Below are 121,896 nucleotides of genomic sequence, written 5' to 3' on the forward strand. Positions count from 1 at the left end.
TGGAGGACGGGATTCACCTCCAAGGAGGATTATTCTGCACTGGTCCGGTCCTGCAGGGAGCAAACCAGGAAAGCCAAGGCTGCAACTGAACTCCAACTAGCTTCAAGCATCAAGGACAACAAAAAGTCCTTTTTCATATATGTGGGGAGCCGGAGGAAAAGCAAGGGCAATGTTGGACCCCTGTTAAACCAGATGGGGCAACTGACAACTGACGCCCAGGAAAAAGCCAACCTATTAAATAGGTACTTTGCGTCAGTCTTTCATCAGTCCCATGGGACGCCCATGCCTGCTATGGGACAGGGAGATCCGGGTGATGGGGATCCCCTACCCTCCATAAATGCTGACCTCGTGAAGGAACACCTTGAGAAGCTGGATACCTTCAAGTCAGCAGGCCCTGAAAATCTGCACCCCAGGGTACTCAAGGAGCTGGCGAGCGTCATAGCCCAGCCCCTGGCATGGATCTTTGAAAACTCCTGGCGCTCTGGTGTAGTGCCCGAAGACTGGAAGAAGGCCAATGTGGTGCCGATCTTCAAGAAAGGGAGAAGAGTGGATCCGGCTAACTACAGGCCCATTAGCCTGACTTCTATCCTGGGGAAGATCTTAGAAAAGTTTATTAAGGAGGCCATCCTTGATGGACTGGCCTAGGCTAACATCCTAAGGGATAGCCAGTACGGGTTTGTTGCGGGTAGGTCTTGTTTGACCAATATCATTTCCTTCTATGACCAGGTGACCTATCACCTGGACAAGGGAGAAGAGATTGATGTCATATATCTTGACTTCAAAAAAGCTTTTGATCTGGTATCCCATGATCACCTCTTGGCCAAACTGGCCAGTTGTGGCCTTGGCTCCACCACGATCCGCTGGCTGGGAAACTGGCTCCATGGTCGGACCCAGAGGATTGTGATTGATGGCAGTCACTCATCGTGGTGCCCTGTGACCAGTGGGGTCCCTCAAGGCTCTGTCCTGGGACCCATACTGTTCAACATCTTCATTAATGATGTGGACATTGGAGTCAGGAGTGGACTGGCCAAGTTCGCCGATGACACCAAATGTTGGGGCAAAGCATCCACGCCAGAAGATAGGCGGGTGATCCAGGCTGACCTGGACAAGCTCAGCAAATGGGCAGACGAAAACCTGATGGTGTTTAACACCGAAAAATGCAAGGTTCTCCACCTTGGGAGGAAAAACCTGCAGCTTCCTTATAGGCTCGGCAGTGCTACGTTGGTTAGCACTACGGAAGAAAGAGACTTGAGGGTCATCATTGACCACAAGATGAACATGAGCCTGCAATGCGATGCTGTGGCTACTAAAGCGACCAAAATGCTGGGTTGCATCCATAGATGCTTCTCAAGCAAATCCCGGGACATCATTCTCCCCTTGTACTCGGCCTTAGTGAGGCCGCAGCTGGAGTACTGCGTCCAGTTTTGGGCTCCACAATTCAAAAAGGATGTGGAGAAGCTTGAGAGTCCAGAGGAGAGCCACGCGCATGATCAGAGGTCAGGAAAACAGATCTTACGATGACAGGCTGAGAGCCACGGGACTCTTTAGCCTGGAAAAGCGCAGGCTCAGGGGTGATCTGATGGCCACCTGTAAGTTTATCAGGGGAAACCACCAGGATCTGGGGAAACGTTTGTTCACCAGAGCGCCCCAAGGGATGACAAGGTTGAACGGTCACAAACTCCTGCAAGACCGTTTCAGGCTGGACATGAGGAAGAATTTCTTTACTGTCCGAGCCCCCAAGGTCTGGAACAGTCTGCCAGCGGAGGTGGTTCAAGCACCTACATTGAACACCTTCAAGAGTAAATTGGATGCTTATCTTGCTGGGATCCTATGACCCCAGCTGACTTCCTGCCCTTTGGGCAGGGGCTGGACTCGATGATCTCCCGAGGTCCCTTCCAGCCCTAATGTCTATGAAATCTATGAAATCTATGAAAACCCCTTTGTCAGGCTGAGGGAGTACCTGCAGTTGGTCCTGGATGGAAGGAATATTAAAGAAGCCAGAGCCTGGCATGCAATGCAGGCAAGAAAGCCAGTCAGTGAAAATGGAAATGGAGGCATCAGGGGTGAGGGACAGGCTGGGGTGGGGAGTAGGGGGGAAAAGGGGGATGTAGCAGCTCAGGTAAAAGTGCAGAGGTGCCTGGGGTGTCAGATGTCTGGCAGGTCACAGCGTGCCAGAACTCCACTGTCAGTGTCTATACTGAGTCCAGGAGTTTCTGTACCTACTACCTAGGCGGCTGATAAAGTGCAGTTCATAGACCCGGCTCTGAAAAGTGGTTTGTACATTCAAACAAGCACCTAACCTCATCACCAGAACTGAAGCCAACTTCCTACAGCTCAAAACACAAAACCTGACAACTATCTCCAGTACCCCACAAACTGCACACCAGAATCTATCAAAAACAACAAAACCCAACTACCTGCAGGGGCAAATTCCTCACCTAAAAAACACTCTGCCTCCAGTTTCTCAGGCCTGATCCTGAGAGGGAACAAATTACAATGCAAACCACTTTTCAGAGCTGGGCCTATGAACAGCACTTCATCAGCCTCCTAGGTAGTAGGTACAGAAACTCCTGGACTCAGTATACACAGTGGAGTTCTGGCACACTGCAACCTGCCGGACATCTGACACCCCGGGCACCTCTGCACTTTTACCTGCATTGCTACATCCCCCTTTCCCCCCTACTCCCTACCCCAGCCTGTCCCTTCCCCCCCCACCCCAACACCTCCATTTCCATTTTCACTGATTGGCTTTCTTGCCTGCATTGCATGCCAGGCCAGCCTCTGGCTTCTTTACTATTCCTTTCATCCAGGACCAACTGCAGGTACTTCCTCAGCCTGACAAAGGGGTTTTCCACCCTAGAGATGACATTGTGGGCAGCTAAGCTGAGCTCACCGGGAGCCTCACAACTGCACTGCAACAAGCAAGTGTCAGGCCTGTCAAAGATGTGACAGGTCTGGGCATTCCCCAGCCAGGACTTTGTGCGTGCATGCATTAGCTGGAGGTTATGGCACCTCCTCCCCACCTTTCACTAGGGGATCATTGGTCCTGGCATTTACGGGGCTGCCATGCTGCCAGCAGTCCCACCAGGCCTCCCTACTCTGGCAGGGTGCAGTTTTAGTGGTCATGCCCAGGACCTGGGGCCTCCTCCTTCCCCATAGCCCCAATCCCATACCTCTAAGGTCATCCTGGCAAGGGAATGAGCTCAGCAGGGACATGTTCTTCCCCTTCTGGCTGGTGGTGGAAGTAGCCCACCACCTTCCTGAATTTCAAAATCAGCTGGCTTGTAGCAGTACTGGTGATGGTGCCATCACTGGAAGCCCTCTCCCCCTACAAGGCATTCCTCACTTTTAGGTGCAGCCTGCGTGCCACACAGTGGATGCCAACGAAGTCGATATCACACACAGCCTTCACCACATTGGCCCCATTGTCGGTGACCATGAACCCGTGGGTGAGCACAGCCTGCCCAACGAGCTACCCCTGCACCATGCGGTTCATGGCCCCCATGATCTCCCTTGCCGTGTGGGACTCATCCAGCACCTTGGCTTGCAGTAGAGCCCGCCAACACCTGACTGAGCACACCAGTGCCCTGTGAGGGAGACACAGGCATGATCACCACCCCAGCTGCTCCAGATGTCAGAGGTGAAGTGCAAGGCTATCTGCAGCCCTGCCTTGCACAGCTCCTCCCTCAAGTACTCCCTTCATGCCTCATACAGGGAGGGCACCACCACCCTGCCAAAGGGGGTGCATGAGGGCACTTTGTAAGATGGGGCCAGAAGTGCTACGAACCGCCTGAACCCTGGATGCTCAACTAGGGAGAAGGGCTGGCTATCCAGAGCAAGCATCTGCCCAATGCTCTGAGTGATCTTGTGCACCTTGGGAACGTGCCCCGCTTTCTGTCCATGTTTCCCCCACTGGTCCAGGGTGGCCTGCCTCTGCTGTGAGGTAAGGGGGCTTTGGAGCAAGCCGGGGACTTCCCTTTCAGCACACTCGCATTGGTGCCAGGCTAAGCAGCAGGAAGAAGGGCAAGGGGGTGGTACCTCCTCAGATGCAGCAGCATGGCCGTGGTGGAAAAGTGTTTCACATCCTTGCCATGGCTCATGTGCCTTTGGCAGTGATGGCAGATGGCAAACCTGGGATCATCTGCCACCTCAAATTGATCCCACACTACAGTACTCCCCCGCTTCTGGGTTGAGGGTGAGGATCCTGCCTTTTCTCCCTTCTCAGCAGGCTGAGGCTGAACAGCAGGAGGAGCTGCCTCAGCTGAGCCACTTGTCTCCACAACCTCAGCCTCCTCCGAGGCGCTGCTTTCTGGAGGAGATCTGAGTCTAGAGGAAACTTGGGGGATGTGGAGCACAAACTCTGATTCCCCCTCAGTCCCCAGAATTGCCTGAGCCAGCGCGCTCAGCATCCCTGGCTACAGCTCCAGCTCCAGCTTCTCCTCTGGCAGTGGGAGGCTCATGCTGAGAGTTGAAATTAGGGTGGGAGAGGCAGTGATTCCACTTCTGGACCGAGCAGAGGTGGTGTAGGTGCAGGAACATCAGGTGCAGACACTGCTCCCACTGCCTGGCTTCCACTGGCAGCACCAATGTCATGGCTGCTTGGGACAAGACTGCATCTGTGTTTGGGAATGGGAGGGAGAGGACTTGCAGCTCTAGCTCTCCCCATACCCCCTCTCATTCCCCTGCCAGAAGACATGGCACCTGCCTTTCCAGCACGCTTCATATTAATCTTTCCTGTGCTGCAAAAGGTGTGTGTGTGTGTGTGTGTGTGTGTGTGTGTGTGTGTGTGTGTTTCATAGTTTCTAGGGTCGGAAGGGACCTGAGCAGATCATCTAGTCCGACCCCCTGCCATGGCAGGAAAGAGTACTGGGGTCAAATGACCCCAGCAAGATGTTCATCTAACCTCCTCTTAAACACCCCCAGGGTAGGAGCCTGCACCACTTCTCTTGGAAGCTGGTTCCAGACCCTAGCCGCCCTGACTGTGAAGTAGCGCCTCCTGATATCTAACCTAAACCTACCCTCTGCCAGCTTGTGACCGTTATTCCTGGTCACTCCTGGCGGTGCTCGGGGGAACAGGGACTCCCCCAATGCCTGCTGATCCCCCCTGACTAGTTTATAACAGGCCACAAGATCCCCCCTCAGCCTTCTCTTTTGGAGGCTGAACAGGTTCAGGTCCTGCAGCCTGTCCTCATAGGGCCTGCCCTGCTGTCCCCAGATCATATGAGTGGCCCTCCTCTGGACCCTCTCCGTGCTGTCGATATCCCTCTTGAAGTGCAGCGCCCAGAACTGGACGCAGTACTCCAGCTGTGGCCTGACCAGTGCCGCATCAAGGGACAGGATCACCTCCTTGGACCTGCTCGAGATGCATCTGTGGATGCATGACAAGGTGCGGCTGGCCTTCCTAACTGCCTCCCCACACTGCTGGCCCATGTTCATCTGGGAGTCAATGTTGACCCCCAGATCCTTTTCTGCCTCCATGCTGATAAGAGGGGAGTTCCCCAACCTGTAGGTATGGTTCCGGTTGTTCTTCCCGAGGTGCATCACCTTGCACTTGTCTGTGTTGAAACCCATCCTATTCTCGACCGCCCACCCTTGTAACCTGTCGAGGTCTGACTGTAGCCTGTTGCATCCTTCCAGTGTGCCCACGTCCCCCCACATCTTAGTGTCATCAGCAAATTTGAACAGGGTGCTTTTTACCCCCTCATCCAAATCCCTGATGAAGATGTTGAACAGTGCGGGCCCAAGGACCGAGCCCCGGGGGACCCCACTGCCCACGTCCTTCCAGGTTGAGAAGGACCCATCCACTACCACCCTCTGGGTGTGGCCCTCCAGCCAGTTAGCGACCCATTTGACTGTGTGGGTGTCTACACCACAGCCCCCCAGTTTCTTGATGAGAACAGGGTGAGAGAGTGTCGAAAGCCTTCCAGAAGTCCAGGAAGATTATATCCACTGCTACCCCTGCATCTAATGATCTGGTAATCTGATCGTAAAAGGCCACCAGGTGTGTGTGAATCCTTTTGTGTATCTGTCTGTCTTGTTCTCCTGTGAATATCTGTGTCTTGTTATGCTGTGAATATATGATCTGTGTGTCTTCTGTAAATAGCTGTGTCTTGTTGTCCTCTCAATATGTTCTCTGTGTGTCTTGTTCTGCTGTGAATATCTGTCTACCTTCTTGTGCTGTGATTTTTTTTTCTATATTGTGGGTCCCTGTGTATGTGTGTGTGTGCGTGAATGCATATGTGTGTGCAAGCAATCTGTGTCTCCCTGCACAGTGATAGATAACACTGGGTGGGAAAACACATCTGTCTTTTGCAGTTTCCAAAAAAAAGCAAATATAAATTCAGAGAAATAAATTTAATTGTAATAGTTATAATAATTTAGTAGAATAGCTAAGATAAGATAAGCTAAGCTAAATCCTAACCACTCCTTCATAACAAGAAAAAGGATCAGGCAAGTCTCAGTCTGAGCAGTCCTCTCTCACACAGTTGCTGACAGGGAACGAGCTGCAAAAGGCACAGAAGGGCTGGAAACAGAGGCTTTTTGCTGTTTCTAGTTCTACCCCACAGACGCTGCCATTGCAAAGGTAGCCAGGAAGAAATCCTTCTCACTGGCTACCTACAGACGTCAGTCTTCCTCCCCTGCTCCCCCTCCCTCCCCCCCACTCTCCATCCCTCCCCCCGCTCCCTCTCCCTCTTCTAATTGTGCCTCACAATGGCCAAAGAGGGTCTGAAGCATCCAAAGCAGATCCAAAGCACTTTGGATGCCCCTGACCTGCTCCGGATACCATTGCTGGGACCCTGCTTCTATCCGGACATGCCGCTTCGGACACCAACGCATCTGAAATGGGTCCAGATCCAAAGGGGGATCTGAAGACTCACACAGCCCTAGCAATCATATCTGCCTTTAAGCAAAGATCTGACCCAGACAACAGGGTTGCCCTAATACTAATATACCCCAAACCAAAGGACAGGAGACCTAGTCCCGACACTACCATACTTCCAGGCAAATAAACACCTTTAAAAAAGACTAGTTCCTCAGAGGTTAATACAATACAAAATCCTGAGAGAGGTGTGAGCAAAAACATTTACTTTCAAGATCCTGAAGCGTCTTGTCGAGGAAACGTTGAATGAAAAAAATGAGACCTGGAGACGCATACAAGAATTTTAAAACATTTCATAGGAGTTGTGCTTTATTTGTCTATACAGATATTGGGTTGTATATTAGCAAGATACGGGAGCTTCCAAGGAACAACTAGTAAATATGTAAAACTGATGTTTCTTACCAAAACAGAGACCCTTTGAATTATTTTGAAAAACATTTTTGTCATGATAAGGGTATATAGGGAGCTTTATAAAACATATTGTCTTTAGTAAAGAAAACCAGCTGGTAGAAACTAGCAGCCATGACTAGTCATGGAATTCAAACCAGTGCAGAAAAGAGACTTCATTTAAACCAGACTGCTCCTTGTATGAGTGCCCAACATGGTGGTGGTAAGAGCAAGACCATTAAGGGTACGGATAGCAGATGACCATAGGTGGGGGGAAAAAACTAAGGGCTTGACTAAAGCATAAAATGAAAAAGACTAAAAAAAAATGTTGCTCAGAAAAAAACAAGAGCACATTTAAGGGTAGTGATTCACAACCTACAGATAAAGAAGAGTCTGGCAATAAAGCATCTGGACATGATGCTGGGGTGAATGAACCAGGGGATAATATAAAACCAGTCTAGCAATACACAGTCTGAGCCTGATGGCAGGGAAAGTGAACTGGGGATGATACACAAAAAGAGTCTGCTGATGATCTGGTACAGAGAGAACCTAATGATTCTGAAAACTCAGAAAAAGCGGGGGAAAGGGGGTTAAGTCTCCACATGACTGTTATTAGACAGCAGCCACAGGGTAATACATAGGTTTAGATCTCTGAGGTATTATGAGAGGCTTTGCTTTAACTTGGAAAGGTGCTAGGCTACCACATAAACATTAGCAGGGTTTACAGAGGTATCCAAATGAAGGGGACAAATGTCCAGATAAGTCCGGATGGTTTTGTGCAGTTGACTTTGAACATGGATGGGACGAGAAACCCTCTGTATTCTGTGAAGTGAACTACACAACCCCTAAATGCAGAAGATTTTCTAGAAATGTGTTCTCATTTGCTGCAGAGTAACACTGAGATCTTGAGGGATGCGACACCAAATATCACACTGTCCATTTTGAAAACTTGGGTAGGTTTGCAACATGCTAGTTTATAAGATCTATCCCTACAGCCAGATCATATCCCATAAAAAAGTTTTTAGTGGGCCCTCCTAAACAGATAGTCAGGTAGCAACTGTTTATCATAAAGAACAAAAGTTAGTAGTTACTAGAAACAGAAATGTTTAAAAAAACACAGAAGGATGTTTATGACAAAAGGGTTATTACAAAAGATTTTAAAACCATGTCATGCTAATTAAAAGCACCAGCACGTCATATGTATCAGTGACACAACATGTTCCCACGCAGAGAAAATGTGGTGAGGCGCTTTGAACTAAAGCACATCAAACGTGTTTTATTTCAAAGTGCACTGCTGCCATTTTCTCAGCATGAAAATGCACTGAGCCAGTGATAAACATGATGTGTGAGGCTGCCAGAGCATGTCAATTTACATGCTCCAACAAACTCAATTAGAGTCTGCTTTAATGCACTGGATTTCCAGCACATCAGAGTAGGCTCCCTGCATGAGTGTAAGTCCCCATAGAGACCTTAGTATTAGGTATGCAGTACAGAACGTGTTCTGCTAGGGGGAAAAGAGAGCTGTACAATTAACCTAAATAAAAAATACATGTTCTTTTTAAAAATCCAGAGATAAGTTTCTGGTGGCAAACCTGGCATAGCAAATGTACCCTGGTAAGGCCCAGTTTTTTCTTTTGTGATGATGCTACAAAAAAACTTTTATTGTTACCTTGTTGTAGATTTAAATGCTTCTATACCCAAGACTTACAGATTAAAAACCAGTCTCTTTCCCTGAGACTACCCAGCAGTTTACACTTAAAAAACAACACCTGCAGGTTATAAAAAGACATGAATTACTGGCTGTCCATATTATAACACTTGGTCCACCAACCATAAGCATGTCTAGCTATGTAAGAAGAAATCTGATATTCTAAAAGATTTCATAGATTTCATAGACATCAGGGCTGGAAGGGACCTCAGAAGATCATCGAGTCCAGCCCCCCGCCCAAAGGACAGGAAGTCAGCTGGGGTCATAGGATCCCAGCAAGATAAGCATCCAATTTACTCTTGAAGGTGTTCAAAGTAGGTGCTTGAACCACCTCTGATGGCAGGCTGTTCCAGACCTTGGGGGCTCGGACAGTAAAGAAATTCTTCCTTATGTCCAGCCTGAAACGGTCTTGCAGTAGGTTATAACCGTTCAACCTCATCATCCCTTGGGGCGCTCTGGTGAACAGACGTTCCCCCAGATCCTGGTGGTCTCCCCTGATAAACTTATAGGTGGCCATCAGATCACCCCTGAGCCTGCGCTTTTCCAGGCTAAAGAGCCCCATGGCTCTCAGCCTGTCGTCGTAAGGTCTGTTTTCCTGACCTCTGATCATGCACGTGGCTCTCCTCTGGACTCTCTCAAGCTTCTCCACATCCTTTTTGAATTGTGGAGCCCAAAACTGGACGCAGTACTCCAGCTGCGGCCTCACCAAGGCTGAGTAAAAGTGGAGAATGACGTCCCGGGATTTGCTTGAGAAGCATCTATGGATGCAAGCCAGCGTTTTGGTCACTTTACTAGCCACAGCATCACATTGCAGGCTCATGTTCATCTTGTGGTCAGTGATGACCCCCAAGTCTCTTTCTTCTGTAGTGCTAGCCAGCGTAGCACTGCCGAGCCTATGAGGATGCTGCAGGTTTTTCCTCCCGAGGTGGAGAACCTTGCATTTTTCGGTGTTAAACACCATCAGGTTCTCATCCCCCCATTTGCTGAGCCTATCCAGGTCAGCCTAGATCAACTGCCTGTCTTCTGGCGTGGATGCTTTGCCCCAATGTTTGGTGTCATCGGCGAACTTGGCCAGTCTGCTTCTGACTCCAATGTCCGCATCATTAATGAAGACATTGAACAATATGGGTCCAAGGACAGAGCCTTGGGGGACCCCACTGGTCACAGGGCACTACCAATAGCCCTGATCATCTAGTAATGGCCATTGCAGAAATTGCCTTTAATACCTTAAAGGAAACCATGCCTTTGACCCTGAAGCAAGCATGTGTACTGAAAAAGCACCATAAATTCATAGGGTTGTATTTGGTAACCATGTTTGGTCTGAGACACAAAACTCTAAAACTCTTGGTTCAGAGACTGTACCTTTTATTAGACAAACTAAGAAATCATCAAACAATATTTTTAAAGCCCTTTTAAAGATGAATCTGTAAAAAGAAAAAAGCATATGGTAAAGCAGTTAGGGTGGACTTATTGGGCTCCTGTTAAGTTTTGTTTTTCCCTTGATAACTATCTTTTTAACCAACTAGTCATAAAGGAGTATGGAGAAAAAATATACCTTGTGCCAAGCTTTTAAGTGGAGCAATTAAGGGTAACCCAGCTGGGGAAGACAGTATCAGAACTGCTGCAACCTGCTTGCTGAATGCTGAAATGAAGGACATTTTCCACCAGCCAGGTTTAACAGAATATGAAAAGGCTACATTTTATGCAGCTGTGTCTCAAAAATACCTAGTCTACGTAAGACAGGCTGAGATGGAAAAAGAAAAAAAAAGTCTGTTTCTATTGGAGCAAGTGCAAAGTACACCTGACAATCTATTGGAGCATTGTAGAAATTACACTATTAGCTACGTCCCATATCATTTAAAGCAGAACTCCAAGTTCATTACTTTTCTAATTTAAAGAGTCTGAATAAATGGAAAATCTACCGCCATCTAGTGGTTCAGCTTTGCTTACACAGTAGTAGTGTTTACCTCTGCTATATGTATTTTCACCTCAATAAAAAAATTGGTTGATGAAATATATCATAATCAATTAAGCAGTTTAGGAGACAGTTCGCACTTCTTGATGTAATGCTTTCTTAGAGAAATGGTAAAGTGAAACCAAAGCAAAGTAGAAGTGTCTTTATTCCAGATCTAAATGCTCTTCTGGTTTTACAGACATTTTGTCCTCCTGATTAAGGATCCAGTCATGTCAGTGCCAAACAAGAAGACTTCAAAGTCAAAGCAATGCTGTTCACAGAAGGTTGCCTAATTTCATAGACCAAATAGATCCTAGCTGACTAAACAAAAAAGATTGGTATCATTTCCAAAGGTATCCTAATTCAGGGCCTACTCATTCCTCCTGTAAAGAGATCTGACTGAAGGTGGCCTGCCCTTGTATCTACTGAAGGATTCACAATAAAATTGTACTGCATAAAGAATCGGGAACGTGTCTATCTGTTCTGTTGACTTAACAGGACGCGCACAGCAATAACTGTATTGTAGGCATCACCCTTTGCAGCACTGGGACCTTAATAAGCAGTTGAGAATGATTAAGGTAATTTATTTCTGACCTAGAGCTAACACTGGTATTTTTGACTTGGCTTTTAACCATTGCTTCTCAGCCTTTTAGCTCAAATCAAGTGCAGTATATGGGGGAAGAAAAACGAGGGATTTCTAAGGCACTCTTCACCTTTAGCTTGAAAAGCTAAAGGAATTTTGCAGTAAAATCAGAAGCTGTCAGGATTTCCTGGCTAGCTCACAGCCAGACTATGCCCAGCTGGGGCGAATCATGCAAGAGCTGGATGAGCTAGAGGTTCTGCAGTTATGCCTGGAAAATCGTGGCTTTGGCTCCTCGGAGCTACTCCCAAGCATGGTTTGGCAGTAGAACTCAGACTGGGGGATGTTACAAATTACACTCTTAAAGCCATGTGCAGTTCGCTCTAGGCTGGGGCAAGGATCATGCAGAGCAAGTATCCAAAGTCAGATACAGAATCTTTATTCGCTCGAGTGAGGTGCCTCTGAAGAGGGACCCCCCCCCACCAGAAATAGCACTATTTTATACTTTGTAAGTACGCCAGCATTAGTTCGTGATTAGCTCGTGCTCATAAAAATACCCAATCATCTATTAACTATTAACTAAATCACTATTCTATCCAATCAAGCAGCACTGTGAGCATGAAAACCGAAATTTAACTCTTGTGACTACATGCCCCATATTTTTTGCCCAGATGTATCTTATCTTATAAAAACAATCCTTGTAGCCACCTTCAAGGTTTCTCTGTTGACGAGACTCCTCTGTTGACTGGATTCAGCTCGTTTCATATCTTATCAGTAACCCTTACATAGTACCCCTTTTCCCTCCCAGCCGTCTTGTAAGTGCTGTGTCCGCTTTTATGAAATAGAGGTGAAAGGACAAAGAAATGGCCTCACTTTTAGCATTACAAAGCCTTGCTTTAACCCTACAAGATTCATATACAACAGTTCCCCCTTTTCTTTTGCTCGTCAGAGAGGTATACGGGAACAGAGGAATAGCTATATCTCATACATACCAATAATCCACCTGGCCAGGAAATTTGTCTTCCAATTCATGTCTGAGAAATGTTAGGCACTTTTGCCTTCTTTAACCCCTTCAGTCCCTTCTCCTTCTTCTGTACCTCCTTTATATCCATCCTTGCCTCATCCTGCTTCTATTTCTACTGCTCTTCAGGCTCCCTTGATATCTATGGCCCTTCCATTCCCACAAGGGGGGCAGATTGCCCTTGAGGCCCGCGTATATCGCCCCTTTAGTCCACAGGATTTAATTTCCTGGCAGCAGCAAATGCCACGGCTGCGAGACGATCCTGAGAAGGTTTTGCAAACTATTAGAGGGATCTTCCCAGCTTACGATCCAACTTGGGCAGATGTTCAGCAGTTGTTAGAAACTCTTTTCACCCCAGACGAGAAATTTGCTATTCTGGACGCTAACCGTTGTTGGGCAGATGCTGACGTGGTGCGTACCCCAGGGCCCGCCCAAGACCCAGGGTGGAATTATGGAGATCAACAGCAGGTTGGTCTATGTCATACTGTGAGAGGGGGTTTGGAAGAGGCTATTAGACTAGCCAGACAGAAGCCTGCTAATTGGTCAAAAATTAGGGAATGCCTACAAGATTCATATACTACAGTCCCTCTTATACAGTACCCCTCTTCCCTCCCAGCTGTCTTATAAGTGCTGTGTCTGCTTTTATGAAATAGAGACAAAAGGACAAAGAAATGGCCTCACTTTTAGCATTACAAAACCTTGCTTTAACCCTACAAGATTCATATACAACAGTGATCATCTATATATTATATATATTTATTACTACTACTTGGTTCCAATTCCTGGCCCAAAACTTTGTCTCATACCCTGGTCTCATCCTCCAAATGGCCCATGCGCTGGTCTGTGCCAGGGATCCTAGCAGGCAGCCCAGCCTGGGCTAATTGCCTAGGCAATGATTCCTGCCCTGGGTCTCTGGCTGACAAGCTCTGTCTTACCTAGTTAGCCAGCTGGCTTCCTGGCTTGCTTCTGGGAGCTCTCAGTCTCCCCATATATTCCCAGCTGTGGCAGCAGGATAGCCAACAGCTCTGACCCTCATGCTTCAGCAAGCCCCTTGGGCCCTGCGGCCTCTGATGTTCCTGGTTCCTGACCCTGGTTTTCATTCTATGACCTTGCTGCTATTGTACCAGTGTGACAACCTCTCTGTGGTGCTTATTTGCATATTATTATTGGTTATTTTTGGCAGTCCCTTGATTCAAGGATGATCTCTACCATGGCTCATTGATGGGTCTTGATATGAATTAAACGTCTGATCCTTGAGCATGCAGGTCCATCTGGAGTCATTTGAGGTCTTTTTGCAGGAGAGAGTATACTGCTGGCTGGGATTCTTCTCCTTTTCCTCCTTCTGCTCTCTCTTCTCTTCTTTGGGGGCAATACACTTTACTTCAAAATGGCTGGCCACTTGATTGAGATTGTAATGCCACCAGAGTCAGTCAGCAGCCAGCTCCTCCCAACTCTTGATGTTGTGGCATCTGTTTCCTTGAAGTATGCCTTCAGTGTGTCCTTGTAGTGTTTTCTCTGGTCACCTCAAGATTGCAGGCCACAACTAAGCTGGAAATAGAGCACTTGTTTTGGGAGTCAAAAGTCAGGCATCCACACACACTATCCAGTCCAATGAAGTTAGTGCTTGAGGATCATCAGCTCAATGCTGATAACATTGCCTTCAGCAAGGATGCTGGTGTTTGTGTAGCAATCTTCCCATTTGACGTGGAGGATTCTCCAGAGGTATCATTGGTGATACTTCTCCAGGCTCTTGAGATGACAATGGTAGTCCACAGTGTTTCACTGGAGGAGAGTGGAGATGATGATTGATTTGTATACCTGGATCTTGGTGTCTTTTTGGAGATTGCTGTGAATAATGACACCCTCTTATTGGCATGCAAATTTGGATTATGGAAGAGTGTCCCTTATCTGCATATCTGCCACTGGTATGGGTAAGGAAGTGAAAAACTCTTTCGTTCTTGTTTTGACTGTGATAATATGCTTTAACTGCCTTTGGCAGTTTGAATATAAGAGGCCAGGGGAGTCAGGTTTGTGTGCACTGGCCTACTGCTTTCTAAAACTGTTACATTCATAAGGGGACTGATGCTGTATAAGAAAGTAGGGTAAATATTGCTGAGGGGTCAGTGCTCACCAGGGATCCTGGTTTTCTCTGATTTAAAAAAAATCCCCAACTTTTTATTGAAAAAAAGTAACCCCAAATCCTCATTTTCCCATGATTTAAATGAAACACCACAGATAGATAAGGTAGATAGTTAGTGGTGTTTCATTTTAAGGAGAGGCAGTTCTGTATGGGCACTTGACTAAGCAGCTGGGGACCCCAACAGCCGACTTCGACCAATTCATCTTCTGCTTCAGGAACACCCTGTGGAAGAGCAGGAACATGCTCTCAAACAGACACACAAACCTTCCAGTCAAAGGCTGTATTAAAATGGGACTGAGTGAGATGTACTGGCACTACAGGAAGATGGTAGAACGCGATGGGCAAGAGATGGCGGACATCATATGGAAGAGAGCGGACTGGCATAAACTGTTCAGAGGTGAGCCCTCCAAAGAGAGCAACAACAATGACGACAATGAGGATGACAATGATGATGGACACTACAACAAATACAATGATGAGTGAAAGGACTGGGCAAACAGAGGGGGTTAGGAGGGAGGGCACTGAGGTAGTCCTTTTTGTAATTGTGAGAGTTAAAGGTAACGGTGACAGGTGCGTGGGCACACAGGAACACAGGGTGGTTTTTGTAACAGGAATAAGAATGGTGTAACTGTAAATGCATGTGTTGGACTGTCAAGTGAGCCACAGCAGTCACAAGACAGGTTGGTAGAGGTATACATCTATGTTTTATATATAGAAATAAATATTTTTGCAAAAAAAAAATTAGGGGGCTGGAGTTGTATCTTATCCTTTAATCGGAAGGTGTTAAATACTGGTGATGTACAAATCCCTTTAGTGAGGTCAGTCTAAACCTGTTTCCTGGTTGGTTGTAAGAATCTGGTAATTTTGGGCACCTACACATGTGCCCAATGCCTGTTCCACTGCATGCTAATCAGCACATGTGGGTGCAGATTTAATTAATCCAGTCTGCTGGAGTGTACTAATTAGCAGCTTTCGCATCACAATTATTCAGCATCCGTGCACTTCAAAATGGTAGTGGAGGCACTTTAACTAAAGCTCATCTTTACATGTGCCCCACTCTGAAGCACATATAAAGATGCCCTATGGTACCTAGTATGTTAGGTAGAAACCTGTACATGCTGTATTCTGAACGAGCAGAGATCCCTGAGGTTGCTCAAGGACTAAAAGAACCGGTTTGCTTCTGCAACCAGAAGAGGAGCAGTGCCCATAGGTGTTGGCATGCTGCAGTGGAGCAGTGCCTCCTGGTGGTGGCAAGGAGTGACAGCAACAACTGAGGAGCAGTGCCCCTCAGTAGCCACAGGACAGGGAAACCTTGGGCTAACAGCAGCTACCCTGGCCCTACTGACTCCACTGTTCACCCTGCGTGCGACTAAGAGAGGACTCCGAACGTACTGACTGTACTGAACTGTTCATAGTGGGTTGAGGTAGGCTACTTATTATTAAGGATCTCCTAAAGCTGTTTGTTGTCCCCTTTCCTGTCCCCCCAATCTATATATTAAATTATAACCCTGTCATAATTTAATATTGCTCGTAAGTGGGAAAGTTTGTTCACATTGGAACATCCAGGCAGAAATTATTTTCCGAGGTTTCTGGGTAGGGGCTCGAGCCAGCTTAGAACAGCCTGCTCCCCCCGCTCCAGACACACTGCGCCCTGAGTAGCTGGGGACTGCCTAGCTGGGGTGCAGGGTACCTCAGTGTGGGGACTTGACAGTGAGCAGAGACAGGGGAGCAGGCAGCTCTGCATTTGTCATGGTACACACCACTTTGGCATGCTTTGTGTCACTTTTTCTTCTGGTTTTATTTTTGACACGAGGAAATCCCAATAGCAAATTTTGACCCAGTACTGCATATTAGCAGCACTGCACATGGTTTAATGTGTGACACGTGTGGTTTATGGAAACATAAAGAGGTCTGTGGCACCACAAACTACACGTGCCTGCACATCTGGCCATGACAGTGAACAAAGAATATAGAAATCATTCATTAAATGAGAGAGCTGGTTAAATACTAACATGATTGGTGTTATATATGGTAATGGATAGCAAAACTGATTGAAAGAGTCCTCCCACCTCTGGGTCAAGTACTCATTTACATGAGTACTTCCTTCCACATTAGAAGGGCACCCCTAGTTCTCGGGCCTGACTGTATTGATGGAGTTGTGTAAATGCTCACTTGACTAGAAGGGACAAAGGCTCTAGAAATGCTGGCCTTTTGCCCTACTATGATGTCATGACCTAGGTAATACACATGCGAGGTAGCCTCCAGGTTATTCAGAGATTCAGAGATGCTAGGGTCAGCTTGTATCTGCAGCCTGTCTGTGGGTGTGTCCACACAACCCCATATCTTGCTGTCGTCTGCGAACTTGGCCAATGGGCTTTTCACCCCCTCATCCAGGTATTGATGAAAATATTGAACAGCACTGGGCCAAGTACTGACCCCTGGGGTACACTGTTATCCACATCTCACTAGGACGACACCGATCCATTCATCTGAAGTCTCTGCGTCCTACCCTACAACCAGTTTCGCATCCACTTGATGGTCCCACAGTTGAGTCCAATATCTTCCAGTTTTCTGATCTGTACCTTGTGGGATACCAGGTCAAAGGCTTTCTGGAAGTCGAGGTATTTGATGGCAACCACTTTTCTCTCATCCAGGTGACGAGTCACCTGATCATAGAAAGAAATGTCATTGGTCAGACAAGACTGGCCCATTATGAAGCCATGTTGGCTGTCATTCAGTATCATGACTTCTGCAAGTATGTCACACATAGCCTCTTTGATGAATGTTTCTAGGATTTTCCCTGGGATAGAAGTTAAGTTAATTGGCCTGTAGTTTCCTGGGTCTTCATGCTTCCCCTTCTTGAAGATGGGCACAACATTGGCCCTCTTCCAGTCATCTGGGATTTCTCCAGAGGCCCATGATTTTTGAAAGAGCTTTGCCAGGGCTCTGCGATTACTTTGGCCAACTCTTGCAGCACTCTTGGGTGGAGTTCATCTGGTCCTGCTGATTTAGATACGTCTAATTTCTTTAATTGATCATACACCAGTTCTATGGCAATGGTAGGAACAGTGTCAATCCCACCCTGCTCGTTTTGTGCCCTACCTAGCATGTTGTTCCCCTTGGTCATGTGAAAGACTGAGGTAAAGTAGTCATTTAGCAGTTCCTTATCCTCGTTGTCCTGGTTGTACTGAATCCTATTGTGTTCTGCCCACTTTTCCAATCTGTCCAGGTCTGCCTGCAATCGTTCCCTACCCTCCAGAGTGTGCACTTCACCCCACAATTTAGTATCATCTGCAAACTTGGACAGAGTACACTTCACGTCCTCATCCAATTCACTGATGAAGACATTGAAGAATACAGGTCCAAGGATGGAGCTCGGAGGGACCCCACTACCCACATCCTTCTAGGTCAATACCGACCCATGTACTACCACTCACTGGACCACGTAAACATCTAAGTCACAGCCTCTTAATTGATTTATGAGAATGGGATGAGACACCATATCAAAAGCCTTCTTAAAATTCAAGAAAATGACATCCACCTCTACTCCTGTATCTAAGCTTTTAGTGACCTGGTCATAAAACAAAACCAGATTAGTCAGGCATGATCTACCTCCTATGAATCCATGCTGGTTGCCCTGCTGTGTTATTTTTGCTGCTGGACTCACACAAATATTATCCTTAATAATCTTTTCAAAGACTTTTCAAGGATAGAGGTGAGACCAACTGGTATATAATTACTCAGATCCTCCTTCCTCCCCTTCTTGAAAATAGGGACCACATTGGCCCTTTTCCAGCCCTCTGGGACCTGAACTGAGTACCATGTGGTCTCAAACAGCCATGCTAGTGGTTCTGCGATGACACCAGCCAATTTCTTTAGTACTCTCAGATGCAGCTCATCTGGGCCTGCTGACTTAAACATATCCAGTCCATCCAAGTGACTCTGCACCAAGTCAGCATCAACAGTTGGTAGACTGGTGTCCCTCCGATGCCCATCTAAGAACCCATTAGGAAACTTATCTTGACCCTTGTTCAAGAACACTGTGGCAACTCATTGAGGATTTCACTGCAGTCAAGAAAGTTTTTTTCCCCTTTCCCTGCTTTCCCTTGCACTGGGATTGTCTCCCTGTGTGCCCAGAGGATCGCTTCCTTTAGGAACAACCATCCTTCTTGGACTCCCATCTCACCAATACTCCTATCCTGCAGTGCATCATTGACTAGGCTCCTAAGCACACTGAAGTTAGCCTTCCTAAAGTCAAGCACTTCTACCCTACTAGCTAGCTTACCCACTCTGTGCCCTATGGTGAATTTGATTGTTTGGTGGTCACTGTCCCAAAGATGACTATGAATCTGCAGCTCCCCTACCAGGTCCTCCCCTGTAGCCAACACCAAGTCCAGTAGGGCATTCTCCCTAGTGGGACCGTATACCTCCTGCGTTAGGTGAAGGTCATGCACGCAAGTTAAGAACCTATGTGAACGGCTGGATTTGGCTGACTGCTCCTCCCAGCAGATGTCAGGGTAGTTATTTAACATGCCTTGATGAGAAAAGCACCCAGCACCCTGTGAGGTACCAAGATACCCGGTTGGTCAGAGTTGTGATGGACATCATGATATCATGACAGGTCACTTTTGAAAATCATTGGATGAGATTTGATTGACAAGTATGGGGTGACCTCAAGATGTATAAGGGGTGGGATCTCTGTGTCCTTGTCCTCTCCTGTGGTTCCCTCTTCCTCAGACAAGCAAGCGAGGGGATCATAGAGTTGCTGGATTATCCTTGTATTGAAGCAGGTGTCTGAGTAGTGTGTATATGTTGTTGGCTAAGTCTGAAGTGAGAGTGTGTGAGTGCGTGGGATGGAAACTTACCTGAGTATCCCGGTGAGCTGTTTGAGTCTTACCTGGAGTTGGCTGTCCTGCACCTCAGCATCCCATTTGGATTTCATATTGTATTGACCCACCCTACAAGTTCTGAGGTTCCCAGTACCCGTGAGAGTAAAGGTGTAGAAATCCTCATCTACAGTGACTGCTGTTAGTCAACTCACTGTGACAGGCCTCACTGTTGCAGTATACTCACCTCTAGTGGATTGTAAACTGTTCCCTTGTTTGTTATTATTCCTGTATATAATTCTTGGTCATATATTTTGCTGATTAATGCTTTTGTTATGATCTTGTTCAATAAAATTTCCTGATTTAAACTATCTGCGTCTCTGCACATTTTGATGGCTTCAGGTGGGGCTGGGCTATAAGCCAATTTCTGAAGGATCAAACCCGTAAAGCCCACAAATGTATATAGCTATCATGAAGCTCCCCCAAGGTTTTGAAGAAGATTAACAAACTTCCACCCCTTTTTGTTGAACAGAGACCCTCAGGGTCTTCAGTTTGGGTAAATGAGAGTAGCTTGGACCCTAGTGGGTGCATCTACATAAGATGTTTACTGCACAGTTGACTAATTAGCTGTGCAGTAAATGTCTTGCATCTACACATGCACAGCTATTAGGCTGCAGTAAACTAATTTACAAGTATCATCCTGCTGCAGAGTAAAAAACTCCTCAACAGCACACATGTGGATGCTGCCCAGGATGGCTGGGGCACAAAGGTACTTCAATGAGAGGGGTGGCCTGCCAGCTAGCCCCACACTGAAACTCCCTCATGTCCCAGCCAGCCCCTTCACAGTATATGGAGCTGGGGGGAGCAGCCCTGAGCTGGCAGGCTGATCCCCAGGGTCCCCTGCCAGCCAGGGCTGATCTGACCTGGTTCAATGTGCTGTGCATGAATAAACTCCAAAGTTGATTGCTTGGTCTTTAACTGAAGTGGTTGATCAGGGGTATTTCAGCCCCAAGGGTCTGTTTCCAGCATTGATTAGTTCAAATGGGGGCTTCTGCACCTTTAACAGGGAAGTTTCAGGGAGTTCCTGGCTCTGTATTGATTCTTTCCTCTTCTTGGTCTGTAGTTTTGTAGGTGTTAATTGCGGCTCGTTAACTTGTTTATCCATACTAGCTACTATGTTACACAATCAACCATGATTCATTCAGGGACCCACTCCATACAGAGATTCCTGCCCTTGCTAACATTATTACATGGTACAACTTACTTTTAAACATAAAGTACATTTGTAAAAGCATCTACAAGCTCTATTTTCACTACAAGTACACATTATATAAAAATAATAATAACATAATAAAAGAAAAAGAGAGGAAGGAAGAAAAGGCAGAAAAGAGAAAGCATCCCCAAAAGGGGGCAAATACTGCAAAGGGGGCTTTTGCTATATGGAGGAGCTTCACATTTGAGTGAAGAGCAGGCAAAAAGGTTTCTTGCTACATTATTCCCCCCCTTGACATCAGCCATCAGGGTGATGTCACTATAATATTTGGCCTATTGCTTTAGCCTCATCTATTTTAGCATGTACAGTACATAGGGTGGCAATGAGTTTACAGTACAGGAATATAGTTAGGAATGTTAAAATTATCATTGGAGGAAGAGTATTACAATGGGGTGCATCATGAGGCTCAGGATACCAGTGGCAGTTGGGGACCAGCCCAGGAGGGTTTCCCAGGGGCAGTACTGGGTGACTTCTTTAATTTTGGTGAGTACCTGGGTGACTTGGTGGTTATTAGTCTGGATGACAGCATAGGTTTTGTTGGCTTGTGACTGTAATGCTTGCAGGGTTTGTTGGAGTTCTGGGTGTGTAGTAGCATATCTGAGGGCTTGGGGGGGATATATCTAGGTGGACTGGGGTAAGTTTAGGTTTAAAAAGGCTGTACTGTGGAGTGATTGACTGATGTATCATGGTCCTCTTTCAGTACTGAATGTCACACCCAGTGATGGATCTGACATTATATAGACAGATGTTGTGTTGCAGGCCAGTAATATTATAAAATTCATTCGCTGTAATGGATTGACAAAGGGTACGGAGACAAATACATCCAAAACCAATGCTGACAAGTAGGGATTGAACATTACATAGGGAGAAATTGAAAAATCAGGGTCAAAACAAAGGGTTTGGAACTGTAACATAAGTTCTTCACAAAGGAAACTGGAGCCAACATCCTCACAGTTATTGAATGCGATGGCTTTAAGTTGGCCATTAAGTTGTTTTAGAGCCCAATGTTTGCTTGTTTGTGGGATCATGAAAGTGTCATTGATCCGGCTCCCCAATATTATGATTGGGAATACTTGATTTATTTTACTACTAACCACCCCCATGACTATAAAATTAATGGACCACAAATTTGGATCAAACCTGAATTGTATTAGCCAGTTATAAGGGGTTAACTGTGGAGACTGCCTGGTTTCCTTTCTTAACAGATTTTGTAGTTCTAGGGGGATGTGTCCTTTCAGACCTTGGAGTATGATACCCTTAATTACATCTAGGTACCATACCTGGGCCTGGGTACACATACGGGCAAGAGAGGTGTTTTGCCCTAGGGCTATGATTGCTTCAGTTAGGGTGTGGGAATCCTGGGAAGGTACTTGAGTCTTCCACTGCATGAGAGAGGCAATAGAGACACTTAACTGAATAGAGGTTTCAAAATTGTCACTTGTAGGTCTGTCCAAGTGGTGAAGCAGATTTCCCACAGTTGCCCATCTGTTCCGGAGCACCTCTGTGTTCATGGTATTAAGGATGCCGGTGCCAGTCCCAGTTGCTCCCAGCACTGTGTCTAGTGATCATTGACATCATGGGCCACTGGATCCAGAGCTGTTGGAGGGCTCATACGTGACCTGTTGAGTCCATGCCTGCCATCCAGCACTTAGCAGGATGACATAATTGTCACAATGTGGATACAACTGGGTGATGCTGTGGGACTGCAGATTGATAGTGACATTCCATAGGGATTGTGTCATTTTGGTCAATAAAGGTTTACTGATATCCTGCTTTACTATGAAAGGTCCTATCTCATGCCTTTCTGCTTTGTCATTGATTATGATTTCTGTGGCTAGGGCCAGGGAGTCCTTGGAAGTAGAAGCTTCCCACAATCCAGAGCTGGATAACAAGAAGTCATACACTAGGTTGCCACAGCTGGATAGGGGACATTCCTCAAGGCAGCTGGTGGCATTGAGGGTAAAGTCTATGGGTTCAGATTTTGGATGGGTGAAGTTGACAGCCAACTGTCCTTGTGGAGAGCTGATGGTCATTCATGCTGGCATGTCTGGACTTTGCTGCCCCAGCACACCTGAATGGCGTGTTTCCCAGCAGGCAGGGGACTGGAAAGGTTCCACGCTATACAGGAACAGGGGGGAGGTGGTGCTGGAGAGGGTATGGTTGTGGACACCATGGGGGCAGGTGTGGGTCCGGGTGAACGGATCAGTCTAAAAGCATGGGAGTGCCCAGTACACCCAGTCAGTCCGTCCCGCATCCACCCAGGCATTACCCTTCCTTCTGTTGGAATGAGAATTGTGGTGGTTCTCCAGACCTTACCCCCATGGTAATCCTGGGTTTCCCTACCAGGATTCAATCCTACATGACCACATTCTGCATGAGGATCGCACCTAGACTTGAGAAAAATGACAAGGTGGGAGGAATCAGGCAACTTAAATTCATTTATGCTATTCTGAATCCACCAGGAGTGGGCTGCCCAAAGTTCACAGCATTTCTGTGGAGAGGTTGGTCACTGTAGGCCCTGGATGCCTTCCAGGCAGGTATCATAGCTAGCCACCTCCAGACAGCATTTGATACCTTTGCTTTGTAATGTCAGTTCACTGTTAGAATCAAGTGAATGCTGGCAGTAAGCAGGAGGATCCACATGGAAAGGATTCCCTGCAGACCTATGATCTTCACGTTGAAAGCTTTAGCACTTAGAACAAAACAAAACAGAATTGGCTCAGGAGGGTAGGGGAAAGAGATCGGGTAAATTAGTCAGAGGTGTGTGCCTGCTTTAAGGAAAGTCTTTGTAAACCAGTAGGGTGACTACCTATAAGAGGGTGGCCATCATAAGTCAAGATCTTCTCTGGCCTTTCCCTGCCTCAACATCGGGGTGAGCACTGATCAGCTCGTCCGATGCGTATTTTCCAATGGCACAGAGCCATTCCTTCCTGCTAGCCAAAAAGGGTGGCTGACAGGGTTAAGAGATTGTTTACCCAGTTCCTCAAAGGTCAGGCGGTTTTTCTTTTCCCATGATGAAGGGCAGTATCCTATTAGGACAAGGCTAGATTCATGGTTAGGTTTATTCTGCCCCTTTGAACAGTTTCAGTTGTGACACATGCACCCATTTTCCAGATTCGCCTTTATCAATTTAGACCACAGTTGGGCTCAATCAATTAATGATAGTGAAGGGTCTGACCCATTTGGACTCCAGGACATGTACCTTTGGGGTAAGACTAAGATACATGACCAATTTCCCATAGCCTGAGAAGCTGTTCAAGCTGCTTATCCATCCGCAGCCAAGTGTGCTGAATAGCTTCATTAATCTGCAGCTCCTGCTGCCTCAAACGATATGGGAACCCTTTTACTCATTCAGTAATTTCTGTGGGCTGTGGATTGTCCAGGCTGTCTGGGTATGGGATAAGCCCGGTGAGTATTAGAGTTATCCGTTTGCCAAATAGCATCTGGTAAGGCTGGAGGCTGGTTGCCAAGTGGTTCCCCCTCTGGAGAGCAGCTAAGATCAAAGGAAGTTTAAGATCCCAATTTGTACCTGTTTGATTTACCACCTTCCTTAATGACTCTTTAATTGTCCTATTCATCCACTCTACCTGCCCAGATGCTTGAGGGTGGTGAGGAATGTGCCACTTCTGCCTGATGCCTAAGGCTTGCAGCACCTGTTCGACAACAGCTCCAGTAAAATGGGGACCTCAGTCTGAGTCAATAATTTTAGGGGCCCCAAGTCTGCATATTACTTCTGTTCACAGCATTTTTGCTGTGGCTTCAGCAGTGTAGGTGCACATGGGGAATGCCTCAACCCATCCACTGAAGGAATCTATGATCCCAGCAAATACGGGTTTTACCTGGCTGTGCAGGGAAGCTTATCAATGTAATCCATTTGGATTTGTTGCCACGGGTCCACTGTCTTCTGGTGGAGAAGAAGCCCCATGCCCTTTGGTTTCACTCCCTTCCCTGCACAGCGTAAGCAGTTCTGCACCTACTCCTTGCTATCTTTAGACAGCCCTGGCCAGTGAGCAATCTCCTGCACCCCGGATGTAGTGCCTTTGGATGCTTCATGTCTGAGACTATGACAGGCGCTAATAATTTCCTCTCTGCAATCCGGGGGTGGCACCCACCTAACCTCCCCATTTCCCTCGTGAACAGCATACCCCTCCTCAATTTTCCAATTTTGATGGCTTGAGGACCGGGTTTGTATTGTTGAGATATCCTCCCATGCCCCTTTCTTTGCTGCAGCATCTGCTAATTTGTTCATTTTGGCTTCTAAGGTGTCGGCCTTTTGATGACCCTTAACACGTCGAATACATAGTGAGGATGGATATCTTTGAATCCATTCCCAAATTGCCTGCCAATCAGTCTTTTGGGCAATTTCCTTGCCATCAGTGGTATGCCAATTAGCTTTATTCCAATTGTATACCCAATGTAGCAGAGAATTAGCACAGAAGTTTGAATCAGTGTAGATCCATAGTTTCCCTTCAGGTGGGTTATGCAGTTCAAGGAGTTCCCTTATGGCTCTCGCTTCAGCAGTTTGTGCTGAAAAGCCTGGTGGCAAGGGCCCCCCTATCTGCCACACAACCCCATTGGCCAGATCCAGGATCCAGCCTTCCCGGTTGAACAAGGGGGCTCCCAGAATCAACTGTTCGGTGGAGCCCTCTTGTTGAACTCCATCTATATTGCTCTGTTGGGGTCCCTCTGGGAATTGGATACATGCAGTTACCCCCTTACACACAACCCCAGCTGTTTCCTGCCCCATGAAGGACCACAGTATGATTCCATTGGTTTCAAACTGCTTCAGGTCCCATTTTCTTCCAAATACATTTAACGAAGCTCCGGTATCCAGGAGTGCACTGGTATGACCTTGGGTTCCCACTGTAATGGGTACTCTGGGTCTGCCTCCTGGATCCCAATTGAGGGTCCCCAACTTTCCCCATAAGCCTAGGCTTTGCTCACAGGTCCTGCCACGGGTGCCCGGTCAGTGGTCTTCAGGGCCTGATGCTGAAGCTGCAATTCTATTAGACTGGGAAGGTGCTGCTCCTGCTGCACTCAGCTCTGCCATCCTGATAAGCAGCTCAGCCAGAGGCTTCCCATTCCACTTTTCTTTGGATTCTCCGCGCTGCATTAAAAATTTCCACACTGATGCCTGAATCCCATTGTCCCCCTCTCTTTCCCTTTTGTTAACTCAGTGCGGGCTGGGGCGTTGATTTAGACACCCACCCCTCCTGTCAGATTTGGGATATGCACTCTCATTGGAGTAAATAACCATGTAACTTGGTGTGTCATTGTGCTTTTCTTTGAACCGGGTGAATGCAATCACTTCCCACCCCCCTGTCATCCATCTAATTGCTCTGAATCCTGAGCCCAGGCTAGGACTTCCTCCAGAACATAATTCTGGGCTTCTCAGAGTGGCCCCATTAGCCCAATTATAGACTGGTGCATGCCCTCCTGCACCTCCTTCCAAAACCCTGGGGAGTAATCTATATCTCTTATATAATGTGTCCGGCTGACTGCTCTGTTGAAGGGTAACACTGACCCTGATAACAGCCCCGACATGACACACCAGATTACACAGTCCCTCACAGGCTCCCCAGGGGCCTGCTGACTTGCCCCAAATTGTCCCTTAAAATTTTTCCTCCCTGGATTAATTCCCAAATTCATTACACTCCAGGGAATAGCATCTACCCCAAAGCCACTCTCAGGGGTCGTTGTCGCCTGAACCTCTGGGGTGGCACAAGCCCTTAATAGGTAGTGTCATTCATGGGTATTCAGGGTTTCACACTCCACTACATTCAGGGATTTCTGCAAATGCTGTCCCAAATTCCTAATGTTAGCAGGTCCCAGGGTCTTACCTAGACTGGCTAGATCAGCTCCACTAAGGGGAACCATTACTTGTGTGGGCTCCCTAGGGTTGCCCTGTGCACCCCGAGTAACTGAGGTCACGTGATTGCACTCACCTCAGGTACCAGAGTGCTCTCCTTTTCAAACTTAGGATATTTAGAGAAGGGATCCCATGTCCTCTGGGTCTCCCCACCCCAAATCTCTCTTGGACTGAAGGGGATGTCTGGATCCCAGGCTTGGTCTCCCCAGATGACAGCTGCTACTCGCAGGCTGTGCTCCTGGAGCTCCTTTTTCAAGTTGCTAATGGTATTTAGACAGGGGCCATGGTTTACTCTGGATCCCTTCTCAGCTTGGTCTTTAGCCATTGTCTTTACCAATGTTTGCAAGGCTTCTCGGCTAGCCTTTTCTTGGTCCAGTAATTCCAACTATTGGCCATTGTCTTGATTTATCTTTCTCAATTGCTCATTCTCAGTTTCCAAATTCTGGGACAGCCCCTTTAGAGTCTGATTAATGGTTTCCAATCGGACATATTTATCTTTTACAATTTGGATTTGCTCCTCCTTTTCCTCAATTTCAGAGGCCCACTGAGCTTTTTCATGCCACAGTAGCCAGACCAAGGCACTGTGTTGTGTTTGAGCCGAGGGTCTCTCACAAAGGCAGAAATTTTCAAATTGGTCCTCCATGTCTTCTGTGGAGAAGCCTGGGGTGCACACATCCTCCCTCCATGAGCTGGGTCCACCCTTCAGAATCTCCTTATGCAGGGGGAAATTTCCTCCCTCCATACCCACCTACCCTCTTGGTCTCCCACTTTAGGGGCCCTTTTCCTAATCAGGGACATTTTCCTCAGCATTTTCCAGAAAATCTAATTATGTTTTTTAAAATCCTATTTAAAGAACAATGATAATGGTTTCAGTAAGTAGTTGAATTCTAAATATAGTACAACGCCCACATTTATTTAATGATAGCCAGCTCCAAGTTAACAGAACAGTTTGTTCAGTGCTGATAATTCTTTACTGAGGCAGGTCTATTTTTCGAAGATATGTAAAGCAAAGAATTTCAATTGTTATTACTTAAGACCCAAGGAGTTACCTAATATTTGAGAGGCCCTCCATGTTTTCCATTGGGAAAGAAATTGGCAGTGGGATCAGGTATTTCTCTGATGCAGTCCTTCTCTTCCTGAACAAATAGGAGATCAATTGTTTGTCCACAGCCTTCTTCCCAACCAGCACTTGATCCAACTTTCTCAGGCTCACTCTACACCTCACTGTTTAGTTTTCACTGGCACTTCTTTATTGGTCCTCTCACTGTCTTTCTGTATGATTTCCTTTCCTCTTTTTATAGGCACACGTAGATTCATCAAGCAATATCCAGCTGTCTGCATTTGTACTTACACACCAGGAAAAAATTGCATGCAACAGTTATCTACAAGAAGGCTTAATTTCTGTTAACCCTAACTGAAAACCAGCTCATTAATCAGCCATCATCTTCAATAAGATTACATCCAACCCACATCAAAATAACATGTTTTCATGGTTTGATAAAATTGTATGTTAGACACTTTAACAAAAACCCTACTTTTAAAAAGATGGTAACAGGATATGCTTCATAATGTCCTCATAATACATATTTACTTACATCACTGTAAAGCTTATATAACTCCAGTTGAATTATCTCAGATTTATTTATCCTGAAGCAAAGCATTAGCAATGACCAAAAAACAAATTAATTTTGATTATTCATACAGAATCCCTAATGAACCAGTGGATAAAAAAAATGATTGTTGATGGGGGTCCCGCAGGGCTCGGTGCTTGGACCGATACTCTTTAATGTCTTCATCAGCGACTTGGACAAGGGGGTGAAATGTACTCTGTCCAAGTTTGCAGATGACACTAAGCTATGGGGCGAAGTGGACACGCCGGAGGGCAGGGAACAGCTGCAAGCAGACCTGGACAGGTTAGACAAGTGGGCAGAAAACAACAGAATGCAGTTCAACAAGGAGAAATGCAAAGTGCTGCATCTAGGGAGGAAAAATGTCCAGCACACCTACAGCCTAGGAAATGACCTGCTGGGTGGCACGGAAGTGGAAAGGGATCTTGGAGTCCTAGTGGACTCCAAGATGAACATGAGTCGGCAGTGTGACGAAACCATCAGAAAAGCCAATGGCACTTTATCGTGCATCAGCAGATGCATGACAAATAGGTCCAAGGAGGTAATACTTCCCCTCTATCGGGCGCTGGTCAGACCGCAGCTGGAGTACTGCGTGCAATTCTGGGCGCCGCACTTCACAAAGGATGCGGATAACCTGGAGAGGGTCCAGAGAAGGGCCACTCGTATGGTTAAGGGCCTGCAGGCCAAGCCCTACGAGGAGAGATTAGAGAAACTGGACCTTTTCAGCCTCCGCAAGAGAAGGTTGAGAGGCGACCTGGTGGCTGCCTATAAGTTCGTCAGGGGGGCACAGAAGGGAATTGGTGAGTATTTATTCACCAAGGCGCCCCCGGGGGTTACAAGAAATAATGGCCACAAGCTAGAAGAGATCAGATTTAGATTGGATATTAGGAGGAACTTCTTCACAGTTCGAGTGGCCAAGGTCTGGAACGGGCTCCCAAGGGAGGTGGTGCTCTCCCCTACCCTGGGGGTATTCAAGAGAAGGTTGGATGTGTATCTAGCTGGGGTAATGTAGGCCCAGCACTCTTTCCTGCTTATGCAGGGGGTCGGACTCGATGATCTGTTGAGGTCCCTTCCGACCCTAGCATCTAAGAATCTATGAATCTATGGGAAAATATTTTGTGTGTGAGAGAAAAATTGTTCCTGTTTTTTTTCAGTTTTCTACCAATGAAGTTCACAGCCAAAAAACTTCTTCTGCAGTTAGTAGAGACAGGACACAGTGGGCACGTCTACACGAGATACTTTACTGCACAGTAGCGTAGTTCACAAATGCAAGTTGCAAATTTACTTCCGAGTAGTTACTGCTTAGTAATGCATGTGTAGCCTCCAACCAGGAGCAGATTTGGTCCCAGTTAGCCCTGCCACTAGGGGCCAATCTATGCCTGCCCCAGCCTCAAGGCCTTAAAAGCCTGCAGACATTTTGAGCCCCGGGGCACATGTGTAAGGCTCCTGTGTCCCCCTGGGCAGGCCACAGGCTAGCTGCACCAGCCTGCTTGCACCCTGGCACCACTGCCTGCTACTGCAGTGCCACATGCCTGTCAGGCTCATACCACCCAAGCCTGCAGGCTGGTTTAGGCTCCTGCCATGCCTGTCAGCATGCAGGCCTGAGGTAGCTCCTGGCCACCAGGGCCAGCTCCAGCTCCCCACAGCCCACCCCCAGCAGCTTGCCTAGAGCCTACAGGTGCTGAGAAATTGCCTCACTGTGCAACTGCCAGTCCCATGCCATGTCCCTGTGCTGGGCACTGCAGGCAACTGCCCAGGCCCAGCAGTACAGGAACAACTGCACAGAGGCCCAGAGAATGAGTGCAGAAATCCCAATGGCCTCAGGACCCATGCCCTTGTCTGCCACCCAGGGCCCCAACTGGTCCATGGAAGAGACTGGTGACCTCGTGTCACTGTGGGGTGAGTTGGAAATGCAGCATCAGTTCGCATGGAGTGGGCACTCCAACACCCATGTGTATGAGGGGCTATAAGGCTGGATGCAGGAGGATGGGCACGACTGGTCAGTGTGGCAGCACCACATAAAAGCCAAAGCCTTGCAGGCACAGTGGGTCATCATCACTGACCACAATCATCAGCCATGGAGTGCCTGCAAGTCGATGTCTTTATCAACTTGCAGGCACTCCATTTAGCAATTCATGGACATCCTCATGCCCTGGGACCCAAGCCACAGCTGTGCTGTGTACTGCAGCACGGGTAGCCTGCCCAAGCCCCCACCCCAGCCTGGAACCTGCAGTGATGTGTCACCAGGGAGGGCCCATTGGGGCATTAGCAGCCTGTCCCACCAAGCTCCCTGGTTGCAGTCCCCACCAACAGCTCAGGGAGCCCGGTCCAGTGCCTGCCCCAACAGCTCCACAGCCTCAGCCCCAGCAATGAGGAATGGCCAGCCATGTCACCACCGGCTGCCAGAAGTGCTATCTCTTTCCTGGGTGGGGCCCTTGCCCAGGTGCCTGCATGCCACACCCCATCATCTGAGGACACCATGCAGAGCCATATGCAGGCACTGCCAGCTGGGACCAAGTGGAGCCACCAGCCACACCAGACTACACATGGTAAGCCTACACTGTGGAGAAGGTCCTCCATGCCCTGGCACCTGCCCCTGCCTCTGCTCCAGGCCTGCCCCCTGCCCCTGGCCCTTGCCCCTGCTCCCCCTCCCCACCTAGCCTACCAAAGTCCCCTGGCCCCTTGGTTCTCCCTCCACAGCACACAGGGAGGCAGGAGACAGTACAAAAACTTTATTGAGCAGCATGTGTTTCTACAGATAGGCAGGCATGGGCCTGTCACATGCCAAAGAACAAGTCAATGCTAGTGGCCATATCCTCCTTGTCTGCAATGCCAGTGCACAGGTGCATCCAAGGCAACATGGTGATCGGCAGCAGTAGGGTATACTGGGTTGGGCACCCCTTGGTCTGTGCAAACAGCTCCTTGCAAAGTGCGTAGGACATACATGCAGGGGCACACACGAGGCACAGCACCAGAACAGGGGGGACTGGCCCCAGGGTGCCTCCACAGAGAGGCCTCCTGTGGGGAGGGCAGGGACATAGGGAGCTCCTCATCCCAGTCATCCAGGAGCCCTGTGCCCCTGAGCCTGGGTGCCCTGGGCTTGGCAGCAGTACAGGATACAGGTTGGCCTGTAGGAGAAGGAGGTATGGGACTGGGTTCTGCAACCATGGGAGCAGGTTCTTCCAGGAGCCTGGACTGTCTCAGCCTGGGAACAGGACAGAGAAGGCAGGCTGCCTTCTCTAGCATCCAGTGGCCACCTGCCCCAAGGGAGCGAGCGGGGAGAGAGGGCTCAGCCAGTAGCCACCTGGACCTGGGTCTGCTCAACTGATTTCCCATGGTCCCTAGGTACCTGTGTACACCCAACCCCCAATCTGAGGCCAGGCAGTTCATGGCCCTGGTACAGATCATCTTATCTCAGAAATGCTGCAAACTCTCACAAACAGCTTCTTTCTCATGGCTTTGCAGGCCCTGCAGCTGCACGCCTGGCAGAGGCCACAGTTGGCAGTGGGACAGTTGGGATGCAGGCTCAAGGTCACTGCTGCCCTCAGTCAGGGCCCTGTGGATGTGCTGGCTCTGCCAGAGGAGGACCCAGGACCACACTGTCCTCCTGGACTGACAGTGATGGAATTGGAGGACTGTCTAGGGGATGCACAGGCCTGGCTGGCAGATGATGTGGCCTGTGAAGACATGCAGGACCAGGAGGATTGGAAGCTCTGAGTGCAGCTACTGGTCCTGGAGCACGAGCTGGTGGAGGCCCTGCTGAAGCAGACCGAAGTCTTGGGAAGGGCAGTACAGGCCATGGACGACAACCACCAGGTGCTGGACACTGTTGTGGACCTGGCAGTTGCCTTCATGCTGCTGACCCTCAACCCTAGTCCTACCTGCCCCCTGGCAGCCACCCACTGCCCAGCAGCAGCCCCAGCCCGGACCTGGTCAGAGGCCCAGTGCTGCCTCCACCAGCCAGGAGTCCTTGGCCCAGGTCCTCTGCCATCCAGCCCCCCTGCCTGGCCACCACTTGCCCCAGGTCCATGCAGGCACAGACCCAGAGCTTCCTGCAGTGGGGCCAGGACCACATGCCAGCCCTGCTGGACTTGGACACTGGCTGCCAGAGGGGGATCTGCCCATGCCATGGTACCACTGGCCACCATCGCCCCTGAGTGAGCCTCCTAGATGTTGGACTCACTGTGGCATGCACACCCATGGTGGAACAGCCAGAGGCTGGGGTGGAGCAGGGTGAGGACCAGCTGGGTGTCTGCGGGGAGAGGTGATTGCATGTTGGTGTACTGCTGCTCAAGGTGTGGCCAGAACTGCCCCAGGAAGTCTTCGAAGGTAGCCTGGGTCATCTGGAATACCTCCAGCCACTGCTTGTTGTCCCAGGTGTGCTGGATGATGTGCAGCCACAGGTCTTGGCTGGCCCAGCAGACACAGAGGTGGTGGGGCTGGAGGCCCAAAAGGACAAGGGTGGCCCTGGCAGTGGCATGCAGCAGCCCGTCATCGGTGTCCCTGCCAGGGTCTGGCCAGCTGGAGAGGGTCCAGGTGGCAGCTGCATGGCAGACCTGGGACAGTGTGCTGCAGCTGGGCAAGCATTTGTGGCACATGGGGGAGCCAGGAGGGCCCAGACAGCCACAGGGCAACCAGCAGTCAGCACAGCAGGCCAGCAGCAGCCCATGGTGCTGGCTGTCGCTGCCAGGGGCAGAAGCTGAAAAAGCCATGGTGCAGGGAGGCAGAGGTAGTAAGGAGAGAGGTGCTGTACACTGCTCCTGCACTGTGCACGCTACTCCTGGCAAGGGAAGTGGCTGCCCAGAGAGCAGAGAGCAGGATTGCCTTTTCAAGATGGCTGCTAGCAGCTGCAGCCAGAGCCTTGAGCTCCCCCTGCTGGTGGCAGGGGCTCACTGCAGGGCTGCAGGAAGTGGCAGCGGTTTGCTGTCAAGACCAGCAAATCTGTTACCACGTCCTTGCAAGTGTAGATGCCTGCCCAGGAGTGTTTACTTGCATGTAGTTTACTTTCAGGTAAACTGATCTTGGATCAAATGCACATGTAGATACATCTAGTGAAAACTAGAGCTCCAGGACTGTTTGGCTTGAGGAGAAATAACATTTTATGATGTTTAAACCAATGGGTGGTCTATTGTGAAGTCAGATCCCTGCCAAAAGATCCGAATTCCATAAACCAAATACAGTGCTGGCAGAGATTTGTAATGACATCAGCTACATGGATACCTTCCAATGTATTTGTTTGTGTTTTTATTTCTATTAAATAGTCTTTAAAAGTGTTTTGAAGAAATACATGGAAAATCAGCATCAGTAGCATAACCAGAACGGGGGGAGCAGAGCACCAACCCTGGGTACCAACCACTGAGGGGATACCAGTCACCCTCTACCCCAAAAGTCTTTGCTGTAGCATGCACAGCCCTGTGCTGCCCCTCCCCAGCACTAGAAGCCAGGCAAGGCAGCAGTGCACCACACACAGCACTGTTTCTGGGGGGGCAGAGGGCAAGCAAAATGGTGCTATACCCCCACCTTAAGGGAGCCTTTGTCACAGTAGGCACAGTGCTGTAGCTGGCAACATATCTGGGAGCTAGGGGAAGCAAATAGGACACCAGGGGGCCTGGCCACAGGGCTGCTTCCAGCTCAAGCCAATGCTGCTTTAGCAACAGCAGCCTTTACTTTGTGGAGGTGGATAATAATCAACAATTAAAAAATAAATATGATTTAAATGAAAAAAATCCTTTTTTTTTTATTTAATCATTTTTTTTACTTTTTGTTAAGATGTTTTTAAAAATGAACCTATATAAAGATAGTTTTAATAAAAGACATGTTAGAGCTCAAAGATATTATCATGGAATAGGGATTATAACTTCTAATTATATATTAATTGAGAAAATATATTCATGTAACCATTTTAGATAAGATTTCATAGATTTCATAGACATTAGAGCTGGAAGGGATCTCAGAAGATCATTGAGTCCAGCCCCCCCACCCAAAGGGCAGGAAGTCAGCTGGGGTCATAAGATCCCAGCAAGATAAGCATCCAATTTGTTCTTGAAGGTGTTCAATTTATTTGCTTGAACCACCTCCAATGGCAGGCTGTTCCAGACCTTGGGGGCTTGCACAGTAAAGAAATTCTTCCTTATGTCCAGCCTGAAACGGTCTCGCAGTAGTTTATGACCGTTCAACCTCGTCATCCCTTGGGGCGCTCTGGTGAACAAACATTCCCCCAGATACTGGTGGTCACCCCTGATAAACTTATAGGTGGCCATCAGATCACCCCTGAGCCTACGCTTTTCCAGGCTAAAGAGCCCCATGGCTCTCAGCCTGTGGGCGTAAGGTCTGTTTTCCTGACCTCTGATCATGCGCGTGGCTCTCCTCTGGACTCTCTCAAGCTTCTCCACATCCTTTTTGAGTTCTGGAGCCCAAAACTGAACGCAGTACTCCAGCTGCGGCCTCACCAAGGCCGAGTACAAGGGGAGAATGACGTCCTGGGATTTGCTTGAGAAGCATCTATGGATGCAACCCAGCATTTTGGTTGCTTTAGTCACCACAGCATGGCTTTGCAGGCTTATGTTCATCTTGTGTTCAATGATGACCCTCAAGTCTCTTTCTTCTTTAGTGCTAGCCAGCGTAGCACTGTTGAGCCTATAAGGATGCTGCAGGTTTTTCCTCCCAAGGTGGAGAACCTTGCATTTTTTGGTGTTAAACACCATCAGGTTCTTGTCTGCCCATTTGCTGAGCCTGTCCAGGTCAGCCTGGATCACCCACCTGTCTTCTGGCGTGGATGCTTTGCCCTATAGTTTGGTGTCATCAGCGAACTTGGCCAGCCCACTTCTGACTCCAATATCCACATCGTTAATGAAGATGGTGAAAAACATGGGTCCAAGAACAGAGCCTTGGGGGACCCCACTGGTCACAGGACACCATGATGAGTGACTGCCATCAATTACAACCCTCTAGGTCCGACCACGGAGCCAATTTCCCAGCCAGCAGATCATGGTAGACTCAAGGCCACAACTGGCCAATTTCGCAAAGAGGTGATCATGGGATACCAGATCGAAGGCTTTTTTGAAGGTAAGATATATGACACCAATCTCTTCTCCCTTGTTCAGGTGATAGGTCACCTGGTCGTAGAAGGAAATGAGATTGGTCAAGCAAGACCTACCTACAACAAACCCATGCTAGCTATCCCTTAGGATGTTGGCATTGGCCAGTCCACTAAGGATGGCCTCTTTAATAAACTTTTTTAAGATCTTCCCCAGGATAGAAGTCAGGCTGATGGGCCTATAAGTTTTATAAATAGGTCACAATAAGCCATGGACTATATTAGGGGCCCAAGTTTATGGCGTTTATGGGGTTCCCAGAGACTCCTCTATAGATCAGTAAAGATTAAAGAAAACCACTCTACCCAATGGGACTCAGTGCTCAGTCTAGAAGATATCATTAAGCATCTCTGGGATGCTTAATTTCAGTTCCCAAACTGTGGATTTATGTCTCCAGAGATAACATCCTTGTTAGCAGCAGTATATGGAGATGACAGATAACAGACCTGATTACCTACCCATCAGCCCTATTGTCTCTGTGAGCCCTGACCTCTCTCTGACAGTGCAAAGTTTCAAGAAATTAAATAAACAGAGAATGGTTGGTGATGGAGTAGATCTGGGCAAGGAGGAAGAGTCTAGAGATAAATGCAAGGAGGGAGGAGCAGTATAAACAAAACAAAAATATTTTGAGCAGACTATTCCAGAAGTCTGAGGGATAAGTTTACTGAGTATAGCCTCTCCATTGATTTGAGATCTAGTGAGAGAATGGTAAGGGAAACCTATCATAGCAGCAGGTTTGGCAGGCTGTAAAAGAGACACCGTTTGGGAATATTTTAATGAAGGTTATATCAAAAACAAGAATGTATTTTTTGTAGAAAACAATGATTAGATTGAGGTTTCCTGGCTAATGATTTAAATCAAATCCATCCTGAATAAGGCTTCAGTCCTTCACCCTGTACCACATCACCACTCTTCAGTAGTCAGTATAGCCCCCTTCCCCAGGTGCTGAAAGAGCTCATTACACTTTTGACTAGCATACATTTCTGAAGACCCTTTCAGAAAGCAGTAATAGGCAGTTTTAACTGAATATTTATCTTCAATCTTTTCTTTATTCACTACATGTCTTTGGAGGATATCAACCCATGATCCTATCAATACAGAAGCTCAAGTCCTGGGTCAACCGAGCAAAAACAGCATCAGGAATAAAGCTTAATGGATGTGCCAGAGGAACTCTTCTTTCTTCAAGTACAAGAGCAATGTCCAAGAATTCAGAATACGGACAACACCTATTGCAATAGAAATTCTAGAAAGACCAAAATTAGGCCTCAGGCTCCTCTATATCTGCTGGGTGGCATAGCTCATGGACAGCATTACAATTCAGAAAGGAAGTGCAGGAACCATATATGAGCCCACACAACAGTCTACCACCATCATTCCACCTATCTGCATAGTCTACGGGTGAGCTCTTCAGCAAATGCTCCAATTCAACAAAGCACACATTCTTGTAGACACTGTTCTTAAATGTAAGCATCTGTTTAAATTACATTAAAATCAATGTGATGGAAAGCGTGTGCTGAAGCACTTTGCTGAATCAATCCCAGAATGCAACTGCAGACAGGTGCTGGTGTGAGGTCCCTCTGCATCTTGTACACCTAGATATACATTTGAAAGGGACAGTAGTGTCTTTAATATTTTGTGATGCAAAAAATATAGTCAGTTCAGCCATAGTATTCTGAATACAAGAATTAGAAGCAAATTGTTTAAACACATTAATCACTCTAAAAATACCACCTGTAGCAAGTGCCAGGCCCCAGTGATGGCTGTGATGCCTCCCTGGTGGCCACACTGCTCCTGCTTTACACTGCCTCTCTTGGTACCACCCCCCTCTTTCCTCCTGCCATGCCTTGATGTAATTTTTTTACTTGGAAAAGGGAGGCTACTCAGAGGTCCCAGAGTGAGCTCTTATCCACTAACAACATAAACAATGCGTGCCCCCAGCAGCTGGGGGGGCATGATGGTGGCGGGAGTGTGGCACTGGGAGCATATTGGCAGTAAACAGTGAGCTCTCACGGATGCTGTTGGCTGTGGCAGCAGTGGCCAGCTGTGATCGCTGACTGCCCGCAGATGCTGCCAGCGGAGGCAGCAGCGGGAGGTAACAAGTTGTGACTGCCTGTAGGCGCCACCAACAGTGTAGGGGGTGCACTGCCACACTCAGGGGGTCCATGTGCACCTGCGTGCACCCCCTACACATTGCTAATGACTAACATGATGCACTCTAGCACATTAAACACTTTAAGGGCAAATTTTGTGGCTTCCGACCTGCCCTGTAGCCACATCCATGCCTCACAGTTGGTCTAATCACTCTCCTTTATTAGGGCTTTGGCCTTCCCAGCTTCTGCCTCTTTCCTCTCACTGGGACTTCTAGCCCAGGATCACTGTCCTGGTTTCCAATACCCAGCCCTCGTCCTGCCTGCTTTGGCAACAGGAGCTAGGCCCTCAGCTCTGCCTCTGTCTTGCTTGGGTGTTGGGCCCCCCTGGCCCTACCTCTACTGTGCTTGGGCACTGGACCCCTGGCTCTGGCTCTGCCTTTGCCCTGGTCGGGCGCTGAGCCCTCTGGATCAGTCTCCACCCTGCTCAAATTCTGAGCCCCCTGGCCCTGCCCCTGCCCTGCTTAGGTGCTGGGATCTTTGGCCCTGCTTCCACCCTGATCAGGTACTACTGGGACCTCCTCTACCCTGATAGGCCCAATCCAGTCCACTGGTATAAAACCCAAAATGAAAACAGACATACTGGCTGTAATTAAAACCCTTAGCCAATTGGCTGTATAATCAAACTTCACCCCCTACCCTGGGTCATAAGCAGGGATCCTACTTTTCTCTGATAAAAAAGTCCCCACTTTTTTAATAAAAAAAGTAACTCAGATTCCACATTTTTCCCCGGTTAAGTTACTTTTTTTAAACCAAAAATTGGGGATTTTTTGTTTTATCAGAGAAAACCAGGTTCCCTAGTCATAAGCCTCTGCAAGCCTTCAGCACCTTACTTGCATTCTCAGGGCAGGCTGGGAATCAGTGAGATACTCTCCTGCAGCCTACCTGGCCAGGAGCTCTTTCCTCTACAGCCTTCAGGGCCAGACCACCTGCCCTGACTCAGCTCCCCTATGCTCCCTATATCCTGCCCCATTCCAGTCAGGTGGCTTCCCTTGAATAGCTACATATGTGCCCTTTTACCTAAATGGGCAGCTCACTGCTTAGGCAGCAACATTTCCTTGCTGCCAGCTCCTGTTTATTTGCCTGGGCTCTATCTGCTGCTGTTTCTCTCTTCTGTCTCCCTGTTACACACCTAGCACTAAATCCTGTGGGAGAATAGAGCCATTTTCTTGGTGGAGATGACTGGAAGTTCCTTTTTTTTTTTTAAATATACCTAGAAATATAAATGTATGCAAATGACATACGTGCCAAGGAATTAGCCTGTCATAAGAAAAAAATGCAATGTTGTGGGTATATCAAATAAAAACCATCTGAACAAAGTGGTGATGCTCAGCCAAATTCTGTTTTGATTCACATCAGTGAAAATCCAGAATGACTCCAGTGACATCAGTAGAGTCATTCTGGAATTGCTCCACTGTAACTAAGAGAAAAATTTGCCCACAGGCTTCATAATGAATAACACACTACCTGATGTTTCTAAATGTATATTCTAAAATATCTTAAACAAGAACATTTCTTGTCCAAAACCTTTTGGAATTCAAACAAATCTCAGTCCAATAAAATGTGTCATGTTCTCTTCCCTGTTCACTTTTTGAGGACCAGTACTACATATTCAACTTTCAAAGACAGAGGGAAAAAAAGATAACTAAAACACTAGTATAGCAGGCTGTTTCTCCTTTAGCTTGGGCCAAGAGGCAGCCTTCCCCCTTTCCTGTACAGGGCAAGGGCAAGGGCTTCACCTGTTCTGTGCCCTTTCTTCTCAGGTACCTTCCTCTCAGTGTCATCTCTCTGGGAGATTTAACTTCTTCCAGGGCCAGCCATTCATTCCTGGCAACTGGCCCAGTGCTCCTAGGCAGGCAAGCTACTACCTTCTAACTCTCTGCAGCTGGGCTCCAATCCCTGAGCCATGCACCTTGTTACAGCTAGACATTTTTTTCTCTTTAAGGTAATTGCACCTGTCGGGCCTTGATCATACGGTCCCTCGCCGCCCGGCCCTGGGATTTGATGATAACCTTTTGCTCCGTCCCTCAAAGGCATGGGAGCCACGGTCTCCTACCTCGGGCGGTCTTCTCCCCTCCTAATCCCACCTGCCATGACTTTGATGATATCTCAGTGGTGGAGGGGTCTGACTGTCCGATTCCGGCTACCCCAGGTCGAGGCATGATGTTCTTTGCGAGGCTCCAACCTCCCCTGTACCTCGCTCTATACTCAACCTCAACAGCGTGCTTCACTTGTCATCAGCAGCCAACCCTCTCTATATGTGGGGTCTTCCTGGTTCCTGCTGGAGTCAGGATAAGGGCTAAATAAACCTAGGCCCCCTTACTCTTGAGCCCTTAGTAGCCCTTTCTCACTTTTACTCCGGTGTCCAGGGTAAAAAAATAACAATTAACACAATGAAAAGGGACTGGCACCACAATTGTGTGCCCCTTCTCAACACTCCCTTGATCACTACCCTGGAGCGCCTCATAGTGGCATGCTCCCCTTCACCAACTACCCCCCCCAGTGCTACCTCCCTTAGCCCGTGATGTATCTTCACATGTGTCCGCCCTCCACGTCCCTCAGCAAAGGAACCTTCCCTCGATGGGCTCCCACCTGGGTCCTCTGTCTCGGACATGAGGGTCTTAACTGGCCCCTTGATTGGCTACCTCTTTTCCCGCTGATCCGCTGGTCTCGGTCTCTGTTGATGAGGTCCCTCCTGTAGGCTCCCTTCGAGGCCCGAGGGTTATATATAGCCAGGATACCTGGGTCCTCCTCAGTCCGGCGGCAGCGTCTCTATATGGGAGCAGCTCCGGACCCTTTTCTGACCTGTGAGCAGCGTTCCCTGGCTCCCCCACCTCCTCGGTGGGTCCAGGGGTTCCTCTTTTGGTGCTCTCTCGCCACCTCTCCCCTCCTGCTGCCTTGTTGTCTCCCCTTCTTATGCTTCCAGGCTGGCTCTCCTCCCCCTTTTCCCCAGCTGCTTTCACTTTAAAAAAACTGCGGCTAATGAGCTGTGCGGGTCTCGCCGCTACTTTCTGCTCCGCCGCGGTTCCTGCAGCCGGTAAGATGTTTTTGTTCATTCCCCCTTTCTTCTCCTTCTCTCTGGGGTGTATTGTCCCCCAGGGTCCCCCTTTAGCCCTTCGGGGTTCATATCTTCCCCTTGCCCCGGGACAGTAATAAACTAAAAATTTTAACTACGGAAAACATGCTGTGCATAGAGATTAAATAGAGATTACTCGGCAATGCTTTATACACATCCCCTCTGCATATTGATTGGGGGGGGGAAATTAGTGCTGCAATTGTTATATTGTAGTTATCTGGACAAAAAAGATTGCAGTCGCTATTACTGTTAGTCTGGCCTTTCACATTAAGTTGCAGTACAAAACCAGGAACAGTTAGAATATTCCATAAGTACTCAACATAAAAACAAGCCCCAGAAACACTATTTAGTGCGCTACATCAAATGACAAGGGTTTAGGCAGTTCATCCATATATGCACTTCTAAGTAGATTGCCTAGCCTGCTGGCTTCTGCAGTCAGCTTTTGTTCCCTGAGGAGCAACACAGCCACACCTCCAAAGTAAAGCCCAGTCTTTAAGCAACAAGCTAAGTAACAAATAACACCCCCGCCCTTCTGACCTGTCCCAGGCACTTGAAAGGAAGCCCTTTAGCTCTGGCCTTATGATTGTAGCCTGGTCCCACCATGTAACAAGCCACTCTGCTCACGGCTCACTTTCTTCCCTTGCTTACTCCCTTGGGAACTTTTAAATCTCCCTAACAGGGTGCTCTCTATCTATCCAAATGCCCCATAGCCAACAGGGGTGACTCTTCCCTCTTAAAAGGAAAAATGTCCCTGTTACAGGACTATTATTGCAGCTGGGGGACAAAAATCGTCAGCCAGAGGCTCAGGTTCACTGAGGACTACAATACAGCAATAAATAACTAAAATTCAAACTGAAATAACCACTAAAAGGTTATCTAGGACAGAAATCTCAAAGACTTAAAATACCTTTCAAAAGATAATTTCCCAGATCTTTTCTAAGTGGAATTTCTGGGAATATGATCAATTTTCCAACACCATTGTTCACTTCAAGGCCAGTAGTCAGAGACCCCCCACTGTGGTGTACGTGTGTTTATACTGGATTAGTTCTATGCATTGGAACTGCTGAGCCACAAAAACTGGCTAAATATATTAATATCAGTCAAACTTTAAAAGAAAAATAAACAAACAAAACCAGTGCAGAAATACCTACAGTAATGCAACTGGTTGAGATTTTTTACTTAGTTCTTATTTTATTTAGTTCCAAATTCAGCATGCTTATGCAATGTCATCAAAGATAACCTTAAGTCATCTCTGTTAAGGACTTTTACGGAATGCTATCATTATGTAATTGTTTTCCTGAATAGTAAAATTTTCTTGATCTGGAGTTTATTCTCAAACACACAAATATTTATGATAGTATTTGTAAATTTCATCTTGCCAGCATAGCTGTAGTATTATTAGTATAGTGGTTACAGAGAATGGTTTTGTTTTGACACCTCTTTCACAGAATGAAAAGAAAAAAGGCATCAAAAGACATGACAGATATACTGTTGGAAGATACACAGATATTGCAGTGAGGAGTTTCAAAAAACTCAGACACAAACACAGCAGAATGTTTGAAATATGCAACACTGAAATATGTGTAGTAGGTGCTAAGTATGTAGCATAATCAACCCATAACAAAAATGTTATATTCAATATTTTAATTACTGGGTTCTTGCAGAGAATAGCTAGGATTCAAAATGATTCTTTAGTCTTCTACGCTTACGTGTTGCAATACCTACATATTTAGCTCCTTCATCCAGAGGGTGATTCAACTGAATGTTAGGAGCCTAGGACCTCTATAAGAGGCAAAGATTTCTTAGGATCCAGGGATAGATAGATAGATAGATACCTCTAGTGGTAGTGTTTCATTTTAATTGTTAAATGTGGATTTTGGGTTACTTTTATTAATCTGAAAATTGGGGATTTTTTTTACCAGAGAAAACCAACCATTATATCTTTTACTAAAACAACTGCATAGCTGGGATAGAGTTTTGAATACAAAACATTCTTCATCCTTTATTCAAAAACTTATAAAGCTATCCAACTATGCAGTAGACCTGTGCGAAGTGGCAAGTATTTGCTTCAGATTCAGATGATTCGTGGGACAGTGATTCGATTTGGTTATTCAAATCACTGTCCTGAATTGATTTGGCCAAATCTGATTCGGAGATTTGGCCGAATTGGCCAAATCTCTGAATCAAACAAGCCCCATCCCCTGCCAGCTCTCCCAGCCCTGTCAATGGCTGCCCTACCCAGCCCCAGCATCCCGGCACTTAAAAACAAAAACAAAGGCCCATACTCACCCACTCCTAGCAGGTGGGAAGGCAAATCCTGCTGCCCCCCACTGCCCCCCATTGTGGGGGGGGCTCTGCCACGAGCCCCCAGAGGCTCTGATGGCCACTGCAGCAGCTGGTGAGTGTGGGGCTTTTTTTTTTTGAAGTGCTGAGATGCTGGGGCCAGGACGGGCAGCCATTGATGGGGCTGGAAGAGTGAGCACGGGTCAGGGGGCACTCAGGAGGTCTGGGGGAGCAGGCAGGGGATGGGGCCTGGCAGGGGTCCCCCCATGGTCCCCTCCCCTTTTCTCCACTACCCCCCAGCTACCCCCTACTTATTGGCATGGAGTCCAGGGCCAGCTCCTTGTGGCAGCGAGCAGGGGCTGCCAAAATTGCTGAGTCTCTGAATCTCCTATGAATCTTTTTTCATATCATTTCAGAGGCCTTGGATCAATTCACACCTTTTTACTGGTCTCCTGATTAAATTTGGATTCAGAGATCCAGCTGCCAAATCGGGCCAAATCTCCTCCGAATCAAATCAACACCCAAAGCTTCACACAGCCCTACTGTGCAGCTTGCCTCGCATAATTCCTGGAATATCACTCTAACACTATGAGAGAATCTATAGAGTCACCGTCAACTGAGAAACTTCAAAGGCATTTTACACTTGGCAAAGAGAATGAGGAGCAGTGCGCATCTGCAAAAGGCATTTCAGAAAACCCAGAAGCACGTATAGGTGACCAATAGAACAGGGATATACCTGAATTCCTGCCCTCTCAGGAACTTAAGTAACTGACTCAAGTTGTCCATTAGGTGTCTCCGTTCACTCATGTTTCACAAAGTCTAGTCTCATTTCTGAGAGCACCAAATGGTTTAAGAAATAATACAAGGATGTGGCTGCCTCGAAAGTGAACCTAGTGGTTTGGCAGGCCTTTACGAGGGAAGAATCCTGGGTTCTGGCCTCCACTGGCAACCCCATTTATCTATTTTAAGTTAGACCAGAAGTATAGGGATGTGGCTGGTTAAAGACAGAAAACAATTCTGGCAGCATAGACCTGAAGCTAGGCCTCTGTCTTTCCAGAGGGGTGCTCTAACTACTAGCATACATTCAACAAGAAGAGTGAAGAGTGCTTTCACTCACTTTTATGGTTAGGACACCTCCCTAGGAAGTAAGAGAAGCGATTAGAATCCACACCGGCTGAGTAAAGCCTAAAAACATATGCCTGTCATAGCCTGGCCACATGCTATAACCACTAAAGTACCAGATACATTGGAGGCCTGAAGAAACAGGTGTTTGAAGATCGTGACATGAGATCTGAAACCAAACTCATGGTTTATCAAGTACTCATGATCCCCACTTTGCTGTACAGAGCTGAGTCATGGCTAATATACCTTCAACACTGCCCGCAGAAGATCCATGGAATCCAGTAGGAAGAGAGATGGGATGGCTAGAAAATGGTATTTAGAGGTTTGCTTTTGGGAACTAGCCTGTAGGTAAAGTAGAAATGCATTGGAATAATGGTTCGGGACAATGGCAAGGGTTAATTGATTTCTAAACGCCTGTTTGTGACAAAGTTTCTTCAAGGCCCACTGTGTTTGACAGGCAAGCAGCAAGCAGACACACAGGCTGGGAAATTGAAGACATGTTCCACATTGTTCCATAACATGAGATAAGGGACTCTGCTATGTTAGCCAGGTCACAATGCGCAGCTGCAGAGCCCTTAGGATGTCTAGTTTTGAGGAACAGACCAAATTAGGAGAAGACACTGGTAAAGCTCAAATTAAGATGTGTGTATGCGATGGATTTGTAAAACAAAGGAATATGCTGATAGTACAGAACATGGACAGTATGACAGCCACAAGTAAACCAACCAACAATGCCCAAACATGAAGAGTCATCAGAGGAGAGGGAATTTTAGAGCAGCAAAGGTCCCTGAGAGGGGAACCCGAGGCCACCATGGGCAGAGGGCACATCACCAGCTTGTCTCACCCACCCCACTGGGGAGGTAGGCCTCAGCCTTCAACCTCCAGGCTGCTGACATCTGACACTAAAGAGAAAATCTCAGAGTGAAGCTTGTGTACTGGCCAGACGTACCTTGACTCTATGAACCCTGAGACTTGTAGAAATAGAACTGTTTGCATTATCCTTATCTGCTATCACAGTATATCAATAAATTGCCTATTATCAAGTGGAGAGTTTGTGGCCAGTGTAAGGGTCCACCCAGAACAAGGTATCTGGGTCATAAATCCAGCGCCAGCAGATGCACCAATGTTAGTGTCCTCCCTCAAGCAAACACCATGAGTACTGAGGCAACGATCATCTGGCATCAACTTTGTTGGGCCAGCCGTACCATCTGGATGTCTGACTCAGCTCCCAAAGCAAAATTATTCTCCCAGCTCAGCCAAGGCATACACTCAAGAGGAGGGCAGAGAAAGTGCTTCAGGGACAGCTTCAAGGCCAGCTTAAAAAATTGCAACATCGATGTCAGCTCATGGGAGACTATCACCAAAGACCACCCAAAATGAAGGAAGAGTCTGCTGCAGGGATCTCTGTATTCTGAAAGCTCACAACAACAACAGGAGATGGAAAAACAGAAGAGGCAGAAACAGGGTGTCACAGACCAAATAAAAAATCCAGCACCACCCACTCCACACAGAAACACGTGTCCGAGCTGCAGTAGAGTCTGTTGATCCCGGATAGGCCTCATCACCCATCTTTGGACACACAGATAAGACAATCATGGAAGACAAACATCTTCAACTGTGAGGAATTCCCAGAGGAGAAGACGGGATACATCGCCACTTCTTAATCCTCCTCCTCCAGGCTGAATTCAATGTTGTTGATGCAATATATGTAGGTGTGTGTTTTTTCCACTTAGCAGATGCCTCCCTTTGTGACTCCAAACAACAATTTCAATCACAATAATAAATCTGAAACAGGAGTTTGGTGCCACCTACCTCCCTTCTAGGCATCCACAGAAGCCTCCATGTAGATGCCTGTGGAGAGTTACAGCCCCAAACGAATTCAGGCACTCAGGGAATTTTGTGGCTGCTGGTGCAGGGCCAACTTGAATTGCACTTTGGAACCTGGGCACCCAAGCCCCGATGTAATCCAGTGTAAGTGCTTAAAAACCAATTTGAAGCTGGTCCGCAGATACAGGAAAAGGTAGCTAAAAAGAAGGAAGAAAGGATGGTTTTATTGCACTAGGAATCAGGAAAAATAAATTTTGTTCCCAACTCTGCAACAGACTGCCTTTGTGACCTTGAGCCATTTAACTTCCAGGTGTTTTCAACTTCACATGTAAAAATAGAAATAACATCACAATGAGGATAAATTCTTTAGTATTTATGAGGCACTCAAGTAACACCTTGAGGATAGCCATATAATGACATACATAAATAGAGACTCTTTGTCCTCTAGTTCAGGAAACTGTAGCTAGGTAGCAGACTGTGACTTTTTATCAAGCTTTCTATTTTTGTTTTTAAAGGAAAAATACTTGTATTTAGGTTCCACTTTTTAAAAACACAGTTTTTCTAACCCCTCCCCCCAATTTGATAATCATGTTTAATGTGAGAAAATCTATTAAAGCTGTTAAAGAATTATGAGTTCAAAGGTAGTCATAGAAGGACATCTAAAGCATTTATTTTTGCTATCTTTATGCAGGCCATTTAGTTCTACAGGATGATGTATGAATAGCTACAAATCATGCACATAATATAAAAGCTATGATGTATAAAAGCTCTCCCAAGTACACAGGGAAATTCCAAAAAACTGTCATATCTTTACATCTAATTGCTTAAAAGCATGCAACACAACTGTAGACTATATAGTAGTCTGTACAGTCAATGTAAATTTAAACAGGGTGCGAACAGAACACAGTACAAGAGTACAATAGCTACAGCCCTTTTTCAGAACATTTTAAGAATGTTCTAAAGTAAGCCCTAGTGAAGAGGAAAGCTGGTTTTGCATCTAACTATTGTTCCCATTCAATAATGTACTGCCGTCAAACAGAAAAATAAAATTACTTCTCCTCGCAGAGGCCACAGTAAATCATTTAAAATTGTTAGTGAGAAAAGTTAATTATTGTTTACACTCTAACACTTTCATGAACAAAGTTTATTTGCCTCTCCCTTTCTCCACCTTGATCCACCCTTAACACTTTTAGCTACACCTTAATTTACACTGATGCATGTTCACTCAAGCCATACCAGTGTTCTCTCGGAATATTTTCCACAACATTTATTCTATTTGCTCTGACACATCAGGATGCCTTTTGCACACTTTATGGCCACTCTAATATTTTTTCTGGGCCAAGAGTATAACTAGGGGTGGAGGAACAGGACACCAGCTGGGGCTGTCTCTTTAGAGAAGGCACCAGAATGGCACTCTTGGGGAATCTGAGCTGCTACTGCCACCCACGCTGCCAGAGCAGTGGCCCATTTCCAGGGAGCTCATGCAGTGGCTGCAACTTCAGCAGCCCCTGGGCAAAGACTCCTGCATGGAAAGGGTCAGCCTCCTCAGAGGCTGGAGAGGGGATACTGGAGGGGGCTCAGCCCAGTTTACAAATTCATCGGGGGGGCAGCCAGAAATAGGAGACGCTCTGTCTACCAGGGCACCCCTTGGACTAACCAGGAACAACAGCCACAAACTGACAGAGAGAAGATTCAGCTTGGGCATCAGGAAGAACTTCTTTACGGTAAGGGTTGCCAGAATCTGGAATGGGCTTCCAAGGAAAGTGGGTCACTCCCCTACCTTGGGGGTCTTTAAGAAGAGACTGGACAAGCACCTGGCTGGGGACATCTGACTCCAGCACTTTCCTGCCCAGGGCAGGGGGTCGGACTCAATTATCTATTGAGGTCCCTTCTGACCCTAACAACCATGAAACTATGAAAGAAGTAAGCACTTGGCACCCTGACATAACCACCCAAGGCGCCAAAATGTTTAGTCGTGTCTCTGCTGCAGGTACTATACATACAGAAACTCCCACATAACATGTACCTATGCCCTAGACCTGAACTATTACATCCAAGTGCAGCTCATAGAAGGTCAGAGACTTTTAACTTTAAAAGACAAATAAAACTTTTGCCATTGACAAAAATACCTACAAATGTCCTATAAGTATATTCTTAAAAACCCTAGGTTTTCTGCAATTAATCATCATGAGAAATCCATATTCACAGTTAGGTCTCCTTCTGCACGGCCCTAGCTCTCCTAACAACTTCGTAGATCGTGACATACGTAAGTAAAGGATTGTACAACACAACTAGGTCCAGAATAACAAAGCTCTTTTAAGACAAAGCAAACATCCTCCAAAACTGCCTCATTTAAGGCAGCACCTCCTGAAAATTGGTAAAACTGAGACGATCTGATTGAGAGCAATGTCAGGTCTGGCTAACCAAAAGCGCAGTAGCACAAGAGAACTGTAGGAGGCATTGTCATACATGAAACATTTGTTTTAAATAGAAAAATCAAACTTTCATCAACAAACCAAAACAGAAGCAGGAAAACATGGTAGAAATAAGAACAAAAACAAAATCACCACACTATGATGATTTGGAGACTGCCCGTAGCATTTATGAATGCTGCATGAGATTATGGTTCTGTGTACGCAGCTTCTACAAACCTGTCTGCTCCATTTCCCATAGGTGGATTTTTACTTTCTCAGATGTCCATTTCTGCACGCGGCTGAAATTGTGAAACAGCAGCACTGACTCTCCAACTAAGGGTGTCTAAATGGAGATGGTCCTCTATGAAAATGCAGTGTAGACAAGTTAGCTCCCCAAAGGCTGTCAGGGGAGAAATACAGGTTTCCCTCGCTTTATGCGGGTTCTGTATGTGTGAATTTACTCTTATGCAATGACCCTTTTTATAAGAAAAATTCGTTATATGCAAAGCAAATTCACTTTCATGAGATCAGTGTAGTAGAAGACCCCTGTCAGCTGCTTTGTGCGGTGCATTGTGGGAGTGATATGCACCAAAATATAGTCTCCCGTGTGGATCTGTGCTCCTTGCTCACTGTCTGACAAGTGTTTCTGTAGTTGCCATCCCCATTATTGATAGTGCCTTGTGCTTGTGTGTACTGTCTCTGTTGGTGAGTACCAAAATTGTCTTGTAAACATGATAGAAATGGGTCTGGGGGTCAGGTCTTGAAAAGTATCCCTATTTGTTACATTGAAAGGTGGGTTCCCTTTATGCGAATTCGAGCTATGTGCTGTTTTCCAGGAATGGATGTACAGCATAGCACAAGGGAAACCTGTGGTCTCTAGGCCAGTGATTCTCAAACCAGACTGATGTAGTGTCCTTTTAAGGCTAAACAATATGAGCGCTGTTAGGTAACAGACGATTCCCAAGAGAAACCCAGAGATTTCCAACGGGAATCTGTAGCGCCATGAACACGTCGACCTGCTGGGGTCTCTCCGCATCCTCTGCAACAGAATTGCTCGATTACTTTTCCCTAGTCAAAAATAAATGGAGGGAGATTGGCGGGGTACAACTCAATGCCGAACAGTTGCCTGGAGTATATAAAAGGCGGAAACTCACTGGTGTGAAGCAGAGGTGCTCAACTTCTGCCCATGGGCCCAATATGGCCTGCAGAGCTCCCCATGGGTCAGGAAAGCTGGCAGGCCATCGACACTGCCACTGCCCCCCCCCCCCGCTCGCCCCACAGCCACATCGGGGCTGGCGGGTGGCCATCCTAGAGGACATCCCGGTTGTCTGCTCCTCGGTGGGAAACCCCACGCCTTGATCTTCTCTTTCTCTTGAAGAGACAAACAGAGGCCATAAAGGCGTCGGGTTTCCTACCGAGAGAGGACAGGGGCCAACCGGACTGTCCCCTACGTGGGCGAGTCTGGGGACGCCGAGGGGGGCGGGCAGCTGGAGACCCCTGCACGGGCTGGGGAAGGGGAAGGGCGCGGAGCCTTTCCACGCAGGAGGCCGCAAGGGAGAGGAGGGAGGCCAGCCCGCCGCCGCCCCGCCAGGGGGCTGCCAGCCGAGGGCCGGGCGCAGCCGCGCGGGGGCGGGGCAGACGCGGCCGCCCCGTCACGTGGCGCCCTCGCCCCGCGCGCCCTGGCTGCGGCTGCGGCTCCGAGCACGCGGCCCCGGCCCCGCCCGGCCGTGGCCACAGCCATAGCCATGGCCCCCCGCCTGCCCGCCGCCTTCCAGCTGCTGCTGCTCCTCGCCGCTGCCTCCGGCCTCTCCGCGCCGCCAGGTGAGTGGGGCCGCGCGGCGCCGGCCGCTCCCGGGAAAGCCGCCTCCGGGCGGGGGTGCACGAGGCGGGTCCCTTGAGAGCCGCCTCCTCCGGGGCCTGGGCGCTGTCACCGCGCCGGAGGTTGCACGTCCCGGCGTGCGGGGAAGGTGGCACGGGCTGGGCATCACCCCAAGGTCGTGGGTGGTGCAGAAGAGTTGCCTCGAGTCTCCAAAAGGTGGAAAATCGCAGGTCGCGCCTGCAAGACTATGTAAAAAAAAAAAAAAAAGGCACCGATTTTAAAAATAAAGCAAAACCTGTATGCATTTTGCTGTAAAGGAGAACGAGGGAAACCGTGGCTTTTCCCTTGTCCGCTGGCCGAGTCCCAGCCTGCGAGGGGCTGCTTGGCCCCCTGCCCCCATGCCCCAGACCCTGCTATGCACTGGTGCGGGAGTGAGGGGCACCGGGTCGGGACTGGCCGTCCACGTTTACATACAAAAAAGATTGAGAGCCGCTGGTCGGGGTTGGAGGGGCCACCTGCACCCCAGCACGGAGCTGGGTCTGGGGTGCGGCAGGTTTCCTACTTGGGGAAGGATTTGAGCCGGCTGTGGAAGAGGTCGGAATCGCCCTTCAGGGGACGGGATACTGGGGAGCAGGCAGGGGGCAGTGGAGAAAGCTCAGCCCTGCTGGCCTTCACCCTAAGAATTCATTGCCTCTCACCTCCTTCATGGCTGGCTCCTGCAGCCGTACGGCTGAGGGCAGGTGAAACTTGGGGGCGTCCGAACCCCATGCCTCCGGGCTTGGGCCTGCACATAGGATGTCTGCCAAAAGACTTTGGAAATATCTGAAGCCCCTGGTGGGGGTGGAGGATGTTTGCCAGTTGTGGGGCTGCTTACAGTTCTGGACTAGTTCATGGATGGGGGCTTGAATTGGCTTGGAACATGAAAAATTTCTCTAAAAAAAATCATTACCTCTCACCTGGTTTCTGTACTCTGCCATCATAAGGCCAGTAGTGCAAGAGATGGCAAGGAAGTGCAGTATGATTGAATAAAATCGCCTACCCTCCTGAGAAAACTGTTTAAAGCTGTAGTTGTGTTAGGTTACATCTCATTCAGGTGCCTAGCACACAGCAGGGAAAAAGGAATTTTTATAAACAACCATCCTTCAGCCTCTTTAAGGGATGAGATTTTTGCAGATGGGTAAAATGAAACTTAATATTTGTAGTATTTCTGAATGAAGAGCCAGGAAGCCTTCTTCGTTTGGAGGAGACAAGAACCTGCTATTTTTTTGTGCTCATCATTCAATAAGTAGGAAAGAAATTGTGACCTCGCTCTTTCCACCTCAGATTTGTCCTGGTATTGCTGTCACCTTTTCCTCATGCACAAACATACTCACAGATAGGGGCACAAGGTGGGCAAAGATGATGATTAGGTATGTGAAGTTTATAAGCAAAGCCGCGGTTGAAAGCAGCAACAGGAACACATTGCAAGGAGCTCTTTCTGTTGCAGGTCTTCGTCTTGAATTATTCAGGGAGGCCTGTTCAGGATGCAAAGAGAAAGGGGAGGGAGGAGCTCTAATGTCAGAGCCATTGTGTAGTGCAGTGCCAAAAATCAGGGGAGGAAATAGTTACAGCACTGCCTCCGGATGTTTGCTGATATTCAAGCAGGAGCAAGAAAACTGTCTGCTGCCCTTTCTGCAATTGTGACACTACTGCTTGACACAAGGGAAGGGACTAATTTGGTGTTACAATAATGCTCGTTCTAAGTCTGCTTTATTCTCATGCCTGTGGAGTTCTCCTTTTTGGCCCTGATTTGGTCCACGGTCATGATCCTCAGAAAATATTTATACCATAATGAGTAATAGAAAACCCTAGGCAGACAGAATATCACAACTGCCCTCAAAGAGGCAAAGCACAATCATTTGGTCTTTACTAGGTAACCAAAAACAAGGTACAAAAAATTAACCTGACATCAAAAACAGAAGAGAAGTATCAGTGGTCTAGCAGTCCTGACTTGCCACTTTTGTTCAAGATACACCATTAAAGATTTTACGTTGTGTTTTCTATGGTGAAACTGTAATGAAAATTGGAATGGGAAAGCAGGTGGAGGACTGTAACATGCTTTCAAATCTCATTTTAAATAGAAAATAACTCTCCCTTGTCTCTGTAAAATAATATGCTGTTTTGAAGAAACTTAATCTGTATTCACTTGATTATGATGTTGTTGTGCAATGGAGGCTCTGATTTACATGAGAAATGGCATGATCTGTCTTTGTAAGCCAATGCACAACCTTCCTAAGCAATATATGCCAACCAGCTCGCTTAAGTAATATGAGACATGCGGGGTGCGGCCACCCAAAGGGATGGCATTAGCCAAAATGATGGCCACCCCTTGTTCCTCCTTCCCCTGGGGCCTCTGCCAAGCAGTGGCGAGGGGTGGGGCTGCACAGAGTATAGCCAGCAGCCAAGGCAGTGGCCACCCACTCATCCCTCCTCCCCCCAGTGGTCTGTCCAATAAGTGGCGAGGGGCAAGGCTGCTGGGAAATGCCCATGTAATGGGGTCTTTGTGCTGCAACTAAGCCATGAAAATTCCTTTGGCCATGAATTAAGTAGGTCCCTACTGATAGTGTAGGGAAATAAGCCACCAAAACCTGATATAAAAGCAATGGAAAGGCTCTAGATCAGTGTTTCTCAACCTGTGGGTTGTGACCCAAAAATGGGTCGCAGGAGTCATATATATGAAAGGGTCATGAACAAACTTTTCAAAATGGATTCTCTTTTACAGGAGAAAAATATGGCTTTTCCCTTGCAGGCTAGCAGAGTTGCAGCCTGTGAGGGGCTGCTTGGGGTGCCCATGCTTCACACCCACCCCCTGCCCCACATGCTGAGGGGTTGGGGCAGGGGGCAGAGAGTTGGGCGTGAGGGGCACTGTGTCGGGACTGGCCATGGGTCCTGGTACAAACAGAGTGGAGAACCACTGCTCTAGATGACTTTAAGTGGCTGATAAAAAGGTCAGGGTGGTACATTGATCAAAATTACAAGTTGTGTATCCAGACATAACTTCATTAACTACCCCTTGTACTTTACATTTCCAAGTACTTACAGCATGCATCTTAAATATCATATTCTGTTTTAAAAAATCATTTTGTTCTGTTTTTTTCCCTGCTGTTGATGCTTATACCTATTTCAGTGAGGCTGAAAATGACACCAGTTTGCAGCACAAGGGCAGGTTGGAAAGGATACCTAGTATTCTGCCAAATGCCCAGTGCGGGAGGGACGGCAACTAGCGTGGGCTCCAAATGTTCAAACAGAAGCGGAGTTTCAAATGACTGCTGTCACTTTAATCTACTATTAAGGCAACACATATATATCAAGTCCTTAGGTGGAAAACAAAACAAGTGCAGAACACACCATTTTGTGACATCCAGGAGACTGAAAGTAATGATCATATTTTAAATAAAAAAGAACAAGTGGAAAAGCAGAGGCCACATACTGGCATTACATTTCAACCAGGAGAACTGCCATTCCCTGGGTAGAAATGACAAGCATATATTCAGTTGCTCCTGGAGGAAACATGCCTATTCCAGGAGCAGATTTTCTGTGTCAACTTGGAAGATCCCACTTACCAGAACAACTCTCACAAGAACAAATGTTATTTGTATGCTCCCCTCCTGGTCTGGTCCAGGTGGAGAGGGGCGCAGCGGGGACTGCCTGAGGCTGGGTGCTTTGGACTGCTGCTCTCCACCTCTTCTTCAGAGGGGGCAGCTGCACACTAAAAACCTATCTGCTCCCCTTCCCAGAATGATTTCTGTGGAGGGAGATTTTTAAAAAATGTCTCCTGCTTGAAGTGAATGCCTGTTCAAAGCCATAGTTCAGACACCTGAAGCAAAACTCTGCCTTTTGTATACTTACCTGCTCTGTTCTCTGAGAAAGGAAACACCCGGCACATGTCCTATCTTCCACATAGCCATGATACGCACTACGTATGACACTTAACGTACAAAGGTGTGGGCTACTTGCTCGGGCTTTGTTGCTTCCCTGTTATCATCCTTCTGGGTCATTGGGCCCATTAACCACTAGTGGTCCAGGAGACTAAACCAAGTTGTCTATGAGTAAACATTGGACTCCCTCATCAGTTAATAAGGCCGCATGCTGGCTTGCAAGAAATTAAGGTTTGAAAGGGGTACATTAGTTCAAACAATTTGAGAAATCCTACTCTAGGTAATGGGTTCTCAACTTTGAGATCACTACCACTCTCCCTAGATGGGAAATGGGATGTAAACAGTTAAACAATTAACTGACAATTATATTTATAATGCTTCCCACTTTCTGTTTACTGACTTGCCAGCAGGAACGGCCCCGGCCCCGTACGTCTTCATTGTGCTCCTGGTGCTGTGCAGGTCCCAGGCCGCTGGCGGAGAGTGAGTTGCAGGCAGGTATGGCCCAGGCGGGGCAATGGGCTCCTTGCACTTCCAGCTACACTTGTGCCACTACAGCCCAGACCTGAAGGCTCCTCTGCCCCCAGCTCACCCTGGCAGCAGGTGGGATCTGGTCCCAGTGGGGTGACCTCTGCTGGGTGTGCATGTGCACAGCTCCAGGGTAGTCCTGAGGGGTAGCAGCTCCAGCCTGGGAGGCTGTTGTGCACCTCTAATTCTCCCTCTGGGATCCCTGCTGCCGCCCCTCGGGAATGCCCTGGGGCCATGCTGACCGTGCAAGGGGCTGGCAGTGACCCCCCCAGACTCAGTGTTGCCCGCTGCAGCTGCTGGCACATCGTCAGGCTGAGCCAGCCGTGCACTCAACCCTACCTCCAGGCTGGGCCAGGCTCCACACAGCCCCAGTGCCATGGGCAGAAGGGGAAAGGATGCAATGTACATGGCAGAGGCCACCTGGGACCAGACCACCCCGTGCCCTGGGGTGAACTGGGGAGGACCCAGCCCAGCAACGCAGAGGAGTCTTTAGGTCTGGGCTGAAGCAGCACAAGCACAGCTGGAGGTGCAGGGAGCTCGTGGTCCTGCTCAGGCCCCTCCACTGCAGCAGGGGCCAGGCAGATCCACCATGCAGCTGGGATTCTCGGTGCTGCAGCAGGAAGGCCCTGCCTCGTAGTGGTGAGATGGGGATCCAGGCGCAGGAGAGGTCCCCAGCCCCTGCCTCTGGGGGCACGGGGAAGCCGCTAGTCTGCAGCTGGGCAGCACCATCTAGTGACTCAGCCATGCCCGCTACCACCTGCTTGCAGCTCCCTCCCTGCCACCAGCCTGGGACCTGTGTAGCGCTGGGAGCATGACGAAGATATAAGGGGCTGAGGCCATTCCTGCCAGAGGTCACTAAAGTGTAGGTGTGGTGTGTCAGTTAACTGTTTAACTGCTATAATTGGAAGAGGTTAAACGGATAGCATTTTAAACAGTATTTACATCCCTAGATGGGAGTGAGGAAGGCTACTGTCTTCTCTCTCACCATTTTTCCTGTTGTAACATGATGTCACACCAGGCCCTGGGAAAGCATCTGCTTCAACATGCCCAGAAGCTGGCTTTATGACCTTGTCAAATGGCACATTCCCCAGAGAAAAGCACACTGCATGGTCCAGAAAAAAAAAAGACCTCATCACCATATGCTGTTCATTATGCTCCAAGGCTTCAGCTGGCAATATGTATGAAAACCAATATATAGCATCTTAGACTGTGCTACCCAGAAATGAGAACTTTTGTCAGCCTTCAGGCCCTATCTCTAGAACCAAAAAAACAGCCGTGGTCTCGGTCTAGTCTCTAAGGATTTTGGTTGCAGCAAGAATAGTCAGCTGTTTTATGGGTCTCAGATGGTTGAGGTAGAGAGCTGCTTTTTTAAGGAGCCTTCTCTTCCCTGTTTTTTAGGGAACTTCCATACACTGTTTGCATGCTTACTTAAGTATATTTGTAACAAGCCTGCATATAGTTGTGTCATCAAAACTCTGAATTTGAAGACACTTCCTGATGCACCCTGTCACTCAGAGGGGAGAATGCACTGCATCATGGGAGACATCATTCAGTCAGGCTTGTTAGCCTATAGCAGGGCTGTCAAATGTAAGGCACTTGTTGAATTCAGGGATGAGGTCCACCACCAAAATTCAGGTCACGGGGCTCCCGTTGGCATTCCAGGTCAGTAGCGAGGGGAGAGTGATGGTAACACTAGGCCCCATGTAGGGATGTAAATACCAATTAAATAAATATTCATTTAACCTGCTGTAATTGCAACAGGTTAAACAATTAATCAGTTGGGCACAGGGACGGGGATGGGCGCAGCAGCGCTGGGCTCCAGTCCATGGCTCTGCGAAGTTGGGAGTGGAGAGGGTGCTGAGCTCTGGGCCAGCGCCTGCCCTGTCCTCCTACCCTGTCATGCCAGAGGGGCTGCACCCACCCACCCCGCACAGCATGGGGAGCCAGGGGCCAAAGCAGCCCTGCCAGGCAGGCAGCGCAGCCCAGGAATCCTGGGAGTGCAGCAGCCAGTGAGAGGCTGCAACCACCACCAGCTGCAGCAGCGCGGAAAGGAGTGGAGATGGGAGAGGCAGGCAGGAACCAGTCAGAGGCTTTACTAGCCCATGTCAACTGCTGCACGGAGAGGGAGGGAGCATGCAATCCCTCCCCTCCCCTCCCCTTCCTCTCCCTCCCTCCTGCCCTGCCATCTCCCAGTTCTTGCTGGGGCACCTTAAGGCTTCTTTCCTGCCCCCGCCGCCCTCTTCCCTCCTGGAGTGCACGGCCCGGGCTAAACAATAACAGGTAGGTTAGATCCTATCACTGAGCTGATCGTTAAACAATTAATTGTTTAACTGTTCAGATCCTTAGCCCCATAGTTGCCACCTTTCAAAGGACCCAGTCCTTGCCAGATTGAACAGATTAAAACACATGCAGAGTTTCTAGGCCCTCGGGTCTTTGGTGTACGAGTTGTCAGAAACCCTTCAGACAGTTTTCAAAGGAAATGGCCTTCCTATGAAACCTGTCATGTCTCCCAAATGCTGGCTTTGCTTTTTCCCTGTTAATGCTGGGGTTTCTGCATGGGAGGAGCAGATTTACACATTGGGATTCACTGGTGCTCCCTTTCCACAGATGGATGGGATAGTCAGATTCATCTTAACTTCCTGCTGCCTTGGCCATCCTAGCTTTCAGGCAGTACCCAGTGCCATCCACTTCTGCAGAGGGAGGATGGATCTTAACCAGAGTTCTTCTGGGTAGACTGTGCGCTAGCAGGCACGCAGCATCCTATGGGCAGAGGCTGTATAACTCCAGAATGAACCTAATACCTTGTCTACTTCACTGCAACCGTAAAAGAACCGTAGCATCACATGGTGTTTTGGAACAAGTTGTTTCCATTTGGTGAAGTTGGGCTTCTAATGAACATAAGGTTACATATGCCAGCTACCTCTAAGCCTAGTACTAATCACATTTGGGCCCTAATCTTGAAATATTTAAATATGCTTTGCTGTAAGCATGTTTTTAAATGTGTTTATGTAACTCAGTGAGTCCCCTTCTGTTCCTGACCTACAGACCCTAGGAGTCTGGGACAGACCCAGCTAGCTTATGCTCACCTGTTGCAATCTGCTAGCTCTGGAGGTCTCTGGCCAAAACCCCAATGTGCAGCTCAGATACAAAAGCCTTATTTAATAGGCAGAATAAAATACATTTTAAATTTTGCTGCTTTACATTGCTCTTTACATTTTGTGCAAGTGACAGGCTGTGCTTATCTGAAACCCCTTTATCTGTTTAATGCACATGAAGATTTCTTAATCTTGTATGTACATGCACATGAAGATTTCTAACCCCTATTCATCGTGACCCTTGGAAATGACTCTTAGGCCGTTGCCACCTGAAACTGAAAGAACTGTGTTCAGTCTGAATATACACAAGGTTTACTTCTGTATTATCCAGCCAAGCTAGGTTGCCTCAGATCTGTGGTATTTCATGCATTAAAACAACACAAGTGTGCTCAGATGATAGGAATAACTGACAGATACCATCTGAGAGTTGCACAGGAAGTGTTTTTCATTCAGGCTCAGTGCCTTCACTGTAACAAACCACAAGTGGCTGTATTTCAAGATGTGTCTACTGGTGTTTCTAATGGAGGAACACAGCAGACTTATGATGAAATGGTGTTATCCCTTCTGCCAAAGTACAGTAGTTAAACATAATATGAAACCTTGCTGGTTTGTTTGTAATAAGAGGAGAAGGAAGTGTCAGGCATTTGTTTAGTTCAGTCCTATTAATTTACAATAAATAAACACAAAGACCTGTTTCCGAGATCAAAGTATACCAGTAGCCAATGGCATTGCTCTTTGCCCAGTTTCCAGCATCCTCTGCTGTTTGTTTTATGCCCCAGGAATCTCTCTTCTATTACTGTCCCTCACACAGGTCTTTTCTCTTACTTTTCACTGACTTTTCTTGTGTTTTTTGCTTTTGTGCCCTGTCCCCTCTGCAGACTTGCAATCATACAATATCCTAGGGTTTGTCTTTGCAGTCCCAGGAAAATGTTGTTGCATAATATATTGCAGTTATTCTCAATCAGGGTGCTATAAGCACCTTTAAAGGATGCTGCTCAATAGTAGTACTGTTCAGTGTGCAGACTCCTATACATGTCACAAGATAAACCCCAAGATTTCCCATACAGAGTCATAGTACAAACATTCTGGAATCTGTTGTGGGGTTTCTGAGTAACAGAAGACTTCTATTATATTTCTGTAGTCAAAAAATAATCGAAAGCTAAGAGCTGGCACTTCTAAGGGGTGCCTTGAGTCTAGCAAGGTGTGCCTCAAGTCTAAAAAGGTTGAGAACTACAGACTAACTGTGCAGTTGGTCTAATAAAAGATATCGGATTTACCCAACGAATCTTGTCTGCCTATGGCCTTAGACCAACACAGCTACAACCTACACCGCTGAGAACCAGAGATGTATCACATAGTTTCTGACCTCCTGTTCCCTTGATTTCCTACTGTTTTCCTCTATGAGTACATGAAATGTCTTAATTGGTCTTTCAGTTTATAAAGATAAAACTAAAGGAGACCTTCTGGGAAGTGAGCCCTACTATATTCTAGGTACTTTAACAGCATCTGAGAAAAGGGTGGTTGGCCTACCTATCAACTTTGAAAAAAGCTGTTCTTGTCTGTAGGTCAGAGACCCCTTTGGTGAGATCCATTAATACCTCCCAGCACAACAGAAACTTTAGTAGATCAGATAATGAGCGTTCATTTATGTAGGCAGATTATTGGTCTTAGCGCAAAGAACACACAATTGCAATTGCATAGAATTGGTTAACATAAAGATTGTGATTAGCAGAGACAAAGAAAAATCTGAATTAACTGCTAAAAAATTAAATGTGTTCTTGGACTGCCAGGGAAAATAGAGTTCTCTACAAAGTCTCTCCCAGACAAGTATCCCACTGAAACCCTTAGGTTAGGAGGTTTTGCAAGATTGGATCCTTCTCAGGAAAGATTTTAACTCAGTTCCCATTCTGCTGTAAATACAGGCAGTCTGTAGAATTGCAGTCTTTTTGTAAACAACGTATTAAATGTCCCATCTACTGTATTTCTCTTATTGTAATATCAGTGTTTTGAAATGGGAACTACTTAACGTTCACATGTAATCTGCAAACCTCATAATTCTGAGATCTTCACTGGGAAGTAAGACTCCTAAAACAAGGTTTCATAATTGCTAAGACTTGTAAGGTCTTGTGAGGATCTCTGATTTTCTGATGTGGAGGGGAGCATTTGCTTTCTTGCTAGCGTGGAAGAACTCAAACTTCGCGTTGTGTTTTGGTATAGAATTAATAGACCCTGTCTGAATTTATTGGAGCTCATACAAGGGATCGCAGGGAGGGTTCTAAACAGAACTCCTCCCTTCTACAAGTTAACATACCTTTTTATACTTAAAACTGTGAAAATAGACACATGATTTAAACAAAACAACCTTGAAAGAGAGTCAAAAGGTAAATCATTTGGTTGTTACACATAACAGTTGCTTGCTCAGCAGCACATTTTGTTTTAAAAACTATTATCATCTTTTTGTTTTTAGGAAAGGAAGAAACATTTGTTCCCAGACAACTGTAAAAGACATAATAAAGCAGACGGGTTTTTTTATTTTAAAATATTCTTAAACATCATCTTTTTCAATTTTTTTTCTTCGCTCTCTTTTCCTTAGTCAAGTTAAAAGCCTAAATAAATTTATTTTAACAGCAGCATTAACTTTCAAGAGATGAATAAGACAGGGAACATGGGGAAGGAACAGCCTGAAACACTGAACTGACAGAACATCACCAGCACACGTGCAGGGGGAAACAAGATAAGAACTGCTGATGGAAACCTGAAAGTTAGGGGTGAATAGACAGCAATGGGAAGCAGAATTGGGAAAGCAGAAGTAGTAAAAGGATGAGAGATGACAGAAAGAGAATATTGGGAGAAAAAAAGAGAACCGGGGGGAGAGGAAGAAGAGAGAAATCAAAAGAATGAGACGAAGGAAGGAAAAAATGGCCAACGCCTATTCTCATGTATTGATCTACTGGCAAATCCTTTTTATGTAGATGCAGCTTATGCAGCACGAGCAAAATTGTGCATCTCCCAGGATAAGAGTATCATAAAAAAAAGCATCCATAAATAACATTACTCTAGTGGCAAAAGCCATTAGTGTAGACCTGGTCTGTAACAAAAAAAAAACAGGAGAATGAAGAGGGGAGAATGAACAGGAAAGGAACAGGGAGAGAAAATAAGAATGGAAAAGTGAAGGCAAAGCCTTCTGGCTTTGCCTTCAGTTTTCCATTCTTATTTTTGCAAATATGATTTAAAAAAAATACAAAACCAAGACAAAACCAGCAAAAGATTCACCAGTGCATCAGCTATGACACAACATGAAAGGATGAGGGGAAGCCAGGGGAAGTGACTGTAAGGTCTCCAACCCACAAAGTTTGGGGATCACTGCCACGGGGGATCCAAATGTGGCACTGATCCTGTTGCAGTAGAAATCAGTGGCAAAATTACCACCAACTGCAGGGGGAAAGAGGGCTTTTTACTCTGATTGTAGCCGTGGCTGGCAGTTATATGGATGTTTTGAGGAAAGGCTTGTTTAGTTTCAAGCCAAAGTGGCGGGTTTTAAACACAGAGAGGTCAATTTTTCACCATTTTTTGTTTTTTGTTTTGTTTTTTTAATAAGATACGGGAGGATCCAGTCCAGGGAATGTACTCCATTCAGTTACATCTTTATCAACCACAGCCTCCCATTCTTCGACAACAGGTGAGTGTCTGATAACTCATTAGTTCCTGCAACTCTGTACACAAGCACAAAAATCAAACAAATCTCCAGAAAAACAGAGGTAAAAGAAGTATGTGTGAAAGGAGCATTAACATCTTCTAACATGAGAAGACAACATTAAAGACCTTCCAAGTAAAATTATATTGTTGCTAAAATTAAAGATGCTGCTGCTCCCTGTATCTTCCTGGCCAGAAGATCTGACTTCCCCAATGCTGTACTAAGAGATATCAGAAATGCAAACCCTAAAGCACCTTAAGTTACTCCTCAGTCTTTTTTGCACATTAGCAAACAGCACTCCATTGTGGTTGAATGAAACTGGATAGCAGTGGATGCTTGTTTCTTAATACTCAGCATAGCCTTAGGAATGCGAATCACTGTCACAGGAAATGGATAATGCTGGATGGATAGTGCTCCATGATAGCATTTGCCATTGTAATGTGGTCAGTGTCCACATACCCTGTATCAGAAGACGGTGCAGTCCTATAAAAGGGACTTGTTTTCATGCACTGTTGTTAACTTCCTTCTTCTGGACCTTGGAGGCAAATAGATCTTTATAAGTGATTCAGACTGTAGGGTACTATGATGAGAGGAGTAGGAAAATTCTTACTTAGTGATGTATATAGGAAGAAAAATCAGTGTATGTAAGTATAATTGACAGGTTCAGGTTCCAAGGGTGGCCGTGACGCCCCCTGGTGGCCACACAATCCCTGCCCTGGTTCTAGTCCATAGCCCCTTTGATAGTATTATTTTATTTGGATGGAGGCTGCTTAAGGGTCCTAGAGCAAGCCTGCAATCATTTCCGTGTCAGGGCCGTGGCCTTCTTCCCTTTTTGTCTTGCTGAGCCCTTTAGCTCCAGTCCACTGGGTCCCCAGCTTCTTATCTGGCCCTCCAAGGCCTCTGTCTCTGCCCCTACTTGGGCTATTAGGCCTCTGGCCCCAGTCTCTGCCCTGCTCTGGACCTCTAGCCCCCAGTCTCTGCTTTGGCATGAATGGGATCACCCTTGTGGTCTCTTTGGGATCGCCCCTATGGGCATGCGCTGTGCACCCCTCCCAAGCGCTATGGGACCCTGCAGTCCTACCCAAACCACCAGACCTTCCTTTGAATATCTAGTCCCTATTGAGCCTGTCCCAGCTGACCACAGGCCCTCTTCCCCTGGCCCTCTCCTAGACTGTTGACCTGGACGTGGTCACTTGCTGCTTCTTTTGACTGTCAGCCTCTGCAGCTTTCCTTTTTATGTGTGCCTTCAACTCCAGGTGCCCATTGATGCGGCAGCTCCTGGTCACATCCAGGGTCAGGTTGCAGGTCACGTTCATGCTTTTTCTTTGTCAGGCAGAAGCAAGTAGGCGTGCTGCAGCAGTGTCCCTGCAAGCATTTTTAAAGCCCTCTGGGCTTCCCAGACTAGCTCCTGGACTGACTGGACATCAGGGGCTTAGGTTCTCTGACTGACTCTGCTTTGGCCGTCATCCTGCCCCCACCCCCTTTCAAGAGAAGGGGACTTCAGGTGGGCTTTTCCTTGCCCCCTGCTTCCCCTTCTGGACTTAGAGATGGGAACTTTTCCCACCTCTCTCTTTTCCCCCTGCTTCAGGAGGCAGGCAGTCTGCTTTTTTTTTTTCTCCTTGCTCCCTTCCCCCCTCTCCCAACCTTCTAGGACAGTGGTCTCCAAAGTGGGGGTGCACGGAAGACGATCCATTGGGGTGCAGGAAGAAAATATTAGACCTTCTATTTCTATTTATATAAACATACATATATTGGGGGTGCGTGCTCAAAAATTTTTTACTGATCGGGGTGCACGATCGAAAAAGTTTGGAGACCACTGTTCTAGGAAACAGCTTTTTTCCAGCTCTTTGCCAGCTTTTTTTAACATAGCTGGTTTCCCACAGTTTTTCACAGAGCACCGGCTATTTCACAGGAGACTGCCAATTACACGATTTCCGTGAAACTGTGTATTTAGTAGATCGCTAGTTATAGGATAAAGAAAGGACAAAATGTCTTTAAGTATATGTATCTTTCTTATGTACCCTACCTATTTGATTGACAGAATCCATTCTAGGTATTTAATCTTTAAAAGTTAACAGTATAACATTCTCATAAACAGCAGAAGAATTAGGATGCATCTTATAAAAAGAGAATAGAAGTGCATGATTCTTAGCTCCATTATTAGTAATTATCTATTTCATATAAAAAGATACAATAATACAGTCTAGGTTTGATCATGCATATTGGAGTACAATAATGTTAAATAATGAGCATAGCAGAAAGGTAAAAGGGTAGATGCTTTTCTTCTGATCTTTCAACTTAAATTTGTTAGTAAAATATTAAGGATAAAATTATTCAGTCATAAAATATTATATGTTGGACTGGACTCCCATCAAATAAATCCCAGTGGCACAAGACAGCCTCATACTGGAAACATAGGTACTGCACTAAGGGTGCAAGTGCACAGCTCATTTACTTTGAAGTATATTGACATTCCTCCAGACTAACAATAGAGAAGACAGACAAGATGTAGTCTTATAATGGTGTCAATTACTCATTATTTAGGGATAGTTAAACCTTCAGAAAATGAATAACAGTGTGCTGGTGTGTTGGTTTTGTGGATCTACTCTAGCTGGTTTCAACCTTGGGTAACTATTTGCTCAGTGCAGGCCAGCTCCCCTGTTACCTAGTAGCTTGTCATGTGAGCCAGACATGTGCTCCTTAATACAGAGCAAACTTACTGTGGAGTAAAATCCAAGGTAAATTACTCCATAGTAATCTTTTATGTCCCTGCTCTGAGGCACATTGTGCACGCTAGCTCTGAACTGGAAGAAACGTAGCCACGGAAATGTCGATACTGCACAGTTGCTATACTAGATTTTACCTCTCAGGCCGCTGACGGATATTCATTTAAAGGTATGGTGGGATCTGATCCCTGCACTCATGCCTCCTACCATGCTACAACTGCATGACAGAATGCGCAATTTTGGGATTGGGAATCAATTACATCCTACTTACCAGTGCAGGGGGAGCCTAGGCTGATGCATGGCACCCCTTGCACCATTAAGTTGACACCATCAAGTCAGCTGATTGTCATCTGGTTCTGGGACCACACGGGGGCTTGAACCAGTCTGAGTGCAGTCCCCCAAGACAGATGACAATCAGATGATCATCAGCTGAATGGGGACCACATTGAGGTTCCAGCCACTCATGGAGCAATCCCAGTAACTGGGCAACAATCAGCTGATCATGAGCTGGATCAGAAGTACATCAGGACTCCAGCTGATCACGGTGTGGTTTCCGGAACTGGCCAACAAGCCGCTGATAGTCAGCCAGCTCTAGGGACCACCACACCGCAGCTGGTAGGCTGCTTGGTGTGGTCCTGATCCAGCAGATGATCAGCTGAACGTCAGCTGCCAGGTACTGCACTGGGGCCGATTCAGGCCCCAGTGTAGTCCTGGATCCAGTCAAGTATCAGCTGACTGTCAGGCACCCAACTTCAACTTGATGGTGCAGAGGGGATCAAGATCCCAGGCTCTCTCTGCATTGGCGAGTAGGGCACAATTTTCAGCTGACGGGGACTGTCCTAGGGCTGATTGGAGACTCCAGTGTCATCCTAACTGTGCCACACGCTCAATTTAAAGTACGATGGAAACCAGCCACAAAAATATTGCACATTTTTGTGTAAGAAAGTTGTGGCTGGTTTCCCTTTCTGTGGCACCCTTTAAGTGCCTGAATGTGTTGCTAGGTTACTATTTAAAATATGATTAACTGACTGATCACATCTTAAGTGTAACATCTGCCAAGGGCCTCAGTGCCTTCTCTGTGGTGTTTCTCAGTGCAGTGCTGCCCAGCAAAACATAGACATACCAGTTGATTTCTTCCCTTTTGAGCCTTTGAAAACCGCTCCCTAAAGTTTTGAAATGATTGAAACTAAATAAACAGCAAAAGGCTTGGTTATGAAAAATACAGTATAGAAAAAGCTCATTGTGATAGGAAGCACCTTAATCTTGATGGTGGTGTAAGTTAAAAAGCTGTTAGTTCAGTAGTGGAAATCAGTGCAAACAATGTGGAAATCTACCAAAACCTTTCTGGGTAAGAGCGCAGATGTTTTTGTGCTGACTCGTGGTTTGTATGTTGTTGTTCAGTGTGTCCATTTCTGGCATGAGAATCAGATTTGTGCGATCACATACAATTATATTACATTCTCACCCACATTAGTCAATTTAATGTGTTTATAAATTATGGAGTTTTTTAAATCCTATGATCTGAAACACTTGTGCACTATAATTCTAGTAGGGCATTAAGCAACATTGTAGATCTCTATGTCTGCAGATCTAAAAGAAAATAGAAGCTTCATAACTGGAAGATACTTAATGATTGGAAGCTTTGCCTGTCAAGCCCACAGTTCAGTGAAGGTGATGTCAACTGACCTTAAAGTGACTGTGTGGCTTATTAAGAAAGACATTTTACAGATTCAGCCAGCTCTTTACTCTGGGATTTGGAGTTCAAGAGTCCAGGCTTGAACAACTGCAAATATTGGATACCCAAGTAGAGTTTACACATGGGGGGGGAGGGGATACGTTCTGGGGAAATTGGGCAAAGATTTGTAATCTAAGTCTAAGAAAATTAGCAAGGATGTGCTATATTCTAATAGAAGTACATCCCTAACTTTGTTGAGTTTTGGAGTGAAACATTAGGGCACAAAGAGCTCCAGTGTCTGTTACTGGGATTTGAAAAAGACATGAAACGTGGATTATAGCCTGGTGTTTCATCACTGATTAATTTATTTGGCAGAAGGAACTGCAGCCAGGCACTCTGCCATCTGCAAGTCAAAACAAAATGGAAGAAACAGATAGTTGACGCTCTTTCAGTACATGTTAGTGCGAAAAACGTTGACTCGTATATTTAAGCATTCCTATATTTGGACTTACATATTTAATTTTTTCTTCTGTTTCAGCAAAAAATGTTAATCGGACAACCTCATTGGGTAAGTATAACGTTTTAAATCCCAGAAATCCTTTCTAGTTACACTTTTAGCTCTTTAAACTAGTCAAGTTTTTTATACATAGATAATTTTGCTTTTATTAAAAAAGTATATTGTTGATCTGGTCAGCATTTGTGTGTTGTGCTTTCAGTTTCACAGAACTAATACCAAGAATTCTTGTCCCTTTTTCTTTATATTCTATATGGTTGATTTTATTACTATTTTGGTTTAATGTGTAAAATATGATTTATTCCATTTCATGACTGTGTTCATTGTTCTAGGTGAAAGATGATACAGTATTGTTAAAACAGCTGCAAGTTGATCCCCTGTAGTCTAAATTGAGTTCTAGGTTGTCTGCCTCCCTCCGTCAGTTGCTTACAGTTTTCTCCAACTATTTCCTGAGATGGGCTTTTGAATTAAACCAACTAAGTTGTTTTTGAGTTGTTCATGGGGGAAAAAAACAATCTACTCTTCGTTGTACGTGCTGCTGAAACATTTTGTATAGAAATAGTTCAAACACCTCCAACTACAGACTTTAGACTCCAGTGCTTTTACCTCTGTATGTCACTGAATAAAGAGTAAGCCAAGTTTCCAGGGAATGGCTGAACAGTTTAAAGTTGTGTGTTTTCAATTCAGAGGTGTCATGCCCTCAGACACGTATCTGGGATTGTTTAGGTATGTCTCTGCAGGGCGCTGGACTAGATGACTTTTGAGGTCCCTTCCAACCCAATGATTTTATGATTTGACAATAGAATTTAGCTGTATGTGGTGGTGGTTGCTGGTGGTTAAGCTGTGTATGGAATTCCAGCTTTTATGATATATTGTATTAGCAAAATGCCTGTCATGAATGACCGGGGGGGGGGGGGGGGGGGGGGGGGGGGGGAGGGGGACGAAGCGGGGATAAAGACCTGCATCCGGCCCCGTGCCCTCCCCCCGGCACTGTGGGTCTAGCCCCACTCCATGCAGGGGGCGGGGGTTGGTGCATGGCTGCAGGGCATGGCACAGGGAGTGGCTATGGCACAGGAAGTGCTTGCTGGCTGTGTGGTGTGAGAAGCAGCCCGGGGGTGTGGCACAGGTCCCACATGCCCCATGGGTGCAGCGGGGAGTGCGGTGCATGGACGCACAGGGTGGGGCGTGGTGCATGGGGGGGCATGTGGCACACTGCCACAGAGTGCCGCATGAGAAGTGGGCGCAGGGGGTGCACCCCATCTCATGGCCATGTGCTGCAGTTGATGGGTTCTGCCCGTGCACCCTGCATCTGTTCCGTGCACGGCACCCAGCAGCCGCGTGCCAGCCCTGCCCCCCATCCCATGCTATGTGCCACAGTTTCATAGTTTGTAGGGTCGGAAGGGACCTGAGCAGATCATCAAGTCGGACCCCCTGCCATGGCATGCCCCCCACACAGCCACGCACCATGCCCCCAACAGGGCCACAAGCTATCCCCTCCTTTCTGCACCTTCCCTCTCCCCCACATGGCAGAGCACACCCTGGCCCCACTGCCTCAGCCTCCGCCTGTGTGTCTGTCTGTGAGTAAAGCTCTGAGCGGCACTTGCACAGTTGGCCCAGAGCGTTACAGACAGACAGACGCACAGCCGGAAGTGCTATGGCTTTTATTATGTTAGAATTGTTTAACATGTCACGTAACAATGTAAAGAGAGAGGCCCTATTTTTAGGCACAGGCATAAGGAAAGAGAATAAAAGTTTAGGATTGTTCCCTTTTAAGGAATTTGGAGTAAAAGTTTATGATTAAAACCCTAACAGTTCATTTCCAGATATTTGAATGTTGGGTTTATCAGTCCTAATGTTGCATTACTTACACTGGACGTTTGCATAAACTATGGCAATTTTTCCAATTTTTATTAGTGAAGAATTGTCATAGTTCATTTCTCTTTCTTTTATTATAAAGCATTATTAATTTTGCACTGAAACTGAAATGCACTGATATAAAAAAATCCTTCTTTAATATTATTGAACTTTTTCTTCCAAAGGACTTAAAAAGCTTTTCAAATGCAGGAATCCTTTCACTCACCACTGGAATTCAGAGACTCCTGCATGAGGCATGGCCTGTGCTCACTGTTTTTTAACAACACAAAGTAATGGAGTGACAAATATCAGTCAGGGGACTATTTGTCTTTAATGGCCCCAGCTGGAAAGGACCTCCATTTCCAATCTCATCTAAAAGTGACAGCTTGTCTCACCTCATCGTCTTTGCTTAGGGGCTTCATTCATAGTGAGGTGTTTTCTCATTGAATTTGCTTATTACTCTTGTTGTGTGTAAGTAGGGCTGAAATAACTATTAATCCCTGCCTCGGGTCCCAGTCCTCTGCAACATCTGTACAGTCTTTAAGCCAACAGGGCAAGGTGCCATATAAGTGATTCGATGGAGGTGTTTTCACAGGTAGCTGCTCACTGCTGATAATAGGTTTTCCATTGCTATACTGTATTTTGAATAAGAAGTCTACATTAAAAGCATGGCTTGGTCACAGACTGCCTATGAGGCATGGGTTTGTGACTCTTTTTCCCATCTGTAAAACAGAGACTGTAACTTCGCCACCTTCCAGGGCTGCTGTGAGAATAGGTTCATAGTCCTGTGATGATGGAGGGCATGTAAGCACTTAGAGACGGTGCTGTTAGCAGACGAGAGCACTGCACAGGGATTTAGGCAGAACCGGGTACAGAACCTAGGTCTTCACTGGCCTGTTGGGTAACTGTAAACAAGCTCTGTCACTTTTCTCTGCCTTGGTCTGATTGTTTTACAAATGGGGTTACTAAACTGACTGTCTTTGTAAAGCGCTTTGAGATCTACTGAAGAGAAGCACAGACAAGCAGTGGGGATTACTTATGCAGATGGATAATGCACAGGTGAAAATAATTGGACTCGAGAGCCCGGAGTTACAATGTGGGGAGGTGAGACAACACACCCAATGCATGGTTACAGTGCACATTATTTCTCCTGGATTGCATAGGTAAAATGGCCAGCCTGGAATAGTAATTCACTCAGGTGTATTTAAGGATTTCACTTTGAAGAATATGCCTGGCTTAGTGTCAGTTTAGGATGAACACTGCACCCAGTCACATGACTGGGAGAACATAGGTCATGGTGCCTGCAGGGAAGAGCGTTCTTGCCAGCCCACTTGTCACAGGCCTGAGTGTTACCCCAGCTAATTTCACTCCAAAAGATTATCAGCAACAAAGTACCATGCTCAGTAGCACATCTGTTTTTTTCCCCCCATGTGCACACATACAGTTTGAACGGTAAGTGAAAGCATAAGTACTTCTAACAGTAAGGGCTATTTTGTTGCTTAGAGATGATTATGCCATTTGGAGGCTTTGCAATCAGTATTAAAATGTGTTCTATATTTTACTTAATGTGTTTTACGCATGCTTCATAAAGGAGCTGACTTGCCTAATTGTCACAAGGTAAGCACATGAATGGAATAGCTCTAGATTTCCCGTCTTTAATGAATGTTGCCTTTGAACTGTATTTCGTGGATATTATGTGCCATGCCACAGTATTAAAAAAATAATCAATGAAACGGCTTATTGAGGAGGTGGTAGAGTGTTCCATGCAGAATATTTTCTAATACTTTAATCAGTCTAGTTTTAAATATCTCAGAATGTGATTTCTACTACTTCTCTTTTGAACAGTTAAATAATCCAGCAGCTCTGTACTTCAGTCTTTCAGCTGTCTTTCCTTTTTTCAACTTTATTTGAGGCTGTGCTATTCAGTCAGTGGAAGACTTGAATACTAAGACCAATGTGTCTTCACTTTTAAATTTATCCATAAGAAGTACAGCTTCTTATAGTCTTCTATGAAATGTTCAAGAGTGCAAGTTGAGTGTCAGTTTAAACAGATAACTAAAGACCAATTACTTTTTCTTCATTCCCTTTATGTATAATCCATTTCAAGAATGTGTTAGTATTCCTGTAAATTATAAATGATCTAAAATATAATTTCACATGGCAAAAAAGAAGAATTCCATTACATATGGGTGACCTTTAGACATAAATGGTTATATAAATAATGCAAAGATAACAGGTTATACTTGGAGCTCTTCTTCTTATATTCCTATGTACATAATAAGAATATAGAGGGGAAAATGTTTTAAATTTTGTTTGCATTAGTTTGGTTCTTTCTTAGGAAAAGAATGATCTTTTCTTAGGATTGTTTTGGTTTTAATCTTACTGTAATCTTCTACTCCAGGATAAAGTATTTCATTACAAAGATATTTAGCATGTTAATTTTCTCTATTCCTTCCTGTATTAATTTCCTCATATCTGTTATCTCCCTGTGGTAGGATTTTATTCTAAACCTTTCATTATCTCTTTTTTAGGGATTGAATCTGTTTGGTAACAGTACAACTAGAGTCAAGTAGAGCTCAAATGCTGGCCAGAACTTGTGAAACTGCATTCCATTCTTTGTTATAATCTTGGCTAGATTGTCCCCTACTGAGGAAAATATAAATTGCTTTCACATGGGGTGCACTTTAAACTTTAACTTTTACCCTCCTGGGGAAGGCAAGATGAATTCAAGTGTCTGTAATGTGTATCCAACAGGATTTTTCTTTTGTTCTGCATTTTCAGTAGTGGATGTAAAGAATCAGCATTGCTGTGATTTTGATATGTTAGTTTCAGTAATGCCAGCTCTCACGAAACAGTTCCGAGACTCATGATTTCCAAATCCAATCAACCCTAACACACAATCTCAGGATACAACCCTCTACACCCTCGGGATTTTCCTTCTGGTGGGTGTAGAGAGCACCCAGCTGGTAAGTCTGTGGAAGGGAAGAGACTAGGGAAAAAGGCAAGGGGCAGGGTAGGCAGATGAAGGCCCCCACAGTGAGGATGGAAGTGGGGCAGAGGCTGGGGTGAATGGGGCTTGGGGTGGGTTGTGTGGCAGGCAGCTCGTCCAGAGCGTGGGGGGAGTCACAACTTGCTGCATGCACCCCTGGGAGAGGCGTGGGGGGTATGTGTGTCCCAGGGGGCAGAGGCAGGCTGCCTGCCACAGGCTGGGGCTCTGTGCCCTGTTGCCTTTGCCCCAGGAGTTCAGCCACGTGACGTCATTGCCACCCGCCATGCGGGCAGGGGACACAGAGTAGACTGGCCTTACAGCACATCCCCTGCCCACCTGGCGCAGGAAGCACACGGGCATTGCACAGCTGAGCTTCCAAGGCAAAGGCAGCAGGGCGCAGAGCCCGCAGGATGCACAAGTCCTGGGGGTGCCTGCAGCTGTGGGGAGCCACCACCCCCCACCCTGTACCTCTGGACAACCTGCCCCAGCCCAGGGGCCCCATTCATCCCAGCCTCTGCTCCTGCCCCACTATTTTGCTTACGGGGGGACTCAGTCTCTCCCCCCTGACCATTCCCCTCCAGTTACCAGCTGGGTGCTGTCTGTGCGTCTGCTTCTCACTCCCAAGCCACAGCTCTGCTGCTGCCTCTCATTCCTGACCCACAGTACTCCTGCATCCTGCCAGGGTGTGCGGGGACCCTACCTCTCTGGGCTCCAAGCCCCCCACTCACACCCACTGGCCCCCACATCTTCACAATAGTGGCCACACACGCACTTCAAAAATAGCAACTCATAATTTACATGCCGATCACCTGATTTTTACATCATTTGTCTCATGATTTTTGGCATGGTGGGGTTGACAGTACTGTAGTTTTGCAAACACGCATGTAGAGTCCATGACTCAAAGAGGTGCACCTTATAGACTAACTGAATCAGAGATATGTAATCATCTAATGAAACCCACTTCACAGTTGCTCATGAAAGCTTATGCATCTCTGATTCAGTTAGTCTGTAAAGTATACTCTGCCTGACTTCAGATTAACATGGCTAACTATCTGTCTCAGTTAAATATGTACTTAAGCGTTCTCCTGAATAGTCTCATTTTCCTAAAGAGGGTTCGTAATTAGCATTCATTGGTGCTGATCCTAGATTTTGCTTTTCTTGAACATTTCTTATTGTGCTAAAATTTGTGAACTTTGTGAACATTACTTAAATGTGCATTTTCCAGTTTTACCTAATGTACTCTTTCCACTCCAGTGAGTATTGGGACTTAGAAATCTGTTTACTGAAACAGATATAACCCATGTCCAGCATAAGTAGTCACTATCATCTTGCGGAGAAATTTATGAATTTAAGAATAATCACTAAAGTTTGTTGCGGTTTTGTGATAGATTTTACAGGGACTGTAATTCAGTCTTTTATTCAAAATATAGTTAATTCATTCCTCGTGATCTAGGTTATCGCATGTAAATCTGTGTAAATCCATAATAATTCTGTTTTCAGTAGACTTGTTTAAGAATTTGAAAGTTATGAAACCGAGGAGCTTGTCCTCCTCACATTTACTTTGGTTTCTTCGGAGGGGTAGGGGGGTTTCTACCTCAAAACTCAGTATTTCTCTTTCTTGCATAAGGGACCTGAATTACAAGCATGGGGGAAATTCAAATGTTACAAGGGTTCAAGAGACCCAAATGAAATTAAGAGTTTTCACTAAAAAACAGCTGAAATTAAATTCTCCTCTGTTCCCACCATCCCAAATGACTATTAGGATAATTATGCTCTAGCTGTGAACTCCAGTTAAGGTGATAGGGGGCAGAACCCTAAAACTCCCCTAAATGCAGACAGTGGCCAAATCCAGGATCAAACAAATTACAGAGCAGAGGCTATACGTCAAAAATACCTTGTCACCCACTCCTAGATTTCAGCATTGGAGCCTAGCAGTGACACCTTTCCACAGAAGATGCATGTGGAAGGAGTTGGGCTCTGAGATTGGATAACCACATACTAATAGGCTTAGTGCCTGCAGTAGCAGAAAAACACTCTGTGACAAATGGTTCTCCATCTTATTTCTGGAGGAATAACTTACAATAAGCCTTTTGATTTACAGAAGTCTTTCAAAACTGTACCGTTAAATAGTTGCAATTTTATGCAAAATATTATTCACAATTAGTGGGTTTTTAATGGCAGTATTCTCCATGTGATGTTATGTTTTACAATATTTACAGATCCCTCTGAAAAAGCTAACACCACCGAGGCAGCCAGTGGTACCCAGCCGGTCAACACCACGCAGTCAGCTAATGGTACCCAGTCGGTCAACACCACCCAGTCAGCCAATGGCACCCATCCAGTCACCACCACCAAACCAGCCAATAGCACCCATTCAGCTAGCACCACTCAGACAACCACAACAGCCACTTCAAAACCCCAAACAAGCACACCATCAAAACCCAATATTACAGTGACCACTGCCAGTACTCCTTCCACCTCTGCTTCAGTTTCTGTAACAGGTATGTGCTTCTGACTGCTCTTTATTTCCTATGGCACACTAACTCGGACTGTCTGTTATCTACATTGTGCTTCAGTGTTTGAAATCTCATTCAAAATAGCTTCACCTATGTTAGTCTTAGGAAACAGCATGTTTCCAAGCATGTTTTTGGGACTTACAAACAGCACAGCTTGCTGGATAATCCATTTTCAGGAAATAATTTTATCTGAGTTACATCAGTGTAATTCTTGGAACTTTTCTGGATGGTGTAAATAGGTATAACTGAGAATACACTGATCTCTCAACACTTAAATAAGAGACAGGTTCATCAAAATGTCGTAAGCACCCAGAAGTCAAAAAACCCTTTGATAATGTGACAAGCTTTTTGGAAGTTTTATTTTGGGACTTTCAAATATGTTTAAGGGTGTTTGACATTCAGAGGAAATTTCATATGGGTCAGTTAGGCAACTAACCAGGACTGAAGTGGATTTTAGACACCCAAATTGCAAACAGCAAGCCAGAACACTCCCACTCAGGCATCCACAGCATTCATTGGGCACTTAAATTTTGGACTGCAAAGTTCCCAAGACATCTAAATTTGGTCTTCCATTCAAACTTGGAAGCAATCCAGACTGAGTAGCTAGGGACTTAACTCCTGCTGACACCTCATTGTGATTCAGCTTTGAAGCATATTGTTACCTAAACTCCCCCTGTCACTGGAGAGGCCAGATCCATTGTGTGTCCCCAGAGCGTGCCTGATGCGTACTAACAGGATTGGTTCAGCTGTAAGTATGGCAGTGACTCAGCTTGTTACCACAGCCCACTTAATATCTTCAAGCATTTATCCAGAAAGTAACAGACCTGAGTTCGAAGCCATTTTCAACTAGGGGAGGTTCCCCAACCTCCCAGGAAAATGTCCTAACCACCACCAGGCTGAAGAGTCAGTAAAGAAACCCTCTCCCCCTGTTGAACCTGAGCCAATGTTCAGGCAGGAATGACAGAATCCTAGGGCAGGAAGTGAAGGGAGCAAGAGGCACCTGACTTTTTAACCTAGCGACCATGACTCAGCTGAGAAAGAGCAGAAACCAGATCTCCCTCCTTCCAGGTAACAACCATGTACTGGAATGGTGAAACACACTAGCTGACCTAGTAAGCCCCCTATCTTCGCCTTCCACCATTCTTTGTTGACACCAGCAAAGCCAGAAATACTTGTCAGGTTCAGTTAGTTGGTGACTTACAACCTCCAGATGCATGGGGAGGTGGTAAAAAGTATTATGAAGGCTACACAACCTGACCAACTAGCCATGGTTTTGCAGTTAATATTCAGCATCATAGCCAAAAGATACCCTACTTCTCAATGAAAGGTGAGCAGTTAGATCAAATCTGTTACAGGACTCCACAGTAGGCTAAATAATTCAATTTCCATATTTCTGTCATTTCTTCCACTCTGTTGCTTTTCTCTGACATAGTTATAATTCAGGAACGTATTTCATCACAAACAACAACTTCCCCATCCAGTGGAATTCAAATTCCAAATAGCCTCTTTTCTACGATAAGTCTCCCATGTGATTGGCTTATGTAACACTATGACTCTGGGTACATTGCTGGCAGCAGGGATTGAATTTGAAATTGCTGGATATAATCATGTGAGATTACAAGGGTGGAAAGTTCTAGCTCTGTTAACCAAGACTGTATTACATTTGACAAATACCATGTTGCGTGAGTCGTATTCCCCTCAAGGATCATAAAACTCTTAAATGTCAGTGGTACCTTGAAGCTGACTTAACCTACTTTCATTATCATCTTCACCAACACCTTGACATTTATTTAAAAAAACAACCCTGGTACCTCAAGTTAGGTGAAGCTATGTCACATGGGAATTATGCGTTAACCTCAGACAGGAATATTCGCTTATCCACATAAGCCTTCTCATGGCAACCATAGATGAAATGTAGGCACATCTTTTGACTGGGATTGCTAAATTGGCACAACCAGTCAGGGCTGGAGTTGGCTGGCTGAATGTGGGGGGTGATATCTGGGGCAGGAATAGGTCTTCACTGGGGGCGTTTCTGATTGCACAAATAACTGAATCTGAAGGTGGGGAAATCCTGTTGCCATGACCCAGAACGTTAGAAAAGGCTGGTTCTGGGACGCAGCAGGGAGCAGCAAAAACTAGAGGAGCAGTTAATTGTAGTTCATTAAAAAATATGAGTGTCACATAATGCTGGAGTCTCTAAGCGAATTCAATTATGATAAATTTGAGATTACTGTTCCCAGATTCCAGCTCTCCCTCAATGTCCTGGGAAACACCACCTCCATGTGACTGAGCAATGTGGTGTGAGCTGTTGGAGTACGAATGGCTGTTGATGACATTAGATCACCCCTGCATAAGGGAGGAAGGCCCCTTATGCCCAGCCTCCTTATTCATTGTAGGTGCAGAAGTTAACCAGAACTTGGCGTACTTGGTTTTAGTACCTGGTAGTGTTGACTAGCATTTGACCCAGGACACTACATACACTTGTCACCTTAGACCCTCCTATTCACATGGCGTGGCATAAAAGAATCTAGATAGAACTATATTTGAGGTAGATTACAGCAGAATCTACAAGTCTTAAAATCTGCCTTTTCTTCTTTTTGTTACACGCTTCAAAATCTGCAGTTGCACAAGCCAGAGCTTCCAGATTTGACGTGGGCAGCTTTGTAGGTGGTATTGTACTGACACTTGGAATGCTAGCCATTCTCTACATCGGGTGCAAAACATACCACTCCAGAAGAGGCATTCGGTACAGAACCATGTAAGTGAGAGGGTGTTCTCTCGCAGATTTGTTTCTTTGACTTTGGTATATGAAAAGAAAAGAACTGTAATTTCCCCCTCAGTAGAGAGTTAAAAAATAGTTTACATTCATTTGAGCTGTGTAGAGCCTTCCTCAGTTTCATTTCTCAAAAGATTCTTGTTTACTCCTAAATCTTATTTTCCACGTGAGGTTTTTCTGTTGCATAAAGGTCTTGCTTGCTCCTCTGCCCTTGGGCTAGTCTAAGCAGGTTCATTACAGTTTGTTGTCCTTATTTTTCTCCTGAAAGTTTTGACTGAATCTGTAAATTTTGTTCAGCGCCCTCTTCCACATTTCCATAACAGGATTTCCTTTTTCCTTGGAAAAATCCTGGGCGTTGGGAGTAAACCCTCGAAGCTTTCAAGAATTACCTCCAGTAGACCCCCATGGAATTTCTTACATTTGTTATTGTTCTTTAGGTTAAAACTCTTGTGCCAACAATGTGGCATCTTTTTTGTAGTTATAGACTTTAATATTTACTAGGTGTCCTCAGAGCTTATAATTCACTTTCCTGAAGGCTGTCTGAAGAATTTGTCTACATGCGTGTATGCACAGCCAACCCTATCATTTGCTAGACTTGTAAATATGTTCTGCATACTGCTACCCCGTACCCACTAGCTGCTTGCTTATTAAATGTTTATTTACTAACTCTTAGCAGTGGATTCCTGTGGACTCCCTTTGTGTATTAATGCTTTGTTATTTTTTCCCCTTGTTCTTCATTGACTATAGTAAAGTAGCTTCCATCTCCTGTGTTACTGCATTGGATGTACAAGCCAGACTATTGGAATTAAATAAGTGTCTCTGTATTCTTCCCACTTTCTTACATACAGAAAAGCGGTTAACAAGTCAGTTTTGAATGGGGTTTAGTATTCCATCTGCTTAGCAAAAGATTAATTCTTTTACCTTTTATCACAAAAAGAATCCCATTACCCATGCCAATTGGACATACCTTAAGCATAACAATAGGTGGCCACATTTGAAAATGATTGATTTATAAAGCCAAATTTTCCCCTCTGTAATAAAGGAATTGCATAAATTGATTTTTCACCATTGAGCTTCCTTCCTGCCTTGCAGTTGGCGCCGGAAGGATCTCCAGATCTTGTGCACTGACTCTGAATGCAGTTCTTTCCAAAATCTGTGAAGTCAAATGACTTGTTTTTTTGTCTGTCTTAACTACTGCTCCCTTCACGTGGATTCCAGTTAGTGGAACTGCCCCATCATTTTCCATGTTATTCATCACCCTAACTAGAAGATACTTTGGCCTTACGCCAGCCTCTTTTGGGACTCACATCTCAAGCTAGGTTTCTCACAGTGCAATCACTAATTAGGATCATTTTCCTTTTTCATCTTGGGGCTTGTTTCTTACTTATGCATCTGGTTACTGGATGTTTTTGGCTTTGTTTTTGGTAGCATATCTCATTTCATAAGGAAACAGTTGCTACTTTGACTGCACCTTTTTGTTGCATTAAATATTAGTGGTGCAAGTTAAGAAAATCTTTGTTTTGCTTTTGTTTTTGTTATTTAATCATCAAGGTGTATCATTCACAACTATCCCAACTGCAGTTTCTCCCGAGGGCTCATATCTGTTCTAGTCTTAGTTCAAAAATCAGCATCCTTATTCAGGATTGCCTTTTGTTTCCATTGTTCATCTCAGCTCAAGATGTGTGTTTTGCTTGAGGTGATGTCATTTGACTTGTTGGAACTTGCCTAGTGCTCAGCCACTCGGGTATCTCTCCCCTTTTAAATTTATGTTTAAGTATGGGAACCATCCAGTCTTACCTTCACACCCTCCTTATCAGCAGTGACCCTCCAAATCTCCAGCTGTTCATCCAGCCTCCAACTAAACAAATGCGTTACAGACTACATAATTGACTCATACAATTTTCCCTTTCTCAGGATTTCTAAACATTCAAAAATCATGTCTCAGTCTCCAAAAAAAAATCATGAGATTTGAATCTTAAAAATGATGGTATTTAAATATATATGGAGTCCCACTTACAGCTTTAAAGATACTGGCACTAAATGTAGGCAAGGAAAGACATAATAAAAATGTGCTCGTTGTCAACTTCTGTAGTAATTTAGCCAACTGAATGACATAAAAACCCTGGAGTGGTTGGTACAGTAACCAGAGGTTGAGCCGTTTCATGTTTTCACTTCAGATGTGGGCAGATATCGGAGCTTGGGACTTCCTGACATGGGCTTTTGTTAGCAAATAATTTGCCCGGCATTAATTTGGATCTAATTATTCTGAAATGTTTGATACTGTTCTTATTTCTTAATGCTACTACCAAAACTTTAATGATAGTATTTCTGTTACAGTGATGAACATGATGCCATCATTTAAAGGTGCTTCACAGCAGACAGCAGGGAAAAAAAAGTTCTCTTTTTGTAAAGATGATCACAATTCTCCGAAGCCTTTTATGGATCTGATCCTGCAAAGTGCCGAGGGCCTTTTGAACACCCTGAACATTCCCCCACTGGTTTCAAAAAGCATTGAAAGAACTGAGTGAGCACTTTGTGGGAATAGGCTTTCTACTATAGATGTAATTTTTTTTTTTAAATCCTATCAGGAATGTTCCTTAAAGCTGAGGTTAATGCTTTCCAATGTACACTCATAGAAGCTCTCAGAAAGAAAATCATTAACACAATGCATTGTGTGTCATCAAAATTATGACTACATGTAATTGCTACTTACCTCCATAAATGTGGGGTGTTCTACAGGTGGCACATTAGACTGAATAAATTACAGAGTCCCTTTCAAGACAAAATACAAGTAGGTCCTGGCAAGTAAATACAGAAGCAAGTGACTCCTACTACATTATGTAAAAACAAATTTATTTTTAACTTAAAACTTGACATGAACTTCTGTTAATGGTTTTTGGATCTCAGATTTTAGACTACAGGCAAGCTGTGGAGCCGTTCCTGGTGACCTTCAGAATGAAATAAGCCTTGGGAATGGGATGGAACTATTTTTTTTCTTATAAATACAAAATAAGGCTAGAAAACCTTTGTAATGTTTTAAATTAGAATTATAAGAATGTAAAAATGCCATATACTTGGGTCAGACCGATCCATCGAGCCCAGTATCCTGTCTCACACAGCAGATGCTGATTGGGAGGATGCACCGGGCATGTCCTGAATCTTCTTCCCTCTTTCTCCTCTTCCACTGAAGCGCCCAGAGGTGTAGGCAGTTCTGATTCAGAGGCTGTACCCCTATCATCTATATTCAGTATCTACTGGCAGACATTTTCTCCAAGAGTTGCTGGTTGATAAACAATTACAGATTGATACATGGCAAGTCACAAAGGTATGTGAGAGATGAAATTGTAAAGGAGAAAACAGTTTCTCTTTTATTGTGAATATGAAGTTTTCCACTGAAAATTTTCTCTCTTGAACATAACAAAATCCCTACTGTTTTCATTTGGAAACTCCATGTTGTGTTTCAGGAATAGTTAAGGAAATGCTGAAGCAGAGCAGTGTGTAGACGTGCCTCAGAATCGTATGTTAAGGGGTAAAGCTATTTTTTGTTGCCTTCCCACTTACACTGGTGGTCTTATTAATTTTAATTTACATTGTTTAAGCAGCAGTAGTATGAAGCTTAAGGAAAGCCAGATCTGTTCTCCTTCAGACTATTTAAACAGCAATGCGCATTTGTTCAGTTTTAGTCAGCTTTCCTTTATGGCTGGCTCTCCACTGGAAGGTGTTCTGTGGTGGGAATGCTACTTTAGTGGTTATTTCTGATGCTAATCCACCACCTAATGTGCAGTCGAGCAAGATTCATAGGAGAATATATGTGGAGGGGGGCCAGAGACATGCAATGCAGCACTTCAGAAGTCGTGCATCAGTAAAAACTTTAGAAATGTTTTATAGAAATATTTTATTCTTGTTAAGTCTTGCACTTTCCTAGGAGTTGAAAATGGCTTTTTGGGGATTGTTTTTCTATTCCTAAAGAATCTAAATATTTTTTTCCTCTGAGAGAGAGAGCCCAGCTTGGCAAACCCTCCTTATCCAAGTATTTCTTACTCCTGCAATGTGGGACTATTCCCAGCCTGACACTTACTTTCACATGTGACTTTATTTCTTTTTTAAGCTAGAGAAAAAATGTTTTAAAGTATTTTAAGTGATTCTTATTTACACTGTTTGGGGGAAATTCATGTCTTTTTCTTTCTTCCTTTCTATCAGCTAAACTCTACCAATTTGCAAAGCATTATTTTACCACGTCAGTTCTTACTTTTCCTTTTATAGTACCAGAGTTTTACTGTGTTAAGTGCTACTCAGTAGGGTTACTGAGATCCACTGACCTATGTACAGATAAATAATAAAATGAAAATTGTGCTTTAAGTATGAGACTCTCAGTGCTGGTTTTTTATTTTATTAAATGCTGTTACAGTTCCCCCAGAATCAGTTCTACAAAAAATGTTGGCTCAAAATATTAGTTTGTAATATACAAGAGTTTCATAATCCATTGTATATGGAAGAAAACAAAAGAACTGCATGTTTTGGCATGACTCCTGCTGTTTAAAACTGCATGGGGGTTATATTACGGAAAACAACGTTAATGTCTCTTTTGTCAGATTTAGGAACAGATAATGCAACAGTAAGGAAAAAATTATTTAAGATGCTTGTCCTCTACAAAGTAAAAATCATGAGTCCTGCTCATAGCCAGTGTTCAGAGTTTGTATTCTAAAGAAAGTTAAATGGAAATTCAACTGTTAGATGATTAAAATGATGCTAGTAAGATAATGACAACACTTTATCCTATATTAAATTAGGAGTATACATATAAGCCTCAACCCTACAAGTCCATTCCATGCCTCAGGACACCAGCACCCACATGGGCAGGAGTTTCAGTTCAGTAATGCTCCAGACAAGGACCTGTCCACATAGAAAAACTTGAAGAATCAGAGCTTTCAAATAATTGGCTAAGAAGGTCACCCTATGCCAGCAGTATTTAGCTGGTCTCTGGTTATCCAAGAGAGACAGTTAGTTGGTGGCAAAGATGAGATTACACCCATGTTTCCCAACCTGTACTTAGTCTTCTAAACCAGCGTTTCTCAACCTGTGGGTTGCAATCGAAAAATGGGTCGCAAGAATATATGAAAGGGTTGCAGACAAACTTTAAAAATGGACTCTCCTTTAAAGGAGAAAAATGTGGGAAACTGGCTTTTCCCTTGCAGATTGTCAGAGTTCCCGCCTGCAAGGGGCTGCTTGGTGGCCCCCATGCCCCACACACACACCCAACCTCTGCCCCACACACTGGGCGGCTGGGGCATGGGAAGCAAGGGGCAGTGGGTTGGGAGTGAGGGGTACTGGGTTGGGAGTGGCCATCAATGTTTACAAATGGGTCCTGATGCAAAAAAGGTTGAGAACTGCTGTTCTAGACTAGTGCTCCTCAAAACTTGATTGTTGCCTGTTCCGTCTGCTGTCCATTGCCCCTGTGCAGTTCTGCAGTCCGTCTCCCATCCTACCCTCCAACCATGCCCCATGGTCAGCACCCATCGCCATTCGTTCCTGGTGCCAGGGTGCCCTGCATCGAGGGGAAGCAGCAGAGTTGTAATGCACGGCCGTGCCTCCGAGCAGAAGGAACTACTCTGCAGTACCACAACGCTGTTCTGAGGCAGCTCTGTGGCTTCCTGTGCTAGTTTGCTCATGCAGAGCAACCTGGAGCCAGGACCAATATGGTTTCTCCAGAAGTGAGCAAGGCCTTCTGCTCCCCTTTTAAGACCTAGCTGGTAATGGCAATACCACTATGTACCATGGGCATAATAGCCTTGTAGTACTTACATTAGGTATGGAAAACTTGTGTTCAGTGCTTTCCTCAACATTTAGAGTTTTAACCCCATTTGTCCCAGAAAAGTGCCTTAATTACCAAGCTACATGCTGTTCAAGGAGCAGGGGGAAATTCCTCTGTGCAGACAGACGTGGAGCCCAAAGAAGAACATGACCCTGTAGGCTAGACATCAGGGCGCCTACCTAAGGCTGGGCGAGTTTCAGTCAATATGGCTGGGATGATAATGTGGGATGGTCAAAATTACTAATTGAAACATGAGAAATACATTTTTCCCCCACGCTAATGGCTTTGAGCAGCTGATTGAATTCTATTCTCACATGGTTTTTACCAATTTACCTTTGGGCTGGGATTTCTTGTTTTCCTTGTTCACAGTACAAAACAAACCTGAGAAAGTAGATGTTCTAATAAAAAGAAGTTTTAAAAACCAACAGCTTAAAACAAATGGGGAACAAGGTCCAAGAGTTTTAATCCAGGTCTCTTAAAACTGCACATTTGACTTTCTTGTTATATCCACTGAGAAAAATCACAGCTTTAAGAGTCTGGTCTCCCCCATATAAATACTATAAGCAACTTCCATACCTACCAGCAGGCAAGACATTCATTGAGTTACTTTACACAGATCTTTACTTTAATTAAAAATCTTTTACGTTCTTTCAGAGAATATTTGCAATTTCAGTTCCCAAATGCTATCACCATACTGAAGTTTATCCTGAACCCAGGTGTTAGGAGTTTTCTTCTAACTGCAACTGCTCATAAAACTCATGTATTTAATAATAGTGTACCTTAACAGAGTTCCTAATTCTAAAAAGAGCACAAGGATAAAGCAAGCTAAAGGAAAATTACTAACCTGTAACTTTCCTTCCTTGGATGTGATACAACAGAATTCCCATGTCTGTTTTAGTTTCCTAGGGCATGATTTCAAGAATACCACTATTACAATGATGTGTCCTAAACCAGCACCAAAAAATGAATATAAGCCTGGTCTCCAAACAGCAGTTGCATTCCAGCTGATCAGTTTAACCCCTTCTTCCCATAGGCTTATTGTAAAGAATCGATGCTGCTAAGGAGGCAAGCCACTCAACAAAAAAGAAAAAATACCTAGGATTTATATACATAATTTTTGTCCTGCAAGGTGCTGGAGAGCCATTGCTTTGGAGCAGACTCGAATCGAGGCTGCTCCGTACACGAGCTGAGGCAAACTGCATTGCACTGCACTGCATGCAGTTGTATAAGTGGCAAAATGTGCATTAGTGCGCAGAAAATGGCAGTGGTGTGTTTTAATTCAAAAGCATTTTTCTCAGCACTGACGCACATTTTGCTGCTTATACAACTGCAAGCATTGCAGGAGCTTTTCAAAGTGCGCAGTGCTGTGGCACTTGCATGTGTAAAAATGCCCTCAGGCACAACATTTGGCATTTCCTTAATAAATGTGCTCCCCTCCACTATTTCTGGAGGGATGGCAGAAAGGTGAGAAGCCCATAAGAATTATTTCAGTGAAACAATACCATAGACATCAAGAATATTCCTTTCTGAAAAACAGACCACTTATGCTGGATTCTGAGTCTGGAGACAGAAACTTTAGGGTTGACTCATAAAGCAACACTAGCCAAGTTGCCTTGAGTTTACAAGTTTTAGCTGGTCTACCTTTGATACTTTGATGGGAAGGTATGCGCACCCCAGAACCAGTACGTTGTAATAGCTACCGATAGAAATCACAAGGTGGAACAACACCCGATTCTATCCAACCCACCTCTTTCTATCTCACAATAAGCACCCCAGCAGGGAGGATTGAGCGCTGGGGTGGGCAGTTGGTTTGGCTGGATGACCACTTAACAAATTTTGGTGTGCAGTCCAGGGCCATACACACACACACACACACTCACACATTCTGTAAGAAGATATTTTAACAAACTATAGATTAAAAAAAAAAAATCACACTAAAAAAAAACCAAACATCTACTATATTTTAATTTCACAAAATAATTTTTATCCTGATTTATGTTTTTATGAGTTGCATACATAGAGGCAATTGCATAATAGCTCAAAATAAAGTCTTATATTTTGGGGGGGGCAGGAAGAAGAGACAGAGCCATTGGATTGGGGTGGGGGTTGGGGAATAAAACAGCACCTGGGCAACTGCAGCCACACTGGGAGCAGCCCCACCAGGAAGCTATGCATTGTGGGCTGGGGCTGGGGCTGGGGCCAGTGGGGGTGGGGCTCAGCCCCATGCAAAGCACAGCAGGGGCAGCTGTGAGCTGGATCTAATCAGTTGGGGGGGGGGGGCACCCTCCAATGGGCCAGATCCAATCTGTTGGTAGGGCTGATCCAGCCCATGGCCTGTATTTTACCCCCCCACCCCCGATCTTGTGCCTGCAGGTGACTGTGGTCTTGGTGCCATGAAGGGGCTATTATAGAGCCGGAACAATTCTCTAAATGTTAGTCTAAATGTATGAGGGGCAAGAATTGTTTGGTATTTTTTGGGGGCCAAACAGATAGTAGAGAGGACAGTAACTGACCATTCCACTAGTACCCTAAAAGAGTGGTTGTTCAAAGTCAAGCTAACAGAGTCCTTTGGAGCTTCACATGCATCTTGGGTTCAGCAGGTGAGATGGGACAATGACCACGACACCTTTGTCTCAGGCTGACCAAGGACCCTGACCATAATGACACTGATTATCACAGTACTAAGCCTGTGGCCTCTCGATTAAGTACTTGCAGAGGAAGTGAGAATGAAGCGAAGGGGAAGGTGCTATGCTCAGCACAACTCCAGGAAACCACCAAATAACTCTGCAACCTTGTGACACTGCAGCGTAAATACATTACAGAATGGTGTCAGCTTAAGGACCGGTTTCATAGCTGCACAGAATAGTACAAAACACTGATTTCTATGTAAGGCCTGGTTCAGGTTGCCAAGTTGTTGGAGCTCTCCAGAAGTCAAGGGAAACAATATTGATCTACAACAACTGAGAGTCTGGCCCTCCAGCTCCATCTGATGGCAAGTCAGGTTATCAGCTTTGGGTGTCACTGCTTAAATCAGGGTTGTCCAACTTCTAAGCAGCCGGGGACTTCATAGCATGCAGGCTGCACTAGTGGGAGCCACAGGTCTTGGAGGCTATTAGTGTGGGCTACAACCCCCCTAGGCTGCACCCCCACCCCTGTTACATGTGCACAGGCAGCCCCTACATTAGCTCCCTTGCTGAACTGTGCTGTGCGCTACCCTGGGCTGCACCACCCCATCCCCTGGGCAGGAGCAGGAAACAAAGGCTAAGGCAGGGATAGGGATCCTGCAGATGCTGGCTGCTGCAACAGCTGGAGCAGTAGAGGAAATGGTGGCCATGTAGGAGCCTGGGCACTGCACATTAACCCATTGGCCCATGGACCACCAGTTGGCTAGCCCTAGTTTAAATCATTAAAGGGGACAAATACCCTTCTGCCAGCACAAGAATGAGGTGGGCATTGAGTGGGGATATTTTAAGAAGTCCTGGTGTTTCTTGATCAACAGAACTATATGGGAAGCTAATGTTTATGTTCTTGTGTTTTGAAAAAAAACCTCTTGTACAAAGGGTCAAAGAAAGTTCAGTTCTGAGAAGCTGTTCCCCTCTATTACTGTATTAGCAACATAAACTGTGCCAAAGACAGCTCTTAAAAACATTTCTGAAGCTTTGCCACAGATTATTTTCAAGCAAGGAAGTCGGATGTGGACTGGAATGAGAACAGCAGAGTTAGCTTGTTCGGAAACCAGGCAGAACACAATTATGCCTGCAGATAGTAATTAATTTCATAGATTTCATAGACATTAGGGCTGGAAGGGACCTCGGGAGATCGAGTCCAGCCCCCTGCCCAAAGGGCAGGAAGTCAGCTGGGGTCATAGGATCCCAGCAAGATAAGCATCCAATTTACTCTTGAAGGTGTTCAATGTAGGCGCTTGAACCACCTCCGCTGGCAGACTGTTCCAGACCTTGGGGGCTCGGACAGTAAAGAAATTCTTCCTTATGTCCAGCCTGAAACGGTCTTGCAGGAGTTTGTGACTGTTCGACCCCGTCATCCCATGGGGCGCTCTGGTGAACAGACATTTCCCCAGATCCTGGTGGTCACCCCTGATAAACTTGTAGGTGGTCATCAGATCACCCCTGAGCCTGCGCTTTTCCAGGCTAAAGAGTCCCATGGTGCTCAGCCTGTCATCGTAAGATCTGTTTTCCTGACCTCTGGCCTCACTGCTCCACGGCTTAAAGCATGAACAATTTTTAGTGTTATTTGCAGTACAAACTTTCACTTGGTTTTTGCATTAATTTGCTAGCAGTAACATTACTGAGAGAAACCCATCTAATGGCAGATTGTAGTAAGAAGCCAGAACTACGAAGACCTATCCACACTCACTGGAGCATAGATTTCAAGGCCAAAAGGGACCATTATGATTATCTAGTCTGACTTCCTCCATCAGGCAACTTCCCTTAGCACTAGCAATGCCTCTATCAAGCTTGTAGGCCCGTGATACCCAATCTTTTGATCCCAGGTCAGGGCTCCCATCCCAACTTCCAGCTGGCTTATGGCCACCTGCTACCTCATTTCCAGTCTGAGCCCATTTAGGGTAATTGAATGTTCTTGTCTGCCAAAGGACAACTTTTTAGTTCCCAGATTGGGAACCGTTACTTAAGTCCTTCCAGCTCTCAGCCTCTTAGGCTATCAACATCTTCCTAAAGTGTTTCTAAATTCTTTCCTGCTACCTCATCCATATGAAGATACTGTAATGTTAAAAGATGTTGAGGACCATGTGATCAAAGAAACTTAAAGCCCAGAGAGTCTGCCAGCTACATGGAATTTTTCCAATCCACAGATAAGAGTTCATTCCCATGGGTCACGTACTGATGGGTACATGTTTTTGTAGGGTAAGCCACTTTGAACACTGCTGGTGAGCAGGCTCGGTTTATCAGCAAGCCTGCAAGCTCTCTAGGTCATCAGAGGGCCTTGCCATTCATGCAATGAATGCTGGTTTGAATGCTGTTCTTTTGGAACAGGCTGGTTTGTCTATATGTATTTTGAATGTCTGAGGTCTAGCCATAAACACAACTTCTGGGATTTATTTTTCACAAACTTCAAGTCTCTTAATTACAAAATTATTTTTAAAAAGAGGGCAAAAAAGTATCAGAACCATTTCCAATCCAATTAAGATTTCTTTACATCCCATAGCTTAAAACAAACAAACAAACAAACAAAAAACCCCCACAATAACCACTTGTCAGTTTTGAAACATGAAGAGTTTTAAAGAAAAGTTAAAAGGTGTGCATGTGAAAGTATACTGACATGAGACAGAGAGATATGGAAAGAATTTCTAATTCACAACATTTTTTTTTAGCCTCAACTGAAGATCAGCACTCTCTTAAAGCATGAAAACACTTTTCACAAGGTGACAGTATAGTGCTTAACTAGCCTCCTGTCATAGGGACAGTTCTGAAAACAGGGTACTCATCTTCATTTAAAACTAAAGCAATAGCCTAAGAAAAACCAAGAGCTTTATGGACTTGCCTTAAGTCATGCTGGAAGGTGTTTCCAAATCAATTTCTTAAACATGACCAAGAAAACAAATTTTCCAAACATATTTTTGTATTTGCCAAATGAAAATTAGATCATGTATGAGCTGCTTAAATCAGGCTGCTTAAACAAGATGCAAGGCACAGCAAAGTTTAATTCCTTTTAGTATTTAGCCATTCTTACACTCGGTTCAAAGGCCTGGGAAGGCATTCTATGATGTGCTTACTTGCAATAATGGGAGACTAGACTCTATGGCCCAGAAATTTATTTCAGCTCAGAGTAAGCAGGACCCACTCCTGCTCCGACCAGCTGCTGGGGGTACACTGGTCCAAAAAAAGGCTGAAAACCCCTGATATAGTGTATTTTAAAAAGTGCTGGATTTTTGAGAATTCCAGAATTTTGAAAACTGGATTTATGAGGTTATACCGTAGTCTAAAGCACCCAGCATGCCATACATGTAATAATTGGTCCTGGACCACTGAACACCTCAGTAAAGTAAATCTGATACTGCATCACTCCAAGAGGATCGGGTATCGTTATCTAGGAGTTACAAATTATAAGTAGTTAGCTATTTTCAACTTTTTACACATCTTACAAAGAATGATTTTTGACATTACTTTAAAGAAAAAGAATGTAAATTGCAAATGCAAATTGCACATGCTCTGGCTTGCTATAAAGAATGGTATGATTATACAGATGAATGCTTAATGTACAATTTCTTATTACAAAAATTCAGAGTGCTTACTACATAAGAATTATATGACTAGGATGGAATAATACAATGTAAAACTAATTAGTCAAAAGTTTTTGCTTTGTACTCTTAAATCTTCTATTTTGGCAAAGAGGGCATAATTATGAAAAACCTAATAGTATCATCCATCTTACTGAGCCAAGAAAAGTTGAAGATAATCCAACGCTTTCTCAGTCGCAGCTGACTTGTCCAGTGCTAGGGATGGCATAGGCCAGTACCTCTTAGGTTGACTAACAGGAACAAGTTCCACTTCAATTTTGTATATGTGCATTAGGAAATGAGTAATTGTACTTTAATGGATGATTAATTAAGCAGAATGTTTCACATATAAGTCAGTAGGATTCTCAAAGTGATTCACAACTGACAAATAAGATGATAGTGATGTGTTTTCCAAATGACTAATTAACAGGATTTCATAGCATCCAGAAGTACTGCACATGCTCCAGGAGGAGCTTGTTCAATTCTTTTTCTACAAAATTAAAAAAAACACAAAAACACAAGAGAGTTCAGGTCCAAAACTCCCTGCCCATAGGCATGTAGAGCAGAGTTGAGGTAGACTGGGAGGGGCTCAATCCAAAACTGTGCTTCAAAAATCCCTATTCAGCTGCCATTTAAATGTGGAGATGCCCAAACCTGCTTGGTACCTCCCTTTCTACTTGGAAGTTCCCCAACCACCTTCACGTCTGTTTTGCAAACATGTGCTTGCAGTCAGAGCACATCTGCCTCCCCGTGCACCTCTCAGCACCCCCCCGGGCACCAGCCATTGGGATTGAGAAAACAGAAAAAGCAGCACCAAAGTCCTCAGAAGGACCAAATCTGGTAGACATGCTTAGTTAAAAGCCCCTGCCACACATTAACAGGATTGAGCCCCCTCACAAAATACTGTAGTAGCTGCTTTATGTTTAACTGGTTAGCACCAGCCCTCCCAACCAGCTCTTTGCCTAGTGGTTAGAGTCCAGGAAGTGGGATACCTAGATTAAATTGAATCGTCTTGGACAAGGAAGGCAAAGGCACATGTCCAATCACTAAAGAGTGCTCTAAATCACTTGGAAACACTCTTCTGGGTGAGAGTACTTTCCATCTCTCCCACTGAAGCTCTGGCACTGTATAGGCTGGATTTAAAAAGAAAAAAAAAAAACCCACGAAACCCTAAAGCAGTCCAATGCTTAAGTGTAAAATGCATAAAATTGTTCTAGGAGAAAGAGCCACAACCTATAGACAGTGCCCTAACTTCTAACTACCAGGCTCTAGTTGGAATTTGATTGACCATATTAGTGACTTAGCAAAGATTTTTTTTGTTTCAAATCCAAAAGCCAATAGCAGTTTATACAATTACTTTAAGTGACCGTTTTAATATACTAAACAAATATTAAGCTATTTATTAATGATGGCCCCAGCACAAGTTAGTTACAAGCATTTAATCAAAGTACTTGCAACTGGGATATAGCAAGGGAGTTCCACGCTGGTTGCCCCAGCAAATTAGCTCACACTAGCAAAGAACACACCTCTTTCACTCCATGTCTCCCTTAGATTTCTCATTACATCATTTTCTTCAGAGTCCCAGAAATGGATCAAATCTAGCCCCAAACTTCCTTACATACTCATCCTACTATTCCCCAACCATAAAAGCTTTTTCTACGTTTTTTTCCTTTATTCCAAGGGTGCTCAACCCCAGCCATGGGGCTAGATCCAGCTCATGATGTCATATCACATGGCCTGCAGGGATCCCCACAGGTCTGGAAATCTGATGGCAGGAGAGTGGTGACACTGCCCCCCACTACCAAATTTCTAGAACTGTGGGGAGCCCTGGACCCTGAGCACTGAATTGGGTGACCAATCCCAGAGCTCACAGCTAGAGGCAGGGTTGTGACAGATGCCAGAACCCAATCCAAGCACATAGGGGCAGCAGGGCCCAAACCCCACATGCAGAGGGTGGGAGAGAGGACATGCCAGGCCCCAGAATCGTGTTAGCATGCAGGGCTCAATCCAGCCTACAAATGGGACCTGTAGGACTAAGCTGGCCTGCAGGGCCAAAAGCTTGAGCACCAATGCCTTAGTTCATTCCCAAGCATACTGGACCCATGGCACTGACATGCCAATCTTCTTGGCAGTATCTGCCAATTTTCCTCCTACATTAAACAGATCTACAGTCTTTCACCTAAATCAAGGGCGTCAAAGTTATGGCTTGTGGAGTGGTTTCATTCAACTCAGGAGGTGCCAGGACTTCGGTGGCTGAGCCCGCTCCCAAAATCTGGCTTGAAAGCCCTACTGTGGATGCGTTTTGGTAGCAAGGTGTGAGCAATAGCCATGTCAATCTCTGCAGCTTCCTGAGCCAACACAGTGCTGTTTGCCCCACCATTGGAGGTGGGTCCAGATCCAGCCCAGGAAGGTTGCTTGGCAGTAGGGGGGTAGGGAAGTGGGGAGTTGACACCCTTAGTCTAAATCTTTGACTCTTCCATCCTGACCTCATCAGCATTTTAATGGTCTGTCCCTGTCTCCTTAAACCACAGAGCTGTGGAAGGCTGTCACATTTGTATCCAGTATAATAAAACATCCATCACCTATTGCATAATTACAATACATTTCCTAACTCGTATAGTTCCCTCTGGCCTTCCTGATCCTACAAAGCTTGTATTTTGTTCTAGTCACGTAGCTTCAGTAGGAGGGATAAAGAGTGCTCCTCTCCAGTTTGGCCATTTATTTAGGAAATCTTCTCACCAATGTCATTATGGAAGTGGTAGCAACCTCTTATTTTACCTCCTGCTCCAGTTACATCAGAAGAGAAAATCTTATTTAGCTCTTTGAAAGGACGATTTTAAGTACCCACTCTCGGGGAAGGAGCCAGGCTCTGGATACGTGAGCCCCTGCTTACAGCCCCAGTTTCAGAATCAATATGTTGAGGGCATGGGTATGGAGATGCTCCTGCATTTAGAACTGCCTACTGGAAAGCACTATGCAGCTCTCCACTCAGAAGGACAACGAAAAATTCCCACGGGAGGCACCCAACTCTCTGCATGCCTAAGAAGCTTAGATGTGGCATGCTCCTAGAAGTCAAGAGTTGTAACACCTAACTTGCTGTGGACTTATTGAATAGAGCTGACAGTAAGATCAAATACATTTCCTATGCACAGTTTGTTTAGCAGCTAGGAGTTTTGCAATAAAAAAGCATTTTAACAGCATGACTGGCAGGTCCAGAGATTGCTGCTGCATGTCCTTGAATAAGAGCTCTGGTTCACAGGCATTAAAACTGAAAAAAAGCTAACAGAGTGGGAAAGAATGCCAAATAAAGAGTGACCAAGTGCCATGAAAGAAGACTATTATGTTTCAACACAGCTCTTGTGCTGGCTGGAGTAGATACCATCTAAAAATCAAAAAGTCGTTATACAACCAGTTACCAGTACTTTTACTTCCAGTTTGTAAAATCATGATGGCAATTCCTACACTAGAATTCCTCTTTAACATCAGTACTCAATTTATGGGTTGATAGCTGGTACTAGGCTATAAGCATTATTACTGGGGGGAGAATTATTGGGAAATGAATATTTCACGTATTTAATTAATGTTAATTATACTTAAGATATCCAGATACAAAAAGAGTGGAGCTTGGATCTTTTATTTAGTTTTATTTTAATCTTTGTTGTTAACAAAAAAATAAATAAAATGCAAATCAAAACAGCAGCTGAAACAACACTGAAAGTGTTAGTGGCTCCACTGATTAACTCTCAAGTTTACTACTCAATTCAGTTGCACAAGACTTTTTTTTTTTTTTTTTAAAACCAAATCAAACCTATCAAAACAATGTGCTTGATCAGTAAAGAGCCTCTCTCCAGATCAGAGTGAGGTTATGCTTCTGAAAGGACTCTCTCCTTACTTAGAACATTCTGAGAGAAAAAAAAAATTACTTCAACAAGAGAATTCAACAGCTTGTGTAAATCTCTCCAAAAACAATGGGAAAACAAGCTCTTCATGACTATCTGGAAGAATAAGGTCTAAGATGAGTACAATGACAACAGCCCATTATTGCCCAACAGTACATCTGAAGTAAGCAATTTACCAGAATTTCCATTCTTAAGACACTGCTGGCTTAGTCTTGAGCAATGCAAGGATCCCACAGGAACATGAGCAAACCTTGCATAGGTTTCCCTCCTCACGAAAGGAAAGTACGAACTGTACCCTTGATCGTTCCCCTGCAAATAGGGCATTTTCGAAGGGAAGGTGCACATTCTTTGCACACCACTAAATGACCACATGGAATAAATACAATTGAAACTTCTTTGTCCATGCACACTTTACAGGTTCTTTCCTCCTGTAGCCTCCTCAGCTGCTCTTCCATGGGTAAACCTACACAGAAAAAGATTTCACTTAGCTTTGTTTTTGATCTCTTTACATGATCTCTTCTGCACTATGATTAGAAATGTGGAAGTTGCATAATCCAGTTTGGCTTCCTCCACTCACACCCCCTCTCCCTCTAAACTCCTGATTTTTCCTTTTTTTGCATTTACTAGAAAATGTACTTCTGTCAGTATCTGTATCTACAAACAAGGAAGAGAGGAGGCAAGAGAAACCTTACTGGTGGAAGCACAAATTGCAGCTGGAACAAGAGATGCTATGTCGCTGTAGTGATGAGCTATAGCAACTTAGCTTGTTGCTACGACAACGTAGAGTCATCAGGCACAAACTGTGATGCCGATGCTACTGTGTAGGGTCGGAAATGACCTGTGTGCTGCTGGGACTGTGCAGTAACAGTAGTTACTGCGCATTTAGTCATAACAACAGCAGCTACTGCACATTAATGACCATGCACTAATAACTGCGCAGTCAGGAGCACGTGTAGATGTACCCAGGATGTAGTTTTTGAACCTGACTAAAAGGTGTACTGTGCTTCAACTTCTTGAGTTTTTAGAAGAAAACTGGTCTGGAACAATCCTCAAACTGATAGCAGTCAGTCATACATTCACTATTTAGGGGCACATGGGAAGAAGTTAAAATCAGCCAAAACATATACATTAAAACTGACTTCAAATTAAGGCACACATCCACTCTCTAATTTTGGGTTAAAAAGAATACAAGTAACAGGTATTCTAAAAGAGAAAATACTGCTGACAAATCTCAGTTACTATCCTATATCACTGCAGAGTTTGGACTACATGACCTCCTAAGGTCCCTAGTCCCAGGGGGTTGGGACTAGATAACCTTTTGAGGCCCCTCTTCCAACCCTAATTTTCTATGATCACTTTAAAAATAAAACTAAAAAGAATTACCTGAAATGTCTTCTATAGGGACATACTTCATGCTTTTTTCCACTAAAAAGAAAATATGCGTGTTACTAGAATAATCTATATTCCAACTTTTAAAAAGTTACTGCACCTTAAATATATCTCTACACACACAAGAAATATTTGCCCATATTTTTCCTCTAATACATACTACTTTCAGAAAACTCACCAAATAAGTCTTTGTACAATATGGGGTCACACTCTCGTAGGCAGTTTCTGAATATATTGGCTGCTGAATTTCCTTTCACTAAAATTGTATCAATCACTTCCCTTGCTTGCAATGGGGTTTGGGTTTTTTGTTTAATAACATCATGTTCAAGTTCAGTTATGACTTTAGCTGACAATAAACTCTCCAGGATTGGAAACACACAGGTCAAACGCTGAAACAAAGCCATTCGATTCTTCCTGATTAGTGACAAATCATCTTGAATTCAAGAAGGGTGAGGCAGAAAGAAAGAAAAAGCATTTTTTTAAAAATTCACATTGCAGCATTATTTATCAGTAAAATCACAATTTTAGAAGATCTTTCAAAAAATCTTCATTTCACTTTTACCACCCATAATTAGAAGAACTGTTAACTGGCATTTTACTAACTGAAATACTCTGTTAACCAAATTTCCAGTATCCCAATACAAATCCTCTTTTTAGCAACTGGAATCTTTGACGAGTCTATCTGGCATGAACATCAAGTATGGCACTGTCTTCCATGTAACTCTCAAATAACAGCCACCCCCCTTGCCCCACTCATGCCAGATATCAAAGCTTTTACTGTAAATTGAAGTATGTCTAACTTTTTAAACTATGTATCTAGTCTACTGTCAGCCACCCTCCACATTGTAGCGTATCTGAGAATATGGGGAGGAGGAGTTAAGAAAGGAGTTTGGTTTCAACAAGAAATTGTCAGGTAGATTTGTTCCCTTTGTATACCTGAAGCTACTTCCTCAGACTGCCTTTCCCTCTCTTCTTCCCTCTTTTCATCTTCAGCAGTAAGCAGATCAGACACAAGATCGTTAACTGTCTTATAATTTTCTCCAGTGGCTAAGATTTTGCTCTGAACCGTCTGCTTTATTAATCTTCTGCTAAATCCCATCTCCAAAGCAGCTTTAATTACAGGGGTGTTCATCATGATCGAATCTTCGGACCGGCTTTCTCCAAGTTCAAAATGAATAACTATTCAAAAGAAGGGGAAAAAACCCAAAAAACCCCACACACACATCATTAGGTGGTTTGAAGTTTTATGTATTTTTAAGCTTTCAACCTCTCCATACAAAATTAGATTAGTATAAGAAGTCAGTCAGTCAGTCAATAAAAAGCAAGCTTCATAAAAAAAAAAAAAAATCCATTTAGAACTTGGTTAGATTTTATTAGCTGATTTAGATTAAGAGCTTCTCTTCAACAAAAAGACTCAGTTTAAGAACAACATTCCCCATGCCCTACCAAATTTCAATTCTATTCATTTAAGTCTAGTCTTGTAAAATTTCCCCTTTTGATATAACTTCTCTCAAGATAAAATTACCCAGCTAGGAAATTAATGGTAGATTCCAGCTCTACTATTGATCAACCTAACTGACACCTGCCAAGATAAATGAAGCACTTGAGCATCTTGCTACAGGATATGCACCCCAGTGGAAATGCATTCCTCCTCTATCTGGAGATTCCACCCAGGAAGGACAGATTTATAGCCCGAAAATGCCTACAGTGCTCCACTGAGTTTGCCCTCTCTTGGCTAGTACCCACTCCTGAGAGCCCTGGCCTAACTGCAGGCAACTCGATTAGTAACAAATCTTGTTAGAGAATGCTGCTAAAATGCTTTATGTGCTGAATTACTCTAGCAGATTCTAGAGTAGCTAAGCACAAGGCTACTATAGAACAGGCAGAGGCCAACTCTAAAATATCATTTTCATTAAAATCTTCAGGATTGGGAAAAACAACCAAGATTCAAGACATGTCTTGCAATGAGCCTCAAAGAAATATTATATTTCACGGACACAACACCTTGATGATAATTAAGGGGGGGTTGAAAATGGAATACTAAGATCTGCAGGGAAAGATGCAAAATGCAATAGCTTCCTGAAAGCGTTGGAAATTTCTTTGCAAGCTAATCTTATCGAGAATATATATAATTTACATTATGCTCATCATTCTACTGAAGTTTGCACGTACGCTAGAAGTCATAATACCGTGGCAAAAATATACATACTTGATGGATCTGCATTTTCATCTACAGGAGTATCAGATGTTGACAAGAGCTATAGAAAAAAAAACAAAAAACAAAGCAATACCATCAGTATCCAAGAGCCTCTCTCTTTGCATACAGCACTGACCATTCTAATGCGTTCTATTCCTCAAAATATTGAAGTGCCAATATTGAGATCCTGGTTTAGTAAATCAGTTAGAAGTTTTAACTCAAAATGTTTGCAAAATAGTTGTACAGGCAGTTAAGTGAGCATTAAGATTCCTAATGTGGTGGGCACTGAAGATGAGGTAAACACTGGACATTTCTAGTAAAACATGCTTTTCCCTACTAAAAAAGAAATCTGCTCCCCCCCCTTGCCAAAAAGAGACATGGTTTTGAAAAGTTTAATTAAAAATAAATCCCAAACTATGCAGTGCTGATTTCTAATCTGCAAGAGTTACTGATCTAAATTAGTCATGAAGCTTAGCATAATCAGGGCTTCCGTTCATGAGACTGGGGTTCTGAGGCTACGAGACCCCCCGCCCCACTAAGTATCAGAATGTCTTGATTATAGACAGTGAATACATAGTTTGGTCTTCAGGCAACATTTAATTCCAGTACCCACATGCCATTTTTTACATCAGTTCTCAAAATGCAGCTTCTCCAAGTAGTTTTGTAATGTGTCAATTGTGGAGAAGAGACCATGAAATAAACATTGATTCCATTCATTCTGGGGCAACGTTATTTTTCCTGGCACAAGCTTAACCTCATATCAGAAGCCTATTACAGCATTATCTAAAAAAGCAGCAAGGGAAAATATATATATAAATTAGGTCCCTTAAATATCAACAGTAACACCCAGAAACCTACATTTTAATTTTTACCTGTTCAAGAAGATGGGGAAACCTTGCCTGAATTTGACTAACAAACTCAATGCCTTTAACACGCAGCAGGTACTCGCATCTGAAACATCAATGAGATATCTGTCAAATTACAATTTCTATTTTCCCCATAAGATTAGTTAAGAGCTTTGCTGAAAAAACACTAAAAGCTCAAATTGCTTCCATGAAGTAAGAATTACTTGTTCAAATCCATTTTCAACAGAACTTCATCTTTGCACTTATAACTCTTTACTGACAAGGATTACTTTTATGAATTGGGACTGTGATATGGCCAAGTTTCTGAACAAGATATAAATATCATCTCATTAATACCAAAAAAAAAAAGTGTTCAATAACTGATACCATACCAAGAAAGTAGGGTACATACACAATGGCTTATAAAATTCAGGTAACACTTATTTTGATCAAAATACCAGGTGTATGTCAATAAACACCTGGTTACATACGAGCCTCATTAGAGAAAATGAGCAGCTGGTTACAGGGTCAGTAGCATAGATGAACTACAGACAAGTTCACTTTTTCATTATTTATGAGCCCTGAAAACAATGAAAAGCTAAGCAATTAAAAAGAAATCACAAATCATATATATGAATCATAGAAAATTAGGGTCTCTCTCAAAATTATACAGGATCAACTTCTTTTAATTTATCTGAATAGGTAAGAAATTGTGGTAAAGTTTACTTACTTTGGAAACCACTTAGCATGCTCGATCCAGGGATCATCTCCAGACTCCCAGCACCTCAATCCACCATCACAGCAGAAGCACTTGACATCATCATTGCGACCTTTAAAATCATGATAACAGTTAAGTGTCATGCAACAATAATTGTGCAAATTATTGCAAAAGTGCACACAAATTGTAAAATATGTCAAACCAAACTAAACACATCAACTTTTCTTACCTACGTAATAAAAGCCAGCCTTTGCAAGCTGTTCAGGTCGAACAGGAATTCTAGTTGGCCAGTTTATAAAAGTGTTAACACGTGCCTCGTGGGTTTGCATCTCCCGGTTAGAAACGCAGAAACCTGTTTGATCTCGAGTTTGATTTTCCACAAAAGGGCAGTTAGGAAAGTGTCTTTGATGCTCTGACATGGCATTATCCTTTGGTTCCCAGTTACTCAGTTGTCCACCACAGGTGAAGCAAGCAACTTTGTCTGCTGGCCCTGTGTAGTAAAAACCAGCTTTTGCTAGGTCCGTTGGTGACAGAAAAGTCAGAGGCCACATCTGAAAAGTGCGCAGTCTGGCATCTTCTGTGCTCATTGCAGGATTATAAAATCTGGGTCTCAAAAATGAGATGTCTTCAACTGCCCTAGAAGTTATCGGGACTTGAGGACCACTAGAAAAAGAGCCACTGAAGTAACCAATTTCATTTAAACTTGTAGCCAGGGTTATGGAATGTAAAGGTGGTGACAGGTTGCTCGTTGTGGCCGGAGGTGAAAAGGCAGAATGAGAGGATGATCCAAGGTTGTTTAATGAAAGCAATCCCTGAATGAAGCTGCAGCTAGGATAGAGCTGTTTGTGTTTTTCCATTGCATTATCTCCTTTTTTCCAGTTATCCAACATCAAGCCACAACTGAAGCATTTAACTTTATCTTTAACACCAGTGTAATAAAACCCAGCCCGGGCAAGATTCCTTTCAGACACTGGCACGTTGATGGGGAAAGCAGAAAATGTGGACATTCTGTAGAGTTCACATGACAAGTCATACTTCAGTTCACACAAAGCACTGTATTTCATCATGTTAGCCAGGAATGGGCTATTTTCCATTATGTTCATGATGAACCTTTTTTTTCTTGTGGAAGAATGGGACAAGTCTTTCTCTGGGAGGTGGTTTTGTGCATTGTAGGTGATTTTGAATAACCCCTGAGCCTTATTACAGTAAGGACCTGGAGGTGAAACACTTTGGTTTATAACTTGGAATACACATGTAAATAAAGTTAGTTATACATTAATAAGTTTGAAATGCTTGAAGAAGCCTGCTGCAAAATTACTTAGCGTATAAAGTTTATATCCTCCATCTGGCACATACAGATAGTCCTTACATAATGTATCAATGTTTTCCTTATCATATACAGGTTTCCCTCCCTTTAGGAGGGTTCTGTATGTGTGAATTTGCTCTTATGTAATAATCCTTTTTATACCAAAAATTCATTACATGCAAGGTAAATTCACTCTTATGCTATTGGTGTGGTAGAAGCCCACAGTCAGCTGCTTTGTGCGGTGCATTGTGGGAGTGACACACACCAAAATACAGTCTCCTGTGTGGATGTGCTCCTCATTCATTGTCTGCAACACATGTTTCTGTAGTTGCCATCCCCAATATGGTAGTGCCCTGTGCTTGTGCATAGTGTCTACTGTTGGTGAATACCAAAATTGTCTTGTAAAAGTGGTAGAAATGGGTCTGGGGGTCAGTACAGTCAAGGTATTGGACCATACCCCTATTTGTTACATTGTGAAGTGGGTTCCCTTTATGTGAATTCCAGTTATGCACCATTTTCTAGGACCGGATGTACAGCATAAAGTGAGGGAAACCTGTATGTCTGTAAGAAAAGGAATACCCACCAGATGGGGAAAAAGAGGAAGTTGATCAAAACCTCCTACTAATAAAGAAACTAAAAGGGATACACCTGTATCTTGATATAAAGCTCTGATGTCAAGAAAATCAGCCATTGTTTAAACGATATTGCAATGTATCTAATTAAAATGAAGTTTTCATACAATTTTAAAGGTTATTATTTGCTAAGGTGTCACAACTATCCTGAAATTTTAATTGAAAAATTTAAAACAATAGTTTAGTGTGTTCATAGGCATGAATAGGAGGGCTTCTAGACAACCCAATGTGTATTTTCACATCATTAGGCTGCCAAACAAGACAACCCACCCTTTTTACTGCAGTTTTCATCTAAAAATATGCAAGACACCATAAACAAAATAAATCTTAGTTTATATCTACCTTATGTAAAACAAAGATGTAGTTATGGTAAGAATGGTCCCCGCATACCATTAATGACAAGAATATTCTGCCCTGAACAACTGGTTTGGAATAACTCCAAAGCTTTTGCTTTCATAACATGCTCAATACAGAGTTAGGCAACAGAATTTTAGCCAGGTTGTTCGGCCACAATTGTATCATTATGGTGTTTAATATAACTAGATAGCTTTTTGTTGGAATATCCCAATATCGTGTGTATATTAACTTCATTGGTCCTGTAAGCCATGTTTATAAAGCAAACAGAATCCTTGCTGGTCAATATAAGCACTGTTAACTTCTTAGTTTCTTTATTTGTGCACAAAACTACCTCCCAGAGTTCAGACTGAAGTCCCTTCTAAGGAGCTTACGTCTCCATGTTGAGATTTGTTGCTCACAAGAAGAAATTGTAAATGTTTATAGTTTGAACCATTGGATTCCTTTCTGCTGCCAAAACCTGTAAAGGAGGGGGAAAGAAAGTATTTGTCAGTAAACAAACAAACAAACAAAAGAGACAGGCTCTTAATGTTTCCAATCAAGGCTATTTAAGAATTATCAGAATACTGGAATACTAGAATCCCAAAGCAGTTTTTTTGAGATGGCTGGCTGGTATGTTTTAAATGTGGAGAACCCCCTCCCAGCCCTTTCCTTATTAATACACATTAATAACTAAGGATAAATTTTGTTTCATGAAGACTAGAAAAGTGGCTTGGTTCATTATGTGTAATGTTGTATTGCTGTATCTAAAAAGACAAGATTTTGAATGGGTTAGGTTGTACCCGTGAACTCAATTAACCAGCAACAATCCAGATTTAAATCTGTATGAAAAAGTCCACACAGAAGTATGAGTCCAGTTAAATTGAAGTAAAGACATGAAACAATTTCGATATTTAATTAAGTTTACTGACATATAAAAGCATTTTTAAAATGTCAGGGGAAAAAAAAAAAAAAAAAAAAAAAAAAAAAGGAAAAACGTTCAAAGCACAACGCAGTTATTCAAAAAAATTCCAGAAGAGAGAGAGAGAGAGCAGGGGGACAGAAATCAGTGCGTGTGACTTTATTATCTCTAAAGCAGCCCTCCCTTCCCTCTATAGCGCTGAGCCGGGGGGGGCAGGGGGGCCTGGACAGGCCCTGGCAGGACACTCCAATTAGGGAGGGGTGTAAACCCCTCACCTTGCCTAAACTGTGCCAGTCTTATCCCAGCTTGCTGCTTATGGGGCAGGAGTGTTGTCAGCCCGCAGCCCCCTAGTAGCACTGAGGCAAAATGTGGATGTACAGCACATACATCTGTTCATGGTACTGAGCTTTTCAATCTCCCTCTCCCTGCTTCTTCATATTGTCTATAAAAAACCTGACAGGCGAGGGAGCCAGCAGGGAACTGATAACACAGTGTTTAGCAGCCAATCAAGACAACAGAAGCCTTTTTCATTAGTTCAAGTTCTTAAACAGCTTTTTACAAGGAAGGAACCAGATGGACATTACCAAGTGACCTAATGATTAGCTCCCCTAAGCGGACACCGTCCTGTCTGCCTTTGTCCCATCCCAGTGAAACTGGAGACACACACACACACCTCTCAGCATTAGCTAGCATACCACATGCCAGCTAGGGTCCATGCTGTGGGAAATGGGAGGGAGGGAGATGATCTCTGCTTGAGCAGTGAGTAGCAAGGTGAGAGTGAGGCAGGGGGAAGCCAGGCAGACCCTGCTGTGCCTGCAGTCTCCACCAGAGCTCTGGCTAGGAAGCAGAGGGGTGGAGCCAATCCTGATCTCTGGAACAGACAGCCCAGCCCTGCAAAGCATCTGGGATACTGGGGGACTTTGGTTTAACTTAAACCAGGAAGGGGTCTGGGACAGACATCACATAAACTGGTTTCACCCAAATAAACCTGATAATGCATTCAACCAGGTTTATCTTAAACCAGTTTCAAAATGGCTGAGACTGGTTTATGTGTACTGAACTTATATTCTATTACAGGTTTAAGCCAGTTTCTGATCACTTAAACTAGTTTATGTGCTATATCTGTCTCTAGCCTTAGTGTCTTATCTCAAAAGGAGGATATGAAACCTGACAAAAGCATACAAAGAATTCGGTTCCAACAAGCATTTCCTCCAACTGTGAAGAAAAATTGACTTAAGTCCTGAAATGCAAGGTTTTACAGCCCATCCACAAATAGGCCTTCTTTTAGCATTAACAATTATCACGATTTGGGGTATTATTATTCATACACAATTATCTAATCCCTGGATTTCATCAAATTCTCTATTTCCTTAGCATGCTGGTACAGCTAGTCCACAGTCTAACCCCAAACTGATCAAGATTAAGTATTTTCTTTCATCAGTTTTAAACATGATACTTTCAATTTTATTTAACATACCTTTGCTCTTGTAAACACAAGCTCCTGATTATCTATTTAATGAAAACTGTAGAGCAGGTTACTCTTTATCATATTGCCTACTATTCATCTCCTTTCTAAGATAAGGCACTTTCAAAGGTTTCATTATACAAGCATGTCTGCATGCCCCTTATCTTTTTCATCCTCTTCTCTACATCCACTTATTTTTGGTTACAACATCTATAAAAGGGTATAACTTCTCTGCACACACTTACTTTCACCATACCCTTTTATAGTGTTGTACATGGCTTCTATGTAAAAGAATACTTTTTTCTGTATCATGTTCCAGCCTGTTTCATATACATCCTAGTATCTTGTTGGCTACTTTCACACTTACTTTTTTTAAAGAAAGAAAGTCTCCACACATCTGCACCACAAGCATAGCCTGTACTTAAATTTGCAGAATGTGCTGCCACAGGAAATTGTAGAGGAAGCCAGAATCACATAAAAAAGTAGGGCTGGAAGGGACCTCTAGAGGTCAGCTAGCCCAACCCACTGCTCAAGGCAGGACCATCTCTGTCCTCACAAGGCCATATAAGTCCTTCTCTAACTACACAATGAACTCTGCTGCACAACTACAAGGCACATTGCGCAAAGATACCAAGAGCACTCACCTGCCACACATACACAAAGCAGGGGGACAACAGCTGTTAGTGTCCTGCTGCTGCAAGGTCTGTTAAAATGCACTTCAGATTCAAGGAAGAGGATCATGCCCTTCACTACAGAGGAAGTCAAAATCCCCTATGGTTAATAACAATCTGACCGTGAAGTGAATATTATTTCCTGTCCCAAATAAGGTGATCCACCTGACCCTCAGCACAGGAGCAACACCCCATAACCAGGAATCTCTGGGCCTCAGTCCCAGCAGCAACACAGGTACAACCCCATCAAAATCCAACTCTGGCTGCAGCCAACAACCAGTGCTTCTAAAAGAACCAAAAAAGGCCATGATACCTGTAGCAACTGGAGGGAAAAAATTCCATCCCAGCCTTCTATAGTAACAACAAAGCCCACAAGAATGGGAACACCCTCCCATCTGCTCTGCAACCTGGGAACAGCAAGCGTAACTCCATACATCACACCCTATTAGTGAACAGCCAGAGTCCCATTTTTCTACCGTGTCCATAAACTTATCCCAGTTCCTTTAATCATCTTTCAAGGCCAAGCCAGTTGCAGAGCTCTGCTTTATTCTTCTGCTGCTGAGCATGGTACTTTCCAATATCAATCTGCTTGAGGCTTCCAGAGCTCCTCAAAGTATCTCCTAGTAGTCTGGTGTGGAGAAGCTCCTAGGCTTCTAACTGTTGCTCTTTAAAAATGCACTCTAGGCACAGTCAATCCAACATCAGTGGCTTTCAAATTGTGTTCCAGGATAGCTCATCAGGGACTCTACGGAGAGACTGGGGGTAATGGTAGACCAGGCTGGAAGGTGGTGATTGTTATTGCCAAACCAGGTCACATCCGTCTTTAGAAGAGATTCCACAGCAGCAGAAGCTCTCTCAAAGGGGTCCGTGACTTGAGGAAGTTTGAAAACCATCACCCCTGACCAATGCCTCCAAGGACGGGGAGTTCACAACATCCCTAAGTAATCTATTCCCATTCTTTACTGCTCCCAGTGTGAAGAAGTGAAGTGCAGTGAAGAAGTTTTTCTTTCCATCCAATCTAAACCTGACTTGCTGCAGCTTCAAGCTATTGGTATGCATCCTGCTCTATGCAGCAATGGAAAAAAAGTACCGCCTTCTTTGTGGCAGCCCTTCAGATATCTGTAATTTCTCTCTCAAACACTTTTTCATATATAGAACATGCCTATTTCTTTCAACTTCTCATCATATGGTTTGCTTTCCAACCCATTTATTTTTGTTACCAACCTCTAGACCCTCTCTAACTTCCCCACATCCTTTTTAAAGTGTGGAGCTCAAAACTACAAACAATATTCTAGATAAGGCCTAACTAATACTGAATAAAGAGGTACCATCACCTCCTGTGGCTTGCAGCCAATGCTCCTTCTCATACAGACCAGAACTACATTCACTTTGCATGTGGCTGTGTCACACTGCAGACTTAAATATGGAATCTGTAACCCACCAAGACTGCTAGATTCTTTCCTACAGTACTGCCATCCAGCCAGGTGTGACCCATTTTGCATTTGTGTATAATACAGTATTTGTACACAAATAGTTAACTGCATTAAAAAAAAGGGATTAGTCAAATTTGTAAACTTTAAGGTCCATCGTGAACTACTAAATAGAACAGTCAGGAAGTGTATCCTCTGATATCCCTAAGCCAATGGTTGTTGGTTAGGGAAGGCATGATCACTCTAGACATGCTCTATTCATATAATTATCCCTGTAAAGCATCACTACTTGCTACTGTCAGAGATGGGCTACAGGGGTAGGTGGACCACCTGCTGGGCTAGGTCTGACCCAGTCTGGCACTTCTGGGAGTAGAGCTCTTAACTGAAACCTATTTTCCCGTTTCAAGATGGTCACATTTGAAAATGGATTAAATTCTTCTTTTCTCAACTTTATAGTTACTAAACTTCACATGACAAGAATGGCTAATCTTCCTGGTCTGACCAAGCCCCTCTGAAAATCCAACTAAGCAAAAAAAAAAAAATCAACTTAGAGACAGATCAAAATAAAAGTATTTGGGTGCCTAAATCACCTCGGGATGTAACCCACAAAAACCCTGTCTAGACACCTAAGAGTCCATAGGTATCCAAGATTCCCCCCACCCCCGAAAAATGCCATTTAAGCACTTTAAATCTTATTACTCCATGTCCCCATAGGCACTGCCAGCTTGGCTGAACTTCTGTGTGCTGATCTCTGTCCCTTTGGACTTCACAAACTAGGCACCACCACGCCCAAGTCCTCCAATGGGCCGGATCCAAAAGGGGTGTTTATAGGACACCCTAGCAATACCCAGTTAAGCTCTCAGCACAGCAGCTAGTGACTTGCTGTGTCCCAAAACTATACTCCTACCTAGTTATCCCCTCTCATCCCAATAAATCTTGAATTGATTTGGTTGCACAGATTCAACAGGAACAGCCATGCACAGCCTCTAGCCTGGCTATTAAGACATCATCTTTGAAGGGAGATTTTAACTAAGCTCTTCTTCAGCAAATGCTCCAACCACAAGGCACCGTTTCCTAATGCGGTTATGGTTAAAGAAAAGCATGAGCCAACCACCAGGCAGCACTTCTTCCTCCACTTACTCTTAAAAGAAAGAGCCAGCCAGTCAGCTTGTGCACCCACCTGCAAGGAGTTTCAAGGAGACAAAAGTAGGACAAGCAAAGCGGTAGGTGGCTGCTTAAATAGGACGGCAGGGGCAAGATTCCTGCTATGTTTCTCTTCGGCATTTCCTGCTGATGGGTGTAGGCACTCCCCACCCCTCTCCTTCACATTTATCGTTGCAAACTGTAACAGACACCCAACTCGGGGCTGCGAATCCCACCCCAGGTGCCACAAGCTCAGGAGTTGGGCACTTGCAGCGCTGGGCCCACAATGCCCTTTGCGGCTCTGGCCCCAACACTCCCCTCAGCCACCCACTAGACACAAGCCTGACCCTTCACCCCTCCTCCGGAAACGTGCAGCCTGACACCTGGCAACGGACACACCACAAGGACACAGACACTTCATTAACATGCAGTAACTGTTGCACTTTAAGGCTACTACTCGGATAACCACTCGCATTGGCGAGGGTTTTACCCCCCACACCCGGTACTGCGCAGCGTTACTAGGCAACTGCGCAGGGAGCGTCTCGTGTGGACGCGGCCCTGAAGGCAGGCGGCGCAAAACCCGGGGCGGCAGGAGCAGACGAGCAGAGCGGGGGGGGGGGGCGCAAAACGGAGCAGGCGGGGCGGAGCTCGCTATCCCCCCCCCCCGGGCTGTCCCGCACCTCCCCCCCGTACTCACGCCGGGAGCCAGGCCTCGCGCTGCACACGAAGGGCCTCGGGCCGCAAGTCGCCTTTATAGCGGGCCCGGGGCCCAGTTCGGCCGCTCCCCACTCGCGTCAGCCGGGAAAGTCCCGGCTCGCCCAGTGCGCAGGCGCGGCGAGAGGGGGGGCGGGGCATGGGAAGGCCGGTGCTTTCCGGGCGGCTGGTGGGGAACTCCATATCGCGCCGTCCCCACCCCCCGCGCGCCCGCCCCGCCCCGCCCCGCCCCCACGGACTTCCCGGGAGCGCCAGCCCCGACCCCCCGCCCGGGGCCCTGATGTGGGGTCCGCGGCCTCCGGCCGGGTCGCATTCTGCCCCAGTGCCCAGCTGATGAGGCTGCTGCTCGCAGGGGAGGAGGAGGCCCTGCCACACGGGCACTTCCAGGGCGGCAGCAGTCAACACTTAGTATTTTTCCTAGGGCGGCCACCCGTCCGGTTGGGTAGAGGACGGGCCGGGCTTCTGGTCCTCTGTTCTCTACCAGGCGCCTTTATGTAACCTATTTTCAGTGCTCGACCCCACTGCCCCTCACTGCCACCACTGTGGTGGCTGCCTGCGGGAACTCTCCGCTTGGCCTGACACCGCCAGGGCCACCTGCGGGAGCTCCCTGCTGGGCCTGCCACCAACACTGCCTGTGGGAGCTCATCTCTTGGCCCAACACCAACACTGCCACGGCCGCCTGCGGGAGCTCCCCGCTGGGCCTGCCACCAACACCGCCTGCGGGAGCTCACCTCGGCTCAACACCAACACTGCCACGGCCGCCTGCGGGAGCTCCCCGCTGAGCCTGCCACCAACACCGCCTGTGGGAGCTTGTCTCAGCCCAACACCACCGCCTGCAGGAGCTCCCAGTTTGGCCCACCACCGACACTGCCTGCGGGAGCTCCCCACTCAGCCTACCACCAACACCACCATGGCTGCCTGCAGGAGCTCCTTGCTTGCTGAGACACGCCACTGCTACCACCACTTGTGGGAGCTCACCGTGTCCCCCTAGCCATGCCCCCATTTAGCCTTCTGAGACTAAAAACACAGCAGCACCTAGTTCAGGATCCTTCCTTGTACAAGGGAGTCATGCAAGCACCAAGGTGTGCAAACATGATTCACAGCCCAGAGATTTCATCTAGGAATCTACAGTGTTAAAACATGCTGATTTGCTGGGTTTTTCCTGAGGTCTTTGCAACAGAAGAATTACTCTCTTACTTTTCCACAGTCAAAAAACAAGGGAAAACCAAAAGCTGGTATTTTCTGAGAGAGGTCTTGACTCTAAAAGGTTAAGAGCACACAACCTCTACAAGCAGTGTCCCAGTATAGCCAGTTTTCTCTAGCTGCACTGGTAGAAGAGGAGTTTTCCTAGTATAACTGCATCTAGAGTAGGGGCTACATGGGGCAGAGCTTATACCTCACTGTACCCTGACCAGCAAAACTAAGCCAGCAGAAATCTTTACCAAGTAGCTCAATTTCTCCTCTAGTTTGCTTCCCCTACTCTAGGGAAGAAGCAGCTTCTTGCTGCAATTCTGAATGTTGCCTTCCTCTTACTGGCACTCAGACCAACAAGATTGCCTTGAATGTCCCCCAGGGTGGCTCATTACCAAGAAATGTAAAAACAGGAAAATGTGGTCATCAGTTAATCTGTTTCCTCTTCAATGACTAAAATGTCGCAAAAGGGGAGACAGACAGGGAAAGGACAGAACGTAATGGAAACTTCCCCTGGAATGGTTAAACGTTGTGTATGCACAAAAGAATTTGAAAAAATCCACAACTCTGTCCAAGGTTCAAAATCTAAAGCAATCAAGGCCTTGGTCAATTTGTCATGAAACAGAATACACAACAGGAAAAAAAAGCCCCCAGTGTTTGTTTTTTGTTTCCCAAGGGAGATATGGGGGTGGGGTGTTTTCACAATTAAGAGCTGAAAGCATAAAATGTAGAAAGCAAAACCAAAATGTAAATTATGATACTAAAGGATAACTCTGTACCCAGAGGTTCCAGTAAAATGCAGCTATAAAAGACTAAAGCCACATTTACTCTCAATCTCTTTCTGACTGTTCCTGTTCAAGCACAAACTGTTATCAATGCTAAAGTGCAGTATTTAATCAGTCTCTTCACTGTATGAAGTAGTCCTGTAGTACTATCTCCCCGTCTCTTCTCTAAGCCAAGTCTGGCAGGAGGAGGCGGCAGAGATGGAAAAAATGTCATACATAGATCCAAATCTTAAACCCCTTAAAAGTACTGAACTCAGTTGGGAGCTGAAAAAATTTTTAACGTGTTTTATGATTTTATATTTCTGCCCAAATCAAAGGGAGGTTTCAACAGAAGTGGACTACAGTGAATGTTCCATTTCTAATACTGAACTTTCTCTGTCCAATTCTAGACAGAGGCAACAAACAGAATTCAAGAAGTGAAAACAAAAGCAAACTGCAGTGATGTATTAGGTTAAAAAAAATAACCAGGGTTTATTTCAAAGACATTTCCAATCAGTGAAAAAGCAGTCAGAAATATTACCAACCCTAAAAGTTCAAAAAAGAGCAAGTCAGATTTCCCCCAAATAATGTGATAGGCTGAATATTCAAGACAGTGATTTTCTTTAAATGTGGGTTTTATGGTCTTCTGCTGGTTATTTTTTTGGATCACCCAACCCACCCACAGGCTGTATACAAGTTATAATTAGAGCTACCCTTGCTCTTGAGTATATAAAGTTATTGTCATACCCACAGCAGGAACTCTTTGCTGGAATCCCCAGCTGAGATCAAATGTTTAATATAAGACGATAGCAGACTGCACAGAGCTTCTGGATACTTCCTAAACCCCAGCATTCAATTTTACAAGTCAGCAACCTTTCACTAACAGCAGCAGAATGAACACAGGTTGCAGGCAGCAGCTGATGGAGGTGGCAGGCCAATGGGGGCCACGTTGTTGAACAGATGTGTTTAGCAGACCAGATCTAGTTTAGAAAATTTCTCCAGCACTAAATTAGCCACTCCATATTAATTCTATCCCCATCTCAGCCATGCATATCCCCTTTGCTCCTTGACACACTACTGTTTGTTCTGGCAATCTTCTCCTCTCACACATCAGGAAGGGGTGCGTGTGCGTGTGCGTGTGCGTGTGCGTGCCAGGGGTGGGGGAGAGGTGCTCCTCTTTGCTTCCTTCTCTGGCTTGGAAAAGGGCAGCACCCTTCCCTGGCCTGGTGTTACTGATGGATAGAAAAGCAGTTTGACCCATTTTCAAAGCAATGGGAAATGGGGGTGAAAGAACCAACCTTAACTGCTGGGCTCTTTCTGTCCTTCCTGTGAGAATAGTGTCACCTGCTCAAGCCCCCTCCCTCCACACACATTTCCCCCCATTTCTGCTCCAAAAGTCCAGTGGCTCATAGGGGATATAAGAATTGTGCCAATATCCTATAGTACCTGTGTTTGGCTTCTCTTCCCCAGGAGCAGAGAAATGAGACAGCTGACCAAAAGTTTTCTCCTTAGACTGAGCTGAAATTCCAGTGGGGTGGAGCTTCCTCAGCCTTGGGAGAATGGCTCCTTCTGGAGTTGCAAATCATTCCAAGGTTGGGGAGTGGGTGTAAGTGAAGGTTTGGAATATATTTGTTACAACCGCATTAAAATCAGCAGAAATATGCTTGGCAGAACCTCTCAGTCTGATACAAATACTGCTGGTTGTATCACCAGCTCCCGCGTGTTCATTAATCATGCATCAGTCTTCAGAAAATCATGGCGGGCAGGGATCACTTAAAAATCAGTGGATTCAAAAAATACTGTTAAATTTTTGGTCTTTGTTTCCACTGGCTATTCTGTGAGCTCTCATGGCACAATGAAATCATGATGTCAGTACTCTTTCTCTCATTCATAAGGACTGGAGATTTATGATTTTTAATGAAAAATTTGATTCTCATATAATCATTATTTCAAGAACCATGAAAACATGGGTTTCACATGACCTGTGCTAAAGTTGACAGCGTTATTGTGCAGACTGGAGTTCTAACTCTGGTAACATAACTACAATGGTTGAAATCACAGAATTGACACACCAAATACTTTTCATTTTTAAATGTGGTATAATAAGATGAAGTTTTCAACTGCAGGGGTGAGCACAAGAAAAATACTATACACAAGTGGACAACTCTTGACCTTTTGGAAATATCTGAGATTTTCTAAGGGTTTTCTCAAAAAGCCTATGTTTGCTTCCTCCAGCTTTAAATTTTCTCTGCTTCAAGTCTTCCTGTCTCTGAAGCCTCCCCAATTTATCTTAGTTCACAATGACACAATATAAAGCTTATCTATTTTTGTCTTTATAAGACATTTTCAGGTATCTCCCAGTTACAAGGGTATATACATCGAACTGTGTATTGGTTCTCCTGCTGTACTCCTCTCCCTTCCCTGAAATTTCAGGGGAAAACACTGCTTCTAGTTCCAGTCAGCTAGAAATCAGTGTCAAAATATTTAAATCAACCAATGAAAGTCATACTAGTACTAAGTTTTAAGTCATGGCTTCTGGAGATTTAACTGTGCGTTAAACTTCATTAGCCTACCTATGTCACAAATAACTAGGTTTGGTATCTCGGGGAATTTTAAAATTCTTTCTTCTGATTTTTTTTATTTTAGTGAACAGTGAAACTTTTAAAGTTTCTAAGAATATTCATTCAGATGATGATAATCTGCTTCCACATAACCAATATTAGATTTATACATGGCTTGATAGAAAGGCTATTTATGACCAATACTCCTTTATCACTCACGTACCTTTAACAAAAATTATTGCCTGTTCCCACAGTTGTCAACAGCTAGAGAGTTGCTTATTCATTAACGGGCATTAAATCACTCCCAAATGGCATGATCTAGTGGTCATGATCTATTGCATCTCTGGTGAATTATAGCAACTCACAACACAGTGACAGGATCTCCATTCACGAAAGTAAATCTCTTGACTGATCCACTTTGAACAAAGTGTTAGAATCCTACATAAAACTGGTGAACACATTTTCTAGAGTCATTGTGAAAAATGTGACATCAAAGTTTGTAGGGAAAGCTTAGATCAGTGGTTCTCAACCTTTTTATACTCAAGGCATCTTTTTGATAGACTCAAGGAACTCCTTGGAAAATGCCAGCTCTTAGCTTTCATGCTTTTTCCCTTTGGCCTACAGAAAAATAATAGAGCAATTCTGCTGCTGCAAAAACTCAGAAAGACTACAACAGGAATGTTTTTGACACTGTGGATTCCTATTTGAAAGCTCTGGATTTATTTTGTGAACCAAGTTTGCATAACAGTGCTAATATTGTGTGGTACCCCATGGCTTCCAAGGCATACCAGGCTGACATGGAACCCAGCTTGAGAATTGCCGCCTTAGACAAGCATAGGTGTATGGAGAGAGATATCATAAATATTAGCTTAAGCTGTCATTCTTATTTGACTTATGAAGAAAGCCAAACCCCTGGCACAGAATTAGTTCAATCTCTGGCACGATATTAGGAGATCAAACATGGACTAGGACTTGAAAAATCTACATGAATTCAGACTGCTTCATATCCACAGCACTAAATATCAATTACCAAGTGTTTACTACTAAGACATAGTATCTCTTAATATCTATTACTTTAATGGTTTGAATAAACCTCTTGCTGGGACATTTGAAGCCATGACACAAAGGAAAATACAATGTAATAACGTCTAACTGCCCACAGAGGACAAACATGTCTAACCAACTATTTAAAAAAAGGCAACCTGCATACAAGTCACAGTCATACAATTTCACAAATTCTTCAGCCAGATGTACTTCTTGCAACTCTGGTGAAGGTCAGCAGAGTCAGAGTCTGAAGAATTTCCATTGACACTGCACCTCAGCTAAAACTGAGTGTTACAGATCCTCCTACATAAACGATCCACAGAACAAATGCTAAACTTTATTTAAATTTATTGTGGGGTTTTTTTCTGGCACATGTGAGGTAATTGCTCTGAACATGAAAAACAGTAGTTAGAATAGTTAGATTAGAAGCTTCAGCGTATTGAAAGGCTTCTGAATGAGTTGAGGCTGTTGTATCAATCAGAAGCTAGTCTTGATGCGTCTTACTTTGAAAAAAGAAGAGAGATTGGAATGAGCTATACAGTAATATTCGGTTCTTTATTTTTTCAGATTTGAGAACTTCCTAATCTTTGAACATTTTTCTTTGATTCCAGGAAGACAGTATGGGCTGCTGAAGTCATAGGCAGTAATTCAGGAAGGGAAGGCAGCATGAAGAAACACTTTTCTGCCACCCCACTCCGCAAAAAAGGGCCAAAGGAACTGGATGGCCATGAAGGAGGCATAATTTTGCATTATCATACCCACCACGCACTGCAGCCTTAATAGCACTCATTCACATTTTCCATTTGACCTCACAACCCTTTACAAAACCATCTCCTTGAAACACTATTAGTTGAGAACATTTGCTATAATGGTGTGTTTATTAGGGCAAGGGACAGAAGTTACACATAAACCAGTTTAAGTGATCAGAAACTAGTTTAAACCTGTAACAGAACAGAAGTTCAGTGTGCATAAACCATTTTGAAAATGACCAAAACTGGTTTACAATAAACCTGGTTGAATGTAGTATCAGACTTAATTGATTAGGTCAAACTGGTTTATGGAAATTCTGTCCCAGATCCCTTCCTGGTTCAAGTTAACTCACAGTCCCCCAGCATCCCAGGATGCTTTGCAGCCCTGGGCTATGCTGCCTGCTTCACTGGAGCAGGAACTGCTTTGCCCCTCTGCTCCTTAGCCTGCTTCCTGCTTATGGCCATCAATCCATAGGGACTGGGGGACAGGGGAACAGACCTCAGCCTCCCTAGCCAAGGTCTACACAGCATGTGAGGGGAGGGAAAGCCCCAATGGTGGGGGCTATTCACACCCTGGCAGCTCTCTTTCCTCCCCTCTGCCCCAGCTGCTACAGGAGAGAGGGAGGAGACCTCTGGCCCAGAAGCCTGCCCATTCAGCCTATCACGGGGCACTGGGGAGCCTGCAGGTGGTCACCACTTGCTGCTGCCCCCCCCCGCCACTGACATCGCTGCGGCTGCCTGCAGGTAGTCCCTGCTCAGCCTGCCCTCACTGCCAATGTCACCATGGCCACCTGTGGGTGGTTCTTGCTCCCCGCCGACCCCCCCCCCCGCCGCCGCACCATGCCCACCCAGCCTCAGAAGGCATGAGTCGTTCATGACCCCAGCCAAGGGTCCCCCAGGGAGCTGAGGGGAATTCTTCCCTTCCCAAACTGCATTGCTGCTTGCTTCAGCCACTGCAATTCTCAGGCAGCTTCAGGGAGCAGAAGCAAATTCTCCTGCTCCTCCACAATCATTTTTGTCTTAGCTGCTGTGAATCAAAACTAATGTAGGGGAGTGGAGGAATTTCCCTCTGCTTCCTGGGTTGCCCCTGGGATTGGTGTTCGGGAGGGGAAGAATTCCCCTCAGCTCCCTGGGGCTGCCCCAGGCTGGGGAGCAGGGAAGTACCCCGAGGTGGGAGCTCCCCTGTGCCCCATGCTGGGCTGCATGGGCACACACACCTGGCCCAGAGGTCTTCTTCTCCCTCTCTCCTGCGGCAGCCACTGAAACAATCAGCAGCTCGGAAGTGGGGCAGGGGGAGGATTCCCCTCAGCTCCTCGGCTGCCTGGGCTGGAGAAACCTCCTGAGGGGGAGGCTCAAGATGGTCTCAAGGTGGACCAACACCTGAGCAGGGGGCTTCTTAACCTCCTGTGGGGGGACAGGAAACGTTTGGGGACACTTGGCTGGGCTGGCAATGGCCAACAAGCTGGGAAACACACTCTAGCACTCCCCTCCTACTGGCCTAGGTCAGTGCAGGCCCTGACCTTCCCAACTGAAAACTGAATGTCAATTCAGTTGGTTATTGGTTTAACCTATACAGCATAAAGGAAGCTGCCTTGTTTGAATGGATTCAGCCTCAGGCTTTTTGACTGTCTGTACTTAGCCAGGGAGCATGCATTTGAGGAAACCAGCAGCCAAGTGTTCAGCTAAAACAGCCTATTTAAATACAGAGCTCTACATTTGTGGTTCCTCCGACACAGCCATCTTTCTAGTTTTTACAGTTTACTGTTTCAGTCTTCAACTCACCGGTATCTCTCTCCCTCTCCCCTTCCTGTCATAAGACATGACTGAACTCCCACTGAAGTCAATTTGAATCTTACCATTGAGATCAACTGCAATTTTTCTGCTGACTGTGAGAGCTGGCTGGGCCAAATGGGAAAGGACTTTGAACCCGAGACTCCTATCTTACTCTAGGGAGTGAGAGATTACCAAGATTAACTGGCTTCCTCTCCTTTCCTGCCTGCAAAATGAAAGGAAACATGGGGGCGTATAGGAAATATAAAAGTCAAGCAGCCCTGTGTTTGTATTTAACCTATGTACTTATTTAAAGAAGTGCCCATCCTCCCTATGTTATCTGATTGCCCAGGGGCGTAGAAAACATAGCAGCCACCAACTGGTTTGCCTGTATGACAGCTTGCTATTTTTGAAGCACTAATGCATGCATACTTTGGGAACCCAGAATGCCTTTGATGCAAAAACTTCTTGCTCCCATAGTAATTTCTAACTGCTGGCAAAGCTACTGCAATAACTTACCTTTCTGCTAATGCTTAAAAGCAGCAGGGTATCTGAGACAAAAGAGAAAGTTTTCAAAAGTATTTAAGTGACATAGGAACTTAAGTCCTATTTAAAATGAAGGATTTTTGTATTTTAAAGCCCAAAGCTTATTAAAAGTCAGAAGGCTTAGTTCACTCCACTTTTGAAAATGTGATATAGGCACTACTCAACACTTTATCCCATATCTGCATCATTTGATAACGTGGAAATTTTATCATGCACATGTTCTTTCAAATGAGCCACTTCACCATAGTAATATCAAATTCCCAGGGTACAGTACAACACCGTCATCCCTAATGTTATGGGACTTCTGTCCTCAGACTCATAAAGCACTCATAAATCTATATTTAAATCCTTACACAGTTGAATGATATACCAAGTACTTTTTCAAATTGAAAAAATAATGAGGCAAAAGATTCTTAAATATTTTAACATTACTAATAGGAGGGAGTTTTATTTCAATGAAACCACTAAATATTTTAAGTTCATAGACAGGTGGGGATTTTCCTAAGTTTTGGATAATGTTTATTAAAGGAACAGAATCTAAAGATTTCCTTCTCACAAGAACTGTCCACTGATTAAGTAACCTCCTCTTTTGGCAAGGACTAAGCACCAGTGTTAGCAGGCAGAGGATTAGCTAGTGCTTGGCTGGGCACATCTACAGATGCATTAATGCTCTGGAATTATGGTGCATTAAGTATAGTAATAATAGGTACTAACTTAATGCAATGTAATTGGAGCTACTGTACAGTAGCACCAGTGCACATTTTTTACACGATGCTAATGCGCAATAGAGTAATGCTACTGCACATTAGCATGGCTTTCACCATGATGTACTAATGCACACTAGGATTTGGTTACTGTGCTTCTAGCATCTTGAGTAGACATGCCCGATGTCTCTTCTGAAACACAGTTGCATGCATTTTAATCAAATTTCCCACGAGAGAAAGGAGGACTCTATAACCAGTAAAGGACATAGTAAGACAAAATGGGGTTTTGCCTTTAAATAATTGTCCACATACCACCTTCTCACTGGTAGATGCCTCATGCCTTGTGTTTGCCACAGTAGCATCCACAGTGTGCTCTCACCCTACTGGGCACATAAAGAGCAGTACACACGTCCTGCTCCTCGGTCCCTCTCAGCTGCCTGGCTAGAAGTAGAACCCTCTGTTGAGCCCCAGGAGCAACCACAAAGCCTCAATGTCTTCACTGTTTGTCAGATGGAAGCAAATCTCACTGAACAGATGGCAGCAGAGGCCAAACCAGCTGGGTTGCAGTGGTGCAGTCATATCCCCTTTCTGCCTCTGCCATCCCTAGCTGACTCATGTACAAGGGAGCCCCAGAACCGTACCAGCCCCACTCCAGCTGTGGGCTGTGGCTGTGCAGGGTGTCAGGCTTAGTAGGGGACAGCAGTCCTTATGTCTAGGTCCTACTTCCTGCCTGTCCACCCCATGTCCCCAGCCAGCTAGAAGCAGACACTGGAAAGAAAAACCTGCATGCTGCTACTGCTGTCACTAGCTGAAACAGGCACAAGGGAAGCCCCAGAGCCACTCCTGACCACTTCTGCCCTATGCTGTGGAGAGCAGCTGTGCAGCGAGCCAGGTCTGGCTGGGAATACAGTAACAGCAGTGCTCAGGTTCCTTCTTTTAGCACTTTATCCTAGCTAGTTGGAGACATGGGGGACAGGCAGGGAGCAGGGGCTGGAAGGAGGAAACTGTATGCTGCTACCACTGGTCCCAGCTGAGCCCTGCAACCCAAAAAGCCACTCCCACAGCCCCCACCTGGAGCGGGGCAGGAATGACTCTGGGTCCTCACACTTTTGCCCCTAGTTCAGCCAAAGGGCAGCAGTATTAGCAGGGCAAGGGGCAGGTCCCCCTTTTCCAGCTCTCCGGTGTCCCTTCCCAAAACTCAGGGCTCCAGCCATGCCTTGCCCCCATTCCCCCATAGTCTGAGGGCTGGTGTGTCACACCCTCTTTTAATAAATCCTGGCTTCACCCATATTCCTATCTATACTTATATAAGCTTGTTTATAGCTGTCCATTACTTTGCTTAATAATAGTTAGATTTTGTTTTAATTAATGAGCAGGTTATTAACACCACAGTTTATACAAAATGCTTCTAAATTTTCAAGCAAGCTACAATTCTCAATTTAAGTCCTGGACCTAACATTCGCAGGCCCACTTTGAGGGATTGAAAGGTGAATTGGATAACTGTCCACAGTCATAGAAGGACAGTATATGCTGACCACAGAATTGCAAAGGAAGCATGAGCATATGGATGGCATAATAAGAAAGCTATACAACAGCGTCTAAGCCGGTAGGTCATCTTCTATCTATACATTATGCTTTTGTGGAACAACAGATAGACATTCTCCTCTTACAAACACAAAATGGAAGGGAACGTGAGCCTCACTGGAATATTAAGTAACAGAAACGATTGCGAGTTATGCCTATGACTTACCACCAGCATCCAGGGCTAACATCTTGTAACTTTCCAGACAGGCAAGTTTGTGATCAACCTGTTCAAACTTCTGCTCCTGAACTGAGCCTTGTGGTCAGTTCTTTATGTAACAAAATCTCTAAGAAAGCACACTGTAAGACCCAGCACCAGCAGCTGCACCACAGAAAATACCCTGCTAGCATGCGTGTCCACAAGGAACTACGTTGACCAAGGCAGAACACAGAGAAACAGCACAGCAGATGGAGGCAATGTCCATTCTTCAAACACCAGCTACTTTATCTTTTTACTTGTAACACACAGGCAGTCTCCAGCTCCTTATTTGGCAACATCTTCATCCCCACATAGATTTGCTTAGCCTTATGCTTTCCCATAGGCAGTCTCTCACTGCAATAATATGGTTTACTTTAGGGCGGGGTAGGCAACCCCTGGCACGTGTGCCACGTGAAGGCATTTAGCTTGGCATGCATGCCTCTGTGAGTGGCAGGGAAGGGGCTGGGGCTACACAGCCACAACAAGGATCAGGCCCCTTGTGGCTCCCCCGCCATCTACACTTGGCACACCAACATCTTACAAGTTGAAGTTGCAGGTGTTTTTGGCACTCTGCCCAAAAACGTTGCTGACCCCTGCTTTAGGATAAGGTACACAAAAAGAATAGGAGCAAAACATCCATGTGCTTCTGCCTTCTGTAATAGTATACTGTTGTGATGGCTGCCCCAGAAAGCAACAGAAGACTGACACTGACATGCCACAGCAGGTCTGAAAACACAGAGCCGCTGTCTCTGCTGACCAATAGAGTTATTACGGAGAAAATGAAAACACAGCAGTTTTGAGTCGCATACACCAGAAAGAAGAGTTAACAGCAGCACTGCAGTCAGCAAGTGTCTCAGCTGAAAAGCATTTTGGGACATCAGTTCAACATGATGTCAAACTGCTGTTAGGCATAATTAGAAGGGCTCAACAGGAAAGTCAGTACAAATACAAATTTACTTGATTTTTATCTTGGGTATTGGCAAGACTGTGCTGTATGTCTATATACAGGTAAACACAATGCAAGGTCATTTACTAAAATCAGCTGATTCTCTACAGCCTGTTACTGTAAATGAGACCGCATTTTTCTGAGCATGGAGCTTTTTTTTTTTCAGAAAGAGAGAACTCTAACAACAGCCATTGTGGAGCAGATCAGGATGTCTTCTCTAATATCTTGTCTCTGACACAAGTGAGTATCTGCTGCTTCAGAAGAAGGTGCAAGGAGCCCACCCAGGGAATTACAAACCAAGTTGCCCACAAGGGAAGTCTGTCTTACACAATCTTTACTCATTTTCACTTTCGTTTCAAGCAAGGTGGGACTATACAAGAAATGAAAGCTTGTACGTTACATAAGCTTTCCCCACTCAAGATAACAAAAGAGGACAGATGACCTGTTCAGTTTTCTTCTTCTGCCTTGTCATCCTCCTCTTATTTTCTTTTTTCTGCATTGATCATTACCATCTCCTCAGGTCGTTGTTTCTCTGGTATTATCCACTGAGAAATAAAACAACATTTCACTTAGGAACTAGGTTGCCTACCCACATGCTCCAAGGTGGGGAGCGGGCTGTTGTAATTACAGCGGCTCCCCGACAGCCACTCTAATTAAAATGGCTTACTGTCATGTGTGTTAAGTCTCTGCATGTTTCAAAATGGTTGCAGGATGCTTTATCTACAGCTCATTTGATGTGGTTTAGATGAAGTGTTCCCGTGACCATTTTGAAATGTGCAGGGCTTAATACCTGTGATAGTGAGGCAACGCTGTGGTGTTCTAATTAGGACATGGACAAGTGCATTTATATTCATCCTAAAAATAAGCCTCATTAGGGCAATTCAGCACTAGTTCAGGATGCTGAACTTGTTCCAGACCAAACCTCATAATAAGTACTATCTCCCTGCAGGAGATGCAAATACCTGCCCCTTTTCCAATAGCAATTTTCTAGTGCACCAGCCCCTCCCTCACTGTTTCTGGCTGTGGTTAGCACAGTTGCCTGCTTTGTTGGTTATGGTCAGGAGATGCCTGCTGTCAGCACTGATCTATATTTATCAAAAGGAAGAAATACACCGTGTTCACTTCCTCTTCAGTCTGCCTTGCGCAAGCAAAAGAATTTTTCTTGTTTGTGGTTAGAAGCTATATGATCATCATCTTGATATATTGCATACTGACACTAATAAATCAGAAAGGGTAGATTTGTACCTTATCCACTAACTAAATCAGAGATGCATAAGCTTTTGTAAGCAGCAACTTATTAATTAATCAACCAATCAACCACAATCTTCTTCCCCCTCATTTTTATTCATAAAGAGAGAACTGAAGGAATTACTAAGAAAAGGAAACTAAGAATAAACCAGTCACTACTGAACATGCTTCAAGGATACAATAGATTCTTGGCCCATTACCTGGACTACCTTTTATAACCTGCAATGAGTTAAATGTTTTTTATCCCCTTCAATCTCTTCAAATCGCCTGCCCTTCTCTCAGCAGGACTCTCTACTTTCCCCTCCCTTGCCCTATTCTTTGCATTTAAATGACCTTATTCTTTTCTATGTAGTATCCCTGCTCTCTGAAAACCCATTTGTATAAGTGGGTTGTAACCATAGGTGCCGAGTACATGGGGGCCCAAGGGCCCCAGCTTCCCTCTAGAAGACAGACAGTCAGGTGACCACCTATTCCCTATAGTGTGGAACCGGGACAATCCCAAATCAGATCCTAGGTTGCATGACTCCAGGATAGCATTTCTCCTGAATTCCCAGTATCCTACAGGGATCTGGATTTTGCATTCACTGCAGGAAAATGTGGGAGACATTGGGTTTCCCTTTGCAGGCTGAGAGTTCCAACCTGCACAGGGCTGTGGAGAGTGGGATGCAGGGGACGCTAGGTGCATGTGTGCTTGTGCACATGGCAGGGAATACAGCCCCAGGCAGTGGTGGTGAGCAGTCCCCCACCACTGACTGCAGGTAAGTCTGTAGGGGAGGCAAACTGAGGCTCGCATGATGAGGGAGGGAGTAGGGCAGAGGCTGGGCCTGGGGGTGTGGCCCAGCCAGGGCAGTGCATGGGGCCCAGGGCCAGGGCGGGAAGCACGACAGACCCATGGACGGCTCATCCAGGGAGTGGGTGGGGCCAGCTCCCTGCTGCTGCAAGCATTCCCTGGGAGAAGGCACAGCTCCCTAGATTTGTGCAAGGGGTAGATGCGAGCTGCCTGCTGTTGGCTCAGGAATCCCCACTCTGCTGCACTCCCCCGGGGAGCACCGCAGCTGTGCTGCTATAGCAAGGTGTCCTCTGCCTGCCCAGAAGCAGCAGGGGAGGTGGCATGGAGTTATGCCCCCTGCTGCTGCCAGGCAGGCAGGAGGCACCTCGTCATGGAAGTGTAGCCGGTGCAGGACTCCCAGTAGCCTGCAGCTGTCCCCACCTCCCCACAGCTTCCACTAGGCTCTGTTCTGGCTGTGTTACTGGGGGGCATCACCTTAGCCGCCCCCCCCCGCCCTTCCCCTGGGCAAAAATAAGAGTCAAGACCTATGGCTGTAACTTAGAAAAGCTCATGCCTCTCTGAACAAGTTAGGCTAGAAGATGCCACACTACCCTGCCTTCTGCCGAATGTTCCTAATTGTTTAGGTCAAGTAGAGACCTCCAGCTTTTGACACACTTACATACAGTATGGTTCTGAAGTTTATGAGACAATTTTTTGTGCTAACTACAACAACTGCGTTATACAGAGCATGATTTATAGTGGGACCAAACAAGACCATTTATTGCACAACTGCAAGCTTTACTGAAACCCTAGTAAAGGCACTGATTGATTGGAGGGTTATTTCCCATGGAAACAGTGAGGCCATGAAATCCTGCAAAACTCCCTTTAGGGAGTTTGTGCAAATCATCTTCTCAGACTGGAGGAGCCTGGGAGTGGAGATGGTGTCAAGTCTCTGAGCCTCACAGATCTAGACAATCCAAGAGGATTATTTCTGTAAATAATGCCTCTTCACGTGGTTCAGTAGCTGCTTTCCAGCAGGACCTGCTGTCATTAGCATGTCTCCCTGTGGTTGTTCAACAGCACAATGGCCATTGCAACAGGCAAGCCTGCTTAACACTATGCTAGACTTCTCCAGTGAAATCCCTGGTGTGAACAGAGTCTATCCTACAGCTGGGAACCTGCTTCTCTTCTTGCCTTTTATCTCTTCTCTAGACCTTCTCCTCGAGCCCCACAAAATACCTTTTGCTTGGAGCAGCTGTACTTTCTATCCTTTTATGACCTAAACAAGAGGGCCACAATTAGGGCCCTATGACATAAACAGTGGTGACCAGGTTGCAAGCAGTTGTGTGCCTTCAGATTTAGCTCCATTAATGACATGCTGCTCCAAAAAGGCTGCCAACTCCTGAATGAGGACACAATTCTAAATACAATTTATTAACAGTAGCTTTTCAGTTAACCATTCAAAATAAAGATCATTAAAATGATCTTGAAGTCAGCATTATGCTGACTACATTGCATGTGCATCCAGGTTTGCACCTTAATTTGTTGAAGTCATACTTCACACTAACAAACCAGAAACTTTGGCTAATCTTTATTTGATAATTAAGCATAATGATTAGAATCTATTCTTGTTATACAATGCAGTCTCATCATAAGGGAAAGGATGGCTGAGCGTACAGTAAACATTTTGAACTGCCAGAAGATGCAACTGTGTTTGTGGCCCCCTTGCTTCATTCATTCTTTTAAGGAATTGTTTTGGCAGC

At 45.1% G+C, this 121,896-nt stretch overlaps 2 protein-coding genes and 1 pseudogene across 2 annotated transcripts; 1 reads left to right on the forward strand and 2 right to left on the reverse strand.

Moving 5' to 3' along the window:
- Positions 1-25,832: 25,832 nt before the first annotated feature.
- On the reverse strand, positions 25,833-27,281 carry LOC149875253 (uncharacterized; annotated as a pseudogene).
- A 22,475-nt stretch (positions 27,282-49,756) lies between these two features.
- Positions 49,757-80,688, forward strand: TMEM123 (transmembrane protein 123). The gene is made up of 6 exons (XM_090030184.1): positions 49,757-50,050; positions 61,184-61,264; positions 66,219-66,248; positions 73,257-73,538; positions 76,176-76,311; positions 78,667-80,688. Exons 1-6 carry the CDS (start codon positions 49,975-49,977, stop codon positions 78,689-78,691), a joined length of 630 nt encoding a protein of 209 aa, XP_089886310.1. The 5' UTR covers positions 49,757-49,974; the 3' UTR covers positions 78,692-80,688.
- Positions 80,689-92,021: 11,333 nt separating this feature from the next.
- LOC149875255 (inhibitor of apoptosis protein-like) lies at positions 92,022-106,181 on the reverse strand. The gene is made up of 10 exons (XM_090030169.1): positions 106,045-106,181; positions 100,112-100,197; positions 97,675-98,658; positions 97,458-97,557; positions 96,755-96,833; positions 95,895-95,943; positions 94,622-94,864; positions 93,864-94,118; positions 93,680-93,721; positions 92,022-92,759 (listed from the first exon to the last, which is right to left on the reverse strand). Exons 3-10 carry the CDS (start codon positions 98,546-98,548, stop codon positions 92,566-92,568), a joined length of 1,836 nt encoding a protein of 611 aa, XP_089886295.1. The 5' UTR covers positions 98,549-98,658; positions 100,112-100,197; positions 106,045-106,181; the 3' UTR covers positions 92,022-92,565.
- Between the last annotated feature and the right edge of the window lie 15,715 nt (positions 106,182-121,896).

The sequence above is a fragment of the Crocodylus siamensis genome, chromosome 1 (genome assembly GCF_052110815.1).
Source record: "Crocodylus siamensis isolate JL-2025a chromosome 1, ASM5211081v1, whole genome shotgun sequence".
Lineage (NCBI taxonomy): Eukaryota > Metazoa > Chordata > Crocodylia > Crocodylidae > Crocodylus > Crocodylus siamensis.

Bases quoted from the DNA above. Each gene is read 5' to 3' on its own strand.
- TMEM123 (XM_090030184.1), top strand. From the start codon at position 49,975: ATGGCCCCCCGCCTGCCCGCCGCCTTCCAGCTGCTGCTGCTCCTCGCC. The intron at 50,051-61,183 runs GTGAGTGGGGCC...TTTTTTAATAAG, and splicing joins CGGCCTCTCCGCGCCGCCAG to ATACGGGAGGATCCAGTCCA. The intron at 66,249-73,256 runs GTAAGTATAACG...CAATATTTACAG, and splicing joins TAATCGGACAACCTCATTGG to ATCCCTCTGAAAAAGCTAAC.
- LOC149875255 (XM_090030169.1), bottom strand. From the start codon at position 98,548: ATGAACATAATGGAAAATAGCCCATTCCTGGCTAACATGATGAAATAC. The intron at 97,558-97,674 runs GTAAGAAAAGTT...ATGATTTTAAAG, and splicing joins GGCTGGCTTTTATTACGTAG to GTCGCAATGATGATGTCAAG. The intron at 94,119-94,621 runs GTATACAAAGGG...CTTGAATTCAAG, and splicing joins GTCTGAGGAAGTAGCTTCAG to ATGATTTGTCACTAATCAGG.